Source organism: Glycine max, chromosome 10 (assembly GCF_000004515.6).
Source record: "Glycine max cultivar Williams 82 chromosome 10, Glycine_max_v4.0, whole genome shotgun sequence".
Lineage (NCBI taxonomy): Eukaryota > Viridiplantae > Streptophyta > Magnoliopsida > Fabales > Fabaceae > Glycine > Glycine max.
In genome coordinates, this window is record NC_038246.2 from 38,075,329 (window position 1) to 38,219,507 (window position 144,179).

Consider the following 144,179-nt stretch of genomic DNA (forward strand, 5'->3'; position numbering starts at 1 on the left):
TAGAATCACACAACATGTATAAGTAAAAAAGTAAAGTTCCACTAGGAGAAGAATATTGAGAGTTGAGACAAATTGATTAGAAGAGAAAAGAAACTGATGTCACTGAACTTAAAATTAAGCATAAAGGGATTTTCAACAAAAGTAATACACTTAAAAGAGAAATGCTTGGCATTCAAGCAATCAAAAAGCTTACAAGTATCATCCGATAAGAGGCAAAAGATGTTGAGAACAAAAATATGATCAAGATATCATTCCAGAACACGCAAAAAAGCTGGAACGCAACAGTTTAACTGGCTGAAATTTTTCGCGTATGAAAAAAATTATTACAGACCTGTCAGTTTCAGTTGTAACTATAATTCAATATAATCGGAGACTAAATAACCATGCAGAAGTTTACCAGTTTGTTTAATTTCTTGCCAGAGAAACAAAACATAGGTATGCATGCCATAAACATAGTTTCATGCAGCTAAATAACAAAGGTCAAGGTGGATGTCTAATTCAAGTAAAACAGACTTTCAGTTCCAAAGCCAAAGAGATCAAGTTCAGCAAAAGAACCTAATGCATGCAAAGAAAATGAGATGACACATTTATACGAGTACTCTTTCATAACAAAGCATGAAATAAAACAACTTATTGCGGTTTCAGTTATCATTTATGCAAATAAAGTGGCAGAAAATTAATGAGGTGAGAACAGGAGTAGTGAGTAGTGACAACACAAACCTTGATTACAAGGTTTCAGAGGGTCTCCACTCTGAGCTGCTTTTCGGCTTTGCTAAATGCTTTGTGACTTGTGAGTCCTATGCAGAAGATTCAGGTTGGTATTTATAGACATGGGAAAATCAACTAGAAGGGAATAAAAACATAATAAGTTAAAAAACAATGGCAATTATATTTTGAATTATTTTACATATATTTTATGGAGAGAAAAAATTGATCTTGGGGGAAATATTTCATCTGTCCCTTGGCTTCTTGGGATTAGAAAGGTGATTTTAAAATTTAAAATTTTGTTTTCATAATGTTGTGCAGCCTACATATATAAACTAGCAAAGAAAGAAAAAAAAGCAAATGACATCATGCATAGACCATGTTTGGAAATTGAACAAGCACAAGCAGGCTATTTCCAAGCCACCGGCATGACATGATTTGGTGACTGTGTCAATGTCATCCTATTTAACCAAGAATTTCTTTTAGGATTATTCTTTATGTAGAGATTTTTTTTTCCTCCTTGATAACGGTTATCCATAGGTATATTTTTGTGATTAAGTCAATAAAAAATTGTAGGATTTTCTCACATTTATTGCTTTTTTTATGTGAATAATTATAATTTTAACATCATTCAATTTTTTATCAAGTAAGTGTTTAAACTGATGAATTTATAGTGTTTTGGTGTTACATTGACGGCAAAAATATAGAGTAAATCTTGAAAGAGAAGTTGAATATCTGAACACTCTTACTCAGCGCGTCATACATGCTCAGCGCTTAGCGGACATCACTCGCTTAGCGCAAAGAAGTCACGTGGAGAATCCCGATATGTGAAGGCCCACTTAGCACGAGTTGCATGCTAAGCACGTGACCTTCGACTCACTCGCTCAGCGTGGCATGCCACGCTTAGCGTGAGGTCGTGTAAAATTTACATACTTTGCGAGGAGGGAGGAAAGGAATAAGACACACATAATATCAACGAAATTAGAGCTTGAGCTTCCCATAGAGAGCAAAGGCTAGGATTAGTGCAGGAATAGGAGGAATCAATCATTAGGAGTCATTCCTTCCCATCTCAATTCTCCTTATCTTCCTATCAATCCCTTGTAATTGTAAAGTCTCTCATGACAATGAGAGGTTAAATTCTCCAATTGTTAGGAGCTTAACAACCAAAACTCTTAAATCTTTCCTATTATCTATTTAATGTTATTTTAATTTCCTTGTCTCTTTTTTGTGCTTAATTTTATTGATTGTGGTTTGATCACCCATATTCATGGTATGTTTTAGGATTTAGGTATTGAGAAATGTTTATCTCTTAAGAACTAGAAAAAGACATCTAAATGATTCATATCTAGGGATATAATGACATTGTTTAGCCTGTTTTATGCATATCTGTTTATAATGCAATTTAACTAGTTTATTCTCTTAAGGGGTTTGGAGTGAAATTAGGTAAATTAAGTTTTTTCATAGGAGGGATCATGATTAGAGTATATAAGTAAATGTAGGTGATAATTGAAATAATATTAAATAGAAAAAAAAATTTAACATTTTATCCAGAATAGTTTTGATAAGTTAAGTCCTAATACCTTCATAGTTTGAATCAACCTTTACTTCACCGTTCCAAGTGTTTATTTTTTCTTACCCTTACATGTTTTAGATAATTACTTTAATTTTATATTAATTTATTTTTAATTTTTTATCTCTCAAATCTTTAATTTCATTTATTAATTGCTTGAAAAATTAGATAAGTACAACCCTGATTACAAAAAAAATTCTCACGAACTAGACATTCAGACTTTTGTTTTATTTTAGTACTTTGAATAATTTAATACGTTTGGGAATGTGTTAAGACTCCTTGTGGTGGTATATAACAATATTCTAGTTTTTTGGTGGTTAGGTCCCTGATGAGTATATGTCTATGGGAGCAATAGTCTCCTCTACTTTGTTCATGTTGTTTGGGCATCTTGTGCCGTTTTAACGTGTGTTTGGATCACTGGTGGGACAATCCGAAATGGAGGTCGGAGAAACAACAATACTCATGCTTCTGCGACGAAGCAGTCTCAGACTTCGTTCTACTGCAATTCTACCGAAGAACCAGACACGCCCTTAGTAATATATTCGTTCTGCTTGTAACAAAAAATTCTTTATGAAAAGATTTTAGTTAAGTATGCAGCCATGAATATCTCTTGAGTTGGATGTCAATAACGAGTTTCCACTGCCAGAAATAGTAAGCATGACTTCATGGAAGAATCATTAAGAAAAACCATTGATTCATGAATAGGACGATGACAACCGCTAAACATCAAATCATGACAAGTTAACAGTTAGTTCATTATTTGAACATCGAATCAGGGTAGAAAATAATGAGTACACGCTCAAATTTTAGTAGATACATAAAAAGATGAATAAAAAAGAAATACCTAAAGAGATCACTACTAGAATTTTTCACGATGATAGTTGCCTTCCACGAAATTAAAAATAAAAATAAAAATAGTTGATTCGTGAATAGTAGGATGATGACAACCGCTAAACATCAAATCATGTCAAGTTAATAACATATTTGAACATCGAATCAGGGTAGAGAATAATGAGTACATGCACAAATTGAAGGGTGGAAATTTTCTTTAGTAGATAGAAATAATTTGTGGTGTTCGGTAGGTAAGATTTAAGGAGAATTAATTTTAAAATCGGTTGAAATCATTGCATTATTTCTCACTTATTTTTATGCAATTTTTTATTTTTATTTCTTCTTTATTTTTCTTCAACCAATTACATTTAATGTTCACTTTATTTTCATCTATTTCCATTCATAATTTTATCTATTAAATTTTTTCTCATCTTTACCAAATAGGACTTTCAAAGAGATGATAGAAATAAAGTACGTAAAAATAAAATAAATAATAAAATATGTGAGAAATAAAATAAAAATAAAAATTATTTAGTTGAAGAGAAATAAATAAAATATGAGAAAAGAGAGACGAGTGAAAATAAGTAAAAAATAATATAATAAGTCTCACGTATTTTAAATTTATTTTCACTCTAACCTATTCTACCAAATAAACTATATTCTTTTCCTTTCTGTTTCTTATTTAATAAATAGAGGCTTAATATGATATAATGTGATGACAAGATACATAAAATAAATAAATAATAGCGGCTAATAGGATATTTAGAATAACAAATATGTTTATATATCATGATTGGATCAGAACAAGTACAATTTCAGGGAGCAGGACTACTTGTGGTTAATAAAGAACTATAAGGTGATCGTGTTGTTTCAAATTCAATAGTGTAAAAGTTTTTAGGGTAAATGATTATTTTGATATTTTAATATATAAATTAGTGACAATTTAATTTTTGAAATAATAAAAATTTTAATTTAATTTTAAATGTGTAAAAAATATGATGATTATGTTAAATGTATAATTTAGTCATAAAATTATTCTTAAATTTTATCTTAATATTAAATTAATATTAAATTGATCTTCAAATATTATATGATAAAATAATTTTATAAAATTTAACACAGAACGTAAATGACACATTTAGAGATGAAAGCAAAATTTATCTTTTAAATTATCAAATGGTTTATATATTTTGGATCAAAATAGTTATTTATTCATTTTTTGAACTCTTGTTTCATTTTATAATATAACGTACAAATTTTAATTTTAATGTTTGGGTTCCTTCATTTGAAAATTCAACTGCGGAGAAAAGTAAGAAAACTCTGATCCGAGAGTCAAAGAGACTAAAGAGAGTGATGGGCTTTAAAAATAATAATAATAATAGGAAAAATAACTAATCATGATATTGTTAAATTTTTAAAATATCAAACATTATTAGTGGGGCTTTCTTTTTTGGGTCTTCACTGAAGAAGGATAAGGTATTAAAGTAGAAATACAAATGTTAAATTTGTACATGTCAAAGGGCAAGTTGACCATGAGCGTCAGACACTAGCCACACCCAATAGATTAATTTTTATTCTTGGGATGTTTTCAACCTACTTCATCTGAGAATAATTTTACTTGTAGAATGTGAATGTCATTGGTCCAAAAAAAATTTAGATATTAAAATAATCAAACATAAATTTTTTTTATAAATTATTCTATCACATGGAATCTTATGTCATTGCACTAATCTATTTTGTGGATTAGTCATGAATGAGTTGATACATTAATTTGAGATTTTAAAAATCTTTTATTAATCCCTAATTTCACAAAATTGATATTTTTTTATTTTTATGAAAAAAATAAACAAATAAAGAAAAGAAGAATAAAAGTAACTTTTTTTATAAAGTTAGAGATTAAAATATTTTTTAAAAAACCTAACACACTAAAATGTGTAGTCTTACAATTTTAAACAGTTTTTAATAGTAGAATTTTGAAAAACAGTTTTAGCATTTACACTTAAAGTAACAACATACAATATAGAAATTTCAACACTATGTATTGATCACAAAATCACTCAACTCTTTTGTAAGTTTAAGGTGTATTACAATTGGGTAAAATTACACCCCATAATAATGAGATATCACACATAAATAAATTAAAAAAAAAACAACATAAAGAAAAAGGAAAAACAACAAATTTATTTTAATGTGATTTAGTCCTTCATGTCTACATCTAAAACACATTTATTTAAAGTGATTTGGTGTGCATTGATCAAAGTTTAGCACTGTTGAACATGTGGAAAAAAAAGTGAAAAAGAGAAACTACATAGTGTGTGTTTAGGATCAATCCAACAATAATGGATATTTAAAGTAAATTTTAAAAGATTATTTTTATTTTAAATGTGTTGGGTCTTTTTATTAACATGTGATATTTTTATAAATATAAGATCCTTTTTTACTTTATAAAGACTAATAACAAATGTTTTTTTTTTATAATAAGTCTAATCTAAAGTTTAAGTTTTAGTTATTTTATTTTCGGGTCCAACACTTATAACACCTTTTATATACACACCTTAAGCCAAATTTTCATGTCATTGGACTTTTTCTGTTACATCTTCATCAGGACTTTGTCATAACGCATCTTATAGGCTCTTCACACCTCAGTATTGTGTAAGCAAGCATGAGTGACTTTGAATTTTGCTGAGGAACTTTGGTGCGTGTTTGTATTCAAAAAAAAATCATTCAAAATCATGTTAAAATATCATGTATCATAATTTTAGACAAGTTTTTACACATGTTTCAGAAGGAGAAATTGATTTTGAATTTAAAATTAATTTTAATTAAATTATAACAACTTTAAATTTTTGTATTAGATCAAATTATACTGAATTTTACTATAAACATATTTTTAAAATAAAAATCATTTAGGCATAAATTACTTTACTTTAAAATTTATTTTGGTCAAAATTAATTTCTTTTAAAATAAATTTCGCAAGACACACTTTGGGGGGAGGTCCGCATTGGGAATTAGCCTCACTTGAGGTATGCATACCTCATGAGAATTTTGGAGAGTTTAAAGTGTTGAAAGTACGTGATTATAATTCATAGTTAACATTTTTTTTCTAAGACTTGTGTTAATTTGTATACTAGCTATATACAAAACAAAAATTAAAATGATGTTGTCAAGATAGTGCAAAAAGAATAAAGGCATTGTGTCTGGTGGAAACAAAGTAAAAAAGATACTCATAACTATAATATAATATAAATAATTTAAAAAAAAAAACTGTAGCGTCCATGATAGAAGCTGACACTCTATTACAGTAATGACCAGTAAGATCGTAGCAGTGACCAACCAAATAGAAATCATATCACACCCAGCCATGAACCCAAAACAAAACCTAATAGACGCAAACATATGATTATAAAAGGCAAATTAAAGCTTAAACAAAGTTCTACAGTACTTAATTTACTACTTAGCATTAAGTAATAATAACATAGGTCTTCTACCAAAGCCATTTTCCTTATGCATGTGGTGGAACTGGTAGTGACACGCCAGCACCGGGAATAGTGGGCAAAGAAGGGGTACCGGTACAACCACCAGGGAAAGTGCAAAACCCAGATGGGCCAAAGCCCACACCGGTGAAGCTGAAACCTGGGCTTGGGCTTGGAAATATCCCACCAAGGAAGGTCTCGGGCTGATCCACATTCTCTTGCTTCAGTAATCGTCCCCCTTCAACATTTGAAGCAATTAGCACCAGCACCACCATGGCCAACATCACCACCACCTTTGCCACTCTCTCCATTTTTTGTAACTTTAAATATCTTGTTTCTCACTCACTCCTCTCTTTGTAAGAGCACTTAGCTAGGTTTGGATTATGAGAATGCTGACATTTCTTTCCCTTTTATAGTGCCTATACTTTTGCCACCATTTCTACCTAAACGCTTTACAATTAAATTTAAATGTTATTGTTATCTTTCAACTGGAAAAGAAAAATATTAAACTTATACTTTTCATACAAAGTATTTTTCTACAACATTGTTACTTTTATATATTTCTATCACTACTTTTTAGTTTCTTTTTACTGCAGTATATATCTTTTTTAATATAAAAATATAAAGAAATAATTATTTAGAGCTTAGTTTTATGTTAGTGTAAAACTTTTACACCATTATTATAAAAGCTAATAAATTTATCATGACAATTTATGATTAAATGATAGTTCCTTCCAATTGAATTCTTTAATTCAATAGCAAGTTCATGAAAAATTTAAAACTTATTTTACTAATAAAGTAATAATTAATTTAAGTAAAATGGTTAAAGAATTAATAAATAGAATTTATTATTATTAACCACAAGTACATCTGTCCGAAGATGTGAAAATCATTGTTCCTGCCCTTCCTGGTGAAGCACAACACACATAAGTAAATTTTAAGATCATTTATTATGATAGTTGTGAATTAATGAATTTGCCCAACTAACCAAAGTTAATTACATTGACAGAGTCCTTAAAAAGGGTCAGGGTCCTTAAAAATCTCTGGACATTGACAGAGGAGTTAATTACATTGCCAAGTTCTTGTACGGAGCCTTACCAACTTAACATCTGTCCGACTCAGAGTCCAATAGGTTGGAGACTGGAGAGAGCTAAGCAGTAATTAAAAGCATTTGTCACTCATGGTAAAAGTGACACCCTGTTTTTTTTTTTTCCCTAAGGAATGACGGGTGATTTATTAAAATGGGTTTAAAATTAAAACTAATTATTATAATAAATTGGTCAACAAAATATTTATCAAAATAAATGATTTTTTGTCTAGGAAGTATAATCTAAGATGTAATCTTAGTAAATTTCATTTTATTAGCGTCAATCAAGTCGACACTAAATATTCATTTTAATTACTAAAATCTTATAATATTTTTCATTCAATTTAAATTTAACCAAACCAATGCAACATATCAATCATGTTTATGTTATATTGATGAAATTATTTATAATAAATATTAATTAAAAAAGGTGTAAGTCCTATTAGTAACAAGAATGTAGTAACAGAAATATGTATTTTAATTTTTTTTATATCAAAGAATGAAGTAATACAAATATGTATTTTAGTATTGTTATAATATATTATAAATCATGATAGATAAAAATTATTATATTTTTTTCCTCTAACATCTCTTTGTATAGGTTATTATCGTCTAATATTGAAAAAAAGTTTTAGCTTTAAAAAACATCATTTTGAGCCAAAAAAAAATCGTTTAAACCTCAATTTTTTTATATAATATTTTTTAAAAATCCATTTGTACATAATTCTTTCAAGTATCCCAATAACATATTTTTTAGGTTTTGATTTATTTATATTATATATTTTTGGTATAATAAAAAATATTCATTTAGTCATAATATTACTTTATCTAAAATATCATTATTAATATTTTATATCTCTACGAATCACATCAAGAATTTTGCAACAACTCACATTTTATTCAACGAATTGAATTAGACTCTTATGATAAAATATATTATTTTATTAAATAAATATATTTATAAAAAAAGAAAATTAAAATTATAGTTGTAACAATATTTTGAATAATTGTCTAACATTTTATTATATAATTATATTTCATTGTAATCTTTATAATTATAATATACTCTTCATTTTTTTACTTATATTTATAATCTTAACTAAAAATTGAAATAAAGATTAACAAAGTACATAGGAATAAAAATAAAATATGAGTGAGTTTATTTAAATTTATTTTTTCAATAAAATAAGTGATTTTTCATTTGAAAAAAGATGTTTTGGGTTGGTTTAATCAACACTAAATTGAATGAAAATACATGGAACCACGTGTCAACAATTCCTTAATTATAATAATTATTTGTTTGGCATATTTTAGTAAGTTTTTTCTTTTTCAAAGCCAAGTTTTACAAGCTTTCACTGTATCGTACATAAAGAGATACACATGATTATCCCACAAACTTACGTTCTTTTATATAAGAGTGATGATATTTGTAAATTTCAGTCTCTTATAATTTATTTTCATCATATTTTCTCTATCTTTTCCTTCATATTTATTATTTTTTCTTTTTCTCCCTATCTCTCTCCATCTTAAAATAATTTCTTTTGTAAATATTGAACACTCATATTCGAGTAATCAAATTTGACACTTTCATTTTTTTAGTCACTAGTTTTTTTAGTGATATTAAACTCGATTCAAGTCATTCCAGTAATTGAAAATCTTTACGTGAATGATATAATAGTCTAGCCTCATATAATGAGTATATCGTCAATTCTAGTTACGATTGTCTATTGAACTCGAAGGTCCAAAATAAAGACAATGACCATTAGTAAAGGTTGCAAAAGATAGGAGTTGCTAAAAAAGTTTAGCATCTTATTATTTGGTTAATTAGTTTGTCATGAAGTCTTTCCTTATAAATCTTATTAGATACAATTGACCTTTATCTAATTCTATTATTTGCACTTGATCATATGCTGAAGAGAGTATCATTTTTATTAAGAATCTGCTCCAAGTCTAACAATGAGTTTGTATTCAATTTTACTTGAATCCTATTTTTTCAGTTTGGATAACTATAGCTAGATGTGTAAGTTTACTTATGGCCAATTTTGCACTTTTATTATTTCATCCTTTGGAGGTTGTGGATGTTTTTGAATATTGAAGTGTTGCCTAATAAAAGTCTTGGAATAAGCAGTGTTTTGATGAACAATCTAACAAGTAAACTGACTTGGTATTCGTTTTTTTTTATGTTTCTATTAAACATTAGATTACTGTGTGTGTTATCACTATGTGTTAAACAAAACTTCTCTTCTTCTTGGGCACTAGGGTTCCTAGTGTTGGTGTGATCGCCAGACGCCCAAGTAACAAAATAATTAGTTTTCTTTTTTGCCTTCACTGCAGTCGATGCTCCACAGTTATTCCTTGATGCCCTAGTGACAATGTTCACTATTCCTCTGTCTCATTTTTCATAGTTGCAAGTTACATTCCTAACTATGTCATTTACATATAAAAAAATACTTTAGGGCGCAAACAAAGTTAAAAAAGCAAAAACAAATTGTTAAACTCCGTTAAAAAGTGTAGGAAGAACAAATATTTCACATGATTATCATTTTTCTAGGTTTGGTGTGGTTATTCAAAATGATCTTTGTGGTTATGTTTTAAGTTTCTCGCATACTGGAATTAATCAATATCTATGTTGAATTTATGACTTTAAAATTGGTCTATCCTTAACTTTGAACGAAGAAATTTGTCATTTGAAAAAAAAAAGGATTTGTAGCTTTAGTGTGACGTTCTATTTTATCTTGATTCTTAACTAATCTCATTAAAGATGTTATGGTTCATATCAATAAGCTTGCTTGCATCATTTTAGAGAGTAGGAATCTAATTATTCCTTAATTGAGTGGTAGAGTTGGATCAACTTTTATAGAAAGGTAATTATATTATGCTAATTGTTTTGCTAAAATGGGAACAAAAATTAAAACTAATGTAAAAATTGGGGAACTCCTTTTTTGTGGTCTTTAGCTCCAGGCTTATATGATTGGAATAGAGTTTTGTGAAGGCTTATTTTGTTTTCATGAATGTTTTACTTCTATGTAGAAAAGCATAGTTTTATAAAATTTAATGACTGTTATTTTTTTTCTTTTATATATATATATATTGTTTTTTTTAAGAATATGAAAATTTATATTATACAATTATATTCAGAATAATGTATAGTTAACACAAGTGAGGAGGGATGAAATGAAATTATTTTATAAGTCTGTAATACAAAACGATAATGAAAAATAAAATAAAAAAGATTAAAAATATTTTGTTTGCAAATGCAACCACTAACACCCGTTTCTCCAGACCAACAACGTATCTGGAAATTTAGGTGAAGTCATTTTCCTTTTCCATTTTCCAGTTTCCACTAATTGGTGTCATATGAAACAAAAGTTGTAGTAATATTTTGGATTTTTGGTGTTGAGTGAATCAAATAAAAAAAAATGAAATACGATTATTGCGAGAGTATGAAGAAGAAGAAGGGCTTGTGATAGCAGCGAGAACTAGGACATGGTGTAACAAGCATTGAGCAAGTGATTCAATCGAATATCCCTATTCCGATTCACCACATGCCTCTCCGATCTAATTCCTATCCCATCAGCATCGGTAAGTCTTTCATTCTGTTCTGCCGCGATCTCCGATTCACTTTCACCTTTTTCGATCCGTCTCTTAGTTCATTGTGTTTTTTTTTTTTTTTCAGTTTCCTGAATTGAGTGAAATGCCTTTTGTACTGTGTTAGACACTTTGTGGCTTTTTCTGCATCGGTTGTATCGAATTGCTTTCTCTTGCAGGCTTGGTGATGGTTGAAGTGGAACCAAAGCTATGAATTAATTTAAAACCTAACAAGTGGTTCGGATTATTGTTATTGTTGTGTTGTGTAAACTATGGGGACTGAAAACCCTTGTCGTCCAACCTATCCTTCAAGGCCACCCTTTGCTGCTGCAGCACAGGGTGTGACACCTTTTGCACCAACTGGTGGTGCCATGGTTGGATTAGAGCCTCCTTCTTTTCGACCTACTCCTCCTGCTCCACCCTTGGCTTCCACACCATTTTCATCATCCGGGCCAGCAGTTCGACCCTGGGTGCCACATTTTAGACCCGTGCCACCGGGGCAGTTTAATGACCCTTCAGTGCCTCCTCCTCCTTCCAATTTCCCACCTGCTGGTGGACCTTTCCAGCATTTTCCAGGGCAACATTTTTCCTCAAATGCTCAAGCACCTTCCCCACATGTTCCGCCTATGGGACAACCGGCAATTCAACCTTCTGCTGGTCAAACACACCCTTTTCCACCTTCTCTTCAGCCGCAACCTTGGCCGCAGTCACAGACCCTTTTGTTTCAATGGGGTCTCCCTCTCCTGCACTTTCAGGTTCGAGTGCTCCTCCTCCTGTGTTTCAGCTATCTTTTCCTGGATATGCACAAAAACAGGCTGGTGCAGATATTCAAGCTCCACCTATGCATTCCTCTCACCCTTCCAATCAAGGAAATTATGGACCTATCCCACCTGCAGCATCTTTGCCTTTTCAACCTCATCAAGGAGGTTATGTTTCGCAGCCCCCAATGGCTGCTCCGTTAGGCATCCAGCCCATGCAACACCCAGGATCTGGACCGCCTATAGGTGATGTTCAGGGTTTGACAGAAGACTTCAATTCGCTATCAATTCAAGCTCGTCCTGGACTCGTGGAGTCGTCCATTGATGCTAACGAACTGCCTAGGCCATTGGATGGTGACGGGGAGCCAAAGTCTTTATCTGAGATGTATCCCATGAACTGCAATTCTAGATATCTACGTCTCACAACCAGTGCAATTCCTATCTCACAGTCCTTATGTTCGAGGTGGCCTCTTCCTCTTGGAGCAGTTGTATGTCCGCTTGCAGAATATCCTGATGGGGTTAGTGCCTCACTATTCTGTTTGATTGGCAGTTACTCATACTGGCCATGTTGTTTTTTTTCTTTGTGCATTACTGCTCTTATGTTTCTTTGATTTCAGGAAGAGGTACCCATAGTTAATTTTGCCGCATCTGCCGTTGTACGTTGTAGGAGATGCTGCACATATGTCAATCCATATGTGACATTTACTGAAGGTGGAAGAAAGTTCCGGTGCAACACCTGCTCCTTGCTTAATGAAGGTACTTTACATTCACGTACTTCACAATTTTAAGATAATAAAAGAAGAGAATTAAAGTAATTGAATCTCTATTGAGGAAAATGACCTAAACTTCAGTCCATCACATTTTGGAATAAGAACATGCTTAATGTTTCTTATTAAAATCAAAGTAATGTGCATATATAAAGAAGAAAATTGAAGTAATTAAGTCTCTGTCTAGGAGATATTGATATATGATTTGAAACAAGAACATACTTAGTGGTTCTGAAAATTCATTACTTTATGTATTTTTACCATTTTATTGAATATGTGCCCGTAGGGTCACTTGATTAAATCATGCATATACTTGGCTTGTTACCTTTACAAGGTGGATTGTAGTTTCAGTGACCACATGATTGGTTTAATATATTTTTCTTAAGAGCTAATATATTGAGTGTTATGGTGTCAATCCAGATTGGTAACATTTTTAATGAAGATCTTCTATAATGGAAGTTGTGTGTTTGCCTTGACTGTAACTTGCACATGTAATTGGTTTAATATTTCTTACTTAAGATGCTAATATATTGTACCTTATGTACAGTTCCTAGTGAATATTATGCACAATTAGATGCCACTGGCAGAAGAATTGATTTGAATCAACGACCTGAGCTTACAAAGGGTACTGTAGAATATGTTGCCCCAATAGATTATATGGTGCGGCCTCCTATGCCTCCAGTATATTTCTTCCTCATTGATGTTTCCATAACTGCATTTAGAAGTGGAATGATTGAGGTAAGCACTTCACTTTCTAGCTCTTTAATCTTTAATAAGTTTTGTTATGTAATGATTGATGATTCCATTTTTTTGAGTGGCAATTGTTTGGTTCATATGAAATTTAGCTTATGCACAACTGAAGCTTGGAAGCAGTGTATAATTTGTACTCCATTTCTTAACCAGATAATGGGGTTTTTAGGTCTGATTTAAGAAAATAATTATACTAATATGCAATATTTGTTTGTATTTTAGCATGAATTGAATAGTTGGAGCCCAGTTAGCCAGGTGCATGTGATCTATTTTGTCCGACCAGCCTGAACAAAAGATTGGGCTATAATGTATTGTCTTAAGATTAGTTTATTTAGAGTTTTAGACAATCAAGTGATCTGCTCACCAAAATCTGTTATTTTAGATTTTCACTAAACTTTTGATATTATGAACCCATTTGTACTGCTTTTTTCCCTGAAAAAATAACTTTTATTTTGAAAAAAAAATCACTTTTAAGATTGTTTAGTGTTTGTTCAAGTTTTTGAAGAAAAAAATGATTTATGATTATTTTGAAAAGTTCTTTTCAGTAGGTTGCAAAAAAAAACTGTATTTATAATTACCTTTCAAAATAAAAGTTTATAATTGTAACCAAACAAAAGAAATTTCTGCTTTTCATAAAATCTCAAAAGAACAAATCACTTTTTTTATCATTCTTAAAATCACTTTAAAAAGCTTAAATAAATAGGTCGTATATCTTGTAGATTATTTTTAGCATTATACAACTGGGCTGAACTGACTGTTTTGGCCACGAACCAGCTATGTCACCAACTGGATTAACCTGTAAAAATCGGCCTTTATGTTGAATTGGTAATAAAGCGTCCAGCTATTAAAACTGGATCAGTCTAGCAAAGTAGCAATCTGTTTGAGCTGAAACGGGTTTTGTATAAATGGCCAGTCTATACTTTGTCAGCCTGCAAACACTGAGAACAACAACTGATGTGTACCTGCAAATCAGTTCTTGCTTCCAAATGCTGCCATTATAGACCCACATGCACAACAGAAGAAAAAAAGAAGAGGTAGGATTGGACCAAGGGGGAAAGCACGCGCAGAAAGGGAGGAAAGAGAAAGAAGGGATTTATTTTGTGCTTTATGAGCACGTTTGAATTATTTGCGTAGAATTACTTGAGTAGAATGTATTTTAAAGAATTAATTTTTGGAAGAATAAGTTTTACTTTTGAAAATATTTGCTAAAAGCAACTTTGATAGATTGAGTTTTGCTTGAATATTGTTAGTAAAAATTACCTTTTTATTGTAAATACACTCATTTTGTTCTATCTGTGAAACTGTTTTTAGAATATTTATAATTTGTTATGGAAAAAATTGTCAAATTATACCAATAATGTCCAAAAAGGCATTTGCCCAAACGTAACAAAATGTTATGGCTTAGCTCTTTAACAAATGTTTTTTCTGGGCAACTTTGGTTTATAGATTGTATTTTACAATTCAGAGTTATTATGGAGGTGTCATCCAAACTCACTATTAATGATGATTGATGTTGTTCTTATTGCAGGTTGTGGCCCAAACAATCAGGTCATGCTTAGATGAGTTGCCTGGCTTTCCACGAACACAAATTGGGTTTGCAACTTTTGACAGCACAATACATTTTTATAACATGAAGGTTTGTAGTATTATAGTATTACCATTGTTAATATATGTCCGTATTTGCCTTATTAGTTGGTATACTTTATGCTAATTATTCTATATTACACTTTTCCAGTCATCCTTGGCTCAACCACAGATGTTGGTGGTCTCAGATCTGGATGACATATTTGTTCCCCTGCCGGATGATCTCCTTGTATCAGAATCAAGAAGTGTGGTCGAAACCTTTCTTGATAGTCTGCCATCCATGTTCCAGGACAACATGAATTTGGAATCTGCATTTGGTCCTGCTCTTAAGGCTGCCTTTATGATTATGGTATGCTAGTCCCTTTTTACCTATATTATTATTATGAGTTTTTTTCTGGCCATGACTCATAAGTAGTAGTGAGCTTTTTTTACACCAAATGCATTGGATATAGTTTTCTATTATTGAAACAATGCTACAGTATGATTTAAAAGATTAGTTTCCATGGTAAATTGCAAGAGGATAAATGAAATTGAGTGTTGTTGATGCAAACTTACTTTAGTTATAATTTTCTATTATATATATATATATATATATATATATATATATATATATATTTCCTGGGATTATGGTAGAAAAATCTTAATGCAGTTCTAGAAAATCCATCAAACATGACAACTATTATTGGAATATCTTATTTAAATTTTAATATTCAAGACCTTGTTCAGTTGCAAGGATTTCAAGTCTTGCTAGGCACTCTAAACGACCAGAAAGTCATTGAATAAGTCTGATATATCATATTGAAGCAAGTTACATGCACAGGAATGGAATCCATGGTTTGCTAAATTTAAAGGACCATTCACTTAGAATGTGGAATTTCAGTGCATGTTTTCCACCCCAATCCCAATTTCTTATGCATTTCACTGTTGTGAACTTTCCCTGCCTCTTTATACAGAGTCAACTTGGAGGGAAATTGTTAATTTTTCAAAACACACTCCCATCTCTTGGTGTTGGTCGCTTGAAATTACGTGGAGATGATTCTAAAGTTTATGGCACAGATAAAGAACATGTGTTAAGATTGCCAGAAGATCCCTTTTACAAGCAAATGGCTGCTGAGTTTTCTAAATGCCAGATCTTAGTGAATATGTATGCATTCAGTGATAAGTACACTGACATAGCATCTCTAGTTAAATATTTACAATTCCTTCAACTTCTCCGTGGGATTGATATTTATGATGATTCTATGTTGACAGTGTTATTTTATGATGGTTTGCCACACTTTTTATGTTTTCTTTTTCTTTTTCAAAAACTAATTTTCATAAAATTTCCTTAGTTCTCATGATCTTCACTTCATTTGGACTTTTGAATCATAAACTTATTGAATGAGTACACCATAATTTTACTCAGCTGTGCTGTGTGATTAAGGATGGGTGGAATATGAACTAATAGGGCCACTCAAATACGAGTAAAGGGTTACCTCCCGTTCTTTAACTGCTTAGTTGGCATTGGCCAATTGTTTGATGATGCTTGCTATTTGGCTGTGAACAAATGCATGTATTTTCTTTCTTTGTAATTCTGTTAAATTTGCTTCCCTCAGTATAAGTGGTCTTATTCTAATCACATAGTCTTGCATGCTAACAATCTTATAGTTATACTTATAGGTGACGACTAACAAAGTGCACTATCTGCTTATAATTTACTATTTATAGGAACTCTGGCAAAATATACTGTTGGTCAAGTGTATTACTATCCAGCTTTCCAATCAGTCATTCATGGGGAGAAACTACAAAATGAGCTAAGGAGAGACCTTACCAGAGAAACTGGCTGGGAAGCTGTATTGCGAATTAGATGTGCAAAAGGTTTGTGTATTCATGAGAGTTTAACCTTGCTTGCCTTTTGTTTTTCTTGTCTTATGCAGCAAGTATGCAATTATATAAATTTATAAACAAATATATAGCTGATAATTGCTTTTATGCTTTTAGGTGTCTGATTCACAACTTATCATGGAAACTTTATGCTAAGGTCCACAGATTTGTTAGCACTTCCAGCTGTCGATTGTGATAAGGCATATGCCATGCAGCTATCTCTTGAAGAAACATTATTGACAACTCAGACAATGTATTTCCAAGTTGCATTGTTGTATCCTTTCTTCCATAATCCTTTAGATGAGTTATAATTATAGTGCATGCATATCTTCATCTTTTCTGGTGATTTTGAATAATTTGTTTTATGATACTGCCATTCGAGATAGATGTATAAGCTCATTCTTGCAGCATAATCATCCATGTTAATCACGAGGCTTGTCTCATCCATCACATTTTTGCATTAAGAGATTATCTTTTTGACTTTTTGAAGATTGTTGTTATTTTTTTAACAAGAATCAATGATATCCAATTAAATTTTGATCAAGTTAGCAGCAATATATAGTTGGGATCTATGATGATTCCTATACGAGGTGCTGTCATCTTGCAACTTTTCATAGTCCATCCTTCTCTTTTCTTTCTTGATTTTGGTGTGGCACTTGCACTTGGAATGAAAAAAATGAAATGAACTTATTTTATCTTTTTTCATTTTTGCTTCAGCACATTTTATCAATTTTTTTTTATTTCTTCTGTTTTACATCAATGTAGATGTCTGTCATGCTTGTTATTCAGTTGAGGTCATTATGGCAGTATGAATAGAATCTGAAACTTCTATAAAAAAGGGTTTCATCCCTAACAACTAAAATAGGTATACTGCATCTTGCGGAGAAAGGCGAATCAGAGTACACACAGCGGCAGTTCCAGTAGTTACAGACTAGGCAGATATGTATCGCCTGGCTAATACTGGTGCAATTTTATCTCTGTTTAGTAGGCTAGGTAGGGCAACATGACTTATATATTCTAGTGACATCATATGTTAGGATGATAGTTGCTTTCATCTTATTAAACAGTTCCTTCATATTTGCAGTAATTGAGAAAACATTGTCCCATAAACTGGAAGAAGCACGGAGTGTTGTACAACTAAGAATTGTGAAAGGCCTCCCAGAGTATCGAAATCTATATGCTGTGCAACATTGCTTGGTGAATAGGATGATATATCTTGAGTCATTAAAGTTCCTGCCCTTGTCTGGTTTAGCTCTTTGTAGATCAACACCTCTCCGTGGTGGGTATGGGGATGTTCCTCTAGATGAACAGTGTGCAGCAGGACACACAATGATGACCCTACCAATAAAAGTGTTGTTCAAACTTCTCTACCCCAGTTTGCTTCGAATTGATGAATATCTTCTAAAGGTATATATTTACTGCCTCTGAAAAGTCATCAATAAAAAGTTTAAATGTCTGCTCCTTAAATTGTTTCTGTTTCTGTGGTTTATGTCCAATGACTTCAGAAACATTGATAGAAGGTTACCTTTGACTGGGGAGAGCTTGGATTCTAGGGGCCTTTATATATATGACGATGGCTTGCAATTCATTATATGGTTTGGTAGACTGATTTCACCTGATATAGCTAAGAACTTACTTCGGTCGGACCTTGCAGAAGAGTTAGCAAAGGTATTGTATATTCAAGAAAGAGGAGAGAGGGAAAGAGAGTACAAGGGTTAATTATTTTTGTCATTTTAGGCAGTTCTGTATTCTAAAATTTTCATTTTTATCTCATCTTGTTCAAATTCTTCCAAAAGTGTTTGTTGGTTCTTCATTAAAACTTGTTATTGTTCAGTTCTTCTCTCTGCAATCTGCATGTCTGCACATGTATATGATTGTTGAATTATTAACAATTGTCATATTGACCTTGCTTGGCAAATTTAGGGAAATTGATATCATCAAGTATTTAAACAAATTGTTGATATTTTCTTGCATCAAGTATATTGAATACTAACCTTAAGATATATCACTGGAGTATTCAATAGGCTGATAAAAGAAACTGGAGTATTCAATAAATATATTTAGTATGCATTTCTCTGTGCTGCAGCTTCATGATAAAAAAAATGAATTCAACGATGGATTTTGTGTGAAATTTGTCGCTTAATTAGTTTATTCAATAAGATGAGATTGGTTTTGACTTACACCGGTTTTGATGGATATCTTAATCTATTAAATAACTTAGTAGATTTGTGATGTGTTCCTCCTCTGTCTGTCTTGTTGAATAACATTTGACCTCCATCTTGAACTGTGTATATGTTTTGTTTCCATAAACAGGTTACTCTTAAAGATAATGATAACGAAATGTCAAGGAAGCTGAAGAAGGTACTTAAGAAATTCAGAAGTACTGACCGTGCATATTACCAGTTGTGCCACGTTGTGAGGCAAGGCGAACACCCCAGAGAAGGATTCCTTCTTTCAAACCTATTTGAGGACCAAATGGGTGCTAATATTGGGTATGCTGATAGGATGCTACAGATTTCCCGACAAGTGCATCAAGCATAACATAGAGGTACAGATTGTAGTCTTTTATTAGGAGGTTTCAATTAAATCTGGTGGTTTGCATGCTGGCAATCAATAGACACCACCTTTTTTACCTGATGGATATCTTTTATCCTGTGGTAATTGTCCCTATTATATATGAGTGGCATTACAGTGCCCAGTCGTAATCAACATTACATATGGACTCTGAAGCAGTTTACATCCTTTAAATGAAATTTGGATCACCTAAAACTCTTCAAAATGAAAGCAAATTCTTGAGAAATACTGAGAATCCAGGACTCTTTGATGTTTTAAATAGGGGGAAACATTATGTAGACTAGTAAGAAAGTACTTTAGCGTGTGTAATATATATAAGATTAATCAAGTGAGAATCTGAGAGGTGAGAAGAGATTAATCTTAAAGTATTCAATCTTATATAAATGGTAAAGATTGCTTTTACTTAAATTCAATATTGATCATTCATTTGAGATCAAACAATCAAAGTTATCTCCTCTCATGCTCTCACTTGATATTTCCTCACTCCTCATGTATATTACGTAGTCTCTGCTTGAGATCAATACCTTTATTGATTTGAACATAATCATCTGTCTACTTTATGCGGTGGTTCTCTTTTTGATAGGGTTTTTTTGTCAGGTTTGTTACCTTTCTCGTAACTGATGGACCATTTCATTTCTACATTTGAGTTTATGCTTGGGGATGCATAGCAAGCGTGGATGCTTGACTTGGCTAATTGGTCGTGAGAAGGATGCTGTATGGAAACTGTAAGTTCGTCCCGGAATGTATCAATTAGGTGAACCAAAAATGCTAGGAATATATTCTATAGCACACTATTATGTATCTTAGATTCAAAGAGTTTTGCTGTCCTATAAATAGGAAATAAAACTTTTTTTTAGATAGGTTGCAATTTTCTGTGGTATATTTTCATTTTTGATAAGTTTTTTTTTTTTGTGGGGGCACAGAAAGAGAGGTATGTCAAAATGCTAATTCTTGAATTTTGTTTGGTGATACTTATTCCAAATCCAAATCATGACTACCTTGTCTGCAAGCTTCTTTTGATTTTGCACGATTTAGTTAGTTTTAATCTCTTATCTTTTTCGCTTAAAGATTAAATAGTGTAATATTAATGAAGGAAATATATGAAGAAAATTATTAAAGCATTGAGATAAAAAAATATTAAATTATAATTTATAAGTTCAAACGATACTAAAGTAAAATGTTTTTTTGTTGAGCAAAGGATTGAATAGACAAATTACAAAGGATGGGCTACTAAAGTAATGTTTTGAGGTAAGCTTATAAGTTAATGAGAGAAATTTAATTATTAAATATTTTTAGTTTGATATACAAATTTATAAAATAATTTGGCAAACACATTATTAATTATTTGTACGCGCACTGACAGTACATGTACTATCACTGATTATTATTAATGTTTCTTAAGAATAAAACTTTTGCATGTTGACTTTCTTAACTCCAAAATTGGATTAAATGGCAAGGATAGTTGATGTCATAAATATACAGTTATTAAAAATGTTTGTGTAATTAAAGTTGAATATTGGAAATAGAAGATAGATAATTAAAAAAAGAGTGAAAATAAAGTTGAATATTGAGTTGTTTATTTAAGAAAAATAGGTGAAAAATAGAGTAGAAATAAAATGAGTTGTTTAGTGTGAATGGAACGAGAGGAGAGAATTAAAATAAATGTATGAAAATTACTCTTATAACCTTATTAAAATAGGACGCACATTTGTGCCATAATTTAGTTTAGCTGATTAAATTTTTAATATAATCTATTAAATTGAAACATTTCAATTTATTATATTTTTCTCTCAATCGATTATTGATTGTTACAAGATTTGTAAATTGAATAATCAATTATATATATATATATATATATATATATATATATATATATATATATATATATATATATATATAATTGACTTGGAAATCAAAATTTAAGGATTGAATAGAAAAGAGAGGGAGAGACAGATTGTGGGTTGAAATTCTCCGCTAACATATTAACAAAAAAAAAATAATAACTAGCATTGACTTATAATTTATTATGAAGTGATAGCTGTGTATAAATTAGTTTCGTTTGTAGCCATTTAATAAATTTTTCTAAACTCTTAGAGTGTGTTTGGATGGAGAAATTTTAAATTCTTGAAAAATTTTAAATTTTAAGAATTTCAAATATTTCAATTGAAATTCTTTTATTTTCAAAATTTTGTATTTGGATAAAAAAATTAAAATTATGAGGATGAAAAAAAAAAAATATGATTGATGTGCTAGTGATACGTGTTCCTTTATGGTGTTTCTTAAAGAAGACTGGAAGAAGAGAATTTCAATTTCTCATCTTTTAGAAAAAAAATTGAAATTCTAGATTTTTAGTTGTTTAAAATTATGTTTTAAAATTTCAAAATTTTAAATTCTTCATGAAAAGCATCCAAACAATGAATTTTAAATTACAGAAATTCAAATTTTCTGATAAATTACTTTTCTTAGTTAAAATTCTCTATCCAAACACACTCTTAAAGTCTTAATCGATTAGATCGCAATTCTAGTAGCAATTTCGTTTGAAACCTAGTAGCAATTTAAAATACAACCTATGACTCTGTCTCTTTCTCTGTGTCAGGTGAAAAAATACCAAAAAATAAGGGTAGAAGTGACTTTTTACGCATAATTTAGAATGGTCCATCTTTTATTTGCAATTGAGTAAAATGAATTCCTCAATTCAAAATTATTTCTCACATGTATCAATTGTACCAAACAGGCCCACTCAATTCTATTTGCACCAAATTATTTATGTAGCCACAAACTAACAGAGCCTACGTAATGGTTTTATTTTTTACACAGTAAATAATGGTCAGTTACATAAATAAAGTTGACCAATTAAGTTTTCTAACAAATATTAATTATCACTAAAATTAAGGATATTCTACAATAATGTCATGGTGATAAAAAGAAAGTTATATAAATAAAGTTATTTCACTTATTTGTGCTGCTAGTCATCTATAAAGATTTGCAATTATAGACTTACCTATAATGGGAATGTTATTCACTTATTTGTGCTGCTAGTCGTCTACACTTTCTTTTTCATCCTCCTCTGGATATTGCCAAAAAGCAATTGCTCTAAGCTTGCTTAATCAATACTGTGACACATTGAAGATGGCTAATCAGACAATCCTACTATGCTAAATATATGCTTTTAACACACTGTTAAGAAATTCAGAACTGACCATGTGCTAGTGATGGACTAGAAAGAACTTTTGGAGCATTTCTTAAGTTTCCATTTGATTCATGCAGGTTGATAGGCAATTAGCCAAATAAGTTAGCTCATTTATTAGCTTCTTTGTCTTTTGATAAATGTTGGACAAACGACTGAAAGGAGGTACCTGATGAGGTTTTGACTCTTTGTATGTTTTGGTTCTTTTGATGTATTCTCTTTTGAAAATAATATTGTTTGAAGCACTATTCAATATTAAATGTGGGAGCAGGAGATTCAAAGTTCAAACCTTGCAGTATTTGATTTCTCATTAATTTTATTCTTCCTTTTTATATATTTTTTACAACATATTCTACCTTTCTTTTTTACAATAAAACATACAATAATGTATATCAAATCTTACTGTATATTTACTTATAAATGCATATAGTGTGTATAATTAATTTTATTTATTTCTAAACACTACATTTGATCCGTTTGTTAAGAATTTTTTAATGTTATAACACATCGATTAAAAAATATAGTTAATTAATATTCTTGTTTTTATAAAGTTATTAAATGATTTTTTAATATACCTCTTTCCCATCTTATTGATTGATTACTTTTTCTACCATATATTATTTTTCCTTTTTTCTTTTCAATTTCACGAAAAATGTGTAAAATAAAAAAGTAAAGATAAAATATAGTAATAACATAATAATTAATATAATCTTAAATTTTTAAAACGAAAAATAAAAATAGCATTTGTTTCTAAGATATGGACATTTAAAAAAAGGAGGAGAGACAGAAGTCACTTACACAGAGCTGGCGCTGATTTTTTGCAAGGTGAATTGCATTCAGTTTTGTGGAAAGTCTAGCTAAGTCCATTAATTATGTACTGTACTGTATATGACTATAACATGATGAGGAAAATTAGTTGTTGACTGTACTAAACAGAATGAGCTTTATTATTATAAAGAACAGTACTATAATTAATACATTATTTGACTATAACCGGCCAATAAGTGGTCATGATTCAGACATGCCGCAGCAGCACCACACCTATTATTTAGAATTTGGACCTAGAATACAACAACTAGGCAGCACTAGCCTATTTCCCTTTTAAAGTATTTATATACTATATGGTATTTGTATAAGTAATCATTAAGAGTAGGATTATATCTTTCACAAGCTTTCTTAATATCTTATGAAGAAAATTGTTCTGCTCTAATTGTCAAATGACACACTAACTAACTGAGGTTGGAAGGATGGTAGTATGAGTGCTCCAGATTTGTCATGGTTGAATATATGGGTGACAGCTACCTATAGACATAGGAATTCAAACATTCAAACAAGTGAAATAGCGACTAATATACCAGAATATAGTATATCCTAAGAAGTAGAATGAGAATCTAAGAGTAGAAGAAGTCGCGTATTAGATTTTCAAGTAACATCAATCTTACATATGTTTTTTCTTTAGAAGAATTGTCAAGGAGTTCAGGTATTTATATACAAGATTTATGACTCTTGGTAGAGGTACTATATATAGACAAACTGTGATGCTTCTGGGTGAGTGATTAGGTAATAAGGTAGCTAGGATTGTGGTAGCGGATCATCCCCATTATATGATTAGGAATGTACTGGGTTTAGCTTTCTTTAGTTTTTTTAATAAATCGAACTGAATAACTTTATAAAAACAGTTAGGTTTCGATTTTTTCTCAAATGATTTGGTTTTTCGTGGTTCAGTTTTGTTTTCTTTGCATAACTTGTGCATGGTTTCTGTATTAAACAAAACTGCATGGTTTGATTTTTATTTTTTAAAAAAACGAACCAAACCACTTTATAAAATAAATTTGTTTGAAGCAAAATGTTAATAAAAAAAGGGTTCGATTTTTTTTAGTAAACTATACAAGTTATTCCCTAGATTTTATAAAATTACATAAACATCCTCCGTTTTTTTTTTCTACTCCTACACCAATACCCCTTAATTTTTGAAAAATTGAAAATATAAACTAAAATGGAAGGTTATTGTAAATGTTAAAAAAGGATGAGGTATTTGTGTAATTTTACAAAATTTTAGGGATAATCAACGCAATTTACTCTATTTTTTTCTCAAACAAATTGGTTTTTTATGTTTTGGTTCGATTTTAGAGTAAATTTTAAAATTATTCAATCATCAATAATCCATAATCCGTTCGATAATTCTCTCATAATTGCTTAAAGGCCCATGCGATAGTATAGAATAGTAATCAAAGTTTTGTCCTGTTTATAGTTCTGTTTTAATTACAAAAGAGTTTAAAAAATATAGCCACGCGAAAAACAAATGAGCAATACTATATGGTACGTTCCTTCAAAAAAAAAAAATTCATATATGGTACCCAAAATTTGCATTTTGACGAATTGGCCGTGCCGTGCCTTCTTTGTTGGGTGAAAATGAGCAAGTCATAGCTTTTTTTAAAGACTCGGATTGATTTACATTTTTTAAAGACTCGGCTCGGCTTACATGAAAGTTTGGCTTGGCCTACAAACCTATTTAAAAGTCTGCTTAAAGACGTCTTTGACCAATTAATTATTTTAAAACATAGTAAAATACTAACTAAAAAAAAACTTATAAAATTTCGTATAAGTAATGCACAAATCCAAAAATAATTGATAAATAAAATCATATTGAATTCAAGTTGTTAAAACACAAAGTATATAAAAAGAAAATGAAAAAAAAGAGCATAATATTAAAAAATATATAGATTAAAGATGATTTATACTAATATAGCCAAATAAAAATATTTAAATTGTTTGAAAATGTCTTTACAAAACATTCTTTTCTTTGGACGTCTTAATCTGGTTGCTTTATCATTTTAACTTGAGTTTTTTTTTTTTTGAAAATTTTCCACATGCAAGTGAATTCTTCAAGCACTTTATGTCACTTCATCCTGTCATTCATGATGTCATAAAACTGGTATAGATAATAGTTATTATTATTATTATTATTATTATTACTTAAATAAGTTGGCTTGTCAAGCTTAACAAGCTTTTTTTATAGTTTGGCTTTGACCTTTTTATCTAAAAAAACTTTTAAAAAAGTTTGAGCTTGACCTTTATAATAAACAAGTCAAGCGGAGTCAAGCCTTAAATAGGCCGAGCCAAAGACTCTTTGTCTGTTAAATACAAGCGGCTCGATTCATTTCCATCCCTACTTCTTTGTCTGCTAAACAATAAATCAATAGAATGCTTGGTTTAACTTCACTTTCTATTCTCTCTCCAAAGAAAAAAAAAATTACACTTTCTATCAAAATCAATTTACATTTTTTACATTGAAGGGAAAATAATGTAGAATTGTTTCTAGTTTTTTTTTTATGGCATTTGTAGTTTATAAATGGAAGTATTTTTAGGAGTTATTATTGACCAGAAGTGTTTTAAATGAAAGTGTCATTAGAAGTTATTTTTGCTTATATTTTTTTAATATGTAAGAATTAAATAAGATATCCCAAAAATTTATAATATTCACATATCCTTCTGAACTAATTAACACCTTCTCGATTTATTCACCTTATATTGAGTATATATCTATTCACAAAAAAAATGTAAAATACATACCTCTTTTTAGTCTTGTATATGTTGAGTATTTAATTGTAATGATCAATCAAATTGATCTTTGAAATTAATAAAAGGAAAAATTATTCATCAAAATATAAATCATCAATCATTTTAGTCTTTAAATATAAGATTTAGTTAAATTGAATTTTTTTTAAAATGACAAAATAATTTCTTAAATTATAAATTATCAACCAATTTTGTACATTCGAGACATTTTCAAGCCCTATAGAGAATGTAGCAATGGGTCTAACTTACTTGGATGGACAGTGTATATTTTATATATAGGTTTTGTTTGATAAAATTAACTGAAAAATTAGTTAAAAATTGAAAAATTAACTTACTTAATTATTAGTGTTTGATAAAATTAGTTGTGTGAAATTTCCCTTCCTTACATTGATAAATTAAATGCCTAAATAATAGCTAACTAGTTTAATAATGGAATTTTCCCTTCCTTACACCTTTGATATTCCTTCGTCCATCAATAGTTTTGCATTTCTAATATTCCCATTACTACTACAGTAATCCCTAAAAGTACACCCAAAAAGTATATTTAAGTTAAAAAAAAAGTAATTCCTAACATAAAGACGTGTGAAACACGTATATTAATCAAACGAAGAGATTCAACCTTTACCGTTACATTAAAAAATAAAATTGAATTTTTCCATTTAATTATGCATGTTTCACACAACTTGATTTCGTGAGTTAATTTGGTTACATTTTCGTAGCAGACATATTGAAATATTAATGCAAAATTAACAAGTAAAAAAAGAATGAAAACTGATTATCATTTTACTATTTTTTTGTCATTATATTCATATTATGTGAAAATCATGCATACGTGATTAGCTTATTATATCATATATACTTAACGTGTCAATTAAATGATAAAAATAAAGGGTGTAGTAATAAGAAGATTATGAATTTAAATCTCTCTACTAACATAATATAATAATTGCTAATATTTGTTGGTAGAAAATATGTCAATTAAACATTTTTTAACAATATTAGATAACACCAACTAATAACAAAGAACAAATTGATTGATGATTTATATTAAAGGTCATTTTTGCCATTTGTTTAATTTTAGTAACTAATTTCACAAACCACTTGCTTCTCAGAAAGAAAAAAAAATTGATTGATAAGTTATAATTTTGAAAACTATTTTGCTATTTTTTTTTGGGTGAATGCTATTTTATTATTTTTAAGAATCAATTTTGGTTATTGTAATTAGAGATGAATAAGAGAGATATAGGACAAATTTATCTTTGTCTCTACCAGACCCAAATTTTTAACCGGATTATTAATTAAACTCAAACCTGACTCCAGACTCGAAAATACGTGAGATGCGACCGGAGTCAACCTAGACTTTTAAATTTTAATACAATACATCAATATTTTTTTATAAGCCATAATATATTAATATTAAAAATATGTATAGTTAATTCGTATAATTAAAGAAGCATTAAATTAAATTAAGATATAGTTTACAATATATATTTTAGAATAAATAATATCATTATAAATATAATATTATGTTAGACAAAATGTTTTTTATTAAATATTTTATCATTATTAATACATAATTGTTAAAAAATATTATCAAAAGAATTTATTTAAGTTAGATAAGTACAACATGTGAGTTATTATAAATTTTTTAATATTTATTTTTTATTTATATGGATAAAAATATTGTTAAAAAATAATATTTTTTAAAACATGAAGAACATTAAATCAAGTTAGAATGACCCCATAATCCAAATTTATCTTTAAAAAAGTTATCAAATATATCTAAGAAATGTTAGAAATATATTTTCTAACATATTTCTTTAACACACTCAAATTTAACTAAAATTTATTAAAAATTATAAAATTAAGAGAAAAACATTAAATATAATATAAACTCCACAAAATTGAATTATTTTTAATAAATTTTAATCAATAAAAATAAGTTTAATAATTATATACTGACAAAAGATAAAATAATTTTGTTGTATCATTTAATTATAATTTATCTTAGTAAACTAATTATTATAAAAGTTAATAAAATTATTATTATATATGTATAGGGGGTGGGATGTAAGATGATATATCCTCAAAATGTGTTAGAGAACGTGCTAAATATTTTATTTTTTTTTAAGTTTCCCAGCATTTCTCGATCCATATTTAAAACCTAAAGTCATCCAGATAAACTCAAGTCGGATCACGCCGGGCATGTTATGCTTACCCCTAATTATAACAAATTTAAGTCAAATTTGAATTTACTCTGAATTGTTATCAATGTTAAAATCTTACACTACTAATACATAAAAATTAGTATTTTGTTATTTACTGAATGTATTTTACACAATGGTCAAAACGTTGTTTTTTTTGTTTTGAATGCGGTCAAAACGGTTTTTAAAGCATCAAAATACATGCCATTGTCAGGTACGAAGGTTTTTTTTTTTTTTTTCCTTTCTATCGAGGGAGGGATAATAAGAATATAAAATCTCGTTAAATAACGAATAAAATAAATGATAAGAATTATGTTAATTGTCATTTTATACGCATAATTATTGAGCACACCGTTATCTTCTAGCTGTAACATGCTAAACTCGAGAACAAAAGAAAAAAAAAATGAAGTATATTTAGCTGTTGTCTATTCATTTGTTAGCCGTTGTAATTTTTTCACGTGTCATTGTAATTTTTTTATGAAAAAAAACGCCCATGAAAGAAGGCACAAGCCACTGTGGCCAATTAATAGCTGTTACCATTTTAATACACTGAGTTTTCAACTTTGAATGGTCAAAAGCTAAGGGACAAGAAAACCAGGTTACACTTGCTAGATTTTTCTATTTTTATTTATTTATTTTCCGAAAATACAGAATTATTGAAGAAAATAAATAAATAGTTAGAATGGGTTGGTTTTCTTCTTTGACTGTCACCAGCGCATTATAGCACACCACACAAAAAAGCAAAGCAGAAAACAACTGTTACTTACACACGCCATGGGTATGGGTATGGGTATGGGTATGGGTATGTATGCCATTATCATCATCGATCTAACTCTAACTCTCTCTTTCTCTTCCTTCTAACCGCCGCTTCCGCATCTCGCTTCCTTCTCTTCCTTCTCTAACTATATATATTTTCTTTTTCTCTCTGTTTCTTCCTTTTTATTTTATGCTTTTTTCTCCGATGTGACTGGCGTTTGTTTGGTGTGTTTTTCGTGTGCGTCGAACCCTCTGCGTTCGTTAATTTTGTTTTGTGTTTTCGGATCGACTTGTTTCGCGTTCGGTTGCGGGGATCTTCGGTTTAGGTTTGTTTAGGGATTTTTTGTTTTTTGTTTTTTTTTTCTGTTGTTCATGAGTTTTTCGTTGGATTTGTTGTGTTCTGTGAGATTGATGGGCTTTTTTTTTAAAATTTATATTCCTTCAATGTTTTTTCTTTTTTGGCAAAATGAATATTTATTTATGGGCGGAATGTATTTGCGATTTTTGTCTCTTAAATTCATGTTCGAACGGTGGTGTGACTTTCCTGTTTGGTTCTGTTTTTATGAAGCCTGTTGACTGCAATTTTGCTTCTGAAAAATTAAAAAGGAAATATGTTACTGTCATTTTTCTACGCATATCTAATATATCTTCTTTTTGTTTTTTATTTATTTATTTTAATTATGGTGGAATTGTTCATTCTGGCAGGTAAATGAGTGGTAAATGAGTGGTTTTTGAGCAGAAGCAGTTAAAAGAGAAAGGGATTCAGCGAAGATGACATCGGTTGGTGTGGCACCAACTTCGGGTTTGAGAGAAGCCAGTGGGCATGGAGCAGCAGGTGTTGATAGATTGCCAGAGGAGATGAACGATATGAAAATTAGGGATGATAGAGTATGTAATTTGTAACCCCGCTCTTTGATATTTTCGTTTTTTTCATGTTAGTTTTATTTTCTCTATGTCCATGTTGTTGGTTACTTACAGTTTGCTTCATTTTGTAGGAAATGGAAGCCACAGTTGTTGATGGCAATGGAACGGAGACAGGACATATCATTGTGACTACCATTGGGGGTAGAAATGGTCAGCCCAAGCAGGTATACCTTCCCCCCCTTTTTTCCTTTATCAATCATATACACACTCATTTATGCCGTTTGAAATGATTAACTCTTGCACTGTCTCACTTTCTGTGCTTACCTTGGAAGGCTGTAAACAATCAATGCTACAGCTTCATATTGTTATTTGTGTGCAAATGTTTTCCCCCACTCCCTATAGCTGCTGTGATTTTGAATATTGACGTTTGAATTGACAATGATTATCATTGTCCTTGAAGTCAATAACAGAAAAAGAAAATCCTCAATTTGGTTATGATATCAGCTCGCTGCTTGCTGACTAGAATCTTTTTACGATGACGCGCATAACTTCTTGCAGTGTGCAATGTGTTTTTGTCATTTCTTGTGATTGGCAATTCTCCTCACCGATTTTTTACTGATTGATGAACTTGTGATATTATTGGATAGGGTGAGAATGTCGTGATGTGGTTTTTGTCGTATCATCACTGTGATGAATCTTTTTACGGTGACTCACATAACCTCTTGCTGTGTGCAACTTGGTTTGTCGTGTCTTGTGATTGGCAATTATCCTCTCCGATTGGTTTCTGATTGATGAATCTTGTGATATTATTAGATAGGGTGATAATGTCGCAATGTGGTTTTTGTCATATTCTTGTTAACCGTCTATTTTAGTTCTTGTGGGTTTTTTTTTTATTCTATATGTTTATTGTTTTAAAATAATCTTATACTTTATGTTAATATTTTAGACTATAAGCTACATGGCAGAGCGTGTTGTAGGGCATGGATCATTTGGAGTTGTCTTCCAGGTAAAATTTCCAGTTGACTAAAAGAGATGCATTTCTTTAGCCTTTTCAACACAAGTGACATAATTATTGCCTTAGTTCTGACATTGGGTGTGATTGTAGGCTAAGTGCTTGGAAACTGGTGAAACTGTGGCTATCAAAAAGGTTCTTCAAGACAAGAGGTACAAGAACCGGGAGCTGCAAACAATGCGCCTTCTTGACCACCCAAATGTCGTTGCTTTGAAGCACTGTTTCTTTTCAACCACTGAAAAGGATGAACTATACCTTAATTTGGTTCTCGAGTATGTTCCTGAAACAGTTAATCGGGTGATAAAACATTACAACAAGTTGAACCAAAGGATGCCACTGATATATGTGAAACTCTATACATACCAGGTATGACTGTTGCCCTTCCTGTCTCCAGCTCTCATCGTTGTTCAGGCTGTAACAATATTTTTTTTATGTTGCAGATCTTTAGGGCATTATCTTATATTCATCGTTGTATTGGAGTCTGCCATCGGGATATCAAGCCTCAAAATCTATTGGTATGGACTTTGTTTTAATTTGCATAAATCATTGATAATTTATTCTGATTCTCTTGTTTCATAGTTATGGTTGTGTTTAGGGGAGCTAAAAGATGGGAAGCAACTAATTCAAACTCTGCAGACAGGGCTGTTGGGTGGAAAATACTAACTGAATGTTTTTCTGTGCAGGTCAATCCACACACTCACCAGGTTAAATTATGTGACTTTGGAAGTGCAAAGGTTTTGGTACGTTATATATGTCTGCATTTCAGCCCCTTCCTCCTTAAATTATTCCTCTTCATTCAACCTTTCTGTTTTCCTTGGTTAGATTGTAGTTTTACTTTTCCTTATTTGGTCTTGACCTTTGACAGGTAAAAGGTGAACCAAATATATCATACATATGTTCTAGATACTATAGAGCACCTGAGCTCATATTTGGCGCAACTGAATATACTACAGCCATTGACGTCTGGTCTGTTGGATGTGTTTTAGCTGAGCTGCTTCTTGGACAGGTTGGTGGCTGTTGATGTGATCTCTTTTTTTTTTTTTTTTTTGGTTTGGCTTACTTAATTAAAATTTGTATTTTCTTTTTACAGCCTTTGTTCCCTGGTGAGAGTGGAGTTGATCAACTTGTTGAGATTATCAAGGTAATCTTTGTGATTTCTAACTTTCTTTATTGTTGTTATATCTTATTTGCAAGTGTTTTGAACTGTTGATCTCATATTTTGCTTTAGCCTTTTAATATTGAATTGGCCTATTTGATGACTTGATCAATTATATAGGTTGCCTTGCTTACTTATGCAGTGCCAGTATTATAACATGTAAATGATCATTTGTTGTGTGTTAATAGGTTCTGGGCACTCCAACAAGGGAAGAGATTAAGTGCATGAACCCTAATTATACAGAATTTAAATTCCCACAGATTAAAGCACATCCATGGCACAAGGTATCACAAATAAATTTAATAGCATTTCATGCTTTCTTCTTAAGCTCATCATATTAACGCATTTAAAAATCCTTATTGAACACACTATACTAAAATATATTCACTGATTTTCTTCTCTACTAGATCTTCCATAAGCGCATGCCTCCAGAGGCTGTTGATTTGGTATCAAGACTACTACAATACTCCCCTAACTTGCGGTGCACAGCTGTGAGTATCGGACTTCTTATCAAACTTTTAGTATCCCACCTTAGGAAAAAAGATAATAATAGTGCTTCCTTGGTTTTGCAAGTTTGTGTTTCAGTGTTTGGCAATTTTATGTTTTCTAATCTAATTATTCAATGTTTGTGTCTCAACATCTGATTATGTATTGAGTATTTTGTGATTTTTGCTTTGTGTGGTGTAGTTAGATGCCTTGACGCATCCTTTCTTTGACGAACTTCGTGATCCAAATTCTCGCTTGCCAAATGGCCGATTCCTTCCACCACTATTTAATTTCAAATCCCATGGTATGTTGATTTTGGAATAGGCTATTGTGTTTATGTGACTTTGGTCTTTCTTTGTTTTCATTAAGAAATTATTGGCTGACTTTTTGTATGTTATTGGTGCTTGTACCAGAACTGAAAGGTGTCCCAGCTGAGATTTTGGTGAAATTGGTTCCAGAGCATGCAAGGAAGCAATGCCCGTTTCTTGGCTTGTGAAGTGTAACAGAACTGCAAGTGTTGTTTCCATATGAGAATGCCGCGCTTTCCTTCTATTTAAAATGATATTTGTTGGTATCTTTATTGTATTCGGTTGCCCTGTAAAATCAGATTTAGAGATACATGCTACTCATTATCATCCTACCCCCCGATGGGTATGTAGTAGAATACCCTGTTTCCTGTATCACAGCAGATTGTAACATACAATAGAAGACAAAATGTCTGCAATTATCTGAATGTTGCATCAATATTTGTATTTGTTGAGACACTGATGGGTTGTTATTTAATTTAGTTATGCTTAGCGTGGTGGTTGGAAGTTGTAATGGCCTTGTCTGTGCATTTGTTTATTTTCCACTCTTTAGGTAAAGCTCTGACCAAACGACTTGGGACGAAGTCTTGGTGCTTGTCTTGTATATATTGCTCGATTGATCGTGATCGATGTTAATTTAATCAAACAGTTAGGATGACTTACCCTTTTTTAGTTTCAGTATTATTTTCAATTTGAGGCTGAGGTGCTTGAGTGGACTTGTGCGAACACTTAAAAAATAATCTTTGATGGGTAAGAATGACTCTTGCCTACGGTACAAAGAATATATACAAGCGCGTTCGAATAAAATGACAAATTTCTTGGGCATATTTTTTCTCCCCTTTTCTTTACGGTAAGAAAATCTTCGTCAATGGAGACTAAATCCATGAGGCATTTTCAAGTTGAGAGCTATTCCTTAACTACTTTGAATTCCAATATTCAAGGTTGAGAGCTTAATTCTTTAACTACTTTGATTAAGGGGTCTAAGGTCAATTTGGTGGTTTCTGTCGTTGGATTCTTAGCATGAGGATGACTATTGACCCTTCATCACCACTATCTCTTTACATTGAACAAATTACAGTAATTCACGCTCCCTGTATTTTATGCAAATTATATAAGGTATCCCTACTTTTTTTTTTCTCTTTCTAAGTCACATGAATATCTTATTGGAAACAATTTTATTCGAATTGGATAGAATCATTATAGACGATAAATTTTTTCACTCAAGGTATTGTTAAGTATAAAAGCATTTATTTGACACTTCTCCTACAACATCATTAAGTTAATGATATATTTCAAGATATAATATTATCAATCATTAAGAATTATTATTATTAATATAAATATAAGGATCTATTTTTTTTGGTGATAATATAAGGATCTATTTACTTGTGTTTTTTTTTCTTTCTAATTTCACTGTTTATTTATGAAATTGACAATTTTATAATTTAAAAAAAAAACACACACACACACAAGTGTAAATCACTAAGATATCTCTGATATATATAGTTTCTGTGTCTGATCCCGTTTTTAATTCGGGTTAAGATTGAAAGCGTGAGAATGCCGGTGAAGAAGTATTACTGCGATTACTGCGACAAGCTATTCCAAGACACACCAGCAGATCGGAAACGACACGTTCAGGGCATTCAACACCACCAAGCCAAAGCTCGCTGGTACGATTCCTTCAAACAACAACAAATCCCTCCGATTCCCAATCGACCCCTTTGCTTTCACTTCGTCAACACGGTACCCACTCAATTTTCAACTTCCCCTTCAATTTTCATCAGAAGCAATCTTGTCTTGTCAATTCTCATTGACTCTCTCTATGTTTAGGGATTTTGCCGCTACGGCGACTCTTGCAAATATCTCCATCCCGTTCCCAACAACAATGTCCAGCAGCCGCCAATCGTAACCACACCGTCGCCTTCACCAGGTAATTTAATTAATTAATTAATTAATCACTTTTGTGTTAGTTAATGAGAAGCAATACAATTTATTAATTTGATTTGAACCATATTTATGTGCAGGGAGTGTGGTAGGAGTGTCATTCGGCAATCTTCCCCCCTCCCTGCAGCCTCCGCCTGACGGCGTATATCTCCACCTTCCCTTTCTCGACTGGGGATAGATTTGTAATTCTACCCACTTCTCATAACTGCATCTCCGTGTCTGTGTTCTGTTCAATCATTTCTTAATTTAACCTTTTAGTTCTTCTAATTTTCATTGTGTGGCTGGATTCTAGTGATTTCTTATGACCTAGCTCCACCGTATTATTTGGAGTTTTCTTATATCTACCCAACGCTTAACTTATGATTAAATCCAAAATCTATCTTATTGTAATACAGTATGATAATAGACTGCTGAGTTTGCTTTAACACATACATTTATAAGCATTTTTCACCTGAAGCAGCCTGGAGCCCTGGACAGTATTATCCACCAGTTTTCACTTCACGACGCTGTTATTGGCAGTGATGCCAATAACTTTAAAAAAAGATTCATTTTTACTATGTTTTCTGTATGCTTATAATTTATTTTATATTTTCTTCACAGGAAAAAAAAGTAATACTAAAATTAAAAAAAATGGTCCAATTCAATTTGCTTTAGATTAGATTGGATTAAATTTTAAATTTCAAACTAAACTGATCGAATGATGAATTTCAAAAATGAAATGATTGAATTAGATAATTTTTTTATCAACATTAAATTAATCCAATCTAATCTGCAAACATTCTTAGATAGAAAACTTGTTATAGATTTTCACATATTATTATATTCATAAAAAAAACTTAGTCATTCATTAAGTTAGAGAGAGAAAGTAAGAACAAAGATTAAGCAATGGGATCAAGAAAAAGAATGCTCAATCAAGACAGTGAAAAAGCCTAAGAGCAAGAATAGTTATTAGACGACACTTTTATCATCTTGCAAATTTTGGCTTTGGAAACCCTCAACCAAGGGAGAAAGAGATTATTTTGAGAGCTGTAACAAAAATGATGAGTTGCATGACTCTTGAGAGCATAGAGGAATTTGTGATTTAAGGAGATATTCCAGACCTTGATTCCTTGGTGGTTTATGAGAAAAAATTATATTCAGATTTTTTTAACAATGTTCTAGGCTTATGAGTTACGAGGAACCTCCTGATGAAGGAAGAAAAAAATTATTGCAAAAGTCATAACAAAAACGAGTCAGCTAATTCAACCAAGTGCATAGCTGATTTTGTGATTTCCCGGGATGTTCCAAACATTGATTGATTGGGTTGATGTTCTTGGAAAAAAAAGTTCAGATTTTTTTAAGGAATATACTGGTTTTCTAGACCCTTAGACCCTTTTTGTTTTCTTATGTTTGATTTGCTGTAAGCCTTCGTTCTCTTTTTTATGTTGCTTACATATATCGAAATCAATACATTGAACCCGAAACCTGCATATAAATTACAAAAGATGATATAAACAGTTAGATGGGTGCAAGTTTCACACGAATAGGGACGGTTTGAATCACTAACTGTTTTTCTGTTAACCCCCTTATTACTAATTTTTTGCCAAGTTTGAACCCATAGGCTAATTATGAGGGAGAATGTTAGTGTCAGGACTTGGATATTAGAAGTTTTGTTGTTGTCGACAATTCAGATGAAAGATGGATGGAGAATGTTGTTGTTGAAGGTTGAGTTCAATGAGGAAGATGAGGGCTTTTTTGTCCTAATGATTTCATTAAGTCAGCATGTGCCTAGCATGTGATAAGTTTGGCTTAACAGAGCTAACACTGTCACTGTTAATGAACTGCAAGGGTAGCAACTTACAAAACTTAAGGGGCTTTATGTAGGTGTCATAAATGAATTGGGTGTAAGTCCAAAGTATAGGGGTGCAAGTATAATTTGTTTTATATTTAATGGTTTTTGACAGCAAGGGAGTTGGGATTCATGGGGTTGGCCTGCGGCACCAACAAGTTAGAGAGTTTGTTCTTGGGGTCAACGGTAAAGGAACCTGTTGGAGGCAAAAGATTAATTTTTATACTTAAATATATTTAATAAATTTTACTTTTGTCCAAATAAAAAATTAGTGTTTTTCTCATAAGATAATTTTTTAAAATGAATTGATGTAATAAGTTTTAAGAGACAAAATAGAAAATAAATTGGTACTAATTTTATCACTTATGTTCTTAATTTTTTTATAGTATTAACAATAAAAAAAATCATACATTTTTAAAATAGAAAAATACGTAGAGGTTATTGTAACATGAAGGCTAAGTATTATTAATTTGTTTTTTATCATAATATTATGTATTTATAAAAATTTGTGATATTTTTTCTATAAATATACTAAATTTTTTTTTGTCCCACTAAAATTTTTTTTTGGATCTGTCAATTGGAGTTCATGGGTTTTCACAGCACCAAGAACGTGAATGGGTTTGTTATTGGGTTTCAGCAGCAAGGGGAGGCAAATGGAGTTTATGGACCTATTCATCGAAAGCACTCTTAGTTTTTGTCAACATCTTATCTTTTTCATCTTTATTTCTAAGTTGAATTTTAATATATTTTTGTAGAAAATATGTTTAATTAATCATGATACCCTTCGAGTGAATGACATCTTGTATTCAACTAAGTTTATAGCACATTTTCACTGTCAGGTTTTACGTTAGTAATCTAGAGAAGTTATCGAACATATTTACGTGGGTAAAACAAAATTCAGAAAACGTCTGTTTCTGAACTGGAACGTTTAACATCTCTAGAAGAATGTTGCATATAAAAGAAGAATCTTGTATACAATAAGGTATCAAGCAACCTACTTTGACACTACTACAATAATGCATTACTGAGAAAGTAAGATTCTGATAAGAAGCAATTCTGTGAATAAAGCTTCATAATCATGTAACTTTGAGCTTTATCCTTAGTAACAAATCATGTACTAACTTATAATTTGTTTGGCCACAAACATGGAAGAATTATATGTTTTTATGTCCAAATTAAGGTGAAAGTGAAAGATGTCTGGTAAAATGGGTTTACAAAAAGTTATCACTTGTTAGGATAAAGCCATTAATGAGGAATTTGAATAAATTGCATAAGCTAATGCCTGCATCAAGTAAAGGGTTTTAACAATGATTTTACCCTGCATCGCTGTTGGTTAAAAAAAATATTTAAATCAAGTTTTTAAAAATAATAGCAGACAACTATTATTTGAAGAGTAGAGAAGCTACTAGAAATTTTACTTTCAAAGATTTTTCTCTACCTGCCTAGAAAGAAACATGTAAAAACTACTAGTAGCTTCTTGTTGCACCGCTATTTGCTTGCCTATAAAAGGCCACCATCATGTAACACTTTGAGCATAAGTGAAATCAATTTTAGTTTGTAAAATTCTAGTCTCTTCCTCCCTTGTGCGTGAGTGAGTTTGTGTAGAATTTATTTGCTCTCTCATTTTATCTTCTGCTGTGTAAGTGAGTTTAATTTTGTGGCCAATTGTCTAGAATTGCTATCAGAGCTAGAAAGCTTTAGTAGTAGTGAGAGAGAAAAATAGTGAGTGTGTGAGGAACAAGAATGTGTGTTAAAAAATAGAGATTTGATACGGTTGAGAGAGAGATGACTACCAATTATAACATTGTTTGGTTTGGTCCCAAACTAGATGGAAAATTAGATTTTTACTACTGGGAGGCTTTGATGAGAACACATTTGAGAGCTCACAATCTTTGGAGTTTTGTTGAGATGGGACTAGCTAAAGGAACTGATGATATTGCTCGGAGGAAAGACCCGTTGGTGCTGCCGCAAATTCAACAAAGGGTAGATTTTTCAATTTTTGGAAAAATTGTAAATGCCAAAACAGCAAAAGAAGCGTGTGATATCTTGAAGCTGTCTTACAAGGGAGTGGAAAAGGCCCAGAAGTTGAAGCTGTAATCTCTGCGAAGAGAATATGAAAGGTACGAAATGTATGACTTTGAATCTGTAGAACAATATTTTTCATGTATTACAAATATTGTCAATAAGATGAGGGTGTATGGAGAGGACATCTTAGACAACAAGGTGCCAGATAAAATTCTACACACCATGCCAATGAAGTAAGATCATGTAGTGACTACGATAATCGAGTCCCACGACACAAATATCATGACTGTAGCAGAGTTGTAAGGTAGTATTGAAAGCCATGTGAGTAGAATTTTGGAGAAGACAGGAAAAGTAGGTGAAGCATTGAAGAGTCAAGTGAATGTAGCTGAATCCACTCAAGGAGCAAAAGCCAAAAGTCGAGGAAATTATAGAACCAGGATGCGGAAATTTCAATCAAGGAAGAAAGAATAATTTCAAAGCTTTTAATGAAGGAAGAGGTGTAGGTAATTTTGGTGCTGCAAACTAAGGACAAGGTTAAGGTAACAATTACCATGGTCAAGCGAATTTTAATTGCTTCAACTATGTAAAGTTTGGGCATAGAGTTGTGGATTGTAGACTCAAACAACAGGCAAACGTCGCAGAAAGTTAAAATCTGGGTGAGAATTCTAATGCCCAACAAAGTTTATTTTTAGCCAGTAATAATTTTCAGGAGGATGAAAATATCTGGTATTTAGATATTGGTTGTAGTAATCATATGTGTTGGAAGGAGTTATTTTCTTCTTTAGACGAAACGGTAAAATCTACCGTCAAATTTGGAAACAACGCAAATATTCCTATTTTGGGAAAAAGCCAAATCACGATCAAGGAGGATGGTTCACAAAATTTCATCTTTGATGTTTTCTTTGCTCCCAAGCTTCTTCACAACTTATTAAGTATGGGACAACTGTCAGCGAAAGGTTTTAACATGAAGATTCATTAAGGCTATTGCATGTTGATTGACAAAAATGGAAGACTCGTCGCTAAGGTGAAGATGACTCCTAACCGCCTATTCCCTTTAAAAATTCATCATGAAAAGCTTTCTTGCTTAAGTTCAGTTATTCCAAATGATGATTGGTTATGGCATATGCGCTTTGGCCATTTTCACTTTTTTGGATTAAATTATCTATCAAGAAAATAACTTGTTTCTAGTTTACCTATTGTGAATGTTCCTAATGGAGTGTACGAGACATGTGAAATTGGAAAGAAACACAAAGATTCATTTTCAACCGGAAAATCTTGGAGGGCAAGAAAGCTGCTCAAGATAGATCACTCAGATTTGTGCTTAGTTGAGATTCCAACACCTAGAGGTAGCAGGTACTTTATCACTTTCATCGTTGACTTTAGTAGAAAGACATGTGTATATTTCTTGAAGCAAAAATCTGAAGCTGGTGATGCTTTCAAGATGTTCACGGCGTTCGTAGAGAAGCAAAGTAGGTGCAGAATCAAAGTACTCCGAACTGACAAAGGACAAGAATATCTCGCCTGCAAAACTTTCTTTGATCAACATGGAATTTAGCATCAATTGACAACAAAATACATGCCTTAGCAGAATGGAGTAGCTGAAAGGAAAAATAGAACAATCATGGATATGGTGAGGTGCATGCTGAAGGCCAAGAAAATGCCTAAGGAGTTCTGGGCAGAAGCTGTTGCTACCGTTGTCTACATTTTGAATAGGTGCCTAACTAACAGTATTCGTGATAAGATGCTAGAAAAAGCCTGGAGTGGAAGGCGGCCATCAATCAAACATCTTAAAGTTTTTGGGTGCATAACATATGCATATGTTTTAGATCAGCTCAAGAAGAAATTGGACGATAAAGGAGAAAAGTGTATTTTCATTGGCTACAACACAGTCAAAAGCCTACAAGCTTTATAATCCACAAACAAAGAAGGTGATTATCAGTAGAGACATGATGTTTGACGAGAAAGACATGTGGGATTAGTCTTCAAAGTCTCAACAGGAGCCGGTGGTGATCGCTGACAACCATGAAGAAAATGATGAAAGGTTGTCAAATCCAACACCTGATGAGCCAAAATCATCCAGGAGGCCACAAAGGAATCATCAACTCCCAGCTAGATTGCAAGACTGTGTCATGTTTAATCACAATAATCCATCTGATGAAGAGATTATCAATTTTTCTTTATTTGCAAACTATGATCCAGTTACTTTTGAAGAAGCCTCAAGTGATGAGAATTGGAAAAAGGCGATGGATGATGAGATTCGTGCTATTGAGAAAAATGACACGTGGGAGTTGGTGGACTTGCCAACAAACAAAAGGCCAATTGAATTAAAGTGAATGTAGAAGACTAAGTACAACCTTAAAGGAGAAATTGATCGCTTCAAAGCAAGACTAGTTGCAAAAGGTTATAAACAAAAACCAGGTATCAATTACTTTGAAGTATTTGTTCTTGTTGCAAGTTTAGGTATTATTCGCATGATCATTTCTCTTTTGGCTCAAAATAGTTGGAAGATATATCAGATGGATGTAAAATTTGCATTTCGGAATGGTGTTCTGGAAGAAGTCTACGTTAAGCAACTTGCAGAATATGTTGTTGAAGGAAAGGAAGACAAAGTCTACAAGTTAAAAGAAGGCTTTGTATGGGTTGAAACAAGCACAAGAGCATGGTATAAAAAGACCGATTCCTGGTTTGTTCATAATGTCTTTGAAAGATGTCCTTGTGAGCACATATTATATGTCAAATCTATTGATCCTGGAGATATTCTCATTGTGTGTCTTTATGTTGATGATCTAATCTTCACTGGCATCAATTCAAAGTTGATTGTAGAATTCAGGGAGGCTATGATAAGTTGTTTTGAGATGACAGATTCAGGCCTGGTGTCCTATTTTCTTGGCATTGAGGTCAATAAGCAAGATGATGGGTTTTGCATCTCCTAGAGGAAGTATGCATGTGATATTCTGAAGAAATTCAAGTGAAAGAATTCAAAGCCTGTTTCTACACCAGTTGAAGAGATGTTGAAGGCAAAAGGGTGGATGTAACTCTAAATAAGAGTTTGATTGGAAGTTTGAGATATTTGGTTGCAACAAGACCATATATTGTCTTTGGAGTCAGTTTGCTTAGCAGATTCATGGAGGAGCCACGCGTTAGTCACGCGTTAGTCATTTGCAGGAGCTAAGAGAATTCTTAGATATATTAAAGGTACTCTGACTGATGAAATTTTTTATGCTAAGAATAATCATGTAAAGCTTGTCAGATATACAGACAGTGATTGGGCAGGTGCAGTATCATGGTCCTCAAAGAAACAACTAATAGTTGCACTTTCAACGGCAAAAGCAAAATATATTACAACAACTAGTTGTGCCACACAAAGTATGGCTTAGTAGAATTTTAGAAGAGATGCATCATCAGAGAATGCTCCTACAAAAATATTATGCAACAACAAGTCGGCTATTGCATTGAGCAAAAATCCGATCTTCCATGAGAGATCTAAGCACATTGATATTCGATTTCACAAGATACGAGAGTTGGTAGCAAATAAAGAAGTTGAGATTAATTGTTGCCCGATTGAGGAGCAAGTAGCAAATATTTTTTACGAAGTTGTTGAATACCGAGTTATTTTACAAGATAAAGAAAATGCTCGAAATGATACAAGCTTGATTTAAGGGAGGCAATGTCAATTAAAAAAATATATTTAAATCAAGCTTTTAAAAACAATAGCACCACTATTATTGGAAGAGTAGAGAAGCTGCTAGAAATTTCACTTTCAAGATTTTTCTCCACCTGCCTAGAAAGAAACATTTAGAAACTACTAGTAGCTTCTTGTTGTACCCCCATTTGCTTGCCTATAAAAGGCCACTTTCATGTAACATTTTGAACACGAGTGAAATCAATTTTAATTTGTAAAATTCAAGTCTCTTCCTCCCTTGTGTGAGTGAGTTTGTGTAGAATTGATTTGCTCTCTCATTTTATCTTCCGCTGCGTGAGTGTGTTTGTGGGTTTAATTTTGTGTCTAATTGTCTATAGTCACATTTTGGAGTTTCCTTTTCTTCATAAAAAATTTAAAAGGTGTCTCAGAATAACATGGATGTGTAATCATGTGAATACAAACTTTGTATTATATATCAAAACCAATTCTCTCATGCAACGTGTTAGTTCGGCTTGTATGCCTAGCTAGATATAGATGCGCTTTGAGTTGTCATTGAATCCTCTCATGCTGGCCATCAGGTTCTTCATGAGCTCTAATTTGAAAGTACAAGGACTCAAAACCAAGAACAGCTCTCAATTCCGGTTCCGATTTGATAGTTGTCAAAATGTCCAAATAGAAAAGTTTATAATAATTTCACCTGCTCAGAGTCCCAAAACTGGTGGAATTCACTTTGAAAACACAAATAATTCACTTAGAAAAGTTTACAATTCGGTCATTTCCAACGGTAATTCTATTAATTATCTTTTAATATTATACGTCTACCAGCACCAACAAGCTCTTGTAGTACTACAGGCGCGTAGATTGGAGCCGGTTGTTATGTGAACATATGGAATATAACTTGTGATCCAAGAACTGCATTGTCCAAGTTGTTCTAAACTCTTGGTACCTGAGTTGGATTCCTATGGATAAAAAAAAATGAAATATAAGTTGCGATCCAAGAACTGAATCTGCATGTCTGCATCAACCAGAGCACAGCTGACAGCAGTTTCAGTTTCCCATGTTTCAAACTCAAATATTAGAAGAACTTATGATGTGAAAAGCCCTTTGATATGTTTTGCTTGCAGGGATTGTGTTCCATGCATAAAGCTCATTTTGTCTTAAGTGGAATTGTTTCCTGCACAAGGTCATATTTTGGTCAACCCATTTTACTGGAATGCATATGGAACTATGCAGACACTTAAAATTCCACCGGTTTTATGCCCTTCTTGATGGGAATCCACTAACTCTGCCTCAATGATGTTGTTTGGTATTAGTCAAAAATGGCTGAGCAATGGGTATTTTTTTACAAGAGAAAAGGTGGCACTTATAACCAGAAACAGGAGCTAGCTATGGCATTATCAGGCAGGATTCTTATCCGAATACTTTTGTAAATATTCTCATTTTTCAACAGTGTGCGTTATCTTTAAAATGCATGTTTCAGGAAGCCAAAGACATTCGTTTTTTTTGCAAGTATCAGGTCTATGTCAAATACAAAACTATTTTGAAGCAGTAGTATTAGAATCCTTTTTAATCTCAACTTTTAAATAAATGATTGAAATCTTTAATAGCCTATGTGTGCAAATATTTGAGTTAAAGAACAATTTATCCCAACAAAATTTGTCCATTGCATATACTATAATTTGACCCTTTATATATAAAGAAAACTTATAAACACAACAAAAATTTGTAGAATCCATTAGATTTAGATCTGCATGTCATATGCACTTGCAGAGATCCCAATCTTTGCATTATCTAAGTTTTTGGGAGTATGACCAAAATGAAGAGGAGGCAATTAAAACGGGGAAAAGATGGCTGTAACTTGTAACCTAATGGATTGCATTAGCGATATCCATTGAACCTAAAGGATCTAGGGAGTGGCCTATGGATTCATTTAAGTTGTACTAGTAATTTCTGGTAGCGGTAAGTCCATGATCAGTCTAAAAAAGTAGTTTAATAACTTTAGGACGTAGTATTTGAATCGAAGTGGTGATCAGCATGTTGAGTGGATATAAAAGTTAAATTCATGGGACTAACGTACTGGCAAGTCCTTAACATATACTATGATTTAGAGACCAAATTGTGGATTGGGAAGAACTAAAATAAATTTCTGAAAAACTAAATTAGATTAGTCACTAAAATAATAAAAGACTAAATCACTTAACATGTATAATCTAATGGCCAACTTATACGATTAGTCAACATCCTAAGTTATATATAATTCCAATTTAATTATTTCACATAAACTCAACACCCTGTCTCAGCAAACCTACCCAACAAGAAGAACTGATAAAAAAAAAACTACCCAAGAACTTCCCCAAACGGCGAGGAAGTAGTTAGTAATCTGAGTGATAAAATTCAACTACCAGAACTGTGAATAGCTTCATCAGTCTATATTGAGAATCTAACTGAGAAAACACTTAGTGAATCATTAGCTTTCAATTTTACTCGGACACGTGTATCGTATTAATTCATTCATAACCAAGTTACAACGAAAAATAAGAACAGTCTTAAGGATAAGGAAAACTAACATTTATTCACAAGGTAACACTGAAGATGTCAACATGTCTTGACAATTTGCCGAAGCCTTTTAATCAGAAACATTGACTGATGAAAGCAAACGCCTCTGCTACACATGCCATTTGCAATATACCGTTTTCCATTTCCAAACAACATCTTGTAATCATAATTTATAGCATCTCATTCAAAGTACACTCATCCACTTTCATAAGCATGGCAACACCTGAACATTTGCATGAGCCGGATGTTACTGGCATGTCGAAGCAAGTACCTCTAGCAAGGAAGCAGCAAATTGCATCTGTGTCTCTTCATTGATTGTAGAGAAGAGTGGCACGTGCACAAAAAGGGATTTAGTCCCATTCTGCTCCGCAAAGCGAAGCGAATGATAGTAAACGTAGTTGCACACAAACCTTCCTGCATCATCAGATGTCATAACATCATAGCCCTTATTTGCCAAGGCCTTGGTGATCTCCTCCACAGGAAGAAGGGTAGTCTGCATAAAAGTGAGGACATAAGACACAAAATCATATTATAGAAGAAAACAACAGAGAATCATTATGCCAAAATTTTGATATAGCAATTATTCAGTAATTTGCATGATCATGTTGTCTATATGCAAGCCAATAACTTTGTACTAGGCACAGACCATTAAAACAAAATATTTCTCTATAACTCCTGATTCTTAACTTTAGACGAATGAATAACATAAAGACTCTAGATGCTATGGCCCCAAAAAAGACAATCGAAAAGCCTGCTAAATGATATTGAACATGGTGTAAGCTGCAGCTGCAGGGTCATCAAAACAATTAAAAAGAAAATAACACAGCACCTTAAATACATGCAAGGTATAAAGCAAAGCTTAACATTACTATATTAGGACTAACAGCTTAAAACCGGCCAAATAGTAAACATTGGGAATTGATGTGTAAGAAAAATCAGTGATCCAATTTACCTCCCGTATTCGTGTAATTGCACCATCTGAAGGAACAATAGGGACTTTCTGTAACATAAAATTTTGGAAACTATCAATAAAGGAGGACAGAGTTATTCAAGATCAGATTTGATGAAAGCAAGTTTCTAATTTATCTATTGATCCAATCTAACCTGGGGCTTCCATCCCATTTCATCAGGGCAGCGGAAGGTAGCCTCGTTGACAGCTTGACGCTCGATAGCAAACCTCGTTGCGGCACTGTTAACCCCAAAATGCAGCTAAACGAACATAATCAGAAACAACCAAAATGTTAGATTTATGGATGTAGAAATGAAACAAAGAATAAAGGTCTGAGATTTAAGATACTGAATCCAGCCAAGGAAAATTCCTTGCATGCTGGGCACTCTCACCATTCTGTCTGAGGGTATGCCTCAGAGATGATGTTAAGATTTAAGACCATCCCCCTTTCACTGTTATCCTTTTAGTAAATCCTTAGTGTTAGTGTTAAGGTACTAAGAAAAAAGTTCAAAGGAAGTTTCATTTAGTTCTATACTAAACTATTTACAAAATTGAAGTTTAGAGTCCAGTGATTTTTAATCACCATTAACCCTTGATTGTATGGATCATACTCCTCTAAAGTATGTTTCTCACTTCAGTGGATAACATAAGTAATCTCAATCTTTGATGAAAAATCAATGGTTGACATTAAGTGCATGCACATACGTGATAAATCATCAATGCATTGGAATCAACTGTTAAATCTTGGGACACTAATAATTGCATAATTGTTTTTAACAAAACTTTGATTGAGTAATATACAGACAGACAGTCCATGCCATGGTCTACATTCAACATTGCTCAAGTGATTAGAACAAATATTAGGTTTGTCCATCGTTATTGCAAACTGAAACTAGTGTAGGCAGGCGAACAAGGAATAAGACGGAATAGTCTTGGATTTAGCTTACTACCATCTTAATGATATTGTCTCATTTTTTTTTTAATTAGTAAGCAATTCACCTGGAATACGAGAACTTCATAAGGATTGACTAGAGACTAGATAGCACAAATTGTTAACCTACATATCAAGTATATGGGATACTCACCCAAATAATTTTATTGGAACTTGAAGATTCTGATTCCTTGGAAGTAATGGCAGACTTCAATGTCTGGTAGAGGGGAATGAGTGCTCCTTGACCTGCAGTCTCAAGAATGCTGCAACTCCCAATAACTAAGCCTTTTGGCAAACCCTTCTTCTTGTTCAAATATTCATTCAAATTATTGACAATTGTCTCCGTTGGATTCTCAGAAACTCCATGGAATTTCCTGAAACCTGTTACATGAACTGTTGCCACAGCTGCTGGAGGACCTTCAGACCCCATCTGTCGATGATGGTCTGTTATTCAGAGCTTCAGCGAAAAAGTATTTTCTCAATACCTGCATTAAATGATGAACGAAATTAAGTAAAAAAAGGCACAAAAGTTTAACTATTCTCCTATGAGGTGGATCACACACATAGAAATTATCTCATAATCCAAAATTATTTTGATGAATTGCATAGAGTAATAGAAATCAATAATATACTCCACAAATATCAAGGCTTTTTTTAAAAGGAAAACAAATTAGAGAAGGTCAAAAGAGCACCCCATGTAAGTAAACCCAAAAAACTTGCAAATTTGGGAAAGCCAATTATCCTAATGAGAGGAGGCAAGAAAGGGTCTTGACATAATCTTGCAAGCAAATCTAAGATATCAAGATTGACGCAAAAAGAAGGTTAATTGAGTGTCAAAACAAGGACAAAGACACACCACATCTATGGCTTTTTTAAAGAAAAATATGAGAACTGAGCACATGGGCATGTTATGGCTGAATTACAGTACACCCCCGAAATAAAGAAGCCTTAGACCAAAGCACGAGACCAGACAGACATCAAAATTCAAAACCATGCTGATTGATGATCAAACAGAAAACAGCATAATTAATTAAGATTAAGATTAAGATTAAGCATGTGTTGTGAGAATTAAGAAGGAAGTGAATTGAGAGAGAGAGAGTTTTTTCCTTACCGGGCAAGAATAATAACAATATTCAACGTTGAATAAAGGAGATGACACATCCACGAGTCTTATCTACTCAAAGCTCTGATTAACTGGTGAAGATTCCGATTAGATTTATTAAGAGAAAAAAGAGAGAGAGAGAGAGAAAGAATATAGAATAGAATGGAATAGAAGAGTAGGCTACGTGGGAGTCACTTTCAAAACAACAAAGCATAACGTCGTAAGTAATAATGTAATGAATAGATTGTTATAATGTTCATATCATGCCATCTGATACTCTATTAATTATTATTATAGGAAACGCAACTTCCTTCTAATAAAAGCTGGACCCCTCCCTCGACCTTGTATTACGACTTGCTACAGAGGTTCAATATCAACCAATCTAACAAAAGTTGAAAAAACTGAGCAAAAATATAAATAAATGGTTATGTTATATGATCCGATTTATTTAAATTCAAATATGAAATCAATACAAAATCAAAATTTTGTAACGTATGCTTTTAAAAAGCTTATATATATATTGTTTTTACTCATTTAAAAACTTTTTCATTGTACATAAAGCTAAACTTTATTTTATCCGTTTGAGAAATATATTATTGAATTACATTCAATTTGAAATTAAATTTAGAATTTAAAATTCATCTTTTAGTTTTATTATAAAATTTCTTTAATTGATATTCTACATATTTTAATTAAATTTGTATTTTATTTATTTTAATGAAATTAAACTTCTATAAAGATTATAACAAAGCAAAAGTTGAAAAATTAATCTAATTTAGATTTGATTGAATTGAGTAAAATCTTTTAGAGTCTTCTTACTTAAGGGTTATAAAAATAATGCGTGTATTTCTTACTTTTCCTAGTGTCTTTTTGAACGAACTTAGATATGAAATTTGAGATAAAAGGGGGAACTAAGATTTTTTTACGCAATTATTTAAATACATAACTTTAAATAAATAATTGTTTAATAAAAATTAGTTTAAAAACTAGAGATATGATCCATAAAATTTTTATTTATTATTGATTTATGGATAAAATTAGAAATATGATCCATAAAAATTTTAAGCAAATATCAACTCAAAAATTTATTTTTTATACATTTTTTATTAGTATTTTAATTTTTAATTTTTTTTACTCTCATATATACATAAAGGATACTAAGAGAGGAGAGATGAGGGAGAGGCCCTTACTATTAGGGATAGGTCCGGAAGTGTATTAAAGGGGATTGTTTTTTTTTTACATAATTATTTAAATATTTTAATTCTAATAAATAATTATTTAAATATTTTATGAATAAAATTGGAAATATAACCTAATAGAAAAATTTAAGCAAATATCAACTTAAAAATTTATTTTTCTCATATATTTTCTTATATTAATATTTTTTAAGTTTGGTTTTTCTTTTTTTTTTTCATATTTACATAAAGAAAGAGGATAAAATCCCTGCTTGAGCCCCTTAGATCATCCCTGACCTCTTATAATGTTGCCCCCTTATATCCATCAGTGTTCTTATTTCAATATCAATATCAATACTAATTATTAATATCTTATTATCACTACCATTTATCATTTATTGTTATTATTATATTCTCAAAACTACAATTGTCTTTATTAGAATTATCATCACCATTTATTCTCATTACTATTATTACCATGAGTTCACCATTATTATCATTATTATCTTTTTATCACCACCATTTATCATTTATTTATATCACCATATTCTCAAAACTATAGTTGTCTTTATTAGAATTATCATCACCATCTATTCTCATTAGTATTACTACCATGAGTCCACCACTATTATCATTATTATCTTATTATCACCACCATTTACCATTTATTATTATCACCATATTCTCAAAACTACAATTATCTTTACTAGAATTACCATCACCATCTATTCTCATTAGTATTAGAACCATCAATCGATCACTACTATCATTATTAATATTACTAGCATCATGGATTTTCACTAATTAATATTAGTGACACCAACATAAATTGTTATCATCACCATCGTTTAAACCCTCTTTACTACGGTTACTACCGTTCTTGTTGCCATAAATTATTTTTACTCTAAGCCAACTTAGTTCTACTCGTGACTAATTCTAATTAAGGCGTTTACATAAAATTGAAATTTACCTTAGAAAAAATCCTACGCTTTGATTCTTTTCACAGTCAAAACTTAAGAATTATAGTTCCAATAGAATCGGAATAGAAACTATAATTTTGAAATACAATTTCAATACCATGCTCTAAACTTAACAAATACTTATTTTAAATTTTGAATGAGAATTCCTTTGAAATAATTGTGCATATATTTTTTTATAAATTTAAATATCTATTAAAATTATAACTTAAAATTCTATTTTAATTAGTTACATATATCTTATTCATAATTTAAATATTTTGAATTTATATTTTTATATTTCACATAAACCTGACATCTGTTATATAATACAGAGAATAATGTCGCAGTAAAAAACAGTTGTAATCAGAATGACTAGCTCAAAAAAAAAGTTGTAATAAACTAATCAATCTAGAGCCAAGAGACGTTCATGATATAGATAAGCCATGTGGTGTTGTGTCGCCATTCACTTTTAAAACTTTTACTTCTTTAATTAATTATTTAATAAAATGGAATTCTTATCATCGACAATCATCATATCTTGTATTACACTTTTTATTTTGTTAAAATACATGATTCCACAATTGTTGAATAATAATCATACTTTTGGTCGTAATGATATTTATATATATATATTTAAAATTTTCACTGAAATTTTAAAATATATGTACAGTGTAAATATTGTATAATTACACAAAAAAAATATTAAATTATATGGTCTCTTTTTTTTTTTCAAAGCCCGATCCTCACATATGCCCAATAGCCATTCCGCCGTCCATTCTAGAATATATTTTTTTTTCTCATTCTCCTTTTATTTCTATTGAAGTATTAAAAAATGATAGCTAGAAAAATATATATAAAAAAGACAGTGAGACAAAGGAAAGCAAGTAAGGATTCTTTTATTCCTCGTGCTTTGTAGAATTTCAAAAGTAGACGCCATTTGGATCATTACACAAATAACTGATTAAGCATAAGAATATTAAAAGGACTTCACTTTAATTTCTTTTAAACCAATCACAAACTATCTTTTTTTTTTTAACTTTATCTTTTTCGTTTGAAAAAAAAAACATAAAAAGTAACTCTGTTTAGTGGTTTATACACCACCATAACATGAATTAATTGACGTGAAATTATTTTATCAGAAGTTTTAAGTTCTCATAAAAATTCTATTTAGTTTGAACATGAACAATACTTGTAATCTACAATGTGTATATTTATTGTTCCTTGTGTTATTTTTCTCTCTAACAATATTTCTAAGAAAGAAAAATAAAATAAGTTTTTCTATAAATTAAAATTAGTTTATATAAAAAATATTTGACTGAAAAATTAGTTTGTATAAATTAAAATTTATTTTTTAGAAAATTTATATGAAAGAATAGTTTATACAAATTAACTTATGTTTAAGTTAATTTTAATTTATAAAAAAAATAAATTATTCTTTTTTCTTTTAAAAGTGTTCCCGAAGAAGTTTATTGAAACATACCGTTAACATATTTTGGTTCAGCATGTAGTATATCCGATGCTTTCTTACGTTCGTTCAGCATTATTATGTCGCTTTATACTTTCTTTTTTACATGAAAGTTTATGCTAAGATAATTTTCTCTTTATTTTAAAGGCAAATAAAATAATAATTTTAATAAAAATATGAAAAAAATACATGTTATTTATTAATAAAAATCTAAAAATTTAATCTCAAACCACACTGTTAATTGTCATGAGTGGAACTTAAAGGTACAGTAAGTCAACACGGGGATGCCCTTGTAGGTCCTCTAGGCACATATTAATTTAATTTTACGTGTATGATTATACGTGTGTGTAAAAAATAAACTAAAACAAAATATAGACACAATGGCTTTAGTAAAAAAATAAAGATAAAAAAGAGAGAAAACGGAAGATGATAAAAGTATACAGACAAAGATAATTTTTATGGAGTAAATGCATTTTATTTTATTTGTTTTTCATGAGTATTGTTTAGCTCAATAAATCATAGACTAATTATATTTGTGATATTATGACCACAGTCAGCTTGACTAATTTTCGCAAACAAAAAATATCGAATATGGGATTCTCTTGCTAAATATATTATCTCAATTTTTTATTATTAATATTTGCCTAAATTACTAATTCAGTCTTTTTATTTATTTATTTAATCCTTCTTTTAATAAAATATTTAATTTAAATTCTTATTTTTAAAAAATATTTTAATATGACCATTTTTTTATTTAATTTAGTTTATAATTTTTTTTAAATGCTTCAATGCATCCGTCTAAATTAAACAAAATGACCACGTTGAAGATTTTTATTTAAAATAAGAGACTAAATTCGATCTCTTATTAAAAGAGTGACCAAATTGAATATAATTAATTAATTAATTAATTAATTAATTAATTAATAGATGAAGAAAATTTGTAATTTAAATTTATTATTATAATTACTGATCATTTCTGTTAGGATAATAGTTAACTAATAAATAGAGAAAATTTCTTATTAAAAATCAATATATTAAAAACATTAAATGTTTCCAAAACGTCAACAGAAATATAGAATTGATTTATATAAAGTGTTGTTTGAATTTTGGACCATCAGAACCAAAAAGATTTGGCCCACCTAGAAAGCCCAATCTCATTTGGTCATACCGGGAAATTGCCTAGAAAATGCAATACTTCAGATTATCATTTATTAGTCATTTTTTAAGTAACAGAAATCAGTTGATGGTCTCGTATCTCCAATGCTGCAAGGCCATTTTATATATATAAGAGCAGAAGTACTCTAAGATTAATCTTTTTAAAGGTAATATTTATTTTTATGATTCATCTTCTTCAGATTTAATAGTTAAGATGAGTTACTAAGTAAATTTTATTTCTCTCTTTATATATATATATATATATATATGATAATTATTATATTATTTTATAACTTTTATCAGAAAAAATATATTTTTTAAATTCATCGTTGGATTCAAAGTTTCTTTTACACAAATCATATATGCAAAATTTCATATTATTCAAAAATTATTTATTACCTCGTTTCATATAAACTAAAATCGACATAATATAAATATTTCAAAATACACTAAAATATGAATTATTTAAATATTTTCTTATTATTGTTCAATTTTGACAAAATTTAACACATGATCTTGATAATATGTAAATATAATTCAATGATTGAATTAATAAAAATTACATTTGATATCAAGTTATAAAAATAGTGTGTAATAATTATCAAAATTACATAGGTGTAATTTGATTCATCCTCCTTTCTCTCTCTATATATACATAGGAGAAGAAATTCTGATTAATTTAGAATTCGATCGAAAAATAAGTAAAGTCTGATCACCAATTATTTTCGTTAATAATACATTATTTGTTTAATTTTATTTATGAAATTATCCTTTCCATTAATAAAATTCTAAAAATTACTGAAAAAAATTCATATTATCTCACTTCTTTATACATCATATATTCATATCAACATTAATATCTTACCAAGTGGGCTCCAAAAACCTGATAAAAAAAAACCACTGCTTTCATAAGCTATGCTGCTTATAAATCACTGCTTCCATAAGCTACGCTGCTTATATTTGGTTACCACATGCATCACCCATTTCCAATGACGCAATTGGTCCCCATATTTCTGTATCAAAGGTTTTATTTTATTTTATTTATATGTAAGAATCAAGTACAAGAGAATTTAACAAAAAGGCTAGAATATTCTAATTAGTAATTAATGACGTTAATAATTATTAATAAAGGTAAGTAATAATATTGATTAAGCACAGGACATAGTCACAGCTCACAACTGGGGACAAACAAATGCTTTCCTAGTAAAAGAGATATTTCATGAATGCAGGGGTATGATAACACAAATGGGATCAACACCCCACTCTGAATAATGAAATCCTTCATGAATGCAGCAAATTGATGTAATGTAATCTGGAACAAATCTCACTTGGGTATGTTTTTTTAACGGTAAATGTTAATGTTAATCATTAATTATTCACCTGTGTATGTGTTTGAAGGAATCCTCTTTTCTTTAAGCTTGCACTTTTTGGAATCATGTGTGTGGGAGAATTTAACAATTTATTTGAATTAATCTTTTGATACGAGTATTTTGGAAAACTTAAGAAGAAAATAACTTATTATATATTTATAAGTTGTTTTCAGCTGATTTCAATAATTTCTTTAAAATAACTTATGACCGATATATATCAACTGACTTAATTAAATGAATAGGATTTGGTTTTTTTTATTATATAAACAACTTATACAAAAACAAGCAGAAGATAAATACTCATTAGATAAGCATTTGATTAAATTATTTAGTCAAATGTACTGTGCAATTTTGAATATTACTTGTGTCTTGCTAGTGGTGCTACGTGCTCGTAATAATTGAGAGTGTATTTTACTAATGGCATACACAAAGAAAGACATACCATTTAATTAAGAGATACGATGAGTTTAATGTTTTGGAAAGATAGATCATCGAGAATTTTTTTATTTCCAATAAGCATTCTCTAATTTAATGAAATGAAAAAGATGAGCCCATAAGTAACTAATGTGAGAGAAAAAAAAAAGTATGTTAACCAGTGCTTTTAATGTCCTAAAAATACTTATTAATGAATACTTTTTTTTTGTGATCTTCACCATCAATATTTTCTCATTCTAATTTTTTAACTAATAAGAAGAAAAAAAAATAGAGTGAAAACAATATGAAAATATAGTCCCTTTTCCCGTACAGTTGCATATACCTTAGTGGTATTCAGCAAAATAAATAAATAAATACCTTGGTGGTAGTTAATGGGATTTCATGACATGACTATATACTAATAAAATGTGTGTCCCTCTGCAATTAATTGTCTATCATATGACATCAGTATAATCCATTTTTTCCGGTGCAGCTGCTGGTAATGTGATTATTCATGAATCATGACATTATTAATGGTTCCCACATTGGTGGTTGTGGGATTATCATGATGACATTGTTCACAGTCGTACTCCAAATATGTAATAGCATATTATTTGCCATATGATCAACCACTGGCACTGAGCCTTGATTCAGAAGATATTTAAATTGAAAAGATACATATATAGATCCTACTCCTATAGATTGATTACAACACCAAGTACCACTTATGATAACCCCCTTTGGAGCAATTATAGTAATTCACAAAACTTTGAATATAGTAGAATTTAAAGTTTCATGATAATTATACAGGTTGAATTTATTCCCTATTCCATTACAGCATTGTTATCGTCTTCACGTCACCTGAGTTAGGTGATAAATTCAAGATCCTAAATCAATGAATATAAATTATAAAAAATAAAATCAGTGAATTTAATTATATAAATATAAATGAAATAAAATATAAAAATAGAAGATTTTATTTATAAATTTAATAAATTTTAAAAAATAAAGAGATGTAAGTGTGTACCCTCACATAATTGTAGCTCCGCCAATATCCATGATATTGATGCCTACACATCTCTCATTGCATTTTTTTTTTAAATCATGCTGAATGTGTTTGATTTTTTCCATCTTCTCCTCCGTTAATTCTCTCCCAACCATACAATTACACTTCAAATGACGTTATTTTAATTATTTCACAACAAGGGCATGTTTCCATGCGATATACGTACGAACAATATAAATTAATTACGTGTGGATAGTAATATTTTCTATTATTTTAAAAAAATAAAAAATAATAATAGACAATTAGATTTTTATAAAAATTAATACGACATTGTAACAATAAGCAAAAGAGTGAACGAATAAATTTATCATTTAGTTATTTTACCAAATTTTTAATTAATATGATATCTCTAATTGTATTATTATCACAATATATTTCAAAATATTTTATTTGTAATTAAACAGTGCATGAAACATAACTAAATGATATTTTAATTGTATCTTTATTACTTGACATTATTGTTTTGATGCATTTAAAATTATCAAAAATGACCTCAAACTTTTGAAGGAAAAAATTGAGTATGTGTATATTATTTTATACAATAAAAATTTAAGGTAATATTTAAATAGACAATAGGTAATGACCGTGAAAATAATATATTATGCATTTTATTTAATGTAATATTTAAATAGACAATATATAATGACCGTAATACTTATATTTTTTTTTTTTGCATATGATATCTTTAATTACATTATTATCACAATATATTTTAAATTATTTTTTAAAAGAACATGAAACGTAATTAAATAATATTTTAATTACACCTTTTATTAATTATGAAGCATTATTATTTTAATGCCTTTAATATTATCAAAATAACTTCAAATTTTTGAAAAAAAAAATTGAACTTGTACATATTACTTTATACAACAAAGATAATGAATCAATCACGAACATAATTGGTTCTTTCCTTTTCGCTAAAATCCAAGTTACTTCGACTATAAGTCTTTTTTTTTTTTAAATGAATTCATACAGCACTACTATTAATAGAAATATTTTGTTAACCCGCACATGTAATGATGCTTTACAAATAAAAAAGTAAATCATATCATTTCAGTGTGATGAAGACAGAGACGTGCTATCTCCTTATTTGGCCATACGCTATTCTAGCGAAGTGGCTCCTTGTCTAAATTAAAATTAATTGGGACTCTAATGATAATTAGGCCTCTAATTTACCTTATGATATTTTTATTATTGTGATGATGACCCACATAAAATTATTATTCCTCTTATGAATTGATCTTCCCAAGAGTTGCCGCATCCGTTGTCGTAATAAAGCAACCATGACGGCATCATAATATATTAATACATACCAATGTAAGGTAGGAATTAAAGTTATGGGACATAACATAATCTTGTGCTCCAGATAATTACCACGTTACCCCCGTGCGTCATCAAGTTAAATTCATGTTTAGTTTTCGGCAACATGGTCATTCTTGTCAATCCACAAATCTAGCGAGCAAACTAATAAAACCACGCGGTCCTTAATGCAAAGGGTGGTTGGAAACCAACGTGTAATGGAAATAACAAGAAACCAAGCCATGATTTAGACCTAGCGCTTTCTTTATTATTAACAATAAATACCGTGTAATGTATCGAGAATATGTTTGATATTTTAAATTTCGAAAAAATAATTTAATTTATCTTTTAAGAATTTGTTATTTGTTCTAAAATTTTAAGATATTATTTAGGTTTTAAAATATTATGATTTTGTTTAGAAAAAATATAAGGACATGATGTCATCTTTTAGGTTAGGAGATTGACAATTTCATTTTAAGATTAAAATATTTGAATTTTGTTACACTTTTGATATATATATATATATATAAGGTCTATGAATAACCTATTGATGTATCTCTTTTACACAATAGTTATATTTAATAAGGTATTTCAATTAGTTTATAACTTTTTTTTACTAATTGAAAAACTTGTTTAATTGTTCTATAGACAAGTTTTTTAGTAGTTTTTAGTGTTTTTGAAATGCTTCTCGAAGTAGTGTTTTTTTAAAATGTTAATTTCTAATTTTTTATATTTTTTTTTCATTTTTATCCTTAATATATTTATTCATTGTCCGTGTTACATTTTTTTAATAAATAATGATTTTATTATTTTTCTATCATTTTACAATTTTCAGTTACTTTAACAACTAATTTTATCAAATATTTATAATTTAATAAGTTACTTTTTCAGCTTTCAACTACCTTTTCAGTTTCCAATTAGTTTTTCAATTAGTTTTTGTCAAACATAACCAATATATCTTCCTTTTATAATTGTATTTCTACAAGCAAAAATAAGTTAAGATTCTTATCGATGTATAAAGATGGAAGTAGAAGTAGGTTTTTCACAAATTTCTTCGCCTAACTTTGACGGAGAAAGTTATGACCTTTGGATTGTGAGAATGAAATCTTACATGGAGACTTTAAATGTTTCAAAAATCATATAATTTTAAGGTGTTTCTTTGTTGTCCGACAATCTCATCACGACCCAAATAAAAAATCACAAAAAAATAAAATTAACAAAACAAAAGTATGAGTATTTTTAACTCAGGTCTGATTACAACTCATAATATCTTTCTCTCAACCTTAATTAAAATAATTTCAAGTCAATCTTGATTAGGATAACTTCACTTCAACCTTGATCGAAATATTTTTCACCTTGATCTCAATCACAGATCTTAATGTAAAGTTATATAAAGTTGTAATTAACCTTAATTAACACTTTGTTGTCGTCATAGAAAGTTATATCAAGTAAAAATCCAACTAATATTGACGCTAAGGCAACTTAATCACATCACACACTTTTTTTTTGTCAGCAACTTAATCACTCTTATTGAATAGTCATTTTTTAATGTCAATCATAGGTGATGTGAATCCTAAAACTGCCCAAATACAAGGACCCATGACCAGGAGTAGGACCAAACAGTCAGAGGATATCCTCCAACAAATGGTATCAGTCATACTTAACAAGGCCCAAGTGGAGAATGATGAAGGCTCAGAGGCACTACCAAGAATCTTGACTGTTGCTGAAGACCCAAACTAATTTGAAGGCCTATGCCATTTTTTTCTATTTTCATTTTAATTTTAAATTAAATAAAATTGGTGTATTTCCAGCTACACCTTAGATACACTATATGTATTGAACTCATTTTCAATAGAAGGGACTGTGAATGTATGAATACAAGGTTTTGATGATGTCAAAGTAGAATCAAACAAGGTTGCTTCAACAAACATTCAAAGGTTAAGCATTGCTTCAAGATTAATTCAAGGTCAAGCAAACAAGATCAAGAAAAAGATAAGGCCTCAAACAATCTCACTGTTTGATTGGTTTTTGCCTCAAAACAAATTGTTTCCAAGAGATCAAAGGCACTAGTAATCGATTACCAGGCAGTGTAACCAATTACCAGAGATAAATTTGGAAAGAAGCTTTTCAAAAGGGTTTTGAAATTTGAATTTTGAATCTTGTAATCGATTACCAAATGTTTTTAATTGATTACCAGTAACGACACTTTAGAAAACACTTTGAGAAGTCATGATCCTTCAAAATATAACTGTGTAATTGATTACTAGAAACTTGTAATCGATTACCAATGAGAAAATTTTAGAAATGCTTTTTGAAAAGACACATATTTTCAAACCATTTTGAAAAGGCACAATGGGCCTATATATGTGTGTGTCTGACTTCGAAAAGCATGAGAGAGTTTTCAAAGAGAACTTAATTGTCAAATGCTCTCTAAACAACTCTTGGTCAAACACTTGCAAATCTATTAAGAATTCATCTAGGAACTTCAATTTGTATTATCATCTCTAAAAGAGAGAAATTCTTCTAGAATCTTCAATTTGTATCATCTACTTTAAAGGAGAGAAATCTTTCCGTTCATCTCTTGAAATCAGTTGTAATCAAGAGATGTTATGTCTCTTAGAGTGTGAGAATCTTGAACACAAGGGTGAAGGATCCCAAGGTGTATTCAAAGTCTGTAAAGGATTTACAGAGATAGTGAAAAATCTCAAGTGGGTTGCTTGAGGACTGGATGTAGGCACGGGAAGTGGTCGAACCAGTATAAATTGAGTTTGCAATTTTCTCTTCCCTTATCTTATTTATTTTATTGCAATCAATTTTATCTTGCACGTTTAAAGAACATTATTAAATTGATTATTGCTTCTTCTTCTGTATTTTGAGCCTATCATTTAAAAGGGGGTTAAAAGTTTGTTAGTGGAAAATTTTGTAAAACTTAATTCACCCTCCTCTTAAGTTATTGAGGTCACTTGTCCAATAGGGACTTTTGGCATTTTGTGAATATTTTGTGAGAGCTTCTCTCTGGGTTCCTTGTTGAATCAATCTTAGACTTATCAAGATAATCCTTGTGGCGTCTACCCTGACTTATCTTCCCTCTCTAGAAGTGGCGTCATCCAAACTCTGTGACCTATATCAAGCAATTCGTCCTAGTAAGGATCACATCATCTGATATCAGAGCTTCGGCTCTTGATACAGGTTCTATCCTATCCAATTTTTTATTATTTTTTTCTTTTTAATTTGTCTCAGGTTCGTGTTTTGTTCTGTAATTTGCATTCTTGTTTGCGTTCTTGCTTTGCTCTTGTTCTTGCTTCGTTCTGTTTCAAAATTTTGTTTCACATTTTGTTTCGAAATCTGTTTGGGGACAATTTTGCTTGCTGGATGAATTTGGGGTTTAGGGTTTAGGAGGTCAAATTTCCTAATTGCCTATTGAACGAATTGCTTAAATTATCCTAGATGAATTTGAAAAGAAAGCATTATAAAAAAAAAGTTGCAGAAAGTTTGAAAAAAAAAAGTGGGTGTTTGATCTTTGAATGCGGATTTGAGGCAGTTAGAGGCGTTTTTCAGCAAAAATTATGGACCATATCTTTGGGATTTGCCAAGGGATTCTCCTCTCAATTTTGAGCATTTTGATGTATAGTGAGCCTCAAACGGACAATCGTAGCAAAAATTACGATCATTTGAAGTTTACATGTCATTGAAATCTGTTATTGAAATTTGTTATCTAAATTTGTTATCCAAATCTGTTATTCAAATCTGTTATCCAAATTTGTTATTCAAATTTGTTATTGAGTCCATGATAATTAAGTTGTCTTTCCTGTTCTATTACCTTGTGCGTCCAATTTGATTCATCCAGAAACTTAAGAAGGAGTGAGTGGTAAAAGGAAAGAGTAAAAACATCACACAAAAGCCTATATTGAGAGCATCAAATACGAGTGTGCTTCCATCAAAGAGAGAAACACGTGAGTAGAGTGTGGTGAGGTCTTGAAACCTTTGTTTAAATTACTGCAAATTTTTCTGTTCCTTAATTATGGCAAGAACTAGTGACGGTGGTGTTGAATATCATCAACTGGACGGATCTTAGCGTTTGTTATTGGATGTGATGACTACACAAATACAATGTTTGTTGAACCATAACAATGAAGAACTCTATGGACAAATTGAAAGATTGGAGAACCAACTGAATCAAAATGCTAGAAGACATTATGATGGGAATAGAGGTGGCAATGATGGACCTAGGCAAAACAAAATGGAGGGAATAAAACTCAATATACCTCCTTTCAAAGTCAGGAGTGACCTAGATGCCTACCTTGACTGGGAGATGAAGATTGAGCATGTATTCTTCTACAATGATTATATTGAAGAGCAGAAGGTGAAGTTAGCAGCAGCTGAATTCTCAGACTATACCCTTGTTTGGTGGAATAAAAATCAAAGAGAGATGATGAGAGAGGAAGAGAGGGAGATAGATACATGGACTGAGATGAAAAGGGTTATGCGAAATGAGTATGTTCCAACTAGTTACAGTAGAACCATGCAATAGAAACTCCAGAGGCTGTCCCAGGGAAGTCTGACGGTGGAGGAGTACTACAAAGATATAGAGATGGCATTAGTGAGGGCCAACATTGAAGAAGAAACTGAGGACACAATGACTCATTTTCTAAGTGGCCTAAATCCTGACATTAGAGATGTTGTTGAATTATAGGAGTATGCGAAATTGGATGATTTGTTGCATAAGGTAGTTCGGGTTGAATAACAACTGAAGAGGAAAAGCGCAGCTAGAAGGAACTCATCCAACACCTTCAACCAGAACTAGACCAAGAAATCTAAGAAGGAGAGAGGCAACTCGTCCAGCCCATCAACACAGTCTCCACATGGAAAGTCAGCAACGCCAGTGCTAGAACCAAGCATAATTCTACCTCATCATCCAACACCGGCACCAGAAACATAAAATTCTTCAAATGCTTAGGCAGAGGACATATTGCTTCTAACTGTCCGACTAGGAGGACTATGATCATGAAGGCAAATGGAGAAATCACCAGTGAATCTGAAATCAGTGAAGAAGAAGAGGTGGAAGAAGAGCTTGAGGAGGAAGCTATGCAGGGTGATATGCTAATGGTGAGAAGGCTTTTAGGAAGTCAGATGCAGCCACTGGACGACACCCAAAGAGAAAATATTTTCCACACCAGATGTACAATTAATGGTAAGTTTTGCTCTTTAATTATTGATGGAGGAAGTTGTACCAATGTTGCAAGTTCCAGGTTAGTGTCCAAACTGAATTTGGATACTAAGCCCCATCCTAGGTTATACAGACTTCAGTGACTTAGTGAAGATGAAGAGGTAAAAGTGACTTAGCAGGTTGAGGTGTGTCTCACCATTGGAAGATACAATGATAGGGTGTTGTGTGATGTGATTCCAATGGAGGCAACTCATATATTGTTAGGAAGACCATGGTAGTATGACACCAAAGCAATGCATAATGGCTTCACCAACAAGATTTCTTTCCAGCACCATGACCAGAAAATTATTCTTAAACCTCTATCCCCTAGAGAAGTGTGTGATGACCAAATCAGAATGAGAGAAAAGATAGAACAAGAGAAAGAAAAGAGTGAAACACCAAATAGGAATAGGAAAAAGAAGAGTGATACACGTGAGGAAAAGAGTGATACACATGAGAGAAATAGTGATACACATGAGAGAAAATTTAATTATTTAGCAAAGGTAAGTGAAGTGAGAAAAATGTTACTTGCTCGTGAGCCGCTCTATCTATTGTACTGCAAAGACAGTAAAGTTTCTGTTGATAATTCTAATGAATTAACTATTTCTTCTTCTCCTAGTGTTGAACTCTTATTGCAGGAATTTAAAGATATATTTCCCAAGGAGATTCCTCATGGACTGCCACCTTCAAGAGGCATAGAACATCAAATTGACCTCCTTCCAAGAGCTTCATTGCCTAACAAGCTAGCTTACAAAAGCAATCCCCAAGAGATTGAGGAGATTAAGAAGCAAGTGCAAGACCTCATGCAGAAGGGGTGAGTGAAAGAAAGCTTGAGTCCATGTGTTGTCCTAGTTATTCTAGTGCTGAAGAAAGACATAACTTGGAGGATGTGCACAGACTGCAGAGCCATCAACAACATCATGGTAAAGTATAGACATCCCATTCCTAGGCTAGGCGATATGTTGGATGAATTGCATGGAGCTTGTGTTTTCTCTAAAATTGATTTGAAAAGTAAGTACCATCAAATTAGGATTAGAGAGGGGGAAGAATGTCTGCCTCATGTTAAATTTGCATACAATAGGGTTGTACATAGCACTACACAACACTCTCCATTTGAAGTAGTGTATGGTTTTAATCCCTTAACTCCTCTTGATTTGTTATCATTTCCTAACATTTCTGATTTTAAGCATAAGGATACACAGGCTAAAGTTGAGTATGTGAAAAGAGTGCATGAGCAAGTGAAGGCCCAAATTGCGAAGAAGAATGAAAGCTATGCCAAACAAGCCAACAAGAACAGGAAGAAAGTGGTACTTGAACTAGGTGATTGGGTTTGGGTACACATGAGGAATGAAAGGTTTCCTAAATAAAGGAAGTCCAAACTTCAACCTAAAGGAGACGAACCTTTCCAAGTACTAGAGAGGATCAATGACAATGTTTACAAGATTGATATTCCAGGTGAGTATGGAGTAAGTTCTTCATTTAATGTTGTTGACTTGACTCCATTTGTTACAGGTGATGATTCTGAAGATTTCAGGGCAAATGCTTTCCAAGAAGGAGGGAATGATGAGAATCCTAAAACTGTCCAAATACAGGGACCCATGACCAGGAGTAAGATCAAACATTCAAATGATATCCTCCAACAAATGGTATCAGCCATACTTAACAAGGCCCAAGTGGAGAATGATGAAGGCCCAGAGGCACTATCAAGAATCTTGATTGTTGCTGAAGGCCCATGTCATTTTTTCTTCTATTTTTTGTTTTAATTTTAAATTAAATAAAATTGGTGTCTTTCCAGCTGCACCTCAGATACACTATATGTATTGAACTCGTTTTCAATATAAGGTACTTTTGGCATTTTGCGAATATTATATGAGAGCATTTCTCTGGGTTCCTTATTGAACCAATCTTAGACTTATCAAGGTAATCCTTGTGGCGTCTACCCTGACTTATCTTCCCTCTCTAGAAGTGCCGTCATCCAAACTCTGTGACCTATATCAAGCAATCCTCTCCTATTAAGGATCACATCAATAGGGAACAAGAAGAATTCTTTTGTTGGTCCTCCATGCCCTCTGTCCTTGTCTTTATAAAGTTGTTTCTATCATTTTTTCTTTATTGTTTAATTTTACAAAAGTAATGTTGAAGTATTAATCAACAATTAAAAATAAAATATATCCTACTATTAAAACAAATTTGAGGTACCGATGCCATCCAAAATCCAAATTCACATACATAGGAGAAATCACTTTATTTTTTTCATTTTGCTTCAAATTTTAATGATGTGTTATTTCATTATTGATTGTGTCCAATAACAATATTCTAAGTGAATGTTTATTAAGTTTTATTTTTCATACACATGATAAAAAAATTGGACAATTACCAACATACCTAAAAGACTAATTATTTTTTATATATGAATATGAAAATGTTACATCAAAGTAGAGCTAGAACAAACCTAAATTAATAGAGAAAAAATTACAAGTGAGACTTATTTTAAGTTCTTAAAAATACTATATATATATATATATATATATATATATATATGAGGAGAGATTCACTTACTCCAAAAATAACTTTAAAAGAGTTACTCTTTAAAAGAGTTACTCTTAAAGTAAGTGGATCCTTCCTCTCTCTATATATATTATATTTATTAAAGTTTTATTTTATGTTCTTAAGTGAGTTTACTATTGGAATAAAAAAAATTTAAATTTATTAAATGTAGTATTACAGTGTAAGATTTATTTTAAAAATTAAGAACTTGTGAATGAATCACCATTAGAGATATTATGATAAATAGAGTTGTATTAAGCGAAAATATAAGAAATGAAGTGATTTTTTTTCCTTAAATATCTTTAAGGTCTCTATAAATGATTGAATTTTGTTTTGGGTCCTAATAAGTATTTTTGTTGTTTTGATTCCTTTATATATTAAAATTTTTATTTTAAGTCCATGTCGTTAGTTAAGTAATGACGTGATACCATCACAACCATTGATAACATTAAGAACATCAATTTGTATGACGACACATCATTGCTATTGGAAACACAATTCAAATTTATAATTTCAAATCTCTAGGATATTGTTTAGATTTAAAAAAGGATATCGTCTTATTTCTAGGATGATGTTTAGAATTAAAGATGTATTCTCTAAATTAGAGATTTGTTTCCCCTTTTAAGATTATGATGCTAGGTCTAAATATATAGGTTCTTAAGATGAGAATTACTCAACTTGAAAAGGTGGTCACCACCATAAGTGAGAGGAGGGTCATGTTGAGGGAAGGTTTACAAGTTTGTCCATATTGTCCTAAAAACTTGTTCTAAGGAGATCCTGGATATATGAATGAGGGTCTGAATCACGTTAAACAAATTGAGATTGAGGTTGTGGATGTAGGGGTGAGGGCCTGAATCATTTTAAATAAAATTGTGATCTTTTTCTATTTCATTTAAGGTGTTGCCTTTTGTTCTTGGTTGTGTGATTTTTGAGTAATAAAGACATGAGTGCATTTTTTTCTCCCAACAATTGGTATCAGAGTTGAATGATTTTGCGGCCTAGTGACTAGAGAGAGAAGAGTATTGAAGAAGCTTGAGGAAGTTGATGATGAATTTGCGTGTGGTTCTTGTGCCAAAAGTCTAATTGGCGATGTGATAGTCAAGAGGCGTATTCCAATGGAGGTAGTTGGTGATACAAGTTCAGAAGTGTCACCATTCAGTACTTGTCGAGTATATTGTGAAACATACCAGATTTTGTGCAAGCAAAGTGAAAGCATGTCAGGCATCCAATAAGATTGGAGATGAAATTAAATTTTATTTGAGAGAAGGATTGTTGGGAAACAATTCAATTTTGTAATTTCAAATTTCTAGGATATTGTTTAGATTTAAAAAAAGATATTGTCTTATTTATAGGATGATGTTTAGAATTAAAGATATATTCTCTAAATTAAAGACTTGTTTTTCCTTTTAAGATTATGATACTAGATCTATATAAAGGTTAATCATCGCTTTTTGTGAGAAAAATACTTATCTTTGTGTGTTGATAGTCCTTGATGAAGGTTAGTCATCACTTTCGGTAGGGACTATTTCGTACTAATATAATAATAATAATAATAATATAAAAGTTATATATTATCAATATATTTTAATAATAATAATAATAATAATATAAAAGTTATATATTATCAATATATTTTAATTTTTTTGTTTAAAATAATTTCATTGTTGTATGAAAGTCTCATTGTAATGATTGAGCAGACGATAAGCAGCAGTGAGAATGATGCATTATTAGCTTGACATCAGACAACAGCCTCAATTTGCATTAAGCATGTTCGAAAAATGATTAACCGAGTCATATTATAAAACGCCGTTAGTCCTTAGTGGACCAATTTTGGAAGCCCAGAACTCACAAGTCACAACCACAAGGGAGATAATAACTAATAAGTAGTAAGAGAGGAAAGAGAAAAAAATAATCAGAAAAGAGTAGTGTGGAAGAAAAGTAAATTGGAAAAATGAATTAATCAGGTGCTGTTTTGTTCACAACAATCAAGCTACAGTTTACGCTTGCGATGTTAACATTATAAGGACAATAATGCATTGCATTGATATCCCATATATTATTTGGCACTTAAAATGAAAAGGAAATAAATGAGAAAAAAAAGTTAAATATAATAGACGGTATAATATAATAAGAAAAGAGAGATGAAGATAAATAAAAGATATGAAATGAATGCATGTAGTATTGACATCTTCATATATCAGTTTTTTAAGTTCTAACATAAAAAAGCACTTTCTATGATGGAGGCAACGTTGACCATCTCTTTATGTGGTAAAAAACAAGGAAAAGAAGAGGAAACATTACCTTTAGGCTTTAGCTTTAGGAGAGACCCAGTTTGCCTGGTCTTTTATGGGTGCTTATAGGTTCAACTTGTAAGGGAAAAAATGATTCATACAGATGATTGCGTGTGTGGAAGAGTTATATTGGGGACGTGAAAGTTCTATTTATTAGTTTTTGAAAATCACATTCAAATTAAAACGTAAAATTAAATACTTTAGAAGGGAAAAATGCCGATCGCTCTCATGAAATGAATCAGAAACCAGATAGAAAATTTTTGTAGATTATCACACCCTTCTCTATTTCAATGGAAATGAAAGATAAATAAATAGAATAAAAGTTTTAAAAATTTATAATTAAGTCTCTTCATTGTCAATTTGAACTAATAATGTCTTTTCCTTACACAAGCAATTACATACAATTTACACGACTGGTACACATGGAGTTAGCATGTTCGTATATATAATGTTAATATGGAAAATCAAAAGTGCAATTAAGTTAATATTTGTTTGCACAATATTCAACACATGTATTTGCTTGTATTAAATAAAAATATAATATTATACGTTGATTATTTATATCTTAACTATAACTTAATATCTAAGTTTTTTTTAAGAAAAATGTTTTTTTTATTTCTTTTATTTGGATACTTTAGCGAATTGAGCAACATTTTTTTTTTTTGAATAGCCAAAAAGAATACTATTATAGATCAAACGGGTACCAGAGGTACCAAAAGAAAAACAGAAGATCCTGTTTGCACATGCGACAGAGGTTCCATGTTATATTAATGGGCACCACATAAGTCTCGATCCCTTCAATAATAATAAATCCCTACAAAGCTTTCCCTAACCCGAAATAAGCCCATTAAAATAAAGTGTCTACCTTACTACGAGTGCCTGTGGGAAAAAAGAAAACACCCCTCTTACTACGAGTGATCTGAGCAACATTGTTGGGGTTTGATGATGGTCATGAGCGTATTATTAATTAGACATGCAATTAGTAATAAAGTTTACAAAATGCAAGCTACATTGTTTTTTTTTTTTATATATAGAAATGCGAGCTACATTGTTATATGGAGCTACGTATGAAATAACATATTGTGAAACAAAATGAACAAATGAAGTTCAATTTGATAAAACCTAAAATGTTTTTAACACAATATGGACTTCTTTTATAAGTAGTGTAGTAGATTAAATGAGTTAATGGACAAGAAAATGAACTCGGTTTTCATCCTGGCTAGTCTCACACTAATATACTATTAGTATTAGTGTGTTTGAATTAGATCCATGGTGAGAAAAATAATTAATTTTTTTCCATGATGAAGGCAAAACAAAAAATAATTATTTTTACTTTAAACCATGATTTTGAGAAGTAGAATTGAATCTTGGTGTTACAACACTTATATATATCCAATCCTTAACAACACTTAATAATTTCAGTAAAAAGCAAAGTTTTACACATGAATCACGTTTCAAAATGCACACAAGTATTTCTTTCTCACTTGTACCTTTAAACAATATATTCAAGAGTATTCATTCTTTTGTCTTTCTAAGCACAATTTCAAATATTCTTTTATATATCAAACTTCTTTAGACTCATACTAATTCAAAGGTTTTGAGAACAACTCAAACCTTAACGTATGGTCGTCGGTGAGCACGTTTAGAACAAGATAGTCTCACGTTTAGAGTATTTATTTTAACATAGTTACAACGAAATGTAACTCCAAAGAGATATGTACCAACAAATTTTAGTTTTTGCTTGAGATGATCCTGCTTAATTGTAGTTTTTGCTGCTTAATTGAGATGATCCTGCTTAATTGTAGTTTTTGCTGACGTGAGCATGGCCGGAAATTAACAAATTTGGATGATACAAGCCTACATACAAGACTTTGAATGTAGCCAAAGCTTTCGAGACTATGACAAAAAACCTAAAATGTAATGAGCCCAAATATAGAACATCAAATACGTAAAAGAAAGATTGCATGTGTTAAAATAAAAGTAGTAAAAGTAGAATCGCGCATAGTTCAAATATGTATGAAGTAGTTGAATTAGTTACAGTTCAATTTTACAAGCACACGCACCCCAAATTTAAAACGATGTGGTCACGTGTTTCAAAGAGTCAATGATTTCTCATAATTTTAGTTATCTTATAGTAAAGTTAGGACAAAGAGATGAATGGATGAAAATATTTTGATTAAATTGCATTATCCCAGAGGTTTTTTATGGGTATCAACATATAACTATTTATTAACTGATTTTCAAGCAATTAAAAAACTAATAGTTTATAAATATTAATTTACTTTTTTATGGAAAAGCGGTAGAAAAAGCACACTAATCCCTCAATATAGAAAAATTATATTGGCTATTCAACACTCCTAAAAAAATCTTATTTCATTCCATAGAAAAATTAGCTATTGACCTCTCCTAAAAATCTTATTTCATTGCATATATAGCATGAATTTGGAACGAGTCTTTCACAACATTTTTTTCTGACAGATGTTTTCCTTTAAAAATAATCCTATTCGAGTTATGATTGACAATAAATATAAACACATTTTTTAATAAAAATTCAAATCTTAATTTAACATGTTAAAAGAGATTAATTTTTTCCATTAGATCCAATTCATATTTGACAACATAATATTTATTAGACAAGTTATTTGTCAAGAAACATCATAATAAGACATAACTTTAATATTGTGACATGAGAATTCAGAATTGATGTGGGTCCTCTTTATTCACTTTATTGTTTTTGCTGACATGGACCTGGTTAGAAGTATAACATTCTATTGCTCCAAAATTCTGAATTCAGCAAAAGCTTTCCAGCCCGAGACAAAAAACCATAAACAGAATGACATCTGCTATGCGGGAGAGTTTGTTCAATATGTGCTATTACGGACTATATATATTATAAATAATTATAATCTTGATGTAACATGCATGTACCGTGTAAATAATAATTAAATAAAAAAATATTTCAAAATAAAATAATAAATTTAAAACTTTCGTAATCATACTAAAAGGTCATTATATACCTAACTCAAATAAATACTAAAATTGACAATAAAATATATTGACTCAAATTTGATGTTACAATTCCTTAAAACATAATCAAATTTAAGAAATAAAAATCATTAATTTAATTTTAAAAAAATAGACATAAAATAATAAATTAATCTCTGATATCACAATCCGTTAGAACCTTACTGTCCCAAAATAAACTAAAAATAAAAGACAATAAATAAAGGTCTAAGTCTCTCTTCCAACATCATCATCATAATCTAGTGGAGTTTTACCTCCAAGAAAGACATTCAACCCAAACACAAACAAGACAAACAAATGGAAAATGAGATATATCTTACAAACATTTAAAATTTAAGAAAGACATAAGAAAAAAGATATATTATAAATAATTGTATCACACAAACACACAACATTCACTTCAAATCACTACTAGAAAATATTGGATTTACGACGCGATATTTATGACAGTTCTGGAGAACCGATTTAAAATATAGCACGGTGGCAATTTTGTAATTAAAAAAACAAAAAATTATTTTTACATCGTATATTCTAAGGCGGTTATAAATAACCGTCTTAGAATGTGACAAGGTGACATTTATATAATTATCAAAAACTTAAACAACGACGTTTTTAAAACAAAACCGCCTTTGTATTCCTTCACGCAGCTTTCTCTCTCTTTTTTATTTCTTTCCCCTCTTCATATTCCTTCTCCATTGCAAGCTAGGGTTTCTGCGCTCCACATTGCTCCTGATGCTCCCAATGCCTTCGTTCAGGGCGTTTCAGCGCTTCGCAACTTCCTCGCCGACACGCATAAGGACGCCGCCACCGTTTAGGTCCCCGTCCCCAAGGTTTTGCCTTCGTTCAGGGCGTTTCAGCGCTCCGCGACTTCCCCGCTTCCACCGCACATGGAATCGCGCTCCAATCCATACTTTTCCACTTCTTCTTCCTACCTCCCAAAATGTTCATGGGTCAGTATTTTTATTTTTTAAAATTTGTTATTTTGTATATCGTGTTTTGCTTTCCCTTTGCATGCGCGTGGATGCATATTTTCGTTTTGGTTGTGACCGAGACAGTGGTGACCGTTCGCAATGTGCTGGGAAGATGGGGCAAGAAGGCTAAGAGTCTCGCTGGAAACACGTGGCAGCACTGTAATTTTTTTGTTTAATTTTTTTATTTTTAATTTTGTCAGTTTTATTTGTTTTTATTGTGCTCTCTTCAGACATTCAATTTTGCCTTGGAAACACTAGACTATGAATTTGGAAGATTTTGAACTGAACTTGAGCAATTGTTTTGTAGGAAAGAGTTGAACTGCGGGAGTTTTTACTAGGATCGTGCCCTCCTAGCTTGGCTTTGCAAGGGATGTGGTGGTCAACTATTGGTGATCAGGTTTTAGTTTTCTTCACTTTCAAATCTTTCAGCTTTTTTATATATTGAATTTTCCAATAATTTTTATACTTTTGAAGTGATATTCGTTGGGAGAGAAAATAAAATGTGGGGGAGAGGGAGTAGTGGTAGCATTTGTATAATCATCTGTTTTTGTGAGTAATGTGCGAAACATATTCTAGTCCAAATCTGTATTTTTTTTCCTTCATGTGATTTTACAGTGCCACTACAATCACTGGGAGCACTGCTTTTGTGATCTATAGGAGCAAGTGGCCAGGGAATTTTTAATATTCATAGTTTGGAAACTAAAGCTTTACTTACAAATTAAACATTAAAGATCATAATTAATGAATCTATGAACCTGTTTTACAACTTACCTAATGCCACCTAAATGATTATATTTGACTTTCCTACTTCTCTTACCATTGCTTTCTAAGGTAGTTTGCTTCTTCGCCCTTCATTTTTCTTGAGGTCTATAACTCTATGCTCTATCCTTTAAATTATTAGATATCCATGATTTTGATCAACCATTCTGTTGACCTTTTACAGAGATTTATGCAACTAGGTTTCGACTGGGATACCAATGAAATGAGCATTTTGTTGCTTGCAAAGCCATTGATTGGAACTGCTTGAATAGTGATTAACAGTCTTCATATCAAGGGTGATGTATGTAAAGCAATGTCCTTTGCATTTTTGCTTCTCTAATGTAAACAAAAGCTACGTAAAGTAAAGTAAAGGACATATAAACAATTTGATTTGATTTTTTAAGCATGTAATTAACACTTGTTGCTTTGAGAATTATCAACCTTGATTACCAGCTTATTGCTACTTTTTATTTTGAAGTTTCCATTTGACTTTTTCATCTTTAATTCATCGGCTTGGCCACTGATTTTCCTGCATTACTAAGAAACTGGTTTAATCCCTTTTCTTTTTATTATAAAATTATTTTATCAATAACTTGTATTATAATTACTTTAAAAATACTTTTAATATGATTTATAAATATTTTATAGTATAAATTATTTTACATTATGTTCTTAAATGATTAGTACATGTTTTGATTTTATTTGGTTCTATAAAATTTCAGTTCCACGAAGTTCTTAAATCTTTTGATATGTTTTAATTTAATCCTGGTGTAAATTCTTTATATACTATTATGAATTTTTTTAATACTTTTAACGATTAGAAATTATTATAATTGTGATTTTTAAAATAATTATCATAAAACTCAACAATTTATCAGGCATGAATTTGTACGATTAACTAGCCCTGAAAGAAACATTATAAATTCAAATACCAAACTATTAAAACTACATTAAAAAATTTAGACCAGAGTAAAATAGTTAATTTTGACAAACTTGACTTTTTGGAAGGAAAATCAAATGCAATTATGTGATTTCCTAATAGTAAATTCAACTACATGGCTATTTCAGATGAAAGACAGAGAAGCATGCCAACAATGAGAGACAAAAACTGGCAAATCCTAGTTTACCCTGAAGCGGTTCTATTAACCAGACTAATCAACCCAGCATTCAGAGGAGAGGTATGCAATAATGCAATGCATAACTTTTATTATGTGTGATTTGTCTTAATCAGTCTTAACTCAATTTTACAAGGAAGATGTTTGTCCATACGTACTCTTTCGTAGTTCAATCCTTTAGATAATTAGACACAAACAAATTTTGAATGACTATGAAAGTCATATTAATTGTAAAATTAAAGGCTAAGGTAATTATTAATTAATTGGGTAGAAAGCCATATTAGCCATTCCATAAACTGTTTCAGCTATTTTTATTTGGTTCCTTACTAATGTATTTAGCTCTTCCATGATAGGTAAGTTGATAATGATAATGTTATAGCTGTGGGATCTTTACCATATACTCATTACTAAATAATTGTTCTTGAGCACCATGAATTTTATTCTCCTTTTCTCCTCACATTGGTGATTAAAATTTCTGGATTTGTCACCCTTTGGCTTCTTTTCTGCTTCAATGTGTTCAAATTTTGTTGTCAAGTAATCATTTCTCATAACTAATAAGCTTTAGTGTTTATGTGATATAAAACCAAATATCTATGTTCCAGGTATGTAGAAGAATTAGCTGCTAGTGTCGAGGCTGCTGTGGAGGAAGTTATCTAGTGTGGGGTAAGCTTTATTTTTACTGTATACAGAATATGAAGTCAAGGTGATGACAACATTTTGGTTTGTTTGTAGCAAGTAGGAGCTTCAATTTTCCTATTTTTCATTATCTCTTAGTCTTAGGATTGGTTTCAAGATGTTTCGTTGTCTAATATTTTGTTTCCCTGTTTAGTTAGGATTTACTATAAATAAAGGTTAATGATGTTTGTAGTTGGACTATATAAGAACTAGTGCTCTAAGTTTTATGCATAGAGATTAACATTGTATTACATCATATTCAACACAATATTATTCGAAGTCTCTTTCTGTCAATCTATCTCTTTACAATTGTTGAAAATGATGAGTAATATACTTTTGCTTCAAATCAATGTTTAATGTATTAAAGTTAAAAAAATTCAAAGAAATTACAAAAAATAAAATACAAGCAAAAAGATTTTAAAAAAAATCTAAACTAGACATACTAAGACAATTATGAGAAAAACCGACTTAGTAAAGTTTACTTTCTACGACGGTTATATGCGTAACCGTCTTAGAAAGTCGATTATACTAAGACGGTTATTCCAAAAACCGTCTTAGAAAATCTTAGATATACAAGTTATATTAAAACAATTTTTGGAATAATCGTATTAATATAGTCGACTTTAGTCGACTTTCTAAGACGATTACGTGTATAACCGTTGTAGAAAGTAAACTTTACTAAATCGAGTTAGACTTAAAACCGCCTTTGATAAATGATACATTTCAAGACGATTATTTGAATAATCGTCTTAGAAATTCTACTATACAAAGACGGTTTCAAGACCGTCATTGAACATGTTAGGTCATTTTACGACACCACATTGTACGACGGTTCAAAACCGTCATTAAATGTCCCAAAGAACCGACTTAAAAAATCCTTTTTGTAGTAGTGAATGTCTCACACACATAGATAAAGATTCAAGATGATTCACATAAATGTGGTATCATTTTGAAAACACTTTGTGAATATAATTTGAAAGTCCATGTAATTGACGAATTGTCACACAATGAACAACTCAACACTATCACTCTCACCGAGATGATATCACCGGTGGAACGTTAGGATGTTTTAACCTTGCAAGGATACTTCAACCCATATGATTAACATGAACTTAAAGGAGATTTTAAACCATTACATCCCCTAAGATCAGAGTTATACGTCAACTTATTCATAACCTCTTCGGTTAGGTTCATAAACGTCATTAACTTTAAAACACATATGCACAACATAATACATGATTCACAAATAATATACAAATATTTTAATTTTTAAATTCCTTGAGATTTTTATCCCATAAGTATTAAGTTCTCTTAAGATTTTTCACAACATATACTCATACCATAACATATTGTTTACGCATTTATTCATAGATATTATACATTCAATCACAATCCCAATCATATGTATATATATCATGTGTCATGGCAATGTTCACGGAACAAAATATACACATGCATAGAATCAAATGATAATGTTCCCAGCTTTAACATCATAATAACTTTCAGAATCACACCTTAGCAACACTATGTGATAATAGAAATCAAATAATAATAATAATAAACATATCTACATATGAATATGAATATAATATATGCATATAATAATAGTATTACTTATAAATATATAATTATATATATGTACAACACAAGAAACCAACGTGATTTCATGACCTGTGATTCATGAATTAAGTATAAATGTATATGTAGCCATATTATATATATTAGAAAAAACTAACACAAAACTTACGAACAAAATCTCTCATAAAACATCAATTCACGTGAACATGTAATTCAAAGGCCTTAGGCCAATTTCAAAACAAGAAGAAACAATGGTGCAGTTTTCTTATCATTACAAATTATAGGCAAGGAAAGAAAGATCTCGTAACCCAATTCCCACACAAATGTACTCATTTTGTGGGCAAGAGTCTGTAACAACGGCGCAAAACAAGTGACAGGGGTTCAAATGAGACATTGTCACGTAATTGATTTTTGTAAAGAGTCTTCGTAATGGCCATCAATTAGTATATTCAGTTTACTCAGAAAAATTAATATAATTTAGCGATATTCATAGAATTCAATAGTCCCAAATTTCTTTATATCGACAACACAATCAGAAAAAAGAAAAAACATTTTTTGAACAATCCTTCAAATCCCATTAAAAATCCCTAAAACAATATGAAAGGAGAACACAAAATCTCAGCACATCCAGGAATTTAAACACACAAATAAATATAAACTTAGGATCATGAAATCTACCCGTGGTTTTGTCACTCATACAAGAGTAAAGAAGAGAAGAGTGAACCCACTCTGCCTTACCTCGATTATGCATTCCTCAAAACAAAATGGCAGAAACATTAGTCTCCAAAGAGAACGAAAAACAAGAAATAGTGTAAGAAACAAATTAGGCTTTTAGATAATCTGTCAGTTTTTATAGGTGAAGTGGACTTTTCAAGATTAAAGGTCCTAAAACATTTAACCCAACATAATTTAATTATTATTATAAAAAACCAAATAATATAAAATATTTGATAAAAACTAATATATTTTTATAAATATATAAAAAAGAAGAAATGTTACACACCCTAACTCTGGTGTTTATGGCACATATTCATTTTGTGTTTTGATCAAATAAGATCTATTCAATAATTAAATACACATTTTTTAAGATATAACTAACTTTTATTGTGTCATTCCTTGTAACTGAAGTGTAATAAGTTTTTGGTAAAGCGACAAATACTTTTTTATCATAAATGTTAATTTATTAAGGAGATTGAATCCGTGACATTTTTTTAAAATTATTCAACTCACCTTATAAAGTATTTAACTCACCTTATAAAGTGACATAAAAAATTGAATCTCATCAATCTAAAAATTACTTATATTTTAATATAAGTATTTAAATTATAAGAAATCTTTCGGTACGGTGCAGGTTTCTTATTTGAGGTTTTATAATAAATAACTGGTTTTTATTTTATTGTTGAGAGAAGTGATATGACTCCAGTACTGTATAATAGGTTCTTGAATAAAAACTACAAGAACCAAGTTCTTGTCAAATTTTTGCATCCGAACTAGGTTTAATCTTTAAACCTTAATTTTAAATCTCATTTTTAACCATTGACATAAATCCTGAAGAGTGAAATCTTTGGTTGGAAAATAATTTTTCAGACAATTTATTTTTCTTACAGAATTCAAAAAATATTTGACATGTATAAAGACATTTCTTAAGAATGTGTTAGTGTTAGTGTTTGCCATAAGCTACTACCTAAATTTGTTTTATTCTCAAAAACAGGTTATAAATATATAAGCACTGTCTGTTTACGTTTCTTTTTCTTGTTTTACTTTTATATCAGGAACACTTGCCACCCTTTTCTTATACTCGTTTCATTCACGGCTTCCCATACTTCTTGTTGCATTTTCTTATATATATTTGTACATAGAGACACATATATCTCCTACATTTCATTTCTCATCCTTTGTCCAGTTACATTGTCGATCAAGACCCATTATTCTCTAAAAAGCTGTCTCCAAATTCCGAAGGCAGAGCAGAGAAAAGAAAGAACCTTTACTTTGAAGAGAGAATTAATGGCGAGTAGTGTTATTCCACTGTTGGCCATGATTATTGTACAATTGGGCTATGCAGGGATGAATATTACCTCAAAGCTTGCAATACAATCTGGCATGCACCCTCTTGTTCTCGTTGCTTATCGCCAAATTTTTGCAACTATTTCCCTTGCTCCCTTCGCTTTTTGGTTAGAACGGTAATAATATACTTATATATATATATATATATATATATATATATATATCTCACATCAACATTTGATGAATATATTGCTTATGTTATTTTGTAGTCAGGTTTATTTCATATACGTGCATCAATAATAATACAATTCTCTTCTTTAAAAAAAATAATAATACAATTCTTAATTTCTTACTAATTCTTTGTGTTTGATAAGTCACTTTATTAACTTGTAAATTACTTTTTGACTAATTTATAAGCTAGTCTGACCCAAAATTTATTTAACAAATGAGCTTATTCTGACGGTTTCTAATTTATATTGATAAGTTTCTTCAACTAGCTTATCAAAATTATAAATTATTATTTTTTATTTTATTTTTATCCTCAATAATTTATTTAAAATCTCGTTTTATCTCAAACAATTAAATATTTTATTATTATATTTATCAGTTAGCTTAATAATTAATTTTATCAAATATTTTTAATTCAATCAATTATTTAGTGTATGTTTAAATAAACGTTAATAAAATTGATTTTAAATTAATTAATTTTAAAATTAGTAATGTATATTTAAATGTTTTCGTTATAAAATCAAGTTAGAAATAAAATTTATTATAAATTTTCTTATCTAACAAAAGATTATTCAAAATTATTTTAATTTAAAATCAAATTTTGATCTATAATCAATTTAAAAATCTTTTACAACAAGAAATTCTCAAACATCAAATCAAAGACACGATTATACACTTTCCCTCTTCTAGCTATTAACCTATATTTAGCTTATATATTTTTAGTTAGCATGTACTTATACAAAGCAAATGATTTTTTGTACAACCAAGCATGCTTGTATGATTCACACTTTCCTTATTTCCTCATTATAACATAGAAGCATGTGCTAAAAAATAACAGAAAAACTCAACACCACATCAGCACCATAACAAAATAACAACTCCCCGTACTTTACGCCACTTTACAGGTCATACACCCCATGCTCAAGGAACTTCGTAGTTCTTGAACCATTTATGCCTAAGGCTATTCCTCTTCTTGGGCCCTTATTCCTCTTCTTGGGCCCTTATGCCTCCTGACCCATCTCATATTCTGCATCCAATTTCTCGTCCTTTATCAACACAACTTCCGGAGTTCTACTTCTGGGATGATAAATTGATAATCATGTCCATGTAATTTTTAAAATAATTGTTAGAAAAATAAACAATTTTACACATGACAAATTATAATTAAATTCTAAGTCTAGCGGACTTTATTATTATTTTAACACATTTTGAGCTTCTGATCAATTATAATTACAGTGTTCACACATGATTTACTCGTAATAAAGACTCTGCTCAGGGCATATAGTTGTACTCGTAGTTATTTGTCCGTTAAAATAATACATGTTAAAACAGGGGAGAAAACCCTGATCAGTGATTGCATCATGATTTACAATTTTTTTATTATTATTATTTTTTTTTTGTTTACTTTCAATAGGAATACGGCTCCCCGAATGACAAAGCACATTGCGTTCCAGATATTACTATCTTCCTTAACAGGGTAAGTTTAATCTGGTTGCTGCTACCCTTTTAATTTGTTCAAGTTGCATTTTCTTTTTAGACTTTATATGATGATGATGATGATGATGATGCCTGTTCTAGTTAGAAAATGAGCACATTATAAGCTGAGAATTCATTGATATAACACTTCAATGTTCAATCACCAAACTGTTTATTTGGAAATGTTCTTAGAAAAATAATATCTATTATTTTATTTATTGATATTTTGTTCCTCTAATTCCAATTATTTATTAATTATTAATTTGAACTTGGATGCAGAGTAACAGGAAATCAGATTCTATACTTCTTGGGGCTTAAATATTCAACCCCTACAATTGCATGTGCACTAAACAACTTGCTACCAGCATTCACTTTTATTCTTGCTGTCCTCTCCAGGTATAAGTAGCAAATTAAACAAACAAGACTACCCCAGTATTTTCATCATTCATGTTCACTAATAAATAATAATATTACTTTGCAAAAGGCTTTAAGATAGAACTAGATAATGATCACCAGAAAAATAAAACATAGTAGAAGCACTTACATTACGTTTTATTTATACGCAGACAAGAGTATTTGAGAATCAAGACTAGGGCAGGGGTAGCGAAGGCCTTAGGGACAGTCCTTAGTGTGGGTGGAGCAGTGCTTTTATCATTTTACCATGGAAAAGTACTTGGTCTAGGTGAATCAAAGATTCACTGGAGATATGCAGAAAACATGCAAAGAGAATCCTCTTCTTCTGGTGGTGGAAGAAACCATCTTCTGGGCCCTGTTGCTGTAATTGTTAGTGCTCTTGTTTGGGCAGTATGGTTCATAGTTCAAGTAAGAATCATGCCAACTGATATTTTCAATTAATTAATTACTATACTTGGAAAAAAGGGTTCCTTAAATTAATATATACTTGTTTTGGTTGTTCAGAAAAACATGAGCAAGAGCTATCCAGCTCCTTACACTAGCACTTTCTACATGTGTTTGATGGCAAGCATTCAGTGTGTGGTCATTGCCTTGGCTGCTGAACACAATGTCTCAGCTTGGTCACTCCACAGTACTATAAGACTAACCTCTGCTCTTTATGCGGTACATATAGTTCCCATTTTCTATGATGAGTGGTACATTTATATAATTATATAATAGTCATAATTATATTGCATTTTATAATGTTGGTTTCAGGGGACTATTTCTACTGCGCTAGCGTATGTGCTCCTTGCGTGGACCATTGAGAGGAAAGGTCCTCTCTATGTGTCTGTGTTCTCCCCTTTGCTGCTTGTCATCATTGCTGTTGCTAGCTGGGCTTTTCTTCACGAGCAATTATACGTTGGCACGTAAGAAATTACTATATGATATGGACTTTACTCAATAATCAATACTCACCCATCTATATATGATTTTATTTTTGTGCCTGATGATAAATAAAAGTTGTACATTATGTTTTATTTCAATTTGGTTTGGTGCAGTGTCATAGGGTCTCTGCTGATAGTGTTGGGGCTGTATTTTGTTCTGTGGGGAAAGAACAAAGAGATGAATAAGATAGACGTTGTTGAAGTTGAAGGCACGGTCATGGAGGCAATAAAGGATAGCGAGAAGGATGAGGTGAAAGACCTGGAATTGCAACCCTATGAATATGATCCTTCCAACGTTAACGGTTACCATCATGATGCTAATTAAAGGGCAGAGGATTCAATGCAGATCAAGTGCATGAAGACAACACATTTCTAATGCCTGGTGCATTTTGTTATCTTGTGTCACATTTGAAAGCCTAGATTGAAAATTGTTCCTACACATTTTTAATTTATTACCCCTATCTAGCAATAAGAATGTGATTCTCAAGTTGAGAAAAGATTGTTACATGTTACTAAACGATATCAATTTTAATGCAGAAGAATTTTATTCAAATTTGATCATAGTCTTTTCATGTCAATTTTTGTTTTTTTCTAACAAATAGCATCGTTGTTTCAAGTTTTCCTTTTATTTGATTCGAATGCTTGTTAAAAAAGCAAGAATTATAAATTATAAACGTAATTCTAAAATTAAAATAAAAAACTAGTATTGTACAAAAATAAAACTATTTTAAAATAACCATACAGTCATCTTATGGGAAAAATGTTTTTATTTTCATCTTGAGCAACTCCCAACAGAGAAGTTTCATAGTTTTTAGAGGTATATTCTTTTGGAGAAAATCTTATATTCAAGACATTGTTGAATCCTAAATGAAAACACTTTTTTTTAGCAAATCCAAACCTTAGTTGTTATAACTTATAAATGAGTAAATGACCAATCTTTTATATTAGATTAACCCCTTTTAATTTGTGTGTGAGAGAAGAATAAATATTAATCTCATTACACTAACATCCATATGATTTATATATTAAAAATATTTTTTAAAAATTATTAAATAATTACCTTTATTTAAAATTTTAGGTCCTATACTAAAAAATTGTAAATTCTAGTTCCTACACATGTATACAAAATTCGATTTTGGTCCTTAGTGCCTAACACTAGAAAAAGCTTTTATATAATATAAAAGACATTATATGAGATGAAATTATCTTATACGAGGGAGGGTGACATGATTAAATTGCAATTATATAATTAAATATGGGTGATCATATGACCAATTAAAAAGTGATGTAAGTTTTTTTAAAAAGTCATGTAACCTTTAACATTAAATATCAACTTTTCTATGTGTGGAACATTCACTTGCGTGTTGATTCCAGGGAGTTTCTTATTGGATGTTTGCTAATTATCTCATTCTTCTGGCTCTGCTTCTTCTTCTTGTAGGTTCTCTCTCTCTCTCTCGCTCTGCATAAGTTTCTTATCTTCTGGACTGCGAGAGGTGCTTGCCTTAGCTATATACTCATTTTCGCGTGTTTGCTTGCTCTAGATCTGATTAGCTTTTATTCGAGTTCTGGTTCCTTGTTTCGTCCCTGCATAATCTGAATTCAAATACTTGCCATCTTGTTACTTGTTACGCTACCAGATCTGTTGTAAGTAAATCCGTTTCTCTTTTTCGAATAGCAAATCGAGCAGGTTTTCCTCAATAACGGAGATCCAAACATTCGCAATTTGCTGTGTAGTGTTTTCTGCTGAATGAAGAAGTCAAATTATTTTATTTTCAAAACAGTTTTTGAAAATCGTCATTCGTAGTTTTGTGGAGCAGATCTCTCTGTTATTTTTCCTCTTTATTTTTTTCCTGTTCCGTTTAGATTTTAGCTCGCACTGAATTATTTTATTGTATTTCGTTTGATGGATTTTCTAGGTAGTTGGTGAAATAAATCAACACTTAACACTACCTCTTTAATTTTCAAAAAAACCTGGAATCACTTGCTTTTAGTATTTTATTTATTTATTTATATTTCAGTCTGAGTTTCAAAAATTAGGTTGTGTTCGTTGCATCTGGATAAGATGAGAACGGTTCTCTTATACATTTGATTCCTGAAATATGAGATTTGATTGCAACTATGTGATTTGGCTAACATGTGCTTTCTTATGAACTTCTGCATCCAGTTGAATTAAGAGATGGGGTTGTCTTTCACCAAGCTTTTTAGCCGGCTCTTTGCCAAGAAAGAGATGCGTATTCTCATGGTAGGTCTTGATGCTGCTGGTAAGACTACCATCTTGTACAAGCTCAAGCTGGGAGAAATTGTCACAACCATTCCCACAATTGGTATTCACCTGAATTGGTCTTTTACATGCTTCCTTTTTTTGCTTATGTTTCAACTTCTTTTATTCTCTCTAGTTTTAGAAGTTATAGTGCTTTATGTTGTGATTCTACTCACCATCCTACTTCTCTTGCTCATCTTTTTGTTGATTATTGAATTGCCAATTGATGCTTACGTTTGTTGTTATCCAGGATTTAATGTGGAGACTGTGGAATATAAGAATATTAGCTTTACTGTATGGGATGTGGGTGGCCAAGATAAGGTTTGTGGCTTGTATATTTGTATTTTTGCAATAAGTTCTGTTCAAACTGTGGAAGAACATTTTATTCAATTTCGCTATGAACTATATTACTATAGTATTTTTTTTCCTGTTACTTTTCTTTGTTGATAACAGATGTGCTGTGAACATGTGGCAGTAACTACTAACTACTTCTTTCTATTTCAAACTTACTTTTGAGCATCAACATAGGATACATATATGGCACCTGTCTCCTTTTGAGTTTTTCTTTTATTCATATTAGGGAAAATTATCAGTGTTGGGACTTACATTTTATAATAAATTAAACAAAGAACTCCTACAAACAGTGACAGAACATCATCCAAAAGTTTGATAGGGGAAGGAGCTGAATGATGTCTTCTCTGTAGTCCTTCTTCCTTTGAATTAGCTTAGGTCCTAGTTGTGGTGAAAAATATCAAGCTTTGACTGTGAAGGAAGTTTATGACAAAACAAGAAAGACTCAAGACTTTAGGGCGGTAGTTGCCATGCCCTACCTGAAAGAAGCTCTGCCACTGCCTATGAAAATATATGCTGCTTTATGTTTGTTTAAATGTAGATATATGCAATCTTTTGTAATATATTCTAGATTTCCCTTCTATAGAATTTGCTCCTTAAAATTTGTTGGTTTTGATGGCAACATGCTTGTTGATGGTCTTGTGCCTATCAGAGGTTCTCTCACTAACACACAACACCAACATACTTACATTAAGTTATAAACTACATATTAAGCCTTTGAGGTTTCCAAGTTTTTCCTATGAAAATGTGATGGAATGCATGATACATGGTGTGGCTTACAGTTCGGATGTTAATCAGAATTCCAATGTACATATGTATTTGTAAAGGTTTTGATGAGTTGTATTTACTTATGGAATGTCATGTACAGAGTAGTCTGGTCATCCATGTATTTTTTTAGTGTATTTCCATGAATGCCTTTGTTCATTCATCCATTTGTATTTATTCAAAAGTATTTAGTATTTACCATGTTGTGTGCTTTAATCAACATTTTTGAAATTCATGCATATGCAAGGGTAAGGCTGCGTACATTATCCCTCTCCCATACCTTCGCATAGCGAAGAGCCTCTGGGCAATGGGGTACGAAGTTTTTTTTTTTATGAGGTAGCAAAATTTCTACTGTGTTCCTGTTTACTTTGCAAAAATTTTGGATGGTTCCTATGGCTTCTGCACCTTTATTAGAATTAGAACACATACATGCAAGGCCTATTTGGTTAGCTTCCAAATTTGTCTTGCCTTCATTTTTTTATTCTTGCATACTAATCAATAATGGTCTTTTGTAATGTGCACTCACAGATTCGTCCTTTATGGAGACACTACTTCCAAAACACTCAGGGGCTTATCTTTGTTGTGGATAGCAATGATCGTGACCGTGTTGTTGAGGCTAGAGATGAGCTCCACCGGATGTTGAATGAGGTAAATAGATGACACTAAGAGCAAGGTGAATCTAAAATATGTGGACAGCATCACTTTGACAGAAAGGTCTTGCTTGATTGCAAATAAACTTGCATACACTGGATTTGAAATTTTGATACTTCTCGTGCTCTGTCAACTCCAGGAAGCTCTGGCTATAGTTGTACACTTTTTATTGATAATCTTCTGGCTGTAGCTTTTTTCGGTTGACTTTATGAGTGATGATAGTGACACTGTTGTATTTAAGCATTATATTTTGTGGTAGAAAATTTAGTTATCTACTTGGTTAATTTATAGGATGAGTTGAGAGATGCTGTTCTCCTGGTATTTGCCAACAAACAAGATCTTCCAAATGCTATGAATGCTGCAGAAATCACAGACAAGCTTGGTCTTCATTCTCTTCGCCAACGCCACTGGTATTCAAATGCATTTCTGTTATATCTGCCTGCTTCCACCTTCAATTAATGTGTTCTTTGATAATTGAATTTTTGTATTGAGTGTTTTTTTCTCGCTCATTGCAGGTATATCCAGAGCACATGTGCTACCTCTGGGGAAGGACTATATGAAGGACTGGAGTGGCTCTCCAACAATATAGCTAACAAGGTAGGCCTTAAAAATTCTGCATCTCTTGTGTTCGTTGCTTGAGCTGTATAACTCTGATTGATTTCTGTTGTTTACTTTTCTGGATCAGGCTTAGGGACATTTTGTGGAATGCCGCTATTTCTTGCTTATTATATTATGAGGTTGATGGGTTGCTGCTTCTCTTATATAGCATTATAATATATATATATATATATATATATATATATATATATATATATATATATATATATTTTTTTTTTTTTTTTTACTCTTTTAAGTCTTTTCTTTTTCTTTATTTAGGTGTTTGATACTATATCATAGCAATCGTATTGAATCCTGTAGAATTTTTAAATAATTAATGAATTACAAACTATACATGACGCGATCATGCTTTTCAATCCTTCATGGCTGCATCAGTCAATAATCCCTAAACCTTTAAATTTAAAGCTTCCATTAATCAGATGTCCCGGTGGACGCTTTAGAAATTTCACTTAATATGTAGTACAGTACTTTGATTATGCGGAAACAGTAATAATTCTGTAATCAATGGTTCTGGTAGCACTGCATTTTTCTATTAAAAAAAAGTTGAATTACTCGAGTCTATCACCGACGTTACGTTAATGTTTTATTTTTTTTTTTTTCATGTCACAAAAGCCTATGTCTGTAATTGAATCAACGGGGAATGAATATACGGTCTAAAGATGTGTATGTTTGCTGCGCTAATCAATCGTTGGTTGCATAAATTCCAATACATCTTAGGCCTGTGTGCATCTGCATGCATGGTTCTTCATTTTTCTTATAATTCAAGTTCAGCACACCCATCAAATGCCCATCTGCACCATACCCTTTATACATAAAGTGACATTTACATCATCAAAACAACAAAGGAAATATAATATTTGTACGAGTGCATGGAATACATATAACAGAGGATTCATGCAGTTCTCAACAGCTTTGATTCCCTAAAGTTCATCTATCTATTATATTATGACATACTAGATACTTTATCCTTTTTTCTTGGAATCTGATCCAGTAATCATGAACAAAACCAAAGCAGACATAAACCACGATTCTATATATGTACTTGTTGACAAAGTTAGCGAATTCTAAAAGAATTGATCACACGGGCACACGTAAACACAAGAATTTAACTAGATTTGAGCAAGTGTGTGTACATTAGAAACTCATAATACATAATAAAGCAGGACGCTATCTTTGTGTTGAACTATAGTACAGTAGCTTTTGAAATAATAAAAAATGCAATAGGAGTAACTTTTGGATCACATGGACTCTGACAACTTCGATAGGAGTAATCCTCTTGTGTTGATGCCACCATTTTTTAGTATGTACTCATAAACATTTCCTCCAAGTCTACATTTACATGTTTTTTTTTTTATATATATATATAGTTGTTGCTTTGATGCTTATGAGTACATTGTAAAAAATGGTGGCATCAACACAAAAGAGGATTAGGATTACTCTTAATGAGGTTGTTAGGGTCCATGTGATTCAAATGTTACTCCTATTGATTTTTTCACTATTTCAAAAGCTTCTACATTATAGTTCAACACAAGCAAATATTATTTTTACTATTAACTTCCGAAGATAAACAAAATTGAGATGTTACATTAAAATCTTGTGTTTGCGTGTGATCAATTCCTTTAGAATTTGCTTACTTTGTCAAGAAGCACCTAAATAGAATCGTGGTATATCTAGAGCACATGTGCCACCTTTGGGGAAGGACTACTGTCTCTCCAACAATAAAGCTAAAAAGGTAGGCCTTAAAAATTCTGTATCTCTTGTGTTTGTTGCCAGACATGTATAAGGGTCTGTTGAAAAAACTTCTTCATAAGTACTTCTAGTAGAAGAAAAAAATGAAATAAACTGTTTCATAAGTTAAAATAAACTTTTCATTAACTAATCATTAGTTAATTTGTAAAAAATATATGAGAGAGCCGTAAAAATTATAAGGTTGGAGACCTTATTGCGATTTTATGTGGAGAATTGAGAGAGAATGCAGAAGAATCGAATCATCCATCTTGAATATGAACAACATAGTCCCTTTGTTTCTAGGGAACTGCCGCCAGGCTATGAATCTATGAATCCGTAGGCAGGCGATCTTTGTTTCTAAAAGCCTCTTTTTTATGTTAGTGAAATTCTCGGATATTTGGATTTAAAGTCAAAGGCAATCTAAATAAATAAATAAAAAAAACGCGAGAGTAATTTTAAGAGAATTTAAGGTTGTTAGTGCTTTTCTTTATTCTCATATATTGGTCACAAATTTGCAGTACTAAGGCCACATGTGACACGATACTTTCAATAGTAGAGATACTCAGATACATTAGCTCACATTTTGTGTATAACCTGTTGTGATCATTTCTATATCACAACGAATTACATATGCCAGAAAGCATTGGAGAAAAAAATTTGTTTTGAAGTTTATAAAAATACACAGAAAAAATGCTCATAGGCAATAGCATTTGAAATTTATCTACTGCCTCAATACTCGGTTTGAGCTCAGGAGAAAGTTTTCCTCACCAGCAACGGTGGAAGTTAATCGTCCTGCAGCCCAACCATTATTAATTACTCGAACTGCAGCACGCGCTGGATCCCCTGTTACACGGCTTTCCTCAACTCGCTTTCCAAATTCAGGAAGACCAGCTGCTTTTCTCTCTTTCCTTTTCTTTCTATCTTCATCTCGTTCTTTCCGCAGCCAACTTTCTACTGTTCTCTGCATATTCAAAACCAATTAGGAACAATTTTATTTTAATTGTAAAATTCACTGCTTAACTCTGCCTATAGTCTCATAGTTGGTCCCAAACCCGGATAAATGAGGACTGAGAAGGATTGTGTTAGAACCAACATAAAACTTGTCAAAATCCCAAATATTGATTATATGACCGTGTGCTAATACTAGGTTGTTACTCAGAAGTAATACGTTGTTTAGTCTGAATATAATGTTAAATGAACTAGAGCAAAAAAAAAAAAATGTTTTGGAAATTATCACAGTGCCAAGAAATGCGAAACTAACTCATTTAAAATTATACTCGAGACATACAATGCATTATTTCTTGTTACATTGTCACACAATTCGGCATGAGTATGCTTGAGGTCTTGACAAGTTTTATGATAGTTGTCGAGAACCTAACACAACCCTCTTCCTTTACTCAGATTTATGCAACCATAGACTAATTTGTTAATTTCTTTGACTAAGGCTTATATTACCATATGAAACAGTGAGTAGCGTATAAATAATTGATCAAATGCGTTCTCAAGATAATGTACAGCACTAACCATTAGTGATAATTTGCTAATTTCTTTGACTTTGTCCATAGGCATTGCTAGTTGCAGCTTCCCATGGGCTACATAAACCTGATAAAAAGGATATTAAGAAAGGTGAAGGACTATGCTAAAACATTGACATAAAAAGAGTTCAGAATGGAGCATTGACATACAATATTTGTTGGCCAATCCTCGAGGCCGTCAAATATATGTGTTGCATAGATAATAGTGGCACCCCTCTCGTCACATTCCTTTCTTAGAAATCTCAGAAGGTCAGCTCTTGCTAGAACATCAAGGTCAACTGTTATCTCATCGAGAAGAAGAACCTATATAAACAAGGAACAAGCTTGTACAAACGCACGATGAGGCTAAAATGACTTTTTAACACATCAATCAAAAGATTATCATACCTTGAATGGTTTGAGGAGACCCATACAAATCTGCACCCTTCTTCTTTGACCATCAGATACTTTATGCAATCTCCAGGAAAGATCGATATCTAATACCTACCCAATTGAACAGCAAAACAGAAATTAAGAAACAGTATTTCCAGAGACAACTATTTATGCATTCCCACAAAAAACTTTCCAGAAATAGCCATGCATAAACAGAGAAAATGAACATCAAGAGACCATAATGGCTTTATTTTGGTCAAATCTGGCACTGCAAAGCTCAGTCTTTATGCCATCTGGCATCTAATATCAAATTCATGGATAGATGCTGGTAACATCTTAAATGCATTCACCTCAATGAGTTAGTTTCCTTATATTTTATTAACATAAACTACATAAGTTAAGAGAAACCTCATGGACAACCACATTCATAAATGAACCAAAGAGGCCCAATGGAAAAAGAAGGATATCTTAGGAAATGAATAAAAGTCAAATAATATTTCTCATGGTTACACACAAACTGGTATTTTGTATAAACAACATGCCAATTCAGTGGTTACTAAGCCACTCCTACAGCCATATCTATGCCCACAAAGAAAAAACAAGTTGCCAAAGAATCGTGGTCAATTTTATTAGGTGGTTAAGAAAAACACTAAAGGTAAATTATTCATGGTGTTGCCCTGCTGCTGCTTTGTTTTGCTTACAAACTCAGTAAAGCATACTCATGTCATATGAAGAGAAAAAAAAAAAAAAGTATTCATGAAGTGTATGTTGACACATAAAACCAAGGAACCATGTTGAGCTTAAGATAGGTAAATAAAGGTTTAAGAAAAAAAAACATCGAAACAGACCTTGATTAGCTCGGCTCTTCTTTGAGGATCAATCCCAGGCACACCAAATATCATTTTTTGAGCAGATATGTCCATTTGTATTGGAACCTCAAAACCCGCAAAAGCAACATCTCGCCTCCACTGCAAAAAAACAAATGAAGGAACCAATTTGAAACAGTTAACAATTCAATAGAAATTTCTAGCAGGGAGTTAGTTAAATATCGAAATGGACATTATCACATTAATTAATAACAACTTAAGAGTTGAAGGTGTAAAAGTAAAGTGGAAAGCAGGAACGAACCTCGCCACCAAGGTAACAGAGATCACCAGAAGATATTAGAGTGGTGTCGTGAAAAGCTGATCTTCCGAGCACGCGAACCATGTCAGGCTCCACCAAGTGTTTCCCTCCTAATATCTTGAGGAGAGTGGTCTTTCCTATTAATCACAAAAACAAATAAAAAGTTATAAATAGATATGCAAATAGCCAAATGCTTCTTTCTGCTTAAGATTCAGAGATAAAGAAAGTACCGGCGCCGTTGGAACCGACGAGGAGGCAGCGATGGCCGGAAGAAAGAGTGAGATTGAAATCCTGAATGAGGGGAGTGGAACCCGGCGGAGGGTGGCCGTCGATGCCGGGGTATGTGAATCTCAGATCCTTAATCACAATTGTTGCTGCTTTTGAATCTGAATGGGTCCCTTTACCGGCCATTTTAGGTTTTAACGTTCAACACCGACACTTAATAACTGAACGCTTATGCTTATGCTTCTGCTTCTGAAATTGCTTCGTTGACGTATAAATTGAAATTGAAGCGGTGTTTGGTGGCCTTTCGGGGATGCGTGGCTAAGTCTCAGACACTCGCGCTCAGCTCAACCACCAACCGAAACGACTATTGGGCCTAGCTCACATGAAAGACAACACATGATCCAAGTCTTTAATGAAAGCGCCAATTCTCTTTTCCTTTTCTTTTTTTTTTTTTACCTTAACATCTCATGTAGAAATAAATTGCATAAAAAATACAAAAATAAGTTGTTTAACCTCATTTTCATTTGAATAAGTTACACAATTCTCTTCATATTATCATATTTTTGTTACTTTTTCATGAAAATACTTTTTTTTTATAGAGAATTTGATTATTATGTATTACGCAACTTTATAATTCAATCATAAATCACTATTTGTATGAATTTTAAAATAATTATCATAAAAATTAACAAATTTGTTATATACTACTTTTGTTCTTATATATGAGAAACAAAATGATGATTATTTTCCTTTTTATAAGAAATATTGATTTGTTTTTAAACTTGTCTCTTATTAAATTATTTTTATGCATGACACCGATGATAATTGCATCTCAACTTTATTTTTTAAATAAGGAGAACATTCTTTTTGCACCAGGATAGTAAACAAACTCTTGGTATATTGGTCATTGGTTATATTCAACCACAACAACAATGCTTTCCATGCATGAATTAGAGATTGAGAAAAATAAATTGAAAGATGAAATTTTCGATCTGAACAAGGATCCAAACAAAATATTTGTACAGGGTTTACTAAACAAGGCTATCAAGAACGAAGAGGATGAAGATTCCTTTGATAAAATTGTTGAAAAGACTCGGCAGTGGCTAGCGAGGATGAAAATGAGGTTGGAGAAATCCTTTTTAGGCACAAGCAAAAACCATGACTTGAGGAATATTTAACAGAAATCAAAGAGGTTTGTTTAAATGGTCGTGCTCCCTCGACTTCTAGTGACTTTGTGAACAACAATCTTTTTCATCTTAACAAATATCCGGATGAAGTGCATCATTTTGGTTTTGAAAGTGAAGATATGAACAAAGAGGTTTTATCAATGCTGAAGATTTATTTTGATAGATTCTACTAAGTTGCTTAAATATAAGTGTGTGCAATGAAGATCTGGCTTCAATTTGCTTTTTTTTGGGCTAAATATTTAATTTTGCTTATTTGGAGTATATTTCTTTTTTATTTCTTTGTGATGAGAATTTGGAGTAGATCTTGTTGTGTTAATGTTTGTTTTTTTTTTGGCATAATATTTATGTTTGCTTATTTGGAGTAGTTTTTCTTTTTTATGGAAATTTTGAGTAAATCTCTTTATGCATGTTTTGACAATGATTGTCATTCTAGATTTTCCACTTGAATGTCACAATAAAAAAATAATGTTATAATTTGGTTGAAAGGGTAAGAAAAGTAAGAAATTAAATTGATTAAAATGATTTATTATCAAAATAATTAATGAATATTCTACTCAATTAAAAGGACTTTATTTTTTTAGTTAATTTAAAAAGACTTATTTGAATTCATACACATTCACGGTTCTTATTTTCAATTCATAAAGTTTTTTAGGTGGGCAAAGGCCAATGCATTACATGATGCAAATAGCCTTATCAAAATGGAGTGTCAATGGCTTTTGCCTTGAATTTTTTACGAACATATAGTTGCCAAAAAAAATTATCACAAATTAAGCTCGTTTCAGGCAAAGTATTTTATTTACTTTCAATTTGAAGTCTTTTAAAAAGGAGTTTTTTTAATGCAAATAATTTTATCAAAAGGCGAACACAAGAATTTTGTTACTCGTTTTCTTAACACCCCTACCAACAACTCTTCCAACTTGAGTTAGCGTAAGTTTAATTTTGATGGTTCTCGTTCATATTCATTCATAGTCATTAAAGTGCATGGTATGTGTATCAAATTAATTGACACATTTCCACCACGTAGAGCTTCAACCTATATATGCTTGGAAAAACATCATCAGTAATGTGTTACAATTCAAACCCCATCCTTTATTCCACTCCAATACCAATAGCACTTACATATAGCAAACAAAAATCATAAAAGGATAAAACAACTTTTGCTCATTAAAGGATAAAAAAGCAACTAAATCAAATAAATCATAACACAATTCAACCAATGTCATCACTAAAACAAGTTACAATGACAAAGCAAAGGATAAAGATAATTGTATTCTCATCTCTAACACAAGTCAAGCAATGTTATCACTAATATATTGAGTGACTTCTTGAATCAATAAAGGACCACAACTCAACTGACTTGGTATTCTACCTTGGTTACATAGCTTATCTTTCTTCATATGAGGTATCTTGTACTTGTTTGATCCCTTGATCTTCATTATTTCAACCATGCATGATTGAAGAGTGAGGAAAATCTTGTTTGATTGTGTGGTAGAAAACACATCAAATGATTTTTCTACTGCCATAATAAGTTCATCAATTGTCTTGGTTGCTTCTTTATGTTGTAAAGATTGTATGACATTGAAAAATCTCAAATGCAACACATTTAAATCAGGAGAGTTTAGAGGTTGACAAGTTAACTGAATGTTAAACCCCCATTATTTTGTTGCTCAACAAAAGTCAACATCATTTGGATCAACATGACACCTTGCATTATCTTGTTGTATGAAAATTGGCTTCCTTGCATCTTTCCTTGGCCATAGATTCTTCATAGCTGGCAAAATTTTATCAATTAAGAACCATTTATTCATATCCTTTGTCACATAAGTCATGAGTTTCTTTTCCATTGTGCCCACCACTTGATTCACACTGGTTCTCTTTATTGGTTGATCAATTACAAAGGAAAAACACCAATTTTCCCCGAAAATGTCTCATTCCCTTCATGGTCAAACCAGGGTCTAGCCGCTGCAACTAAAACCATAAGCTTGACTATAACATTTTTTCTTTTACATATCTTGCGTGGCTTGTCCTCCTCTACAAACAAGTAAAAATTGGTGAAATTTTTTGTAATGCAGAACCATTTCTCATCAATGAACACAATATTTTCCATCGACTTAAACTTTGGAAAATATTGCTTAAACTTTGGAAGTTACATACCCTGTGTTGCTATCATCCAACATTTACAAGAAAAACTTTAAGCGAACAACCATGTTCTCCGGTTTTAAATATGGCTTAAGTACATTTGAATGGCGTTGTATAACTTCAGCCTTTTGCAATCTAAACAATGATGTCATGTTAATGTGCAAAGGACAAGATAGAGACCGAAGGGCAATCCACTTTGATAATGGAACTTCACGTAGTCTTTCACTGTTTAGTTAAACTATTTTTCTTCCATAATTCTTTGTTTTATTATGAGAAGCATCACCCACAACTTTCAATTGATTCCAAATACGATAAACAATGCTTCTATTCACATTGTACAATTTTGCAACTCACACTATTTCCTGGATTTTAGTTTATCAGGTTCAATTGACTACAACAATAAATGAGATATAATCGTCATTTGTTCATTTATTAGAAATAAACGCTTTCTGGAACTTGGATCACTTGTCACCATGTCAGCACAAATGAAAGCTAAATTTGAAATGCTATAAAAAAAAACATGCAAGTTACTACACATCCCTACAATTAATATGATGAGATCAAATACCACAAATTAAGATAAAAGTTAAACTATCAAAGATTATTAAGAATACTGTTTTAATATTTTTATTAAGATTAACTACTACTGAGATTATGTTTTTCCCATGTTTATCCATTTATCCTTCATTTCACATGTTAGTTATGACAAATGAACATAGGAAACCAGAAAAAGGCCTCGACAAATTCAAAAGTAGATTTAGCATGTTATATTAAAAAAGAGCAACACATAAAACATGAATAGATTAATCTGCAGTGGAGCCTATATATAAATGTGACAATCCCCAACATCAAATGCAAGTTGGACACACTTATAAAAAGGAAAGTTCATGGTGCGGTAAAAGTTCAAGCCTTTAAGGTGCTTGTACTATAATGTCTTTTTTTCTCAAGTGTGTCAATATATTCCAAATGAAGCATGTGCTATGTTTTGGGACAATTATCCATGAAAGGTGACGATGATGGGATTTGAAATGTCAAATAACATATGATTATACTATTTGAATTGGACATTATATAAACAAGTAAACAAAATCAATATTTATCATAGATTGAGCTTCACTTGTTGTCAAAGTCGATGCTAGCTCCTCCTCAACTTCCTCATGTGTTAAAGCTTCATCAACTTCCTCGGGAGTGAATGTTTCTTCAACTTCCTCATGTTCCCCTCCACCCTGTCCCTATTGCTTCCTCAACTTCCTGAAATGTAGATAATAGTGTCAATGGTTCCTCATTTTTTCTCTGTAATGTCCAAGTCTATTTGCATTGGCATTTTTTGTGAAGTGTGATTTCATTTTTCGGTGAGGTTTACTCTATTTATTTGGTGCAGCTACTTAAAGAATTGGAGAGTTACACTTCAATTTTTAAGAATAATCAATTTCTAATTTTTGGTGGAAAATTATGATTTGTAAAAGTTTTATCAATTTGTTTAATTTTAATTTAAGAGGAAAATCTTATTTTGAGTAATTTTGGTAATGTTGACATTTTAAAAAATAGAATATTTATTCTTGAATAGTTTTGTTCATAAAATTAAGAGTAGCCTCATTAAAGATAATCACTCCTTAATATATTTAATGCTAAGATACTTTTGGAATGAAATTTTAATTTGTACTATTATTAATTTAAAGTAATCAATTTAATTATTTTTATCGATCGTGATAATTTAGTTATTTATTTTATATATAGAAAGAAAGATAGTATGATATATGATGTGTTGTACTTAGATACTTTTGTAATATTTGAAATACTAATGTATAGAATGTTATGAGATTACTTAATTTCAATATTTAGTTTGTGTAATGTATTAAATTTTTTACTGTTCTGGAATCTAATTTACCTCAATTAGGGGTAAATTAATAGTGTGTTACTCCCAGACAAATAAAATCTTCCCTTTAGAATAATATCCTTATAAAAATATGTTATCATCACCAGCATCAGGTACACATTTATGGCATTTATCGTAACTCTGTTAAAATTCTCACTAATTTGAGCATTGAATTGCCTTAGTAGGTACCAATCCTCCACCACAGTTCTTTGTTATGTTGAAAAGAAAAACCAACTAAAAGCATCTCAGAACAATTCGAACTAGTACACTTTCACTCTGTTCAGTTCTATGCGTTCCCAATGAGTCTTTTTACACAAGTTTAATATAGGTTTGGACTTTAGACTTAACAATGATTCACAAACAAGACAAGGCAAATAACCTTTGATTTTCAACAAGACTTTCATCGTCACATGTTCATGCTCTTCCCCTATCGTGCTTGACTGCCTAGGACTCTCCGACAAGGGAGAGAACAAAATAGTAAAAACAATTTCACTTTTTACAATATTCAAATAAATATTAGCATTAAAGTGTTTTAATTTATTAATCAAGTCCTAAAAAGATTTTTTTTCATAAGGTCCTAAAAATATTGTTTAAACAAATATAATATTTGAGAAGTTTAAAACGGCCAGCTCAATATTGACATGGAAATGGTGAATCCACATGAAGACATCTCATTTGTATTTTCAAAGGCACCATAACAGTTTCAAATGAAGGCACCAGAGCCTGCACCTTTGATAAATCCAAAAGCTCTCCAAGTGATATTTTTATATTATGCTATTTACACATTATTTGTTAATGTTGTAACGTATAGTCACGGGTTCCAAATCAAAATAAGTTTCTTAATTATTTTGATTCAACAACAACACCTTAATTGGTTTTATGTGATCCCCTTTCATGCTTAACAAATAAGTATTAACGTGCCCAGCAGGTCATGCGATTGTACAGGCGAAATTTCAAGCAACTAATGTGAGGAGGAGGAGGAGGAGGAGCAACAGTGAAAGCTTTAATTTTTAATTTACTATTTCCCTTCATTTTCGTTTGTACGTATGCAAGGTTAATTGGTAATTGATACTAAGAATTGGTGTCACAACAACGGTCACCGTTACAGTGCGCATGTGCTTTATCATGGAAGTAAAAGGAAATAGATCAATCAGCAAAGGAAAAAAGAGAAAGTACAAAATAAAATTCATATCCATTTATAAAATTAAGGATACGGTATTCACTGCTTTACAATGACAGAATTGGAAAAAGAAAAAAAGAAAAGCGGGACACATAAAAAAGGTCCTCTTAAGTCTTAAGACTTTAGAAATACATAAAACTTAATGTAATGATGTATGACTTTTAGAAATACATAAAAGTTAATGTAATGATGTATGACTTTGTACATGTACTTGGATCACACTTGATTTCCAAAGACACTCTTAAGCAGCAGATGGGGCACGGACGAACTTGACTTCACCAACCTCCATAAGTGCCGCAGTGAACTTATCCACATTGAGTGGATTGTTGTAGTCCAAAGTCTCATCCTCATATATATCCCACCACTTTTTCACTAACATCTTGATATCTTCTCTCTCCATATTCTCCTCCTTCCCAGTGTACCTCCAAGGCTTAGACCCCTGTCACACCAATTCAACCAAATTAAAATTTCTATCTTACTGTACACCAAAGTTTAAATTCCAGTTTCATTTCAATTAAAATTGAACACTCACAGCAGCACAGTAGTGAACCACTTTAACTTTGTCAAGCTCAACGTTCTCAGGGTGACGCCACAGCATGGCCAGCACAAGATTGTAGACATTAGGAATTGGCCTATATTTGTCCTTGAAGTACATGTTCAAAAAATCCTGCAATCCAATAATCCAACATAAATATACTCTTTACACCTTATAATATATTAATATTGTATAAGATTAATTAACTCAGTAATTAAATACCTGTTCAGCAAAGGAAGTGGGCTGGGTGACTTGGACTGTTTGAAGGAGGTCACGGTAAGTAGCCAAATTGGGCTCATACACAAACATGCCAGCATTGAAATAGAGAGGAGGTTTGGGCCCAAAGTGAGTGGGCCACTGAACCTTATGGGGGCACTGCTGGCAGTAACCGATCTGATATTGTTTAGTGTGGCCCCAAGTTGGCTCACAGAAACAGTCCATCACCGCATAGAAGTAGTTATCAGGCAAGTCAAACAAGTGGTCAATGTTGTCAAAAACTTGGATATCACCGTCTAGGTATATCATCTTGCTGTACTCCACAAACTGGTATATACAATAAAGAAAAATTGCACGTTAATTTAATTAAACTCCTCATCAAACACAAAGTAATGACATACATATTGTATATGCACACCTACTAAGATTGATCCAGAAAAATGGAAAGAGACAAAAAATAATGGGTTTGAATTCACCCATTTCCATTTATAATAAAGCTAACAAAACAAATTAACATTCGTGGATAAAAGAAAATATATATATATATATACACGTACCTCCCAAATACGTAGCTTGGAATAGTTGATGACGTAATATGCCATGGCAAACTGGGTTTGATTCTCTGGGGGGTACACGGGCTCAATCTCTCTAACAATGCAACCTTGGGAGGTGAGAATGTTGCGGTGATCTTGGGGAACATCGGGTAGCACTGCAACCACCAGAGGGTACATGCTCTTCACTTTTCTCAGACCTTTTGCCAAGCCAACGACACCTTTCACATAGTCACCGTTTCCGGCGAGGAAGGTGACGTAGGCACGACCATGATCGGTGGCGACCTTGGCTTGAGCGTCGGTGATGGTGGTTTTGACAGTGGTGATATTAGGAGCCATGATCTCAGTGATGATGAGTGAGTAGCGTTTGCTTGTTTGGTTGGGGAATAGAAAAAAAGAGGTTTCAAAAGAAAGAGGAGGAAGGGTTGTGGTCACAAGAGTAGGATTTGGGAAACAAAACACACTTTGAAAACAAACTTTTGTAAGGAAGATCTTTGTTGGTTTGTTGTTGTGATGGTCGGGGAAATGCTGTGGTTGCTTATATAGAGCTTCGGGGGGGTATTGTCGCCATTGCACTCTCAAGTAATCTAACGGTTAAGGAGATGGCTTTGGAATCCCACGGTGAGGGATAATGGATAATCTTTCCTTGATTAGTTAATTCGTTTCCACTCACGCGGTTGTAGATATAGTCTTTCACTGGTTAATTAATTAATTGAATAAACGATTAATTAATTTATATTATCTTTTTTGTAGACTTGTAACATTAGAACATTCCAGTGTTCCTTCAATGTGTTATACTAGTTGTAAGCTTGTAATAAAATCTTGATAGCGATAGACATGCAAGATATAGTTATAACTTATAAAAATCCTGTAGCATTTAAGTTTTGTTAACTGAACAATAAAATCTTCACATAAATATAAATATAGTAAACAATTGGCAACCACATTCTTATATCAAAATAATTATTTTGCAGTTATTTTTTATTTCATCTTAAATGGAAAATATAATAAAAAGACCTGAATCAAAATAATTAACGTTTGGGAACATGAATCAGAATCTTCCTCTTTTATATAAATACATAAAAGTATTTTTTGCCAATAAAAATATAATCTTCCTTTTTTAAAAAGAAAACATATGAATCATAGTGATTGACGGATGCATCATTTCGTTTTATGATACTCAAGGAAAAGAGATAGTTTTAAAAGAACCAATGTTATTATGCGTTACTTGTCACTATTAATAACGAGAATTATTTTCATTTGACATGATGTTTATATTTTATTAGATAATTTTATTTTTAAATTATTTATTAAATTTTATATTTTTCTTCTGATCTACATTAATTTTCTATTACTTTTATATTGTTAATTTTGTTTTATTTTATTATTTTTTATTAACTATATTTAACTTCAATTTTTTTATTATTTGAAACATTTAGAGAAACACGTTCCCCTAGTAAGTTCTAACGCATTTTCTTACTAATATTTATTCAAATATGTAGTATCAATAATTGCATTAGATATTTTTTTTCTCACTGCAACTCTTGAAGTTCGGTTGTGATCCCCTTTATTCTTACACTTAGGAGAAATAATAGAAAAATACCACTTAAGTGGACATATGAAGAATCGAGAAATTTGCAATTAAGCTTTGTTTCCTAACAAGAGACCAGAGAGGAAGAGACCTTAATAAAAACCTCTCAACATTGACCATAGGTTTTTTGGCAGAACAAATAATTGTTTTAAGTTTAAACCTCTATGTTTATGTTAATTTGGAGAGTTAAAAAAAAAAACAAAAGTAATTTCGAAACCAACTTCCAAAAATAAGGGAAAAGTAAAATGTAAGCTGACATGATAATTAAGAAGTGATGCATACAGATAACTAACTAATCACATATTTATGATCCTTCTTGACACTAATCAACCTCTCTCCAAGTTAATATTTCCATGTGGAAAAGCTACCTCAGTTGGTACATAAACGACAAAAAAGAAAGAATAGAATATCCGTTTTCAGGTTACCTGCCACCGCCCCCAATAGTGTATACTATCACCACCGACTGGGCCCTACGTTACTAAATCCTCTCCACGTCGACACTTACTAGACACGTGGCTTTCCAAGGTATTGCTCCCAAGTCTCTGAATTTTGGTGGGATCCATAAAATCCTTTGCGTGTGTAATGCGAGGTGGCGCTGTCTGGTGAAGAGAGAGCCACGTGGCGTTTTCTGGTTATGTTAGTTGGTCCAAAAACAATCTAATTTAATGAATTAATTCTAATTATAATTTTAGTACAGTATTTTATTTTATGTGAGACTTTTTATTTATTAAATAGAAAATATTATGAGGTTAGTAAAAAGATACATTTTTATAAATATGACATTACTCGATGGTGGTGTAAGACACTAAGATGCAGCAGCAACATGGAGAATAGTCGAATAGAATATTAAAGTGAAATATAACATTTTATATTTTTAGGATAACACTTTGGGCTTTGTTTTCAAACACCCACCATTTTAGATTTATAAATGAAAATGATGTCCATCTGAATGTTCAAAAGTGTTGTTGCCTTCAAAACTTCTTACAAAAGAAATTGACTGGCAGCAGCACGAAGGAAACATCCTCCATGAGAATATTCTCTAAAATTCCAGATTCTTTTTTTTTTCTTCATATTTTGGATCCTATATTTAGCTTTGAAGTCAAAGTAAAAATAAATCAATGAGAGCTGCAGCAAAACAAAGTGATTGACAGCTGTCACATTCTAATTGGATCAACTGAAGTTTCCCATAAAATCATTTGCATGCTTTAGCATCTGTCATTTATTTTTACACCTACTCTTAGACGATAGAAACATGATTTTAGTGTATATTTTGTCAAGAGAATCCTATTTCGGTAAACTGTTATTTTCAGAACAATTTTATTTTTGAAGCACATGGGGTTTAAGTAGCAAATGTGAATGTGAGAATAGCAATTCCCTCAGAGGGAGCTAGCAGAATCCACTATCTCCAGGCCCATCCATCTCCAATACTAGTTCAACTAAAGCCCAATCCAGCCCAAAACGCTTTTGGTATACCATTTGCATTTCCATTGAAAGAAAAAAAAAAAGTCCCCTAACTCTCCATAGTACAACTTGGTACTTACAATACAAAGGGAAAAGGTTTATGCGATTTTACTCACAAATATTTTATATTCATATAATTTGTGCTTTGGGAACAAATTTTGGTCTGAAAATCGTTGCTTTGCAGAGTATAAGATCTGGTATGCTCTTGCTCCCACGTCTCTGATTGATTACTTGCAAGCTTCATCTGCACTCATGGATCCCAACCAGGTAACTCAACATTTCTGCATAATTCTTAGATCTGGTTTAATCTAGTTTGTTTCGTTCAATTTGGTGCGTCGATTTGATTTTTGTTCCTTGGGGAAAAATCTAATCACACGCTTAATTTCCTCTGGTGATTCAGTAATGCCATTTATTTTCTGCTCGATTTTTCAATTTTTGCGCTGGATAGGATTTAATTAAATGATTGATCGTGCTATTGAATGTTGATTCCTTTCAGATTTAGGTGATTAATTAGATTTTCTTGTGTGTGTGGTGCAGCCCGTGGGTGAAAACTACGCCAATCCCAGGACTTGCTTCTTTCATGTCCTCTTCAAGGTTTTTTTTACCCAATTAATTGTGCTCTTTATCATGTCTATTTATGCAAGCCATTTTCACTTTATTAAGGCATACTTTTTTCTTTGTATCCTCTCTCAGGCTGCAGCCTTGGCATTTTACATTCTCTCGGCCCTCTTTATTGATAACTTTGTCATCATTTTCGTGGTGACCGTTCTTCTTGCCGCCCTTGATTTTTGGGTAGTGAAGAATGTGAGTGGGCGAATTTTAGTTGGATTGAGGTGGTGGAATGAAATTAATGATCTGGGTGAGAGTGTTTGGAAATTTGAATGTCTTGACCACGAGGTAGGTATTCAGTATTTTCCTTGTTTAGATCCGTTGCAGTGGTGTAATCTCTCTATCGTGTACTGTATCTGCTGAATCAGAACATAGCTTAAGAACTGGCTCTGAATTCTTTATTGATACGTGCTTGCATCTTATTCTTATATTGATTTTTTGCCCCTCCAGTCATTGGCTCGGATGAACAAGAAGGATTCATGGCTTTTCTGGTGGACCCTGTACCTTACGGTAAGATAGTATGATTGATTACTGCATGCAATGACATTCCAGTTTTCTCTTGGATCCTTACAGAGTTACAATCTAAATGTGGTTGTTCTAAGATCCAGTAATAGGGGCTTTATATAATATTATTGCTTGATCAGATTCAGTAACATGTGGCATGTGCTTCTTAGGAGTAATTAGTATGCTAGATAGGTTGTAATGCTCAGAATAAAGTAATGTGTTCTCCATAAAATTTGGGTTGGGATGGAGAATAACTCTGAATTAACATGGTATGGTTGTGTTGCTACTTGTAGTTAGTGTTTCTACTCTGTTTATTTAGGCTCTAGTGCTCCGTCTCTAAAGTTTATGAATTGCGATATTTTTTGCTTATTGTTCTTTAACCTTAGTTGTTAGTTTTTTTATTTTTTTTTGCTAGATTGTGCAGTTTTTTGTATTTTTGGTATATGTTATGCTTTTATTATAGCCACCATGCTTCCGCCTTAACCTGCTAGGCTGCTACACTATCTAGCATATTTTAATGGGCTTTTTTTGGCTTTCTTCCATGAACCACCATCTGCCATTAACCAACATTGCTTGTAGTTTTGATACAACCCGCTTTCCAAAAGATATAATGATAATTATGTTCAGCATAAGAAATGATATTTTTTTTTTTATTTGTATTGTTCTGCAGGCGGTTTTGTGGATACTGCTGGCAATATTCTCACTCATAAGGCTTCAAGCTGATTATCTCCTTGTTGTAGGAGTGTGTCTGACCCTCAGCATTGCAAATATTGTTGGTTTTACCAAATGCAAAAAAGGTCAGTAAGTTTATTGATAATATTCTTAAAATGTATGTTTCCCAATTCCCACTCTCCTAATATAGCAAAATTGTTTTAGGTTGGAGGAATTGTCTGCATATAGTAAGATACAAAATTTTTTGGTGCAAGACTTTTTTGTGGTTTATGATATACATATATGCCATCTTGAAGTTATGGAAACTATTCTTGTAGTGCCTGTTTTTCATCTCATTTTGAAAAATGCAAACTATAATTTGCAAAGTTGTTGACATATGAGGGTGACTGCTGACTACTTGATAACTCATGTTTAGAGTCCATCTTTTAACTGTTAAATAGCAATTTATGATCTTTTTGTCAATTCCCTGCTGGTGAAAGGGCTCCATTAGGCCTCAATATGAGTCATTTAATAACTGAATCATAGTTTCCTAGAGTTGGATTGTGATATTTGGTACAAAAATGCTTTGGAAGATGTTTTTATAGCTATAGAAATAATTGTAGGGGGAGTTGGTTAAGTAACAAGAAACACCATTTTGGAATGATAATGTACATAGTTTGTGAAAGGGAACAAACAACTCCTTGTAGTACTACCCTGTTTTGGTGGGATTAGAAACTCTTGGTATTGTTTTTATTTATTGTATCAATATTTTCCTACTTCCCATGAATACATGTTTCATTTCAAATAATTTGGATATTTGTGAAACATTAAACATGCATGCCTTAGGAGTTCTTTTCTATAAGGCTAGTTTTACTCCTCATCTTGAGAATAGTGGTTCCACGCTTGCTCTTCTCCTGTGTGTGCTCTTCCTACCCAACAGGAAGGATTTCTCTTCGTGCATGTTTTGAATATACCATTTTGTCTTTAATGGAGAAACTTGCGATGGCTAAAACTTATTGGTTGCCTTTTCAGATGCCAAGAAGCAGATTCAACAATTTGCCTCTCAGACAATTGCCTCTCGGTTCTCATCTACCTTACAGTCAGCATTCAGTGTTGTCTGATCGTCAAAGATGGAAATGCAAGTTGAACTGTTCAATTATTGAGATGCAGTGGAAGTTTGTACATGATTATTTCGGCCAGCATCGAATTGGATTTATCAAACTTGCATAGTTACTGATACAGCAAATGCAAAATTTTGTACTTTTTACATGAAATGGCTTGAATGAGACTTTGATGATCGAATTACTTAGTAAAACAGTTCTTTGTAGGTGTAAATCATGTTTTTTCTTGTATTCTTTTTACATCGATGGATTCGGATTTATATTCTGTATGTCAACAAATCTTTATGGCATATAATCAGAGGATATTGACTCATGGAAATTGAAGGATAATTATAAATTACGAAGTTGCATCGCACCGGTGACTGGTCACAAGAGAAATGCTTATTCCTCCGATTATATGTGCAGAAAAAGTAGCCGCGAACCATATAAACGTTGACCCTTGTTAACACATTTTTTAACTTTTTTTGCCTTTTCAAACTTACCCCTTGTTTTCAAAAGACCCTCTTTCCCCGTTGAGTTTTTTTTTTTTTTTTTCCCATTAACGATTTGCCCCTTCCTTCTACCTCCTTCTCTGACTAGTGACCACCCCCGTTTTCACATTCTCCACCACCATCACCATCACATACTCTTTTTGAAGATGGCGGAAAGTGGCAAGTGATGGTATCTTGAAGTTGGTTCCAGCTTTCGTGCCTTGCTGATCTATCGTACCCAGTAGCGGCACCTGATCGAGCATACGTGAGTTTTAGGAAGGAGGTAGATGCGGCGGACGTGTTGCTGAGGGTGTTGTGGACGAATGAATGGCTGGTCATGTGAGAAAGGAATAAACTTGGAAATAAAATAAGTAAATATTTTACTATAATAGTGTGTTTGGATGGAACAATTCACTGGGAGAATTCATTTTTTCAAGGAATTTAAATGGTCATGTGAGAAAGGAATAAACTTGGAAATAAAATAAGTAAATATTTTACTATAATAGTGTGTTTGGATGGAACAATTCACTGGGAGAATTCATTTTTTCAAGAAATTTAAAATGATTCATGATAAAATAGCATGTTTGGATAGAATATTTGAAAAAAGATTTAATTTTTGATATTTTTATGAATCATTTTGATTGACTAAAACAATGGGATTTCAAATTCTCTCAAAAAATAAAGAATTTGAAATTCTTTTTTTTGGAGATGCTCACTTTAACTCACGTTTTTTCTCGCGACTCTTTCTTACTCAACACTCACAACTACGGGTGACCAAAGTTTTTACGGCCAAAATCGACATAAGTTGTTTTTCATTGACGTTGGCTGAGATTTTTTCAGTCAGAATTTTTTGTATGATGTCAACCAAAGCTATCTTTTGTCGATATCAGCCAAGATTTTTTTTAGATGATTTTGGTTAGGGTTATTTTCTCACTAACATGTCAGTCATGGGAATTTTTTGCTAACGTTGGTCAAGGATATTTTCTGACCGTTGTCGTCCAGATTTTTTCAGTTGATGTTGACCAATGATTTTTTTGGCCAACATTGGTTAGATTTTTTCTACTGACATCGATCATGACTAACTTTTGAATAGACACCTGTTAGGGTTTTTCAACCGACATCAGCTAGGTTTTTCCAGCCAACATCAACCAAAGCTATTTTTTAGTCAACATCAGTTAGGGTTATTTTTCAGCTGATGTTAGCTAGGGTGTTTTGGCTGATGTCAAAAAAATTTCATAACCGACGTCGGTTAGGATTTTTTTTGCTGACATCAACTAGGGTTTTCTACTAACATCAGTCAGAGCTATTTTTTAACCACATTAGCTAGGGTTTTTTGGTTGTTGTTGGCTAGGGTTTTTTCTACTAACACCAGCTAGGTATTTTTGACTGACATCAGGTATGATTATTTTTAGTCGACATTGACTAGGTTCTTTCAGCTGACATCCACTAGAGTTTTTTCAGTTGACATCGGTTAGAGCTATTTTTTAGTCAACATCAGCCAAGGCTATTTTATAGCCGATGTTGGCTACGGTTTTTTGTCTTACATTGATTAGGGCTATGTTTTAGCCAACTTAGACTATGGATTTTTCGGCCAACGTTGACCAATGATGTTTTTCAGCCAAGGTCGGGTGAGTTCTATTGGTCGACATCGACCAAACTATTTTTTAGTCGATGTTGGGTAGAGTTTTTTTGTCAACGCCTGCTAGGGTTTTTAAGGCTGATGTTGGTTAGTAAGGGCTATTTATTGACTGAAAAATCCCCAGAAGACATCGACCAAAAAATCTCAAGCTGACGTTGGCTAAAAATAGCCTTAGTCAATTTCGTTCGAAAAGGCCTTAGCCGGTGTCGGCCAAACAAACCCTAGATGATGTTAGTAAAAAAAACCTAGCCAACATCGGCAGAAAAATAGACTCAACCAATGCTAGCTGAAAAATAGCCCCAACTAACGTTAGCTGACAAATATTCCCGGCATACTTTGACAAAATAAAGCTTATTTGATGTCAACCGAAAAATAGCCTTGGTTGATGTCGGTTGAAAAACTTCACTAGTTGTGGTCAGACAAAACAGTCCTAGTTAAAATTATCAATATTTTATATTTTTAAATTATTAAAAATTGAAAAATATTTTTTAATTAATATTTTAAAATTAGATTGTGTTTGTTTTCTATAAAGTTTAATATTGAAATTTCATCTATTTAAAATATAAAATTGAAATTTTGCATATGGAGAAAATTGAATTGCCTTATCCAAACAAAGAATTTAAAATTGAAGAAATTTGAATTGATTTATCCAAACAAAGCATTTGAAAAATGAAGGAAATTAAAATCAAAGCAATTCAAATTCTAAGCATTTGAAATTTCCTAAAACTTTAAAATTCCTGATCCAAACACAAGGTAAAAGTATTGCCAAATGTCAAAATCTTATTGAGTAGGAGGATTTACGTGATTATGGAGGATATAACAACTCTCTTCCAAATTTTAATTAAGCTGTACATATATTCTGGTAAGCGAAACAATTGTGAACAGGAGAGTTGATATATATCCTCCCCCAACCTTAAATCAAATTTGGAAAGATTTAATACAAAAATAATAACCATCCGCTTGTTAAATTTAGAGGTAATTTCAAATAGGTTAAAATATATGTTTCGTCTCGAAATGTTCAAAATTTGTCTCTCTGGAATTTCGAGTATGTTTTTTTTTTCTCGCAAAATATAGATGTGTGATATCTTAGCTCGAATATAGGTTTGAAAAATCTGATCCTACGTGTCAATGGGTCAACATGTCAACTAGAACTTGTCACATGTCAAGTTCTTGATGGTTATCTTTTTGGTGCTCGGTGAATGCGAGGTTGGTGTCGTTTTTAGTGCCTTTTAGTCTCATTTAATGTCGTTTTGACTATGAACCCCCTCTCTAGTTAGTGATTGTTTACCCTTTCGAAATTTGAGTAATTCTTCATAGAAAGACACTGTGAGAAGGCACATCGTCCGTTATTGGAGTACTCAAAGGTGGTGGTGGTCGGAACTCGAAGTAGGTGGTGGTTCAAACTCGAATGTGATTGTCGTCCCAAATAGGAAGATAATTTTATTTAACTCTTTGACTTTTTCATTATGTGTATTTTGTGTTTGGTCATGGTTATGGTTTCGCTTGGGGCTGAGTTATTCAATGGTGTTATTCGTGATTAGGGTTTGTTTGGGTTCAAAGTGGGTAATGTTTAGTTTCATTTGGGCTTGAAGTGAGTTTGGTTTGTGTTCATGATTGGTGGGATGGGAATGTTGACACAAATGCGAACTGAGTTACGTTTTTTTGTGGGTTTGATTTGGGTTATGGTAGTTGGGGATTTGATATTTTCGAATTGGATTAGGGATTTTGGTCATTGTTGACTGATTTGTGTTTGATTTTTCATCAGGTATGGAGTTTTCAGTTGATATTCACTCCATGGGCTCATGGGTTGTGAACCCAACATTAAAACGGGAGGGGAAAAGGAGAATGGCTATCAAGACTTGGATATTGATACATGGTCATTCCTTGAAGTTGTCGACCTAATACACGATCTTGAGTATTTTGATATTGGTGGGCTTAAAATGTGGTGGAAAGGGGTTGATGTTGATTATGAAACCTAAAGAGATTTGTCCAATGATTAAGACGTTGTGGATTTGGCAAGGTATGCTTTGAGTCATAAGTGTGAAGTTAATATTTATGTGGTGTTTAGGTGAATGATTATGAAGAAGTTACTGGGGATGAAGTTACCAGGGGTGAGGAGTTGTTTAATGGCCAACAAATTGTAAAGTTTGACCATGGTGTAGATTTTGTTTGATTGGGACAGTGTTATGGCATTTGATGACAACGATGAGTCATCCAAGAAGCAAAAGGAGCCTAGAGTGAAAAACAAAGTAAGCCACAAAGGAAAACATAAGGCTTTTGGATATGAAGATCTTTCTATTGAAAATCTTGGTCAATGTGATGAAGACCCAAATGGGATGGATTATGACAGTGTGATTGACCCACACCATGAGGAACCTAATCCAAATTTTAGAGAGATGCATGATTTGGAGATTGGCTATGAAACTGTAGAGTGATGTTGAATATAAGGATGATACTACAAAGCTTGGAAAAAAGTTTCCAATGTTTAGGAAAGAAACTATGTCCAAGGCCTTCACGTGGACACTAGGAATGTAGTTCACTTTTTTGCAAAATTTTAAGGAAGGCATGATGGAGTATTCTGTCTTGAATGGATATCAAGTCAGTTTCCCAAAAAATGACCATACAAGGGGTTGTGTGTAAGACAAAGGAGTGTTCATTCACAACATATGTATCTAGGGTTGGTGAGACCACTACCTTTCAATTGAAAACACTAAAATCGACCCACACACGTGCCAGAGTTTTTTAGGATAAAAATGTCAGTCCAAAGTGGGTTGCAAAGGTGCTACTTGACAAGTTCAAAACATCTGAAAAGGTTCACAATATGAAAGCATGCATTTAGTACTTACTCCAAGTGTGATGTTGTCATGAACAACATGTGTGAGTATTTTAATAGTGTAATTATGCTTGCTAGAGATAAGCCAATAATAGCTACGCTAGATTGGGTTATGACTTATTTGATGTCTAGATTTAATGTTATGAAGGAAAGGTTGGAAAAAATTCAAGGTAAAATAATGCCAAGACCTATGAAAAGGTTAGACTAGGAATTAAAAAAGCCAAAAATTGGTTTGTTGAATGTGTTGGAAACATGTTGTATGAGGTCACACACACATTGTTTACTGAAAATTTCATTTGTAAATCTAGCATCTAGGACTTGTTCTTGTAACTTGTGGACATTGGTAGACATACCTTGTAGGCATGTTGTTTATGCTATACAAAAAAAAAAAAAAAAAGAGAAACCAGAAGACTATGTTCATGCCTATTACCATAGAAACCTATGCTAAGTGCTACCGTCACACAATAAGTCCTATAAATGGTGAAGATAGATTGCCAAAGGATATTGTTGATCTAATTCTGCCTTCAATCTACAAAGTTGGGCTTGAAAGACCAAAAATATTAAGAAGAAGAGAGCCAGTTAAGATCCAAGACCAACTAAACTGAGAAGAGAAAATACAAAAAAAAATGCAAGAGATGCCAAAATTATGGACATACCACTCGAACTTGCAAAGAGTGACCTGTGGCAGTTGCTGGATCTGAAATTCCAACAGTAGGAAACAATGTTGTAGCTACTAGACCTGAGATACAAGCTACTGGATACGAAATTCCAACAGTATGAAACAATGGTGCAGATGTTGGATTTGAGGTGGGAGGACTTGGATCTATAATTCCTGCATGAAACAATGATGCAACAACTGTTGAACCTGAAATTCCAATGCAAACATCTCAAGTTGGGATAGCTAACTCGAGTAGGAGTAAGTATACAAAAAAGCAACCAAAACCGAAACAAAAGGTAAAAGTTACTTCCTACACTTTGTTCTACTTGTGTAAGAGTTGTATTCTAAACATGTCTACTTATGCAGGAAAAGGAGAAGACATGTTCTGCCTCAAGCATGAAGGACATCGACAAAGAAAAGGATTTCCTTGAAAATTGTACTCCAGCAGAATTGCTAATAAAGATTGTGAATCAAAAGATGGTGAACCAAAAGAAGAACAAAGAAGGACAAAGGAATGAGGTGTTTATTTCTGTATCAAAACATGTGAAAGAGAATAAGTTGGGTGTCGATGTGTGGTGGACAATACTAATTAGAGTTTCTTGGATGTATTTGCTGAGTGGGTGAGATTTTTTTGGTTCAATTAAACAATGAGAATCTTCTATGTAGTCTTTTTATGGAATCCAAAGTACCAAACATTGTCTGTTACTACTTTTTTTACTAGACAATGGTTATATTATTATGTGATTATTAAAGACTACCCTTATCAATATTAAACTTTATTTTCTATATTTTACATAAAATTTGTTGTTTCATTCAATACATGAATGAATGCTATTAAATTGTGTTTAGGTAAAGGAGTTTGGAGTCTTTTTTATAGGGAATGCTTTACTCAACTATTTAAAAATGATGTATGTAAAATTAAATTAATACCATGTTAAACTAAAGTATTTACAGGGACTTTTTGTAGGGAATGTTTTACTCAAGCATTTAAAAATGATGTATACCATGCTAAATTAAAGTATTTATAGGGACTCTTTACCGGGAATGCTTTACTAAAGTAATTAAAAATGAAGTATTTAAAAATAAAGTATGTAAAACTCCATTAATGACCAAAAAATGAAGTAAACAACTTGTTCACTACTAACAACAACATCACCTTAACCCATTACATTCAACAGTTACATTTCAATAGAAAAATGAAAATCTATGCCTGTAACATGAATAAACACATCACCAAAACACTCATTAAAAAATACACATTCCTTCTTTTACCAACAACTTTCTTCTGCAATTTAATAATCTTCCTTTGAGCCTCCTCTAACTATTGCTCCAATTGTTGGTATGTCCTATGAAATGTGTCTTGGCTTAGATCAGCAACAACCACTTGCCTTCCATCAACATTTGCTCCTCTAACATTGACAAGGCCCTTAGTCCTATGAAAAAAGTTGCAGGAACTTGGACTCTATATCCATCAACAAATTAGGATCATGAAGAACATAAAAAGGGGACATGGAGAACATAAAAATGCATCAAGTATAGCACTTACACCCAATTTTGACATCTCAAAAAACGCCTTTTGGCGTTGTTGGTGCTCCTTGAAGTCAGCAACAACATGAGTAATTTGCACGGGCACTCGTTAATCGTCGCAGATGAAGATGCCAAGGAACTTGGAGCACCCCATCACCTACGGGCTCTAGAAACTCCAAATTTGTATGTTGGTGGGTTGTAGGTGGCAGGTGGAAGATGAAAGTCGCAGTTTGGAGGTGGAAGAGAAAGGTTGAAGTTGGGAGAAAGAAGATGAAGGGGAAGGTTGAAGAAGATGAAGGCGGCGACGAAGCCTTTGTTCAAATAAAATGTCCAAAAAAAATTAACACTTAGGATCGAATCTTCCAAACTTACATCCAAACCAAAATATCATACATTTACATTTTACAAGGATGAAAAATAGACTCAAAATTTCACAGTGACAGATTTCAAACATTTTAATATTTATATGAACGAAAAACATATTTTAAGCTTTCAAATAACGTATTGCAAAAATCCATGTGTGACACTATGTTTCAATATCTTTAATTAGGAGGATCTGTTTATCCATTTTGATGGTGCCGGATATTTTTCAAAACCTGTAATTTATTTTGCAGATTATTTTCACTTTTAACAAATATTATATTTTTGTCAAATAAAAAGAAAAAAAAATAAAGATACATTTGAGAATTAGATTTCGGAAGGAATCGGAGATGAGAAAATATTTTTTTTGAAAAATAGTCATATAATGTTTATAAAAGTAAGTAAAAGATTAAAATATTAAATTAATGTTAATATATCATTTTTAAAAATAAAATTAACAAATTTGAGAAAATTTTTAAAAAATAATTTGTCCTCTATTTTTACTTTTTCAAAACTCTATTCAAATGTACTCGTTAGCACTGTTTGCTACAACTTCTATTTACTTTTAAAAAAATATTTTTCAAATGGAAACAATGAAAAAAGAATTGAGGAAGAGAGAAATATGCTAGCAATAGGACAACTTCTATTTACTTTTTGTAAAAGAAATAGATTTTCTAAAAAAAACTTTTTTTTCGCAATTATTTTTTGTAAGTTTAAATAAATTAAAATTTTAAAAATAATTTGAAGAACATATCAATAATTAAGCCTTTAAACAAATCGACCCTAATCCTAAATAAACAAATAAATAAAAACTGGCCCTAGATTAATGTGAAACTAGTAGTTTATTGGATATCCATGTCAGCAGGTAAGTTTGGCAGCTTCTTCTGGTTGGAATCATTGCGAAGATGACACATTGTCTATTGTTTGATAATCCCTTCAACGCACTACGACCCTTTCCTTGCCTTCTACTTCCGATTTCGAGTGATGCTGCAGTGCATATTTCTCGTGTCAGATGCCGGGTATGATAAATAAATGCAACTTTGTATTGTTCTTTTCATTTCTTAGTGGAATTATTGAATTTGATTGCAATTTGAGTTTTTGATTTCATATGAAGAGAGGTAATGTTAGAGAAACAGCTCACGGGGCACCGCGTGGATCGCTCCATCTGTGCCTGGTTCTGGGAACAAGCCATTTCACTAGGCGACTCCTTCAAGGTTTCTTTTTTATTTTAGTTTCCACAACCTCTTTTATTTCTTTCAGATTTTTCTTTTTTAATTTCATTTCATTCAGTGTATGACTATTTTATAAAACTTATTTAATTTTTAGCAACAACCGGTGATTGCTTCTCCTACGCATTATATTTTCCAAGTTTTTCGTGATGGAATCACTTTTTTGGGCTGCACGCAAGTTGAAATGCCACCCTTGATGGCCATTGAGGTATATCTGAAGCCAAATAAACGCCTGAATGCTACCCTTTTTATTTATTAACTATTAGTTTTCTCTTAACTTTCTGATTTTTAGTTCCTTTGTAGGGTAGCCAATGTCCTCAATGATTATTTTGGGGCCTTAAACGAGGACATAATTAAAGACAACTTTGTCATTGTGTACGAGGTACTTGTCTCTAGTACTAACCTCTACCCTGTTGCTCTTTGTTGAGTAAATGGAAACTAATCACTTTACTTTGTTATTGTAGCTGTTGGATGAGATGATAGACAATGGCTTCCCCTTAACTACAGAACCTAGTATCCTGCGAGAAATGATTACTCCGCCGAATATGGTTGACAAAGCCTTGAGCATCGTCACTGGTAGCAGTTCAAATGTGAGTGATACCCTTCCTGGGGCTGCAGCATCTTGTGTTCCCTGGAGAACGGCAGAGCCAAAGTACTCCAACAATGAAGTCTATGTAGACCTTGTTGAAGAAATGGATGCAATTATAAACAGGTCTATATGCTCATTCTCCTTCATCATTTCTTAAAATGACAGTGATAAAATTACTAGTGTTTTTGCCTTTTGGTTATCATGGTCTTATTAGCTACAATGTTTTGGTGAATGGGATATTACTAACTCTTGGAAGCTTGAACTTGGAACTTTTTTGTAGAACATAGAAATTATTACAGATTGTGTTGTGAGACCGCTCTTTAATAGGTTTTATCTTATGGAGAATTTCGTTCTTTCTTTGTAGTCACAGCTAAAGGGTTTTATTCATTCAGGGACGGGGGTTTGGTGAAATGTGAGATCTATGGTGAAGTCCAAGTAAATTCCCGGATCTCAGGTTTTCCTGATTTAACCCTTTCATTTACAAATCCTTCCATCCTCAATGATGTGAGGTTCCATCCCTGTGTTCGTTTTCGGCCTTGGGAGTCTCATCAAATTCTTTCCTTTGTGCCTCCTGATGGACAATTTAAGCTTATGAGTTACAGGTACAATATCCACTTTTTTGTTGTCTGAATCAGGATTTGAAAATGAAACTAGAACGCTAGAAGCCTTGTTTCTTTTGGCTGTGATTTATCATGAACCAAAAATCTGTTTGTAGAAAGTCAGTATTGGATAAAGTTGTAATTCTGAATGTTGAGTTCTCTGTTTACATTAAACTTGTATTCCTACTTTGTGTTCTCTCATTAATTCAAGCACTTCACTTTTCAGAGTTAGAAAGTTGAAGAGCACCCCAATATATGTAAAGCCGCAGTTAACTTCAGATGGTGGGATATGCCGTGTTAGTGTATTGGCTGGAATAAGAAATGATCCTGGAAAGACAATTGATTCGGTTACTGTTCAGTTTCAGCTCCCTCCTTTCATCTTATCAGCTGATCTTACTTCAAATCATGGAACAGTGAACATCCTTGCTAAACAGGTGCTTAATTTGCACGAGTATCATGCTTCTAGTGAGTAGTTTTTCACTGTTTCTGCATAGAGACAATTTTATGTCCTCTATGGAAGCAATTAAAATCATCAAAGATAAGTTTCTATGCTCCATTATTTTTGCTATATATTTTAATTTTTCATTTATATCTTGTTATACCAGACTTGCATATGGTCCATTGGTCGAATCCCAAAAGACAAAACCCCTTCCTTGTCTGGAACATTAGTGATTGAAACTGGATTGGAGCGCCTTCATGTCTTCCCTACATTTCAAGTGGGTTTTAGGATTATGGGTGTCGCCCTGTCTGGTCTGCAAATAGATAAACTGGATCTGAAGACTGTACCATACCGATTTTACAAAGGTTTTCGAGCTCTTACTCGGGCCGGAGAATTTGAAGTAAGATCATAATTTCAGATCTACCTACCATAAGTCATATGTATAGTGTGGATATGAAATTTTCTTGGCTGTAATAACATTGTGTGGTTTCTTTTGTATCATTATAAGATGATTATGTTTTATTCTGGTCATGAGTTATTCTTTGATGAACCTTACCATGGTTATCTGACTGAATCTCGTGACTATCAATGGAGTTATTCTTTGATGAACCTTACCGTTACCACTATCAAGTGGAGCAAACCTCTGCATTCCTATTCAAATAGTACTGTGTAATTTGTTCCAGCAGCCATGATGGCATGTAGTATGTCAAAGCTTTGTTGAGATATACAAAATATTCATGCTCTTAATTTAATCTTATCTATCTATTTGCTTATACATTTGGAATAAATAGCTGTTATGATAAATAGTATAATCTCATAATAATAAATTGGTAGACGTGTATAGTAATATTGTTTGTGCTTCAAGCTTTAAGACTTGACTTTGGATGAAGATTGAAGAGGATATAGTACATATAAAATACTTAAGTATAAGTATCATTTAAATCTTGAGAAAATATTAAATTTGTTAAATAGTATGAAGTATATAAATTTATCAAAGTTTAATTTTTCACCATTTAATTTTAATTAATTATTTTTTACTTGTTTTATTAGTATGTGGCAATAATTTATGTGATTAAGTTTTTATTCGAATATTTTTCATCTTATTAGCTGTTGTTTTTTTTACATAATTTAGAACTTCTCGATTCTTGCCACTGTATTTTTTGAACAAAAGCTTAATTACCGAATTGCACTTCAAGCTCAAAATCCATTATATATATATATATATATATATATATATATATATATATATAACTCAAGCTCAAAATCTTTCATCAAGGGACGCAGTAGATCCAAGAATCATCGGGAACTGATAGTTGACACTTGACACTTTTTCTAACACTTTTTTCAATGTGGTGACATTATTTTATTTTGACGTAAGTGGCAACATGATTCTAACACGTATCATAATTTAGCATTGTGATAGACAAATTTTACAGACAAAAAAGTAATTTAGCATTGTGATGGACAAATTTTTAAAAGAATATGGATAAAACATGTTTTCGTCCTTTAAAATATTTTGAAATTTAATTTTAGTTCTTAAAGAAATTTAATAAGTATTTTTTTATCTTTTACATTTTAATAGTAATTTTTGACGGGAGATTAAAGTTAATTTATTTTTGGCAAGTATAAAAGCTAAAAAAAATATATTAATTGTTTTATAAAGCTTAAAATTAAATGATGAAATATTTTGAAGACTACAACTATATTTTTATTTGAAAAATATTAATTACATATAAAAAAATAAATAAAATAAAAGATTAGAAAAAAAAAAAAAAAGATAAGACCAAACACTTGGTTGAACACTAGTGGACAGTGGTAAACCAAACATGCAGTTGTGGCAGAGGCACGTTGAGACACCCAAAATGTAATGGACTTCACTTCTTTTCCGCCTGACTCTTATTAATGTCCTATCCAACTTTTTCGGGTAACGCACGTGTTGTGTATGTATTTTTTCAATATTAATTTTAGAAAAAAGAATGTACAGTATTTTAGATGATTTTTATACTGTTTGCAACATTTATATAATTAATATTGATTTTTAATACCATTTTTATTATATAAATAATTTAAATAACACACTACTTTAACTAACTTGCATAATAGATAATATTATCTAAATTCCATTCATATATTGTAAAATTCAAATTAAAAGTGATATATACGCTTAATATTAGTATTTGTTTTGAGTATTAGACTCTATTTAATTAGAGGAAAGAAAGTAAAAAGATAGGAAGAAAAAGTTACAAATTAAAATGATGAAAAATCATAAAGAAAGAAAAATTTGAACTTTTTATTCTAAAAGTATTTTGTTTCTTCTTTTTCTTTCCAGTTTTAACTAAACAAAAACTCTAATGTTATTTGTGTGTTTTCCTTCCATTTTGTGTTTTTTTTATCCAAACTCAATTTAAATTAAATTCACTTAATAAAATTAAATAAGAGTTTAATTAAAATACATGTAAATATTTTTATTGATTTTTATAATAATTATATTAAAAATCATATAAAAGGATAAAAATTGAAATGTTTAATTGTTAATTTGGTCTTTGTACTTGTTTCTCCTTTATGTTTTGATCCTCCAAGTAAAATTGCAAGTTTTTGGATTAGCAATTTTTTTGGTTGTCACTACTGTCAGTTGTCTTCAAACTTGTTAACTTTGACCACTGTATCACTATTATATATATATTTTTTTCTAGTTGTGTAAAATCGTCAGAAGATTTTTGGTAGTTGCGTTAAGGTAGTTTCTACGGCAGAAAACACAGAAGAGAAATCATTAATATGTCCATAATTGTTGCATTCTCAAATTGCCTCTAACATGTCTTGACAATTGATATGTAGCTAGTTTAATTGAATTGCTAACACAACTAGAAAAAAATTGAATTGCTAAAAGAAACTCTCTTTATTTTTTACATTGTTGGGTTCTCTAATGATTAAGATAAGTTGATAACTGTACATGTATTATTATCACTGTTTCTTGAATCATATTCATCTAATGCAACTACTATTGACATGATTTCAAGTACATTAAGTTAGAAAATAACTAATGCTAAATTAGTTTTTTTTTAACTCCAATTTATTATTAGATTTAATTTAATTTTCTAATTTATTTTGAGTTTAATTTGATTGTTTAATTTTAAACCGTTGTAAAAATATGATTTCTTATCATTTAAACAAAAGAAACAAATTTAACTAAAAAAATTAAAGGATAAATTAAAACAATAGAAAAACTAATTTAACCAATAACTAACAAATTATATTAAATTTTTACATAATAAGATCAAAACATTATTATACTATAGATAGATAGATATCCAATTAGTACCTTTAAAAAAATCTAATTAGTAATTAAACCAAAATAAAATCTTCTAAAACTAACGTATGGAATCTATGGATAAGATTTGTAATGATTGTAATATACTTCACGTTCTGAGAAGAAAAGGTATGAAAGATTTCTGTGTTCCCCGGCGGCAGCAGCGCCCCCTTCAATCCACATGAAACAACCACTCAACCTAAACCTTCTCATTCTCACCAACATCACACTTTTGTGTCTATGATATACTAACAGTAATTTCCTTAGATTTCTTCTCTGTTTTCACTCCCATTGCCTTTTCACGATGAACACAATTACCCTTATTCGCAACCGCGCCATTAATTCCGCTCGCAGGATTCTCACCGGTTCTAGAACTTCATTGTTTTTCGGGTCCACTCCTGCAAAATCTGACCACACTCTTTCCATTGCTAACAATTCGCTGAAACCTCGTTTCAATCATGACCGCGCCAATCACCACCCTTTTCAAATTCATCGCACAAAGGGTATTGATGTTGCTCAGAAAGTTTTTGGCTTACCCTCTTCGAATTTCGCCCCTCCATCTATGCATTTTAGTTTGAGCACATCGAGCAGGGACGTTTCCACCTTCAAGGTTCGAAATTTCTCGACCTCTGTTGAGACCCGCGTCAAGGACAACAACAATTTTGAGAGGATTTACGTACAGGGTGGCATGAACAATGTGAAACCATTGGTGGTGGAAAGTGTTCATAAGGAGGATGAGAGGGATTTGGGTGGTGATGTGAATGTGAGTGTGGGAAAGACTAAAGGGGAGGAGGACTCAGAGGTGGAAAAAGAAGCATGGAAGTTGTTGCAGGGTGCTGTTGTGACTTATTGTGGCAACCCTGTGGGAACTATGGCTGCAAATGATCCTGGGGACAAGATACCCTTGAATTATGATCAGGTCTTTATTAGGGATTTTATACCTTCAGCACTTGCTTTCTTGCTTAGAGGAGAAAGTGAGATTGTCAAGAACTTTCTTCTTCACACCTTGCAATTGCAGGTAATTTATTTACCCCCTTTTAGAGTCACTTGAACCCATTTACTGGATGAATGAGAAATGTTAGCAACAGATTCTTTAACATATTGTAGTTTTCAATAAATTTTAACAATAGTGTAGAGAATGTGTAAGAAAGAGTGTGTTGCTAGCACTCGTCTTGGATATTTAATTAAGAGTTAAGAGTTAGCAACGTAACAATTACAGTGGATGCTAATGATCAATTGTAAATCTGAGGGTTAAATGCTAAAAGAAAGTGTATTTATTGTCATGATTAAATGTTAATTCAATGTTCTGTCTGTACTTGATTGATCCTGAAAGAAAGTGTAATTGTGAATACAAAAATCATTGAGCGTTTTTAAAACTTTGTTTAATATTGATTACCTTTTTTCTTAAAAGAGTTGGGAGAAAACGGTGGACTGCTACAGTCCAGGGCAGGGCTTGATGCCTGCAAGTTTCAAAGTTAGAACTGTTGCTCTTGATGAAGATAACCATGAAGAAGTTTTAGATCCTGATTTTGGGGAATCAGCTATTGGTCGTGTTGCACCTGTAGATTCAGGTTAGTAGTTAACTATTTGACAGTTTCTTATAATATGCCTATAGGAAGAATGAATGAATGATGTTGAAAATTGCTAATGAGATGTAAACCATGAGCATTCTCAAAAGAAAATTATTTGAGTAGCATAACTAAATGACTCTCCTCTACTGTTTCCATTTTGTTTCCTTGATAGGATTGTGGTGGATCATCCTCTTGCGGGCTTATGGGAAGCTCACTGGTGACTGCAGCTTGCAAGAAAGGGCGGATGTTCAAACAGGCTTAAAAATGATCCTTAACTTGTGTTTAACAGATGGGTTTGATATGTTTCCTTCTCTGTTAGTCACTGATGGGTCTTGCATGATAGACAGGCGGATGGGAATTCATGGTCACCCCCTTGAGATCCAAGTGAGTGTAACTATGTAATGCTTTTCATTCTTATCTTATTGGTATTGGGTACTAAATATGGATTTGGAAATTATGCTATTTGTGGTATGTTCTATTTAAAATTGAATGATGCTCTATATTACTAAGTTGCAATTGTCTTAGTCTATACTTAAATCAGTATATGCTCCTGTTTTATTTGATGAATGCTATTTTCATGTATATGAAACAAGTGACATTAATCTATGTTTGTTAAACATGAGATAAAACTCTGCATTCAGGTAATCTGGTTTCTGCATTCTACCTCTATTTTTTCACTTATTATTCCTCCATTTATCTGTGGTAAGTTTTACTTTACAGGCATTATTTTACTCAGCTCTTCGCTGCTCACGTGAGATGCTTGTTGCAACTGATGGAACCAATAATCTTATTAGAGCCATTAACAACAGACTCAGTGCACTGTCATTTCACATTAGAGAATATTATTGGGTGGATATGAAAAAGATGAATGAAATATACAGGTATAAAACTGAAGAGTACTCCACAGATGCCATCAACAAATTCAACATCTACCCAGAACAAATTCCATTGTGGTTAATGGATTGGATTCCTGAAGAAGGTGGGTATCTGATTGGGAATTTGCAGCCAGCTCACATGGACTTCCGGTTTTTCTCACTTGGAAATCTTTGGTCTATTGTCTCATCATTGGGCACCCCAAGACAGAACCAGGCTATTTTAAATCTGATAGAAGCAAAATGGGATGATCTTGTGGGCCATATGCCTCTTAAGATATGTTATCCTGCCTTGGATAATGAAGAGTGGCGCATAGTTACTGGTTGTGACCCAAAGAATACGTAAGTTCTTACCATAATTTTTCTTTCTGTTGTTTGTGTATTTGAGAACTTTGATTTTTTTTATACGGAGTACATTTGATGAATTTATGTTGTATAATTTGTTTGTCTTTGTAGTCAGAATTTCTTCTACTGAGTGCATCTTAACTGAAACAACATGCTTAACTTTTGCAGCCCTTGGTCATATCACAATGGTGGATCTTGGCCAACCCTTCTGTGGCAGGTAAATTTTTCCTGATGGCAATGTGTGTGTTTTAAGGTCAGGTCAGATATATTGTTGGCTATCTACTCTGTCCTGTCTTACTACCTCAACTGAGTCTGGTGACTCTGATTGATGGGAATAAGACACATGGGAGAGAATCAGAGAACTTACCAGAAACTCATTCTATTATACTGCAGAAAATTGGAAATTAAAACCATATACTGCAGAACCTGAAGAGAGAAAAAAAAGATCAGGAGAGATTATTTTCTTGGGTTGTTAATCAGGAGAGAAAATGTTTAAAATGAAACAATTTTTTTTTTTTTTGCCAATTTTGTTACTGAGACCTTGCATATCAACTGCCAAGTCATGAAATGTTGCTTTAATTTCTGATGCATTTTCCTTGTCCATCATCTTTCAGTTCACACTGGCATGCATCAAAATGGGGAGAATTGAACTTGCCCAGAAAGCAGTTGCTTTGGCTGAGAAAAGACTGCCAGTTGATTCTTGGCCTGAATACTATGATACACGTACTGGAAAATTTATCGGAAAACAAGCCCGAATGTATCAAACATGGACCATAGCTGGTTTCCTTACATCCAAGATGCTTTTGAAGAATCCTGAGATGGCATCCATGTTATTCTGGGAGGAGGATTACGAGCTTCTTGACATATGTGTTTGTGGACTTAGCAAGAGTGGCAGGAAAAGGTGTTCCCGTGGTGCCGCAAGGTCTCAAATTCTTGTATGACGAATTCCTAGAGTAGTGTACATTCATAGCCAGGGGGATCATATATTTATATTGTGCGTTTGGTAGGTTATAGAAAAAGTTAAATTGGAAAATAAACACCTTCTCCATTGCTGTAATTATGGTTAAGAAGGCTTTCCTTTGTTCTGGGAGGGCAATTCTCACTTTTTTTTTTAACAATTAGGGGATAGAGATTTAAAAGTATGAGCTCTTGTGTGTATATGCACAAATATTCACATTGATTTATCTCATTATACAGTTGCTCCTTTGCAGCATTTTATAATGAGTTTCCTTGTGAGCGTACCTAAACTATTATTATTTTACATCGTTCTGCTCTGTGTCTTTGACTTCACTTTCTCATCACTGATGCGGAGATTAAAGGACATTATAAATCATAATACTGTGAAGGTTACTTTATTTGGAATGTTATGATATGTATGGAGATTTTATAAGGTGGTGAAGTGAACCATTGAATGGATAGCTTTGAAAATCAAATGAAGAAATCCACGCCTACTTTCATAAGAAATTCATTCCAAAAGTCATATAAAATTAAATGTTAAATCTTTCTACAAAGTCAATTGATTTGGTGTCATCAAGTAACAATAAATCATCACAACATACGTACGTGAGAATATTAGTTGAAGAACCTGATTTAGAATCTGTAAAAGTGAGAATACTGACCTGAAAATGCAAGAATACTTACTTGGAATGGTGAGAATACTGACCTGAAAATGCAAGAATACTTACTTGGAATGGTGAGAATACTGATGTACACATAAATAAAGGTGACAATACTGGATTCATGAATTAATTAGGTCCATGTGATTAATTTTTTATAACAACAATTAGACGAAAGAACTCGATTAAAAAGACGAATACAAGTTGAAGAACTCAGCGAAAATGCAGGGCTACAATATGAAGTAAAATTTAGTTTGAGAGAGAAAGTAGTAAAATTAGGGGGAAAGTAAACCTATAAACAGCTGAGAGGTGGTGTGATGGTTCCATTTACAAGTGAGTGGAGTTGAAAGGAAGAGAAGGGGTTTTGCGAAGGTGGCATGGAGGAGGAGGAAGAAGCCCCAGACGTTATATGCTAGCTGGAAAACGTTCAAGGGCCGTTCGGTGGAAGCGCCAGCAGGTAGTAATTCCCTCTTTTCTTCATTCCTTAATTAACCTAGGACGCCGTGTTGGAGTTGTCTGAACACGGCATTGTTTTGATTGTCAAGAATGCGGTTGCCTCCAAGCCAAGGTTTATCTCAAATGATAGGTAGGTAGTAGGTACCATTCTCTTCTTTTCTTACCATCTTCATTGGATTCAGATTCAATATCCGGGTCCTGACATGCAGCTTCTTCTCAAGTATGTTATGTAACTAACTACACTATGCCCTTCCCTTCTCTTCTTTTCTACTTGAATTGAACCATGTTATGTTCTAATTACAAGTTAATCCAACATTTTACTAACTCCCAGCCAAGTATCTGTGTGATAGTCATAATGATGGTTTATTGAATAAGATTCTTGATAGCTTAATTTTCTTTAGGGCTCTACAATCAATCAGCCAAACAGTTTCATAGAATTGTCTTGTCTTTGTTCCACTTCTTTTTAGATCTGTAGATTCTCTGGATGCCAGTATTTGTGCAGAGATCAGGACAAAGATTCCAGATACAATTGCATGGGACTACAATTTTGAACCTGCAGGGGCAAACCCTTTAACCTTTACTGTTAAAGTATGTCAGAAATTTCAGATATCAATTTCAATGACTTATTATCTTCTAAATGACCCTTTTTTTTTACACTCTGCAATCATAAAATTAAAAGTGTGGATGAACCCTTTGATATGATAGGCATGGTTTTATGCTTCTATCGATTCTGAATATATATATATATATATTCTATGGAAAATACATGTATTCCTGAAGTTGATACTTGTGAAAAAAACACATATGTTTTGAATGATGTTAACTGATATTTTGATTATTATTAATCTACACCAAGTCTGCAGCTCTAAAGGAAGCTATTGAGGATCTTGAATGGCCTGGATCAAGCATCCAGATTATTCTAGAGCCAGAGCTTCCTTCTGTTACATTAAGAAAATAAGAGATCAACAGGTGCAACACTTGTTTTATTTAATTCTAAAGCCAGAGCCTCCAGATTATTCTACACCAAGTTTGTACTGTGTTGTTTTTAACTCAAATGATCAGATGCTGGTTGCTTTGAAATTTAAACTGACTATGTACACATTTTGTTTTTCAGATAGACTTCATGTATTATGTGAATTCTGAACTCTTGGTGGCATTTCAGTGTGATCATTGAGCTTCTTTCAAGTATTTTATTTTTCTTTTTTAAAAAACTATTATTTTTGTGTTAGTTGTCATTTCCTTGCCAGCAATTTTATTTGTTATTACTATGCTTGCTGTTAACAGGTACAAATATAAGTTCCTCAGAGCAACAACTTCTAATATGCCTAGCAGTGTTATTAAAGAAAATAGAGGAAGTAAGTTAAGCATTGGGAGAGGTGGAATGTTAAAAGTTCAGCATCTGGTTTCAATTGCCAAACCATCTGTGTCACACACATGTTGATTCAGTTGGCTATCAGCAACCAGGTAGAATAGCTCATATTGAATTCTTTGTGAAACCAGAGGAAAGTGAGGACTAAACGAATGATTATTAGTTATTATAAAGGTTCTGTCAAGTTTTTCTATGCAAACCATTAACTTTGCATAAGAAGATAGTCTTCCTCTAGGAGCTCTTGAAAAATATTACAAATTGGTTTGTATTCATAATCGTTTAATCTGAGTTTTAGACGGAACGAGCTTGGTAAGGCCACCGAAACTTCAAATAGAATCGTGGCAATGTTGCTCAGATTTTGAAATTTTTTTATGCATAGTTCAGTTGGTTTATAATGCTTTATGTGGGAGATAGGAGGTGTTGTTAGGAATTAACTTGTACGTGTGTACGGTTGGGATGACTTCTTTCAACCTGAGGTTTAAATATGTTTGTTTGTCGTCATATTTTTATTTGTTGTAAAAAACATGTCAAATAAATTCATAAACATAGGTTAATATTATCATTTAAGTTATATGACTTTGTGTAATTTGGACCAAAGTAAATAAAAACTGCACTTTTAGAGATTATTTTTTTTATGAATTTTCTTATTTTTAAGGCTAAATTGTAGTTTTAGTTCTTAATAATTTTAGATCTGTAATTTTGTTTCTTCTATTTCTAAATGAAGATATTTAGTCTCTTATTTTCTAAAATAAGTAATGTTTTATCCTTCTATAAGTTGATCATTTAAAGTCAAATGTTGACTTTGATGTGATATATTTGTGTTAATGTGGAGCTTAGGTAGGTTATTAACATGACGTTTATTTGATAAAAAATAAAGTGAAAAATAAAAAATGTTTCCGTATAAATTAAACTCATCCTTTATTCATAGACAAGGTAATAAATCACCAACATATTTATTTTATTTAATTAATTACATTAGTATTATTTTCTATGTATCATTAATCAACCGTTACTATTTTTTTAAAATTATTAAATTTATAAATTAAAAAATATTTAATATATAAATATTTTAATTTTATTTTATATCATTTATATGTTTTTATTTTAAATAGTTTACACATTTTTATTTTATCAATTTATAATTAAATTGTTTACATAAATTTTTTAAAATTGATTTCAATATACAGCTTATTTTTACCTTTTTTTTATGTGAAATTAAAAATATTTATATATTAAAGAAAACTAGACCATATAAGGAGGGCGCAAAAACGCATCTCCAAGGCCTAAAGAAAAGTAGAGCAAGAAGGCAGTTGGTGGTTGTAGAACATCCACTGAAAGCAACTAATGGCTGGCCCGTCGCGGTAGAAGGAGGCAACCTGGAGTCGTTCGTCGAAGCGAGGAACCTCAAGGTTCTTACGTGGAGGGAGCTCTGTGTGGAGGTGAGTGCGCTCTGGTTCTGAGTCAAGAGGGTCACAGCCTCCTCAAGGCGAGAAAGGAAGTGAGAATGTGTATTATCGACCATGGGAGGGATCAATGAAAGCCCCAAGTGATGGCGCTCTGTGAACAATGGATCCTGTATTCGAGGTCAGGAAATACATCCAGAAGGAAAGGTTAGAAGATAGTATTTTAGCTTTGAAATTCTTGTCCCCTTTCATTGATAACACACTATATATAGACTTACATTAGCTTAAAGGATAAGGACAACCACAACAGAATAGCGAAAATGAAACAAGCATAACGGAATCATAAAAGAATGGTTAGGCACTAACAAATACCGCTAACGGATGTTGATCCACTACTAACAGAATTCCGGTGCTGATTTGATATCCTTTAGTGAATAAACTCTTCCCACCTTTGTGGCCTTTTGATAATTCTTTTGGGCCTACGATTAGCCTCTAATTCAGGGTTGCTATCACTATCTCACTCTCACTTCTAGACTTGGGACTTATATTTCATTAATAAAAGCAACATGACAACATCCTCTGTGTCTTGGTATTTAGTTGCAAATTTTTCCATGTCTGTCTATTTCACACACACACACATACACATTGGTAGTTCATACTCTTACCATTGAAGGAAGAACCACCTTACCAGTTGGTCTTTGGCCAGTGCGGAATCATATATAATTTTCTGAAGCAAACCAGATACCAACGGTTAACGGCTAGCCAGATTGTGAAGGTTTAACACTTGCATTTTTGAACTCGCATATATCGTAGTAACAACATAAATAAAAGCATTGGTTGCATGGTCATTTGATCGATGATGGCTACTCCATTGCTTGTCAAAAACTCTCTTCGCTGCACCCAATTGAAGAACCATTTTGCCCGAATGATTAATTAAGTTTTTCCTTCGATAAGGGCTCAATCGAAGAACCCCATGCGGTGTTCGACTAAATGTCCCACAGAAACGTGGTCACCTGGACGGCCATGATCTGGCAACAACCATATGAGTGCATGGAGTGTGTTTCCTCAAATGCTCAGAGATGGGGTGAACCCCACTGCTTTCACCATATCATCTTTTTTGAAGGCCTCTGTAAGGGTTTGAAAGCTCTTCCATGTGGCCAGTTAGTTCATGCTTTGGCCTTCAAGATTGGTGTCCAAGGATCATCCATATATATTGATAATGCACTTATGGATATGTATGCCACTTGTTGCAATAGGATGGATCATGCAAGGATGGTTTTCGATGATATCACAACCAAGACTGATGTTACCAGGACTACTTTTATCACTGGGTACACTCATAGAGGAGGCGCCTAAGGTGGTCTTCAAGTTTTCAGTCAAATGTTTCTGGTAAACTTCTATTTTATCCCTCTTGTTCTAAATCTAGGTCTACTTTTATTTAATTGTTCGACTTATTAGTAGTCTAAATATTAGTATTGTACAACATAATTTCTTGCTAACAAACAGGATGAAGGAGCGTTAAGTCTCTTCAGCTTCTCAATTGCAGCTAAAGCTTGTGCATCAATTGGATCGGGTATTTTGGGCAAGCAGGTAAATGCTGCAGTGGTTAAGCATGGATTTGAGTCCAACCTTCCTGTCATGAATTCCATACTGGACATGTACTGCAAGTGTCATTGTGCATCTGAGGAAAAACAATTATTCTCTGAAATGACTCATAAAGATACCATCACATGGAATACCTTGATAGCTGGATTTGAAGCATTGGATTCCAGAGAGTCTCTCTGCATATTTTCGTGAATGGTATCAGAAGGTTTTAGTCCAGATTGCTTCTCATTTACTAGTGCAGTAGGTGCATGTGCTAACTTAGCAGTTCTGTATTGTGGGCAACAGCTTCATGGTGTAATTGTTCATAGAGGCCTGGATAACTTAGAAATATCCAATGCGCTTATTTATATGTATGCTAAGTGTGGAAATATAGCTGATTCACATAACATATTTAGCAAAATGCTATGCACAAATTTGTCTCCTGGACTTCAATGATGATTGAATATGGGGATCACGGATACGGTAAAGAGGCTGTTGAGTTATTCAATGAAATCGTCAGATCAGGTATTAAACCAGATAAGATGGTATTTATGGCAGTTCTAAGTGCTTGTAGCCATACTGGACTAGTGGACGAAGGGATGAGATATTTTATATTAATGACCAGCTATTATGATGTAACCCCTGATATAGAGGTATATGAATGTGTGGTTGATTTGCTTGGACGTGCTGGAAGAGTAAAGGAAGCTTATCAACTAATAGAGAGTATGCCATTTAATCCAAATGAGTCTATCTGGGCAGCCCTTCTTGGAGCTTGTAAAGTGCATAAACAACCCAGTGTGGCCAAATTAGCAGAGCTTTGAGAGCTCTGGATATGAAGCCAAATAGTGCAGGAACTTATGCGTTGTTATCAAATATTTATGCTGCTGAAGGAAACTGGGCTGATTTTGCCAGCTCAACGAAGTTGAGAAGTATTAAAAATAAAAGTGAGTCGGGGAGGAGTGGATTGAATTGAAAGACCAGGTTTGCAGTTTTGTTGTTGGAGATAGATTTGTCTCTTCCAATGAACAGGTGTGTGTGTGAAGTTTTGAAATTGTTGATTGTGCATATGAAAGATGTTGATATGGACCTGATTTAGACTGCAATGTACATGACCTGCAAGAAAATAACTGATCACTTAAATCAAAGCTGAAAAGACCATGTTATTGCCGAAAGCTTCTAGATGATTCTCTGGTCTGTTACTTGTTCCAAACACAATCAACTTGGTTACAGATAACAGGAAAGAGTCGGTGCACGGGGGAATTTGACATTTTTCTTGCGAAGTGTTTGCTTAGTTTAGGTTAGAAATCAATGGAAAAGGAGTTGGAAGAAGGGAAGGGATGAATATTTTTCATAAAGTTCTGGTTTTTTTTTCTCTTATGATAAAATAAATTCAATAGGAGAGATGAACACCAAAACAGGTGGATGAAGAATCTTCCCAATAGCAAACAAAACGGAAGTTGCATTCCTATTAGATGTCAACTAGCCAAACCATGGTCTTGAGAATGAGAGGTCCTGGTCCTGAGTTCTACAATGCAATAAACAGAGAAAAACGTAGAATAGCAAAGTAATTTTTGTATAGACGTCATTTATTCATTCTGTAAACGTACATATAAATATAACCGATGCTTTTGTGAATTTAATTTGTATATTTAGAATCAAATGATATTTGATACCAATCAATAAAGAAGAAAAAAGTGGTGTTTACTGAACAGGATCGCCAAAGAAATTCACAATAAAATTATCATATTTGAAAACATATTCATGATTTATGATTATATTTAAATAAATTAAAGATGAGCCAAAAGATACTCACTGTCATTGCACTATATACAAGATGATCCATAAATCTACTAAAAGGGATGGGACAGGAAATTATTTAATACTAAATATTAAATAATTAAATTATAATATTTAGATGCATTATATCGTTTATTTAAGTTGTGGATGTGGCTCTTTTAAATCATACAATTCATCAATATGTATCAAACATCAATCATTTTCTCAATATAAATAATCAAACAATATGTTAAAAATCTTTCATTTTGTTTTTAAGCTTATTCTTGTCACTAATGTAATCACAATCCTACTAACAATTTAATATTGACTGAACCATAACAATATGTAATTCTCAAAAGAGTCAATAGCTTCCCCCTCCCCCATGATTATTATTGGTTGGGTATTACTGTTAGAATTTATGTCTCATGTGAGAGGCATGTGACTTATATAGGGACTAATAAGTAAATAATTAACGATTAAGGATTAAATTGTAATTGGGCTTAATAGGAGAAGTTTCTAGGGTTGACTGCTACTTGATGGGAGTAGTGGTTATAAAAGGGGTTTAATACCCACTAACGTGAAATAAGGTCCCCTTCCTGACCAGAAAAGTGTTCTCTCTCACTCATAGCCATCACTAACGGAGAGAGGCAGAAAAGAAAGGTCAAAGGAAGTGAAATCTTATTTCTCTCATCTTTCAAGAAAATCAAAGCGCACCGGAGAGAAGTTCCTATGAAGAAAGGTACAAGTCTTCCTATGGAGAAAGGTACACATCATTATCTATTGTTGTTTATTGATTATTTGTGAGAACCATAGGTTTCAAGATCCTGTTGTTTCCTATCATTGATAGTTTAGGAAACCCCTTAAGAATATTTACATGTGGTATCAGAGCATGTGTTATGAAATTTATGATTCTCCAAGAATGATTTAATTTCTCCCAATTATGTATGAACCCTAATTATGAAATTTAGGGATAATTTAATTTCTCTCAATTATGTATGAACCCTAATTATGAAATTTAGGGATAATTTAATTTCTTTCAATTATGCATAAATCCTAATTATGAAATTTAGGAATTTTATTTTCCGCTGCATGTATTGTTTTATTGGCAATATTTTGTTATTGTTGAATACCAAATTTTGGAGAAAGATTATTTGAAAACTTATGATTATCGGAGAGAAAGCTACACAACATGTATATATTAAATTTGGAGAAAGTTTTTACTTCTAATGGTGAAAGAAAGGAAGCGTGCCATTAACGTAAAGATTCAATTCCAATTTTGAAAAGCTGCGCAGGTTCGTTTGTTATGAAATTTTGGAAATTGCTATTTGCAACCTTATGTTTGCTATTTCCAATCCCACTTGATCCTTTTTTTTTTCAAAAAATTATTGTTGAAGGTGATTAAAGGATTGAAAGTTTATATTCTGTAATTAAATTAATGTGAATGTTTTGCAATTATTGGTAGCAGTAAATATATGTATATGCTACATATTTGCTTGAACGTGTTTGAATGCAAAAACACAAATAAATGCAAATATTATTTTATGGCCTGGAATGAAATTAATAGAATGGCTATGAATTGTTAATAGCAATAAGTATGTGCAGACCATACATATTTGGTTGGAATTAAATGTATGTTGAATTTGTTAGTCACCAAAGTGGCCAAATTTGTAAGGTTATTTAATTCCAAATTAATGATTATTTCAATTATACTTGGTTGAAATTAAATGTATGTTGAATTTGTTAGTTACCAAAGTGACCAAATTTGTAAGGTTATTTAATTCCAACTTAATGATTATTCCAATTACTCATAGAATAATGGATGCTAAATTATATGATTATTGGTTTATGGGTAATTGAAATTCATTGTTATAAGGCATTTATGGATCGCCCAAAGGTTGATTAGTTGTTCTTATAATTAATGAATATAATTGTAGGCAATTTGTGTGTATCATTAGTTTTATTTATATGCCCAAAGGAAATAGATATTACTAATTGGTGCATATTTAATTGTCAAATAATGTTAAAATTTTATTAGCATCATTATGTTTGTATGTTGTGTGTTGGTGTATCACCCAAAGGAAAACATCAATATACATTAACTGTTATCTGAATGAATCATATGTATGACATGTATTTTATGTCTCAAAACACTTATGTGAACTTTATTATGTAATATATGTTTTGAATTCATTGGATTCTTATGTATCATCTGAGCCAATTTTAATGGGCTTAACTTCTCTGACTGAAATGAGCAAGTCCAATTTCACCTTAGTGTTTTGGATCATGATCTTGCTATGTTGGAAGAGAAGTTTGTTACTTTTATTGATGCTAGTAGCAATGAAGAGAAAGTCCATTATAAAACTTGAGAAAGATCTAACAGACTCAGCCTAATGTTGATGAGAATGACTGTTGCAAACAGTATTAAGACAACTCTCCCTAAAATCGAAAGTGCTAAAAAGTTTATGTGATTAGTGGGAGAGTGCTCTCAAACAGCTCATAAGTCTGTTGCTGGGACATTAATGAGTACATTGACCACCATGAAGTTTGATGGTTCACGTACTATGTATGAACATGTCATTGAGATGACAAACATTGCAGCAAGACTTAAGACCTTGGGAATATAATGGCTGTGAATGAGAACTTTCTTGTTCAGTTTGTTCTAAACTCATTACCGTCTGAGTTTGGCCCGTTCTAAATGAACTATAATACCATGAAAGATAAATGGAATGTGCATGGATTGCACAGTATGTTAGTTCAGGAAAAAAAAATAAGGCTTAAGAATCAAGGAAGTCACTCAGTTTATTATGTAAGCCACCAAGGAAATCAAGGAGCTTGAAAAGAAATTTATGAAGAAGCATGATAAAGGCAAAGGGTCATTAAAGAACAATGACGACTCTTTGCAAATCCAAAGGAAGGTATCAAAGGGAAATAATTGTTAATTTTGTAGGAAATCCGAACATTTCCATAAGGATTACCTAAAGTGCAAGTCTTGGTTCGAAAAGAAAAGTGAGCTTAATGCTCGTGTATGTTTTGAATCAAACTTAACTAAAGTTTTCCATGATACATGATGGATTAATTTTGGATGTATGACTCATGTTTCTAACATTATGCAGATATTCCTTACAATCCAAACCATAAGCCCAAATGAGAAGTTCATTTTCATGGGGAATAGAGTGAAACTCCAGTGTAAGCAGTCGAGACTTATTGCGTAAAACTCGACACTGGACATCATTTAGATTTACTAGAAACTCTTTATGTACCTAGTTTATCTAGTAATTTAGTTTCATTATCTAAACTTGATGTTACTGGATACTCTTTTAATTTGGTAATGAATGTTTCAATTTATTTAAACATAATCATCTCATTGGTACTGGTATTCTTGTGATGGTTTATATAAATTTGAAATAAACAATTTGTATGCTGAAACTGTTTTAACTCTGCATCATAATGTTGGCACTAAGCATAGTTTAGTGAATGAACGATCTGCTTTCTTGTGGCATAAACGTTTAGGTCACATTTCTAGAGAAAGGATGGAAAGATTAATAAAAAATGAAATTCTTCCTTATCTAGATTTTACGGATCTAAATATTTGTGTGGGTTGTATTAAAGGAAAACAAACAAAACATACAAAGAAAGGAGCTACAAGAAGCACTCAGCTTCTTGAAATTGTGTATACTGATATTTGTGGACCTTTTGATGTTAGTTCTTTCAGAAAGGAATGATACTTTATCACCATTATTGATGATTATTCACGTTACAGTTATGTCTACTTACTGCCCGAGATTTCTTAGGCAATGGATGCCTTAGAAATTTACTACAATGAAGTAAAAGGGCAATTAGACATAAATGTGAAAATTATTAGATATGATAGAGGTGATGAGTATTACGGAAGATATGATGAAACTGGGCAACACCCAGGTCTATTTGCTAAGCTTGTTCAGAAACGTGCATTTGTGTGCAATACACAATTCCCGGTACACCACAACAAAATGGTGTATCAAAAAGGCGGAATAGAACTTAGACTTTATCCGTATCCTTGTGGATGTATACCTTGAAAACTGCCATGTAGTTGTTGAACAGGGTTCCTAGTAAGGTAGTTCCAAAGACACCTTTTGAACTGTGGACAAATAGGATACCTAGTATAAGGCACCTGCATGTTTGGGGTTGCCAGGCAGAAATAAGGATTTATAATCCGCAAGAAATAAAATTGGATACAAGAACAATCAGTGGATATTTCATTGGTTATCCAGAAAAGTTAAAAGGGTATATGTTTTATTGTTCTAATCATAGTATGAGAATTGTCAAAACTGGAAATGTAAGGTTCATTGGAAATGATGAAATCAGTGGGAGTACAGTTCCACGAGAAATGGAAATTAAAGAAGTTAGAGTGTAAGTCCTTTTAGCTTATGCCTCTAACAGTAAGGTGATTGCTCCTTCAGTTATTGCTACAAAATTAATGAAGAGGAGCAACACAATAATGAACCCATGATGCATAATGAACTTATTATGGAAGAACCACAAGAAGTAGCATTAAAGAGGTCTCAAAGAGAAAGGAGACCAGCTATTTCGAATGATTATGTGGTATACCTACATGAAATAAAAATAAACTTAAGTATTAATGATAATGATCCAGTTTTGTTTTCACAAGCTATAAGTTGTGATAATTCTGAGAAGTGGTTAAATGTCATGAAAGAAGAGATAAATTCCATGGAACATAATAGAGTTTGGGACCTTGTAGGATTACCAAAGGGTTGTAAAAGAGTTGGTTGTAAGTGGGTCTTCAAGACTAAACGTGACTCTCATGGTAACCTTGAACGTTACAAGGTTAGACTTGTTGCTAAGGAATTTACTCAGAAAGATGACATTGATTATAAAGAGACATTTTACCGGTCTCACGAAAGGATTCTTTCAGGATTATTATGGCATTAGTAGCCCATTATGACTTGGAGCTACATCAGATGGATGTGAAAACTGCCTTTCTTAATGGAGATTTAGAGGAGAATGTTTGTATGGACCAACCAATGGGGTTCTCAGTTGAAGGAAAGGAACACATAGTGTGCAAACTAAAGAAATCAATATACAGTCTTAAAGTAAGCTTCCCGCCAATGGTATTTGAGGTTTAATGATGCCATTGTTTCCTTTAAATTTAAGGCAAATACTGTTTATCAGTGTATGTATCTGAAGGTTAGTGGGAGTAAGGTTATTTTTCTAATTCTGTATATTGGTGATATCTTGCTTGCAACTAACGATCTTGGTCTTCTTCATGAGACTAAGAAATTTCTCTCTAGAAACTTTGAAGTGAAAGATATGGGTGAGGTAAGCTATGTGATAGGGATAGAAATATTCCATAATAGATCACAAGGATTGTCAGACTTATCTCAGAAAGCATATATATCGATAAAGTACTAGAGAGATTCAAGATGAAAAGGTATTTAACATCACCTATTCTAATTTAGAAGGGAGACTAATTTAGTCTCGCAAAATGTCCTAGAAATGATATGGAACGAAAATAAATGAAAGCTATTTTGTATGCATCAGTTGTTGTTGCATCTGAAAGCTGAATTTGTAGTATATTTTGAGGCTACAGTTCAGATTAATTGGTTGCGGAACTTTATTTCAGGGCTTGGAATTGTCGACAGTATTGCTAGGCCGCTGAAAATGTATTGTGATAACTCCGCAACAATATTTTTTTTGTAAGAACGACAAGTACTCTAAGGGTGCTAAGCATATAAAATTGAGGTACTTTGTCGTGAAGGAAGGAGTTCAGAAACAAAGAGTGTCAATAGAACATATTAGCACAAACCTTATGATAGTTGACCCTTTGAATAAAGGATTATTGCCCAAGACATTATAGAACATGTTGAAAGTATGGACATTATTGTTATTGATGATCATTAAGTGTAATTTACCTTATGTAATTTTGCTGACACTCTGAGCTCAATTATGATATGTTTCTGATTACCTGTTCTCTATGTTTGCATGCATGTTTGTGTTAGAGTAATGTTAACAGGTTTTGTCTTGAATGAAGACATTATGTTGGACCAATTATGTACTCCTAACTAATGGTCACATTAAGGAGAAGACTAATTTGTAGTACATGGAAGGGACTATGTCGATTAGATGATGTACAACCGCCATGACTCAAATTGGTTTCTATTCTTAATCATGAAATTATGATGTACCCAATGTATAGAACAATTTAGTCAATTTTAATGCGCATTATGTTAGTTAATCTATTTATTTATTTAGTCCATAATGTTTAATGTACTCCTAACTAATGGTCACATTAAGGAGAAGACTAATTTGTAGTACATGGAAGGGACTATGTCGATTAGATGATGTACAACCACCATGACTCAAATTGGTTCATATTCTTAATCATGAAATTATGATGTACCCAATGTATAGAACAATTTAGTCAATTTTAATGCGCATTATGTTAGTTAATCTATTTATTTATTTAGTCCATAATGTTTATTAATGTCACATGAGCCAAGTGGGAGAATGTTAGAATTTATGTCTCATGTGAGAGGCATGTGACTTATGTAGGGACTAATAAGTAAATAATTAACGATTAAGGACTAAATTGTAATTGGGCTTAATAGGAGAAGTTTCTAGGGTTGACTGCTACTTGATGGGAGTAGTGGTTATAAAAGGGGCTTAATACCCACTAACGTGAAATAAGGTCCCCTTCCTGACCAGAAAAGTGTTCTCTCTCACTCATAGCCATCACTAACGGAGAGAGGCAGAAAAGAAAGGCCAAAGGAAGTGAAATCTTATTTCTCTCATCTTTCAAGGAAATCAAAGCGCACTGGAGAGAAGTTCCTATGGATAAAGGTACAAGTCTTCCTATGGAGAAAGGTACACATCATTATCTATTGTTGTTTATTGATTGTTTGTGAGAACCATAGGTTTCAAGATCCTGTTATTTCCTATCATTGATAGTTTAGGAAATCCCTTAAGAATATTTACAATTACATGTCATAGCTTGGTCCTTATAGATTTCCTTAGGCCTACATATCGCTAAATCTAAGTTTGTCGTGATTAGAGAACTCCCTTCTTGACCATTTGAAGGCTCACCCGTATTCCGAAAATAAAATTAATTGCTTGACACAGGGTTATGTTCATCATTGAGGAGACTCCTTATCCTAGATTTTCTACAACATCCTGATTTGATTGTGCAACATTACTTTTAATCGGCAAGACCACCAAAGAAGAGCCTAGGCATAAAATCACTTTCATTGGACATTGTTTTTTCTCATTCTTACGTATATTACACACGTGTGAACACTGAACACATTAATAATAGGCACAATTGTCTTATTTACCCCTAAGCCTACTAATATGTTTGTTAGTTACGCTAAATTTTTATTGTTCACCAAATCGTTGGATTTATTTGTTTTTATCATAATTATAAATCTCCTGTGTCTTCGATTTCTATTGATCATAGTTTCTGGTTTATTGTTCTTTTAATGTTGATTAATATTAGTTTTTCTTTTATGTAACTATCAACTATTTTCCATATAAGATAATCGAGCTAATTAAGTAGGATTGTGAATGATTGTCAACTAATGGTTGGAGATTGATTTTCTCCTCCTTGTACTTCTCCAATATCGGCAATCACTGCAATTCTAAGCATGATGATCATAGCAGTCGCAAGATGAGCCAAAAATGTGGAGACCATCATATCTAGCATTATACTATTTGCCTTTAAGATTGAACTTACCAACCATTGGTACATTAAGGTCAATTTCTGCACACATGATTTATGCTCATTTCCTAGGAAAATGGCTATAACATGATTTGTTTTATTTTTATTCCCATAGAGGGGAGGGTAAGTTGTATTCCTCTTTGGAATGTGAGAAGTTATTTTCTTAACTCCCTTATAACTTTCATTTTAACTTATTTTTTACTACAATTATTTTAAATTTTAAAACATTCTCATAATGTTAAAATCTAACCAAAACAAATTTTTAAATATCCTCTGAAATAACATTCCCACTAATAATATTTATGGGAATATAATTCCTAAAAATACAGTGTCATACCTTAAAACACCCTAGGAAATAATTTGTTTCCCATCCAATTCGAGCCTCATTACTCCTTCATATAGTTGATTTCTTACAATATGTTTCGGCACAATATGCTTTCCATTTCTCTGGCTTTGAAAAACATCTATATCTCCATGACTATCGCTTTAAGAAAATTTCAGCGAGAAGTCAATCTCAACATCATCGTCATACTAAATGTTCCTGTAATAAAGTCTGACCTAGGTTTATGAAACCTAATTTAAAAATATTCAATTGAGGCAAATATAATCCGTCTTCTCAGTTCTGTCCAAGGGATTCTTATTCACATGTCTCCCCTTATTCTCGGTTACTGTCATTCCTAACTTAACTTCCCATTAATTGTTATTATAGGTTTCTTGTGGCTATATTTTTTCATAATCATTACTGTTTCAGAGGGAGTTACATGAATGGATATAACGTTACTCATGTAATATTGGTAAGTAACCGACCATAGACAAACTTGTGGGAAAAGTCCTAAGCCGATCGGCCAATGATTGGTGAGGTAGACTAAAAAATTAAACCTAATGTAATGGCGGTGGTGTTAATTATAGGGTAATGGTGAATCAAAGAGAGTGTTGTTGACACCGAAAGTGAAATCAGTTGAAACTGTGAAGGGGAATGAGATTGGTGTGGGGGCAATAGTTGAGGTTAGCAGTGACAGTGGAGCTTGGTTTGCTGCTACTGTTGTTAAGGTAGTGAGGAAGGACAAGTTCCTTGTTGAGTATCATGGTCTGTTGGCTGATGATGATTCCCAGCTTAGAGAAGAGATTGATGTTCTGCACATTAGGCCTCATCCACCGGATGCTGATGTTGATGGTCAATTCAGTCTTCTTGATGAACTTGATGCTTTCTACAATGATGGTTGGTGGGTTGGTGTGATTTCTAAGGCTCTTGCTGATTTCAAGGTATGTAGTTTACTTTAGGTCTTCTAATGAAGAACTAGAGTTTGAGCACTCGCAGTTGAGGCTGCACCAGGATTGGATTGGTGGCAAATGGGTCATGCCTTGTAAGGTATGGATATTTACTGCTACTCTTTTTATTGTTCATGTATGCATGTTGAAACTTTCTTTTAAAATTTCGCATATCAGCTTACAGTTAAAAATAGGTTTTAAAAAATGGTTTGTGACGTTATTGTGACATAATTGCAGTCATATCATCAAGGTTATTGTGGTCAAGGTTTTCGGGGTCTCCATAACCACACCGTATTGACAGTAATCACAATTGTGGCCACATCAACTGGAATATTTCATGACATCAAGAATTTCTAACCATGATTTCGACTCCAATTTAAAACCTTTAGTCAAAATCAATTGTTGCCTTGTTATGATTGACTTCAATCCTCTTGTAGATCTTTGTGAGTATGTTGGATTTCACCCCCTGCTGGAAGGCAGGGCAGGTTTTGGAATTTGTGGCTTCTTAGGGAATCAATTTAGGATGTGGAGGCATCTGTTGATATTTTTAGTGGGAATGAATCCTCTCATTAAATTTTTAGTGAGGATTGATTCCCATTTTTAAGTTGATGGCTTCTTAGGAAGAAAATTGCATTTAATCAGATTTGAATAATTACTAACTTAAATTCAAGTCAGAGATTTTTAAGCTTAGTAGGTCGAAATCAAGGTTTTAAATAGGACCCTATTGCGGTGTAGCATAGTAGAGCAGCCCCAGGCTGCTACAGTGGGCTGCCACGGCAGCAGACTGGTTTAATGTGGTGGTCGTGCCGAACCAAATATCGGCTGAGATAGTAGTGCTATGTGTTGACTCTAAAGAAGTCCTTTAAACAGAGACATTAGGGCTTTTTATAAGGGGCGAGGGGAGGTATTTTTGAGATTTCAATTTGCAAAAATCAAATATGCCTGCCGCTATAGTAGTGAAAATGGTAAAAAAATAAAAAAGAATACTTGAATTCAGAAAATGCTGATTGATGATTCCCCCATATGGGAAACTTCTATTTGACTTTTTGTTGCTATTTACTTGTATGTTTCATTGTTTTTTATAAGGCACCTATTTCGTTTTATTATTAAAAATATGCATGTCATGACTTTTGAGTAATTTTTATCATTTTTGAGAATCTATATGCACATAGCTATACAAAAAAATTTGGAATAGTGAGTATCCCGCTATCTGCTATCCCCCTATAATGTTTTTGGGATCGGCCACTATGTATCACTATCTGGTATTTAAAACGCTGGTTGGAATGTCCAATAAAAGAAACTCAGGCCCTGTTTGGAATGGTTTTCAGTATTCAGTTTTAAAATTTAAAAAAACCAAATCCAGATTTGTCTTCACAATGGTGGTTTGTATTCGCAATTGGTTGCAACGTTGCAGTGGTTTGTCTGTAACCAGTGGCGGTGTGCGGCGGTGGTTTGTCTTCAAGACGATGATTAGTCTTTGGTCCCTTTGCCTGTGTTGGTGTTCCAACCAGAGGACTTTGAAGATGGTTTGCAGTATGTATTTTGCCTATTTGAGGGTTGGTTCAATAGAGACGATAGATGTGAAATGACTCAGGTTTTCATTTTTAATTTTAAAAAGTTGTTGCAAAATATCTTAAGCATACCATCCGAACAGGGCCTTGGTAGGTTGGAATTTCATTTTTGCCTACTTGTTTTTGTGGTCCAGAATATCTGAAGCATACCATCCAATCGAAATAAGCATTATTATTAGACATTACAGTCCCATAGTCACAGTTACTAAACCTTCATAAGTCATGAATGATCATTTTTTTTTTGGTGTATAATGACACAATGAGGATGGAACCCAAGTTCTCATGCATCTACCCAACCTCCCACCACTGGGTCAATCCTATCGGCTTATTAACAATCTAATTTACTACATAATCATCTGTTGTCTGAAAGGAGGTCTTTAATGATGTGTTTGGTTTTGAGAATGAAAATAGAAGAAATTTTTTTGAATTAAAATAGAGGATAACAGATATGGGTCCCACTGAAAAAGTACAAAATTTCTCCAATATTATTTTCATCTTTCCTTCCAAACACACTATAAAGGAGGGTATGGAATCTAGCACTTGGGTCTTGGGCATCCAATAGACCTATCCATATTGTTCTTTACAGCATCTATGACTGCTGGCTTAGTTTTGCATCCCTCTCTAGTACTTGGGTTTTCAGCATCCAATGGATCTATCTATTTTGTTCTTTGCAGGAACAAAATCAAAACTTGCTCCAGTTGATCTTCATGTATGACTGTTGGCTTAGTTTCACCCCCCTTCCCCCCTCTGACAAATCATGTTGTGAGCTAAGATAATGGGTTCAGGGATATGTCTACGAAAATAAGGGGTAAAGCATACGTGAGGAACAAGTAAAGTGAAACTAAAACGTATTTAGATATTTTGCAAACAAACTCAGTTTAGGAGTGATAGTGTGTATTTGGTTGGAACTCACTTGTTGTAGTTGATGAAGATCAGTAATTGATATACCCTTGCATTTCAAGTTACTGAGCCATAGTCTTTGACTCATGCAAAAATATTTTGTTTCGAAGGTATTAACCTTCGATGCTTTTGGTTTAAATTTTTTTAGGCATTGAAGTTGTGAACGCTGAAGATAGCAAGAAGCAGAAGAAAAAACCCGATTCAGTTCAGTCACTCATTAGGACTTATTAGTTCGTATGAATCAAAACTTAAACTCATCTTGCTAGATATGCTAATGGCCATTTTAGAACTCAGTACATACTCTGGAATTGCAATTTGTACTTAAGGGAGGAGCAACTTTTCCTTTTCTGGTATGCTGGTTTGCTATGTCGCAGCACATAATTTTAATTTTTCGTAATGTTATCTTGTGCCGTTAAAAACATTAGATAAGCAATCAAAAGCAAAAGGTTTTCATTAAAAAATGTTATCAATATGCCCTATAGTATTTTTTTCATGCATTTCCAAACTGAATTTTTCATAATTCTGGAACTTCGCTTGTGTTTATTAGTATTATCATGTGACGTATTGTGTTGCTATTTGTTATTTCTTTCCAGTTTCCATTTGACGAGATGAAAAGCATGTGAATGTGATAGCTTCACTTATAAAGAAGTCCAATCTGGTTTTGCATTCGTGCGTGACTTTCCTTTTCGCGCATTTAGTTTGGCAACTAGAACAGGATGGGTGTTGGTATGGTAGTGGCCTAGAATACTTTTCTTTTCTTTTAAAACATCTCAATTAAGCTACAAATCGCTCATCATTTATTCAATTTTTTCTATTATCATTTTATTTATTTTGATATTCAGTAAATGCGTGATAAATATTTTTTATATGCTCATTTAATTGTAAATTATTTAAATATTTTCACACATTCAATTATAAATTATTATACAACTAAAAATTGATAATATATGTTTTAAAAAAAGTTATATTTGGATTAATTTTTGCTTTCATTCAAAGTGCAGGGAGCTGCTATGCCTATATCCCTGAAGCCGATACTGATACTGATACATAGCTAGCTAGCCTAGCTGTAGATCAAGAGAAAGAAATTGAAAGCATTACAACTTAGTGCAAGATTTAGATAAGCCTATAATTAAAATCAACTTATTATCATATCATAACCAACCTTCAAAATGAGAATCAAACCTCTTGAACTTCAACAGCACTGGCAACTGGTTTAACTTCCTTGAGTTCTTCCTTAACTTGTTTCACTTCCTTGTGTTCTTCCTCCTTTTCCTTAACTTCCTTAACTGGCTCTTCAATCTCGAAAGCCGAGACGGGGAATGTCCTGAAGAGCCCCGAAGGAGTCTTGAAAGTGATCTTGCCAGTGGGAGGATCATCAACAAAGATCTCACTGAGTGTGATCCAAACCAAGAGCTCCTTGGTTTTCACACCAGTGAGCTTTTTGATCTTACCAACCTCAACATAGGCAGTGATCTCAGGAGCATAGGAAACCAGCTTCCCAATCTTCTCAAACTTGTGGTTTGTGCTCTTCTTCTGCTTCAGCCACACAAACCCACTATCCCTCTCATACCCACATTCCTCAATGTCCTTCAATGGCAAAAGCCCATTAGGTAGCCCTACCTCCTTTAGCAGCAACTTTGACTTCTCTTGGCAGAGTTCATCTCCATGATACACCTCTGCTTTGGCTTTGATCTCTGCAGTCACTAGAGACATTTTTTTCTTTTTTCTTTTTCTGATATCAGGAGTATCAGTTAACGTTTGTTATGTGATTATGAAGGATCAGGGGAGATAGGTGGGGTTCATATAGCTCTAAAGCTATGACTTTGCCCTTGTAACTCTCATAAACTTCAACAAATGCCACTGGCATGGTTCGTTATGTGCCACATACTGACATTAATTTGTAATATGTTGTGTTGGGTGTAATAGCTCCTCACTGTTAAGGTAGTTGGTAGGCATAACGTGTGTCTTAAATGCCACTTACTACTGCATGTCGTTAATACATAGCTGCAATCATGGTTTTAAATTGCAGTTGCAACTCGATGGGTCAAAAAATATTTATATTTATACCGAAAAACTATTTAAAACCATGGCTGCAGTTGCATTGAAGAGTGTTCAAATGAGTGTCTTTTTTGCACTAACTTTTTTCACGAAATTTGTTTGTGGCAGGTGTCCTCTTGCTCTTTCTTACAGCTATATCAATTTTTAAGAAAGTGATTCGGTGAAGTGGAAAAACACGTATTTACCCAGTGACTGCTTGCTTTACAACTGTTGGATAAAGATTGGATGGCTTAGATTATAAATGGCGTTTTGAATTTGGTAAATATTAGTCATTTGATACTCATCCAACGGTTACAATTTGCTGATTGGATGAATGCATGTTATTGACTCCAAACAATTTGGTGGGAATGATAATTCTCCTCATTCATTTTAGGCAACCAGTTTTTAAAATCCTGACTATTGAAAACAAATTATAAATATTAAATAATAAAAAATATAACTCAAAAAACATTTGGCCATTGGACGCTGACTACAGGATCTTGCAGTTGCCTTATGAATGTGGATCCATATTGGTGTTGGTCATTTTTTTTAAGTCACCGTGAAATTTTGGTGTTGACTATCATTTATTAGTTAGGTTGATGACTAATCTTTATCAAAAAATTTGATTTATCATTTTTAGTGAAATCTCATTTTTATCATATTTTTTTATGTATAAAACTTGAGTATAAGACTTTATTTAAGAAAATTGAACGAATTTTACTCTAACAAACCATTTGTTTGTTGTCTGCCATCTTTTATATGCACATATTTTTTTAAAAACATTCCTATAATCTTTATACTAACTTTATAACTATATGAGATTCTAATCTATCAATTATTTCCTTAATTATCGATATAATATATTCTTATTTTAAAGTTGAGGTTTGAATTATTATTATTATTTATAACTTGAGGTTTGAAAATTTAAATGATAAGATCATGACATTTCATCATCATTCATCAGACGTGTTTTTTTTTTCACCAAAAAGCATCCATTTCCATGTTTTGACGACTCTTTCTTGTATTGTCATAAATAATTTTAAGCACGTAGTATCAGATAAATATGGTGGTTTTCTTTAATTAAGAAAAAATGTTAGTCTGGTTAGATTATTGATTTGTTATCTTTAGTACTTTTCTTCACCTTTTAATTCGTAAGAGTTAGGTCACCCGACGACAGTATGGCTAATTTTCTAAAGAAAAACACATTTATTGCAGTGAACTAAATTATTTATTATTTCACCAGTTACCACCGAAAGAAATTATCAACTCGATTGAAGAACATATAATTTGTTTTCGAGTCATGCTACTGACCCAGAGTTTGGTTTCATTCTGTCCTTTTGTAAAAGTCGACTGAGAGTTTGGTTTCATTTTGTGTTTGATGACAAGTCAATCAAATTGTTCATGCCTTGATAAGGACGTCTAAATTTCATGTTATTTCTTACTATTTTTAGCATATTCTTATTTGCATTGATGCTACTATCATTTTGAATGAAATGAGATAAGTTTTTTGCATTAAAAAAGGGCATAATTATTATTTTAATTTTTAAATTTGATTTGTGTGTATTTTTTAGTCCTTAAAATTTAAAATTATTTTTTTCGTCTCTGAATTTTGATAAATTATTCTTTTTAATCTCTAGTATAATAAATTGATCATTGTAACGATTTTTAATTATTATATATTAATTTTTATTTTTTAACTGCCTGTATTTATATTTTAAAATTACCATAAAATATTAAAAAAAATCTATGATAAAGTGCTAAAATCATTGTAGTGTTAATTAATTATGTCAAGGATTAAAAAAAAGTAATTTATAAAAAAAATCAAGAACTAAAAAAATATTTTTAAATTTCAAGAATTAAAAGAAACATAACCCCAAAATTGAACTAAATAGTAATTAAGAAAAAAAAATTCTTTTGCCAAGCGGTCCTATTAATATAGTACATCTTAACTAAAAACAGTAAAACGTATTAACTTCTCAATAGTTTCATGCTAATTAGTGCATATAATTATCATACTTCATGCATTAAGTATTTCTGAAATGTATATCAAAGTTTTAAAACTTTAATATACATTTCAAAAATACTTAATGCATGTAACAAAAACTTTTTGTTATATTTTATATTGTTAAATTTAACAATATAAAATATAACAAAAAATTATGAAAATTGATAGAGTGAATGTATGTTAGATCTAAAAAAAAGAGTTGATAAATACCAATTTAAGTTGAATAGTAGTAGTTCATAGTTCTGTCCAAAAAAAAAAAGTAGTAAGTAGTTCATAGTCGGCACCAGTAACCTAGAAGATTAGTTAGAGTAGCAGTAACTCAGGACAGAGGTGTACCGATATGGCAATATGCATGGATGAACTACCACGTTATTGTTGACTACTTGTCTTTCCCTCAATTGTTTCTTTAATAAAAAATCGAAATTTCTTGAAATGCATATATATTATAGGTTGAAAATTTAATGCAAAATAAAGGGTGAAGCCTGTTTGGCGGGAGACAGAAGCCAATGAGAATGTTTGACGTGTAATATAGTTGGGCAGATGGTCTGTCTATTTATTTCGTGATACATTGACGATGAATGAATGGATTAGCAAC

At 32.1% G+C, this 144,179-nt stretch overlaps 12 protein-coding genes, 1 long non-coding RNA gene and 2 pseudogenes across 22 annotated transcripts in view; 9 read left to right on the top strand and 6 right to left on the bottom strand.

Moving 5' to 3' along the window:
* LOC100778809 (S-adenosylmethionine synthase 1) overlaps positions 1-1,139 on the bottom strand; it is a 2,680-nt gene extending 1,541 nt beyond the window's left edge. The window contains exon 1 of the mRNA XM_003535984.5: positions 721-1,139. The gene's annotated coding sequence lies outside the window, so the exon portion shown is untranslated. The remainder of the gene's footprint in view (positions 1-720) is intronic.
* Positions 1,140-10,892: 9,753 nt separating this feature from the next.
* LOC102661131 (protein transport protein Sec24-like At3g07100) lies at positions 10,893-20,560 on the top strand (annotated as a pseudogene).
* An 8,665-nt stretch (positions 20,561-29,225) lies between these two features.
* GSK-3 (glycogen synthase kinase-3) lies at positions 29,226-33,614 on the top strand. 3 transcript variants are annotated; one of them, NM_001255732.2, is made up of 13 exons: positions 29,226-29,323; positions 29,983-30,165; positions 30,273-30,365; positions 31,088-31,147; positions 31,247-31,519; positions 31,594-31,668; positions 31,837-31,893; positions 32,019-32,159; positions 32,244-32,294; positions 32,498-32,593; positions 32,717-32,800; positions 32,997-33,099; positions 33,209-33,614. In NM_001255732.2, the coding sequence occupies exons 2-13, from the start codon at positions 30,049-30,051 to the stop codon at positions 33,289-33,291; spliced, it is 1,233 nt and encodes a 410-aa protein (NP_001242661.2). In that variant the 5' UTR covers positions 29,226-29,323; positions 29,983-30,048; the 3' UTR covers positions 33,292-33,614. The 3 variants fall into 3 exon arrangements, with proteins under 3 accessions (NP_001242661.2, XP_014618020.1, XP_006588432.1); XM_014762534.3 differs by having other exon boundaries at positions 29,229-29,311; XM_006588369.3 differs by having other exon boundaries at positions 29,309-29,603.
* A 1,015-nt stretch (positions 33,615-34,629) lies between these two features.
* LOC100527203 (putative U1 zinc finger protein) lies at positions 34,630-35,601 on the top strand. The gene is made up of 3 exons (NM_001249432.3): positions 34,630-34,843; positions 34,931-35,030; positions 35,125-35,601. Exons 1-3 carry the CDS (start codon positions 34,658-34,660, stop codon positions 35,220-35,222), a joined length of 384 nt encoding a protein of 127 aa, NP_001236361.2. The 5' UTR covers positions 34,630-34,657; the 3' UTR covers positions 35,223-35,601.
* Positions 35,602-44,985: 9,384 nt separating this feature from the next.
* LOC100305735 (uncharacterized) lies at positions 44,986-48,121 on the bottom strand. 3 transcript variants are annotated; one of them, XM_014762509.3, is made up of 5 exons: positions 47,833-48,080; positions 47,131-47,461; positions 46,201-46,305; positions 46,049-46,096; positions 44,986-45,589 (listed from the first exon to the last, which is right to left on the bottom strand). In XM_014762509.3, exons 2-5 carry the CDS (start codon positions 47,404-47,406, stop codon positions 45,344-45,346), a joined length of 675 nt encoding a protein of 224 aa, XP_014617995.1. In that variant the 5' UTR covers positions 47,407-47,461; positions 47,833-48,080; the 3' UTR covers positions 44,986-45,343. The 3 variants fall into 3 exon arrangements, with proteins under 3 accessions (XP_014617995.1, XP_006588374.1, NP_001235980.1); XM_006588311.3 differs by having other exon boundaries at positions 47,669-48,080; NM_001249051.2 differs by lacking the exon at positions 47,833-48,080 and adding an exon at positions 48,088-48,121 and having other exon boundaries at positions 45,323-45,589.
* Positions 48,122-77,012: 28,891 nt separating this feature from the next.
* Positions 77,013-80,751, top strand: LOC100781298 (WAT1-related protein At1g09380). The gene is made up of 7 exons (XM_003535987.5): positions 77,013-77,330; positions 78,797-78,859; positions 79,138-79,254; positions 79,425-79,680; positions 79,777-79,935; positions 80,029-80,180; positions 80,313-80,751. Exons 1-7 carry the CDS (start codon positions 77,155-77,157, stop codon positions 80,521-80,523), a joined length of 1,134 nt encoding a protein of 377 aa, XP_003536035.1. The 5' UTR covers positions 77,013-77,154; the 3' UTR covers positions 80,524-80,751.
* A 727-nt stretch (positions 80,752-81,478) lies between these two features.
* LOC100781846 (ADP-ribosylation factor) lies at positions 81,479-85,199 on the top strand. Of its 5 annotated transcripts, XM_041005726.1 has the most exons (9): positions 81,598-81,632; positions 81,740-81,842; positions 82,363-82,522; positions 82,709-82,779; positions 84,103-84,222; positions 84,517-84,635; positions 84,741-84,822; positions 84,911-85,011; positions 85,065-85,199. In XM_041005726.1, the coding sequence occupies exons 3-8, from the start codon at positions 82,375-82,377 to the stop codon at positions 84,914-84,916; spliced, it is 546 nt and encodes a 181-aa protein (XP_040861660.1). In that variant the 5' UTR covers positions 81,598-81,632; positions 81,740-81,842; positions 82,363-82,374; the 3' UTR covers positions 84,917-85,011; positions 85,065-85,199. The 5 variants fall into 5 exon arrangements, with proteins under 5 accessions (XP_040861659.1, XP_006589108.1, XP_040861658.1 ...); XM_041005725.1 differs by lacking the exon at positions 81,740-81,842 and having other exon boundaries at positions 81,479-81,632; XM_006589045.4 differs by lacking the exon at positions 81,740-81,842 and having other exon boundaries at positions 81,520-81,636.
* A 1,825-nt stretch (positions 85,200-87,024) lies between these two features.
* Positions 87,025-90,237, bottom strand: LOC100782386 (ABC transporter I family member 20). Its single transcript, XM_003535989.5, has 7 exons — positions 89,834-90,237; positions 89,607-89,740; positions 89,327-89,446; positions 88,494-88,589; positions 88,257-88,409; positions 88,096-88,173; positions 87,025-87,532 (listed from the first exon to the last, which is right to left on the bottom strand). The coding sequence occupies exons 1-7, from the start codon at positions 90,012-90,014 to the stop codon at positions 87,293-87,295; spliced, it is 1,002 nt and encodes a 333-aa protein (XP_003536037.1). The 5' UTR covers positions 90,015-90,237; the 3' UTR covers positions 87,025-87,292.
* Positions 90,238-96,202: 5,965 nt separating this feature from the next.
* On the bottom strand, positions 96,203-98,022 carry GOLS (galactinol synthase). The gene is made up of 4 exons (NM_001251098.2): positions 97,519-98,022; positions 96,968-97,288; positions 96,743-96,877; positions 96,203-96,649 (listed from the first exon to the last, which is right to left on the bottom strand). The coding sequence occupies exons 1-4, from the start codon at positions 97,849-97,851 to the stop codon at positions 96,452-96,454; spliced, it is 987 nt and encodes a 328-aa protein (NP_001238027.2). The 5' UTR covers positions 97,852-98,022; the 3' UTR covers positions 96,203-96,451.
* Positions 98,023-100,623: 2,601 nt separating this feature from the next.
* Positions 100,624-103,804, top strand: LOC100527655 (uncharacterized). 2 transcript variants are annotated; one of them, NM_001362263.1, is made up of 7 exons: positions 100,624-100,660; positions 100,749-100,831; positions 101,102-101,158; positions 101,258-101,461; positions 101,624-101,683; positions 102,348-102,474; positions 103,361-103,804. In NM_001362263.1, the coding sequence occupies exons 2-7, from the start codon at positions 100,817-100,819 to the stop codon at positions 103,447-103,449; spliced, it is 552 nt and encodes a 183-aa protein (NP_001349192.1). In that variant the 5' UTR covers positions 100,624-100,660; positions 100,749-100,816; the 3' UTR covers positions 103,450-103,804. The 2 variants fall into 2 exon arrangements, with proteins under 2 accessions (NP_001349192.1, NP_001235532.2); NM_001248603.2 differs by having other exon boundaries at positions 100,624-100,831.
* A 7,991-nt stretch (positions 103,805-111,795) lies between these two features.
* Positions 111,796-114,401, top strand: LOC100782926 (AP-3 complex subunit mu). Its single transcript, XM_003535990.5, has 8 exons — positions 111,796-111,955; positions 112,051-112,150; positions 112,263-112,373; positions 112,458-112,547; positions 112,630-112,877; positions 113,147-113,356; positions 113,580-113,787; positions 113,959-114,401. The coding sequence occupies exons 1-8, from the start codon at positions 111,921-111,923 to the stop codon at positions 114,202-114,204; spliced, it is 1,248 nt and encodes a 415-aa protein (XP_003536038.1). The 5' UTR covers positions 111,796-111,920; the 3' UTR covers positions 114,205-114,401.
* A 2,777-nt stretch (positions 114,402-117,178) lies between these two features.
* LOC100797025 (alkaline/neutral invertase A, mitochondrial) lies at positions 117,179-121,150 on the top strand. The gene is made up of 6 exons (XM_003535267.5): positions 117,179-118,117; positions 118,511-118,670; positions 118,843-119,054; positions 119,391-119,884; positions 120,056-120,104; positions 120,502-121,150. Exons 1-6 carry the CDS (start codon positions 117,404-117,406, stop codon positions 120,826-120,828), a joined length of 1,956 nt encoding a protein of 651 aa, XP_003535315.1. The 5' UTR covers positions 117,179-117,403; the 3' UTR covers positions 120,829-121,150.
* On the bottom strand, positions 119,892-120,559 carry LOC121172879 (uncharacterized). Its single transcript, XR_005886641.1, has 3 exons — positions 120,428-120,559; positions 120,255-120,313; positions 119,892-120,115 (listed from the first exon to the last, which is right to left on the bottom strand). It is a non-coding gene; the product is annotated as an uncharacterized lncRNA (long non-coding RNA).
* A 3,744-nt stretch (positions 121,151-124,894) lies between the features above and the next one.
* LOC106794989 (putative pentatricopeptide repeat-containing protein At1g56570) lies at positions 124,895-127,950 on the top strand (annotated as a pseudogene).
* Positions 127,951-140,509: 12,559 nt separating this feature from the next.
* LOC100500427 (uncharacterized) lies at positions 140,510-141,315 on the bottom strand. Its single transcript, NM_001250978.2, has one exon. It carries the CDS (start codon positions 141,253-141,255, stop codon positions 140,719-140,721), a length of 537 nt encoding a protein of 178 aa, NP_001237907.2. The 5' UTR covers positions 141,256-141,315; the 3' UTR covers positions 140,510-140,718.
* Positions 141,316-144,179: the final 2,864 nt, after the last annotated feature.

Coding starts and splice junctions, on each gene's coding strand:
- GSK-3 (NM_001255732.2), top strand. CDS start 30,049: ATGACATCGGTTGGTGTGGCACCAACTTCGGGTTTGAGAGAAGCCAGT. Junction 30,166..30,272: donor TGAAAATTAGGGATGATAGA/GTATGTAATTTG, acceptor TTCATTTTGTAG/GAAATGGAAGCCACAGTTGT. Junction 31,669..31,836: donor TCAAGCCTCAAAATCTATTG/GTATGGACTTTG, acceptor TTTTCTGTGCAG/GTCAATCCACACACTCACCA.
- LOC100527203 (NM_001249432.3), top strand. CDS start 34,658: ATGCCGGTGAAGAAGTATTACTGCGATTACTGCGACAAGCTATTCCAA. Junction 34,844..34,930: donor GCTTTCACTTCGTCAACACG/GTACCCACTCAA, acceptor CTCTATGTTTAG/GGATTTTGCCGCTACGGCGA. Junction 35,031..35,124: donor CACACCGTCGCCTTCACCAG/GTAATTTAATTA, acceptor ATTTATGTGCAG/GGAGTGTGGTAGGAGTGTCA.
- LOC100305735 (XM_014762509.3), bottom strand. CDS start 47,406: ATGGGGTCTGAAGGTCCTCCAGCAGCTGTGGCAACAGTTCATGTAACA. Junction 46,306..47,130: donor GTTCCAATAAAATTATTTGG/GTGAGTATCCCA, acceptor ATGTTCGTTTAG/CTGCATTTTGGGGTTAACAG. Junction 45,590..46,048: donor CAATTACACGAATACGGGAG/GTAAATTGGATC, acceptor ACTTTTATGCAG/ACTACCCTTCTTCCTGTGGA.
- LOC100781298 (XM_003535987.5), top strand. CDS start 77,155: ATGGCGAGTAGTGTTATTCCACTGTTGGCCATGATTATTGTACAATTG. Junction 79,681..79,776: donor CAGTATGGTTCATAGTTCAA/GTAAGAATCATG, acceptor TTGGTTGTTCAG/AAAAACATGAGCAAGAGCTA. Junction 80,181..80,312: donor GAGCAATTATACGTTGGCAC/GTAAGAAATTAC, acceptor GGTTTGGTGCAG/TGTCATAGGGTCTCTGCTGA.
- LOC100781846 (XM_041005725.1), top strand. CDS start 82,375: ATGGGGTTGTCTTTCACCAAGCTTTTTAGCCGGCTCTTTGCCAAGAAA. Junction 82,780..84,102: donor ATGTGGGTGGCCAAGATAAG/GTTTGTGGCTTG, acceptor GTGCACTCACAG/ATTCGTCCTTTATGGAGACA. Junction 84,223..84,516: donor TCCACCGGATGTTGAATGAG/GTAAATAGATGA, acceptor GTTAATTTATAG/GATGAGTTGAGAGATGCTGT.
- LOC100782386 (XM_003535989.5), bottom strand. CDS start 90,014: ATGGCCGGTAAAGGGACCCATTCAGATTCAAAAGCAGCAACAATTGTG. Junction 89,447..89,606: donor TCTGTTACCTTGGTGGCGAG/GTTCGTTCCTGC, acceptor GTTTTTTTGCAG/TGGAGGCGAGATGTTGCTTT. Junction 88,590..89,326: donor GAAGAGCCGAGCTAATCAAG/GTCTGTTTCGAT, acceptor TCAATTGGGTAG/GTATTAGATATCGATCTTTC.
- GOLS (NM_001251098.2), bottom strand. CDS start 97,851: ATGGCTCCTAATATCACCACTGTCAAAACCACCATCACCGACGCTCAA. Junction 97,289..97,518: donor CCAAGCTACGTATTTGGGAG/GTACGTGTATAT, acceptor TGTATATACCAG/TTTGTGGAGTACAGCAAGAT. Junction 96,878..96,967: donor CCACTTCCTTTGCTGAACAG/GTATTTAATTAC, acceptor ATTGGATTGCAG/GATTTTTTGAACATGTACTT.
- LOC100527655 (NM_001248603.2), top strand. Junction 101,159..101,257: donor TCTTTCATGTCCTCTTCAAG/GTTTTTTTTACC, acceptor ATCCTCTCTCAG/GCTGCAGCCTTGGCATTTTA. Junction 102,475..103,360: donor TTTTACCAAATGCAAAAAAG/GTCAGTAAGTTT, acceptor TTGCCTTTTCAG/ATGCCAAGAAGCAGATTCAA.
- LOC100782926 (XM_003535990.5), top strand. CDS start 111,921: ATGCTGCAGTGCATATTTCTCGTGTCAGATGCCGG. Junction 112,548..112,629: donor ACTTTGTCATTGTGTACGAG/GTACTTGTCTCT, acceptor TTGTTATTGTAG/CTGTTGGATGAGATGATAGA. Junction 112,878..113,146: donor ATGGATGCAATTATAAACAG/GTCTATATGCTC, acceptor TTATTCATTCAG/GGACGGGGGTTTGGTGAAAT.
- LOC100797025 (XM_003535267.5), top strand. CDS start 117,404: ATGAACACAATTACCCTTATTCGCAACCGCGCCATTAATTCCGCTCGC. Junction 118,671..118,842: donor TGTTGCACCTGTAGATTCAG/GTTAGTAGTTAA, acceptor TTTCCTTGATAG/GATTGTGGTGGATCATCCTC. Junction 120,105..120,501: donor GGCCAACCCTTCTGTGGCAG/GTAAATTTTTCC, acceptor ATCATCTTTCAG/TTCACACTGGCATGCATCAA.
- LOC100500427 (NM_001250978.2), bottom strand. CDS start 141,255: ATGTCTCTAGTGACTGCAGAGATCAAAGCCAAAGCAGAGGTGTATCAT.